The sequence below is a fragment of the Bos indicus genome, chromosome 11 (genome assembly GCF_029378745.1).
Source record: "Bos indicus isolate NIAB-ARS_2022 breed Sahiwal x Tharparkar chromosome 11, NIAB-ARS_B.indTharparkar_mat_pri_1.0, whole genome shotgun sequence".
In the NCBI taxonomy this organism is placed as follows: domain Eukaryota; kingdom Metazoa; phylum Chordata; class Mammalia; order Artiodactyla; family Bovidae; genus Bos; species Bos indicus.
The window spans coordinates 105,758,482-105,884,933 of NC_091770.1; the positions used below are offsets into that span (position 1 = coordinate 105,758,482).

At 61.2% G+C, this 126,452-nt stretch overlaps 9 protein-coding genes and 3 long non-coding RNA genes across 22 annotated transcripts; 4 read left to right on the forward strand and 8 right to left on the reverse strand.

Moving 5' to 3' along the window:
* Positions 1–453: 453 nt before the first annotated feature.
* Positions 454–20,296, reverse strand: ABCA2 (ATP binding cassette subfamily A member 2). Its single transcript, XM_070799697.1, has 48 exons — positions 20,141–20,296; positions 16,558–16,651; positions 15,512–15,623; positions 15,244–15,407; positions 14,870–14,997; positions 14,507–14,593; positions 14,014–14,232; positions 13,331–13,698; positions 12,965–13,124; positions 12,010–12,138; positions 11,757–11,924; positions 11,594–11,690; positions 11,141–11,314; positions 10,959–11,061; positions 10,765–10,879; positions 10,441–10,631; positions 10,189–10,339; positions 9,909–10,113; positions 9,627–9,791; positions 9,359–9,539; positions 9,072–9,284; positions 8,797–8,993; positions 8,534–8,716; positions 8,193–8,377; positions 7,690–7,810; positions 7,208–7,444; positions 6,922–7,128; positions 6,599–6,701; positions 6,206–6,501; positions 5,922–6,135; positions 5,728–5,833; positions 5,518–5,629; positions 5,385–5,445; positions 5,131–5,305; positions 4,880–4,995; positions 4,655–4,802; positions 4,452–4,575; positions 4,206–4,338; positions 3,973–4,090; positions 3,605–3,783; positions 3,389–3,530; positions 3,177–3,311; positions 2,810–2,913; positions 2,640–2,732; positions 2,176–2,278; positions 1,968–2,105; positions 1,682–1,888; positions 454–1,187 (listed from the first exon to the last, which is right to left on the reverse strand). The coding sequence occupies exons 1-48, from the start codon at positions 20,204–20,206 to the stop codon at positions 1,152–1,154; spliced, it is 7,263 nt and encodes a 2,420-aa protein (XP_070655798.1). The 5' UTR covers positions 20,207–20,296; the 3' UTR covers positions 454–1,151.
* Positions 20,297–22,582: 2,286 nt separating this feature from the next.
* Positions 22,583–25,258, reverse strand: FUT7 (fucosyltransferase 7). 2 transcript variants are annotated; one of them, XM_070799702.1, is made up of 3 exons: positions 24,355–25,258; positions 23,749–23,850; positions 22,583–23,656 (listed from the first exon to the last, which is right to left on the reverse strand). In XM_070799702.1, the coding sequence occupies exons 2-3, from the start codon at positions 23,759–23,761 to the stop codon at positions 22,641–22,643; spliced, it is 1,029 nt and encodes a 342-aa protein (XP_070655803.1). In that variant the 5' UTR covers positions 23,762–23,850; positions 24,355–25,258; the 3' UTR covers positions 22,583–22,640. The 2 variants fall into 2 exon arrangements, with proteins under 2 accessions (XP_070655803.1, XP_070655801.1); XM_070799700.1 differs by lacking the exon at positions 24,355–25,258 and having other exon boundaries at positions 23,749–24,291.
* Positions 25,259–28,154: 2,896 nt separating this feature from the next.
* On the reverse strand, positions 28,155–33,962 carry NPDC1 (neural proliferation, differentiation and control 1). 2 transcript variants are annotated; one of them, XM_070799703.1, is made up of 9 exons: positions 33,674–33,957; positions 30,811–30,957; positions 29,637–29,771; positions 29,375–29,548; positions 29,238–29,304; positions 29,056–29,140; positions 28,898–28,977; positions 28,635–28,731; positions 28,155–28,525 (listed from the first exon to the last, which is right to left on the reverse strand). In XM_070799703.1, the coding sequence occupies exons 1-9, from the start codon at positions 33,783–33,785 to the stop codon at positions 28,457–28,459; spliced, it is 966 nt and encodes a 321-aa protein (XP_070655804.1). In that variant the 5' UTR covers positions 33,786–33,957; the 3' UTR covers positions 28,155–28,456. The 2 variants fall into 2 exon arrangements, with proteins under 2 accessions (XP_070655804.1, XP_070655805.1); XM_070799704.1 differs by lacking the exon at positions 29,375–29,548 and having other exon boundaries at positions 29,238–29,370; positions 33,674–33,962.
* Positions 33,963–35,624: 1,662 nt separating this feature from the next.
* ENTPD2 (ectonucleoside triphosphate diphosphohydrolase 2) lies at positions 35,625–41,204 on the reverse strand. Its single transcript, XM_070799705.1, has 9 exons — positions 40,978–41,204; positions 39,547–39,664; positions 38,801–38,951; positions 38,454–38,613; positions 38,147–38,374; positions 37,495–37,749; positions 37,290–37,409; positions 36,305–36,439; positions 35,625–36,201 (listed from the first exon to the last, which is right to left on the reverse strand). The coding sequence occupies exons 1-9, from the start codon at positions 41,092–41,094 to the stop codon at positions 35,998–36,000; spliced, it is 1,488 nt and encodes a 495-aa protein (XP_070655806.1). The 5' UTR covers positions 41,095–41,204; the 3' UTR covers positions 35,625–35,997.
* Positions 41,171–48,180, forward strand: LOC139185907 (uncharacterized). Its single transcript, XR_011569526.1, has 2 exons — positions 41,171–41,256; positions 41,367–48,180. It is a non-coding gene; the product is annotated as an uncharacterized lncRNA (long non-coding RNA).
* A 1,230-nt stretch (positions 48,181–49,410) lies between these two features.
* SAPCD2 (suppressor APC domain containing 2) lies at positions 49,411–57,160 on the reverse strand. The gene is made up of 6 exons (XM_070799706.1): positions 56,029–57,160; positions 53,312–53,424; positions 52,572–52,718; positions 52,218–52,325; positions 52,022–52,132; positions 49,411–51,905 (listed from the first exon to the last, which is right to left on the reverse strand). Exons 1-6 carry the CDS (start codon positions 56,750–56,752, stop codon positions 51,777–51,779), a joined length of 1,332 nt encoding a protein of 443 aa, XP_070655807.1. The 5' UTR covers positions 56,753–57,160; the 3' UTR covers positions 49,411–51,776.
* Positions 57,161–62,695: 5,535 nt separating this feature from the next.
* UAP1L1 (UDP-N-acetylglucosamine pyrophosphorylase 1 like 1) lies at positions 62,696–71,899 on the forward strand. Of its 6 annotated transcripts, none has more exons than XR_011569528.1 (10): positions 62,700–63,157; positions 63,739–63,943; positions 64,147–64,322; positions 64,639–64,811; positions 65,052–65,245; positions 65,659–65,799; positions 66,338–66,523; positions 67,072–67,138; positions 67,594–67,802; positions 71,604–71,795. XR_011569528.1 is itself a non-coding variant. In XM_070799710.1 (9 exons), the coding sequence occupies exons 1-9, from the start codon at positions 62,869–62,871 to the stop codon at positions 69,115–69,117; spliced, it is 1,857 nt and encodes a 618-aa protein (XP_070655811.1). In that variant the 5' UTR covers positions 62,696–62,868; the 3' UTR covers positions 69,118–69,284. The 6 variants fall into 6 exon arrangements, 4 of the variants coding, with proteins under 4 accessions (XP_070655811.1, XP_070655812.1, XP_070655815.1 ...); XR_011569527.1 differs by lacking the exon at positions 71,604–71,795 and adding an exon at positions 68,692–68,858; XM_070799710.1 differs by lacking the exons at positions 67,594–67,802; positions 71,604–71,795 and adding an exon at positions 68,692–69,284 and having other exon boundaries at positions 62,696–63,157.
* Positions 68,850–71,604, reverse strand: LOC139185914 (uncharacterized). The gene is made up of 2 exons (XR_011569531.1): positions 71,414–71,604; positions 68,850–69,299 (listed from the first exon to the last, which is right to left on the reverse strand). It is a non-coding gene; the product is annotated as an uncharacterized lncRNA (long non-coding RNA).
* A 401-nt stretch (positions 71,900–72,300) lies between the features above and the next one.
* Positions 72,301–83,626, forward strand: MAN1B1 (mannosidase alpha class 1B member 1). Its single transcript, XM_070799707.1, has 13 exons — positions 72,301–72,543; positions 73,124–73,232; positions 73,912–74,027; positions 75,680–75,834; positions 76,076–76,185; positions 77,375–77,560; positions 78,239–78,387; positions 78,771–78,959; positions 80,370–80,560; positions 81,078–81,198; positions 81,656–81,853; positions 81,930–82,061; positions 82,675–83,626. Exons 1-13 carry the CDS (start codon positions 72,436–72,438, stop codon positions 82,876–82,878), a joined length of 1,968 nt encoding a protein of 655 aa, XP_070655808.1. The 5' UTR covers positions 72,301–72,435; the 3' UTR covers positions 82,879–83,626.
* Positions 83,627–85,132: 1,506 nt separating this feature from the next.
* DPP7 (dipeptidyl peptidase 7) lies at positions 85,133–89,093 on the reverse strand. 2 transcript variants are annotated; one of them, XM_070799715.1, is made up of 13 exons: positions 88,954–89,093; positions 88,447–88,560; positions 88,228–88,367; positions 87,973–88,136; positions 87,611–87,746; positions 87,453–87,534; positions 87,052–87,218; positions 86,830–86,890; positions 86,305–86,423; positions 86,054–86,210; positions 85,853–85,917; positions 85,568–85,638; positions 85,133–85,471 (listed from the first exon to the last, which is right to left on the reverse strand). In XM_070799715.1, the coding sequence occupies exons 1-13, from the start codon at positions 89,033–89,035 to the stop codon at positions 85,363–85,365; spliced, it is 1,467 nt and encodes a 488-aa protein (XP_070655816.1). In that variant the 5' UTR covers positions 89,036–89,093; the 3' UTR covers positions 85,133–85,362. The 2 variants fall into 2 exon arrangements, with proteins under 2 accessions (XP_070655816.1, XP_070655817.1); XM_070799716.1 differs by lacking the exons at positions 86,054–86,210; positions 86,305–86,423.
* Positions 89,094–90,140: 1,047 nt separating this feature from the next.
* Positions 90,141–111,639, forward strand: LOC139185913 (uncharacterized). Of its 2 annotated transcripts, none has more exons than XR_011569529.1 (3): positions 90,141–90,735; positions 92,176–97,464; positions 111,400–111,639. It is a non-coding gene; the product is annotated as an uncharacterized lncRNA (long non-coding RNA). The 2 variants fall into 2 exon arrangements; XR_011569530.1 differs by having other exon boundaries at positions 92,176–97,278.
* Positions 97,057–110,203, reverse strand: LOC139185910 (endoplasmic reticulum mannosyl-oligosaccharide 1,2-alpha-mannosidase-like). 2 transcript variants are annotated; one of them, XM_070799708.1, is made up of 13 exons: positions 110,090–110,203; positions 108,396–108,504; positions 107,602–107,717; positions 105,795–105,949; positions 105,455–105,567; positions 104,157–104,342; positions 103,329–103,477; positions 102,769–102,957; positions 99,688–99,878; positions 99,050–99,170; positions 98,396–98,593; positions 98,188–98,319; positions 97,057–97,569 (listed from the first exon to the last, which is right to left on the reverse strand). In XM_070799708.1, exons 1-13 carry the CDS (start codon positions 110,186–110,188, stop codon positions 97,366–97,368), a joined length of 1,962 nt encoding a protein of 653 aa, XP_070655809.1. In that variant the 5' UTR covers positions 110,189–110,203; the 3' UTR covers positions 97,057–97,365. The 2 variants fall into 2 exon arrangements, with proteins under 2 accessions (XP_070655809.1, XP_070655810.1); XM_070799709.1 differs by lacking the exons at positions 108,396–108,504; positions 110,090–110,203 and adding an exon at positions 108,248–108,367.
* Positions 111,640–126,452: the final 14,813 nt, after the last annotated feature.

Genomic DNA, 126,452 nt, shown 5'->3' on the forward strand with positions numbered 1-126,452 from the left:
TCGCGCCTACGGCTCTGAGCATGCGCGTGCGCCTGCAGTGGCCTGGGACACGGGAAGCACAGACGCGCCGCCCGTGCTTTCTCCGCCTGCGTCGTCTGAACCGCCTACCACGTTGTGTGCCAGCCTTAACAGGACCACAGCCTCCCCGCCGCCCCTGCCACATCCGCAGAGCAGCCGCCGGAGGGGCCGTGGAGCTGCCCGCCCTGCCCCTTCAGGGCTCGCGAGGGGCCTCATCTCTGGTGAAAACTCTTCTCTCCTGAGCTCCTGCCTGCGGGCCCTTTCCAGCAGCACCTTAACAGCTCTGTTAGAAGGGCCAGTGAGGGGAGAGGAGCCCAGCCCCTCCTCCAGGTTGACCCTGTCTGCGTCCCCCAACTAGAGCCCGGTGCCTGCGGGCAGGCGCTGTGTCCTGGCATCCAGTGGGTCCCCTTCACCCCACACACCACCCGCCACACACAGGCTTGCATGGACTTTATTTATTAAAACAAACATCTGTGCGCTATGTACAGGTCTGGCTCCCAGGTGGGAGGGCAGGGGACCGAGCTGGGGTGAGGGCAACGGCAGCAGGAGGGGTGGGGAGGGGGGTCAGGCCCCTCGCCTGGCCGGCGGGGCCAGTGTCTCCATTCCTGACCCCCGGCCCGCCGCCCCTGGCAGCCTCCCTGCGGGAAGCCAGGGTGAGGGAGCCTTATCCTAAAGCAAAATAAATAGGCGCCTCGGGTGGGGCCGAACCCACCCCTCCCCTCAGCCCAAGGCCGGCAGCAGCCACCATCCAAACTGGGTGTAAGAGCTCAGCCCGTGGGGAGGCCAGGTCCTGCCAGGAGAGGTCGGGCGGTCCTGGCAGCCCGGGGCACCCCGCGGCCCTGGGAGTAGTGGGCAGAGCTGGGCAAGGGCAGAGGCCAGGGGCCGGCCAGACCCCAAGGCTTTAAGGCAGAGCAGGGTGAGGGTGTGCGCAGCCCGGGGCGGGCCAGCCTTTGGCACAACGAGGGGAGGGCGGCGCGGCGGCCGAGGGGGCAGGGCTGGAGGGGGCTGAAGCCCTTGGTCCTGGACCGCTCACTCCAGGGCCTGGCAGGTGGGCGAGGGGGGAGGGCACACGTGGGACCTCGGCCACCGCCTGACTTCTGTTCCCACCGCGTAACCTTGACGCACTCCGGCGGTCAGCAGAGCGTGTCCGTGTTGAAGGAGAGCTGGGCCTGGTGGACAGCGACAGGCTGGCTGGAGTGTGTGAGCCCGCTCCCGGCCCAGGCCGGCCCTTTCGCCGGCCCTCCCGCCTCTGTCCGCCCCGAGCTCCCTCTCAGTGCCGGACTTCCCGGTGGTCTGCCCCTGCCAGGCCGGTGGCTGCTGGTCCCAGGCTCTGCTCCGCCCACCTCGGTTCTGCCTGGCTCCAAAACGCCCTCCGTTTCCAAGGTGCTAGGAGGTCGGCGTGGTCTGTCTCCCCTGACTGCGCCCAGGCCTCCCAGATCCACTCTACTCCCGAGTATCGTGGGTCCCTATGCCCTCGCCCCAGCTCAGAACAGCCGGGGTCCAAGGCCCCGCCTCGCCCCGCCGTAGCCCGGCCCTGCCCCTCCCGAGCCCGGCCCCCGTCCCAACCTGAGCCCAGCCCCTCCCCCTGCGGAGCCCGACCCCCACTCCCAACCGAGCCCGGCCCCCGGCCAGCCCGCAGCCCTGACCCGAGCCCCTGGCTCACCCGCTCCTCCTCGAAGCTTATAAGGCCCTCATCCTCCGTGTCCAGGTCCTCAGGCTCGTCGGCCACTAGCGCCCGCAGCTCAGTGGGGGGAGGCCGCGGCCGGAACAGGCTGAGCAGGCGGCACAGCGGGGACTGTAGGCCAGAGGGCGGCTCCGTCTCCTGCTGCTCCAGGTTGTCGCTCTGCTTCTTGGCGAAGTTCACGAACACCTGGTGGGCGGGGGCGGGGGCAGGGGGTGGGCGGGGGGCCGGCCCAGCGGGGAGGGCGACCCCAGCCCAGGGCACTCACGTTGTCCAGGGTGGTCTGGCTGACCGAGTAGTCCTCGACGCCCAGCACGCCCACCACCTGTTCCATTTTGCTGAACACCTGCGCCAGCGAGATGTGCTCGGACTTGAGCTGGTACTGCACCTTCGTGTGGTGCCGCTCCTGGGGGGCACAGAGGTCAGAGGCCGCTCGGGCGGTGCCCCCTTCCCCCCGCCCCTCAGGCCTTGCCCACCTTGAGGATGGCCTCCGGGAAGTTCCTGTTGAAGAACCGCACCACGTCTTTCACGTTCTGGCTGCTCTTGGTCCTCACCGTGATCATGTAACCATCCCCGAACCTGCGGGACAGGCTCGTGGCCACACCCCAGCCAGCAGAGGGGCCCAGTCTCGGCCTGTCCCCGTGGACCCCCCGCCCCCTGTGACCTCGGCCGCCCCCGCCCGGGACCACGCCCCCCTGTGCCCCTCCCCCCAGGCCCCCACCCCCTCCCTCGCCCCCCTGTGCCCCCCCCCAGGCCCCTCGCCCCCCTGTGCCCCTTCCCCCCCAGGCCCCCCGCCCCCTCCCTCGCCCCCTGTGCCCCTCCCCCCCCCAGGCCCCCGCCCCCTCCCTCGCCCCCCTGTGCCCCTCCCCCCCCAGGCCACCCGCCCCCTCCCTCGCCCCCCGTGCCCCTCCCCCCCAGGCCCCCCGCTGCCGGGGCTCACCGGTTCTTCAGATGCTGGATGCTACCCAGACAGCGCAGGCGCCCGTTCACCATGATGGCCAGCCGCGTGCACAGCGCCTCACACTCCTCCATGCTGCAGGCAAGACCCACAGGCTGGCACGGAGTGGAGGGCCCTGTGGGGGGGGCGGGCGGGGCGGGGCACGGGCGGACCTGTGTGAAGTCAGCACCACCGAGCGCCCTGTCTTGATGAGGTCCAAGATGAGGTTCCAGAGGAAGCGCCGGGCCTTGGGGTCCATGCCTGTGGTAGGCTCATCCTGGGGGTAGTGCCAGGCTCAGCCGCTGTACCCTGTCTACCCCGGCTGGCCCCACCAGCTGCTTCCCACCCGGCTCACCAAGAACACAAAGATGGGGTACCGATCCTCATCCCACCCTTGGGGTCAGTCACCAGGAAGGTGAAGGTTGGGGTACCTGATCTCCAACCCACCCCATCCCCTATCCTCCCCCATCCCCCCAACACACCCCATCCCCCATCCTCCCCCATCCCCCATCCTGTACCCAGTGCCACCCCTGGGCTCACCAGAAAGATGAAGGCTGGGTACCCGATGAGGGCAATGGCTGTTGACAGCTTCCGCTTGTTCCCTCCGCTGTAGGTGCCGGCGGGCTTGTCGGCATACTTGGTCAGCTCCAGCTTCTCCAAGGCCCACTTCACCACCTGGGAGTGACGGGAACGTCAGGGACCCCCCCTCCACACCCCCACGCCGGCCGCCTCCCCCGCCGGGCAACCCTCACCCGCGCCTCGTCCTTCCAGGGGATGCCCCGGAGCCTTGTGTACAGCTGCAGATGCTCCCGGGCCGTGAGCTCGTCGAACAGGGCGTCGAACTGCGGGCAGTAGCCCAGGCTCTGCTGCACCTGGAGTAGCTCCTTGAGCACGCTGGGGACACAGCGCCGTCAGCACCAGGGCTGCCGCCGGCCCGCCCGCCCAGGTGCCCACCCGCCTGCCCGCACCTGTGCCCGTTGACGAAGGCCTCGCCCCCCGTCGTGCTCTCGTCCCCCGTCAGCATCTTGAAGGTGCTGGTCTTGCCCGCGCCGTTGACACCCAGGAGGCCGAAGCACTCGCCAGGACGCACGCCCAGGCATAGGCGGTCCACGGCCAGGATGCGGCCGATCTTCCGCGACTTGTACACCTGGCGGAGGTGAGAGGGCAGCTGCTCAGCAGGCCCCGCGAGTTCCCACTGGGTCCCAGCCTGCCCCGGGCCCCGCCCCCAACCTACCCCGGGCTCCGCCCCGCCCCCACTCCCCGGCTGCCCCGGGCCCCGCCCCCCGGCCTGCCCCCAGCCTACCCCGGGCCCCGCCCCCAGCCGCCCAGGGCCCACCTTGGTCAGGTTCTCGATTTTGACCATGTCGTTGTCTGCATCTCCCCTGAGCACTCGCTGCCGCTCGCTGGCCACATCCACGTCGTCCTCCACGGGCTTCGTGGACACGGGCATGCGCCTGGGGGGCGGGGGCGGGGCAGCGCGTGGCTGATGCCACCTGGTGCCCGCGCACCTGGGCTACGCCGGAGGGCAGCGCCCAGCCCCGCCCCCACCCGCAGGGCCCGCGCACTCACTGCGGCTGCCGCAGGAAGTTGTACTGACACATGATGGTCAGGAGGAAGCCCACGAAGCCCTCAACGGTCATGGCCACCAGGCCCCTGGTGACGATGTCCCACTCGAAGGGAGACTTCATCTTGTCAACCTGGCCTGCGGGGCAGCTGGCTCAGGGCCGGGGCCTCAGGAGCACCCGCTTGCCCCCAGGTCTGGAGCCCGCCTAGGCCCCCCAGCCAGGGGCCGCGCCGTCAGCCCCGCGGCCTCACCGATCTTGGCGTAGTACTCGTTGATATACTCGTTGTACGCCATCTCCATCAGCCCGTGGCCCAGGTTGTAGTTGGGGAAGATGAGGAAGCAGCTCTTCAGGTAACTGTTGACAACCTTCAGGTCCTGGAGGGTCACGGCGGAGCGGGGGGTGTCAGGGCACAGCCTCAGCCCTGCCACCCCCCACCTCACCACCCCGGCCCACCTTGTCATGTTCAAAGAGCTGTAGGAGGAAGGTGGCCACGGTGGCGGTGATGCCGATGAAGAGGTTGATGACGATGAGAAACACGTAGGCCGAGCTGGGGACCTCGAACCAGAAGGAGGCCGGGTACATGATGGGTGTGATGGACCACCTGCGGGTGGCAGCCAGGCGGCGTCACTGGGCCGTCGGCCTCCTGCGCCCCGCCCCACCCCCACCATCGCCCCTTACCCGTAGAGCAGGAACAGGGAGAGCACGGCCGGGAAGTTGGTGGGGGACGTGTAGGCCGGCAGGTCAAACACGAACAGGATGAGGACGCAGCAGGTGGCCGGGACCAGGTAGTTGAGCTACCGAAGCAGGGGTGGCAGGTGAGGGGCCAGAGCCGGAGAGGCCTGGGGACAGGGGCGAGGGTCCCCAGAGCAGGACGGGGGGCCCAGCGAGGGGCAGGGGGGCGGGGGACGGCCGGGGGTCTGGGAGCACACCATGTCCCACACGTAGTTGGCCAGCCAGTAGATGACAGGGTTGCAGCCGCTGACAAACTGTAGGTGCTTGGCCTTGGTGGACTTCTCGGCCACCAGAAAGACCACGAAGCTGGCCGGCACGAAGGACATGGCCACGATGATGAAGATGGCGATGACCACGTCGGTGCCCTGCAGCCTGGGGGCGAGGAGGCCCTCAGCCCTGCCCGGCACGCGGTCCCGTGGCGGCGCCCACCCCCACCCCCACCCACACCTACAGGTAATCCAGAGAGAGGCTGGCACTCGTCTTGTTCATCGGGTGGTTGGTGACGGTGATGCCTGCAGCACAGGGGTGGCCTCAGGACCTGCTCTGCGCCTGCACACCCGCCCCACCCTGCCCCGCTCACCCACCGTAGGCCGCAGGGTTGCCCTTGCTCTTGGGCAGGTTGGCACGCAAGATGGCATTGTTGAGGCTGTTGAGGTAGGTGGGCATGCTATGGTAGCCCTTGTTGTTGTAGAAAACCTGCGGGGGCACAAAGAGAGACCCCCCAGAGCCTGTCATCGCTGCAGACCTTGGGGGAGGGCGGGATGCGGCAGGGCCCGGGGCCGAGCGGGGCTCACCTGGGCAGCCCTGCGTACTGCAATCCTCCGCACCATAGCCGGGGCCCGGGCCCCAAACGAGGCTGGGATGGACTTCTGGACGTTGCCAAAGGTGATGGCCCCGTACCTGGGCGAAGCCGACCGCCTGTGAGGCCAGGCGGGCAGTGGGGGTCTGCTGCCCATCCACGGCCAGAACGCCCCTCCCCTCTGCTCACCGGTGCAGCCGGAAGCGGTCAGAGGTGAAGAGCAGGTACTCGGAGACATTGTGGCCCGTGATGTCAGTCAGAATGTCACCCGTGACCACCCGCATCTGGGGCGGGTGCCCGCCTACACCGCCTGGGCAAGAGAAGCCGGTGCCCTGCCCAGAGCAGGTACAGCGGACGGGCTCCCGCACCAGGTGTGGAAGGGAGGGCGCCGATGTCCAGTTCTCTGCAGGCAGAGCGCACAGTCAGCCCGGCCCCCGCTTTCCCGAGCCCCAGGCGGCCCCACTAGCCAGTACCTGACCCGGAGGTAGGCAGCAGGTCCTCGTCCAGGGTCATGGGGGAGTCGGATGGGGCGGGCGAGGGTGGGGGCGGCACGAAGTTGGACAGCGGCAGCCCCTGCGTGAAGGACTCCAGGCACATGCTGTCGAAGAATCGTGCGGCCAGCAGGCGCGACTCACCGCTGCTCAGGTTCAGCGTGGGCCCCAGTGAGCCGTTGGCCGGAGACTTGAGCACACAGGTGGCTCCCACACCCGACGGCAGCCTGAAGGTGCCCACCAGCTGCTGGGGCCCGGCGTCGGGGGACAGTCGCAAGCTGGGAAAGCACAGAGCGAGCCCAGACGGGGGTCAGGCCAGCCCCCCAGCCCCCGCACCAGCCCCCGCCCCCCACGGCAGCCCTGGTGCTGGCTCACCGGTATTCCCGGCGCTCCTCGTTGGCGTAGGGGATGAAGTTGCCACGGGGCTGTGTGTAGTTGTGGTACTGGGAGGGGGACAGGACCAGCGGGGGCAGGTCGCCTGGTGGGAAACGCGGGGAAGCCTGAGCAAGCTCCTACAGCCTGCCAGCACCTCACGGGCCCAGGCCCCTCTTCCTAGTACCCACAGGGGACCCAAGCTTGGAGTCTGCACCCCAAAGGAACCCCAGAGTGTGCCCACCAGCCTCAGCTACTGTGCCCAGGGCCCCCCCATGTGGCTCCCAAGCAGGCGGATGTCCGGATATCTGGCTAGGCAGCCTTACCGATCTCTGGGACGGAGAGTGCCACGGTCATAGCCACGCAGACGAAGAAGGCAGGGAGCAGGATCTGAGAGGACAGTGCCTTGGAGTTGCGCCGGGCGCAGTGGAAGCGCTTCACCAGGAGCCCGTGGAACTGGCGCACCTTCAGCCACCAGCCCTCCAGCTTGCGGCTGCCCTGGCCAACCCGCGCGAGGGTCTCCGCCTCTGCCTCTGCACAGGAGGCAGGAGCTGAGCACGGGCCCCGCTCCACCCTCCAGGGACCCTCCCGGCAGTACCCAACAGCCCCCACCTTGCAAGCTGACATTGTCAGGGTCCTGCAAGTTGTCACAGAGAGGGCGGTAGTCGCCGAAGACATCGGTGTAGCCGGCCCCCTCGTCACCACGGGCAGAGCCCACCGAGGATGCAGACTGCAGCGACACCTGCGACTGGGCCAGCTCCGCGCACCGCGCCAGGTTGCCCGCAGGACCTTCCGCCGATACCGGGTCCGCAGCCCCCGGTAACACGTCTTTCCTAGACTCTTTCACATCTGCAGAGGTGCCAGGGGAGACGCGTGGGGGCTCAGGGCGGTCTTCAGCTGCAGGCCTCCACACTCCCACACCCACCCACCCCAGGCACCAGCCCCAGCCTGACCCTGGGGTCTCCTGGCTCCCTGTTCCCACCTAAAACCCTTGCCCCCAGAGACAGCATAAGAGTGACAACCCTAGGCTCGCGCTCAGAGCTGGCGGAGCCAGGGTATGGGGGCAGAGCTGATCAGCAGCTCTGGAGTCTCACCTGCCTCACTGTTCTCCAGCGACTGGTCCTCCTCCGACACCTTAAGGAACACTTCCTCCAGTGTCGTGTCCATCAGCCCAAAGCTGCTCAGGTGCAGTGCATCCAGACTGTGCTCCAGGTGCTGTGAAAGAGCTGCGTGAGGCCCACCTCAAAGAGGGTGGCCGCGGGGCAGGTTGTGCCCACCTCTTGGGCAGCCCCGCCTCCTCTACTGGCCCCGCCCCAGTTCTGCCCCAGTCCCAGAGACCAGTCCTGCCTCCTCCACCAGGCCCGCCCCCTCCACTGGCCCCGCCCCCGACCCCAGTCCTGCTTTCTCTACCAGGCCCGCCCCCTCCACTGGCCCCGCCCCCGACCCCAGTCCTGCTTCCTCCACCAGGCCCGCCCCCTGCTGGCCCCGTCCCTGAGCCCAGGCCCGCCTCTTCTGCTGAACACACCTCCTCCACCTCCCCCACTTTCTACAGACCTCTGCCCCACCTCCTCCATCACCCGAGCCCGGACTCACACACCTGAAAGAGGCGCTCAAAGGCCCCCTTCTTGGCGGCCTCACTGGGCAGGATGTAGGAGAGCTCGGTGCTGGTGTCGGAGACCAGCAGGCAGGAGGCCACATGTTTGCGGATGAACTGGGAAACCTGGGACTCGGAGCAGCTGCTCAGCTGGGCTGGACCTGGGGGGCTGGCTGTCAGCCCTGGCTCTGGGAGGGTAGGAAGAGCTTCACTCAGGGGCTGGGGGAGAGGGTGGGCCAGGCCCAACTAGCATCCTGGGCCCACTGGGCAACACAGTGAGAGCCAAGCCCCTCAACCTCACTGGTCTTGAGGAAGAGTCTGGGGCAGGTGGCTTCCGCACAGACCTTGGGGACCCCCGGGCTCTGCAGGCCGCTTAACCAGCGTGAGGCGGTAGCCGTCCCCGTAGGCGCCCTTGAGGAAGAGCGGTGAGCCACAGCACTTGAGCTTCCCGTGGGAGATGATGGCAATGCGATCCCCGAGCAGGTCAGCCTCATCCATGTGGTGGGTGGACAGGAGGATCGTGCGGCCTGGGGGAGACGGGGGTCAGAGGGGCGGCCAGGTGGGGCCGGGCAGGGGGCCGCTCTCTGCACCCTCGGCGCCCGCTCACCCGGCTTGTACTTCAGGATCAGGTCCCAGATGGCGCGGCGCGCGTAGGGGTCCACGCCGGCCGTGGGCTCATCCAGGATGATGGCCCGGGAGCCGCCCACGAAGGCAATGGCCACCGAGAGCTTGCGCTTCATGCCGCCGGACAGCGTCTGCACCAGCGAGTGCCGTTTGTTGGAGAGCTCCAGGTCCTCGATCATCCTGGGGGCAGACGGGAGGTAAGCCGCAGGGCTGGGGTGCTGCTGCTTGCAGCCTCGCATCCACCCAAGCCCCACCCACTTGTCCATCTCCTTGCGGATCTCCTCCTGGGCCATGCTCTTGAGCCTCGAGTAGAACCAGAGGTGCTCCTCCACCGTGAGCCGGTCGAAGAGCACATTGTGCTGGGGACACATGCCCAGGTTCTTGCGGATCTCGTCCATCTCCGTGCGGATGTCATGCCCGTAGATGGTGGCCGAGCCCGACGTAGGTGGGAACAGGCCGGTGAGGATAGACCTGGGCGGACAGGTGAGGTCACGGCCCCACCTCCTGCAGGGAGCCCTCCCTGCCACCCACCCCCCGGCACACACATGGTGGTGGTCTTGCCAGCCCCGTTGTGGCCCAGGAAGGACACGACCTGGTTCTCATAGAGGTTGAGGCTCAGCTTGTTCAAAGCCAGCTTCTTGTCGTTCTTATAGACCTTGGTGAGCTTGTCCACGCAGACTACCAGCGGCAGGTGGGTGGGTTCCTCTTCCATGCCCCGTGTCTCCTCTGCACGGGGGCCAGAGTGAGCACCAAGGATGTCCTCAGCCCCCCAAAGTCAGCAACTGCCCCAGTCCCCACCTGGTGTCCACTCACCCAAGCGCCGGCTCTCCATGGCACAGGCTTGATCCTCCTCCATGACGCTGAGGCGGGGGGTGCGAGCCCATGGCCAGTTCCACTCCCATGCCTCCGTCCGCCCGCTGCCCAGCCAGTAGGACTTCTGCAGTGGGAAGTACCAGGGCCGGGGCAGCCCGTACATGCCTATGGGGAGAGGGGAGGCTGACCCAGGGCCTGGGGTCAGTGTCCCCCCCCATGCCATGTGTTCCCCTAGAGATAGCCCCCTTCTCCTGTTCCCCTCCCCTCCAAAGGGCTCGGTACCTGGGTGCACAGCCTCAATGTACCACGTGAGCACCCCATAGACGACCGCATCTACCATCAGCATGGTGACAGCCAAGAGCAGGTTGAAGTCATCCCCTTCCACGGGAGACTGGCTGAATGTGTGCCACTGGATGCCCACGCCTGCCACCTCGTACAGAGCAAAGTACTTGGAACCCAGGCCAAAAGCTGTCGTGGACATCAGGGACTGAGGAGACAGCAGTGTCAGTGCGGGAAAGGAGGCCGGACACCCCCAAGCCTGGGCCACCCCCATGACCCTCACCGCGATGCACTTCTCGAAGGCGGTGATCTTGTCGTGGGCCACCTCCTCACGGATAGCCACGTACATGTAGGGCACGTAGCTCAGGAAGTAGATGATTCCGCCGCAGGCCGAGGCCAGCTTGGCCTTGGAGTACAGCACAGACACCAAGAAGCTGGGGGCAGGCAGGGCCATGGGCCGTCAACCACACCCGAGTCCTGGGTCATTACTCGAAGCAAGTCCACCCTCCAGCCCGCTGTGCCACACAGCACTCACCAGAACATGATGGTGGCCACGGCGTAGACAGCCAGGAAGAGCCAGATGATGAGCACGTGGCTGTGCGCAAGGACCTGGCCGTACTTGAGTATGGCGGTCAGCGCCGTCACCGAGATGGAGAGCTGCACGCAGCCCGTGATGAACCAGGCCACCCAGTGCACCGCGTTGTTCAGGCCCATGGTCTTCATCACCTGTGGGGCAGCAGGGCAAGGGGCTGCCCACGGCTGCTCCCCACCTGTACTCCTCTCCACCTCTCACCTGTCTCCATCGCCCCCCTCCTCAGCCCCACCCCTTCCCTCTTCTCCCCTCCTCCATCTCCCCCACCTCCTTCAGCCGGTGCTCCTTCTCAGCCACAATGTGCTGGATGGTCATGGCCACAGAGTAGACCCAGGAGATCACCATGCAGAGCGGCATCATGTGCTCGATGACAAACAGAAAGCTGGGGGGAGGGAGGGGCGTAAGGCGGAGGCGGGCGGACGCGGCGCCCAGCGCGCGCCCAGCGCTCGGTGGGCACTCACTCGTCCCGCGTGTAGCACGGGTAGGGGAACATCTGCACGTAGTTGCCGGGCTCCACCACGTCGTGGCCCACGAAGGTGTCGATGATGGCGCGCTCCATCATGTCTGCGGGTGGGAGGAGCAAGAGGATGGTGGTCAGCGGAGGCTGCGCCCCGCCCCCCGCGGCCCCAGGGTCGGCCCTCACCCTGGATCCAAACGAAGCCATATAGAAAGTAGAAGCGGCCGCCGGTGTTGGGCCCCGGCCGCCAGTAGGCCCGGCGGATCTCGTTGGTTTTCTCCGTGAAGCTTGAATTCTGGCGGATCTTGTAGTGCACGTGGGGCGGCAAGGAACCGTCCTTGCGGGTCTGGAAGATCACACCTGGGACAGGAGAAGGGGCGGGGCGGAGGGAGGGGAGATGGGCGGGGCCGAGGGGTGGGGGCGGGGCCGAGGGGTTGGGCGGGGCGGGGTGGGGCCGGGGGTGGGGGCGGGGTGGGGCCGGGGGTGGGGGCGGGGTGGGGCCGGGGGTGGGGGCGGGGTGGGGCCGGGGGTGGGGGCGGGGCGGGTGACTGACCGTAAAGGGGGACCGGGATGGGAAGGTCTCAGGCAGGGGAGAGGCGGGGGACCCGGGCTGGGGACCTGCCCAGGGGGCTGGCTCACTAGCGAACACGGTGACATTATCCTGGTAGGCCTGGTTAAGGGTGTAGTTGACAATGCTCTCCTCATCTGGAAAACCCTTGAAGATGTCCACGCTCACCTAAGAGAGGACAGTCATGAGAGGCGACCTGGGCACCCGCAGGGCCCATGGGGCCCACCCACCCACCTTGGACATGAACTGGATCCAGCCGCAGGCCGCATTGTCAATGGTGTCCAGCTGCTGCAGGAGGACTGAGCCGTTGGGCAGTGAGAAATTGTCCTGGCGCAGGGCGGGCGGCAGCTCCTCGGGTGACAGGCTCAGTGCCTCCGGGTGCTGCTGCAGCTCGGCCACATACTGGGGGAGGGGGAGACCGGTTCAGAGGGTGGCCTGGGCTGGCCAAGGGGGCCCTGCCACACCCGCCCAGCCCGGCCCCCAGCACCTGCTGCAGCCAGCGCAGGTGTTGCTGCAGCCTTCCCTGCTCCAGGTAGCTGCGGATCTCCGCCGAGATGTTGAGCCACACCTGGGCGTAGTGAGTCACGTTGCCTACAAGGGCGAAGGTCTCATTGGCCTGCAGAGGGTGAGGGCAGAGCATGGGGCTCATGGAAGGACCCCAGCCAGCAGCGGGCTTCTCACTCCTTACCTCCCTCCGTGGCTGGAGGCCACCCACTGGCCAGTCCCCACCAACCACCAATCTAGGTCTGGCCAGATGGCCCCTGGAAGCTCCAAGGCCTTCCCTCCCAGGCCTCTGCTCAGCGCCTCCCCTGAAACCCCCTCTGCCCGGCTCCCAGGAAAGCACAGCCTCCCCAGCCCCTGCCACCAGCGGTGTCTTCCCCGGCCCTTTGTGGGACCCCTCCACGTACGTCTCGAGTGGCCCTGACACTTGGCCCTCATCTCCCCCCATGCTCATCCTAGGGAACCCCTCCACAGCCCCTCCCCTTCCTGGACCATCTCCAGCCCTGGTTTCTACTTCTTCCAGACTGCAACCCGGGAGGGCCACAGACACTGCTCTCAGCTGGTCCCAAACCACGCAGATGCCCTGCCCAAATCTCACCCAGCGGACGACGCTCTGGACGGTCTCTGCCTGCGGCCCCTCCTCTACCCTCACCAGTGCTGCCCAGCCCTGGTCATGCTCAAACAGCCAGGACCCTGCGCCACACCAGCCAGGCAGGGCATCCTCAAGGCAGCCTTCAAAGTGCCCCTGCACCTCAGACTTGCTCACAGGTCCCCTCACCCAGAGAGCCAAGCCCCGGAGTTCTCAAGAGCCAGGGCTGCACCCCTCTCGTGCCAATTCTACCAACCGCCGCCCCCCCACACTGCGTCCCCAGCCTGCAGAGCCCTCTGCCCAGCTCCCTCAGTTCCTGCCCCAGAGGACACAGGCCGCCCGCGGCGCACACCTTGAGAATGACACGGTCTGCCTCGGAGCCCGCGGGTGCGTACAGGATCTTGGGGTTGCTGGTCATGAGGTGCACGAGGAGGCCCAGGTTCCGCTGCTCCTTGCTCGTGAAGCCTAGGGAGCTCATGTTGCCCCTTCGCAACGCCTCAGGCTCGATGGTGCTGGGGCAAGCAGGCGAGACTCGAGGTAGGACGGGGCATCGGCAGGGAAGGGTGGGCGCGGGGCTTCCGAGTGGGTGCAGGTGTCAAACAATTGGCATGGAGTAGGGGACCATGGACCAGGACCAGGGAGGGGGCATCAGAGCCAGGCCTGGGGGCAGGCCCAGCAACCCCCGGCTTCCTCACCCCGCCCCCTGCCACCCACCTACCGGTTGTTGCCACACAGGATGGGCTGCAGGCCGGCCCAGAGCTGCACGAACGCGGAGCACTGGCCCTGCAGCGCGTCCGAGGGGGCCGGGGCTGCAGCGGGCGGGGCCCCCTCCTCAGCTGTGCTGTTGGAGCCGGGGCCTGCCCCAGCCCCAGTGCTGTTGGCGGCCCCGCCAGGGCCACTGGCTGCGGGCCCAGGAGCCCGGCCTGCGCAGGCGCCCTGAGGCAGCAGCAGGGCAAGGGCTGAGAGGACGTCCACGTCCCGCAGGACCTTCTGGGCATCCAGCAGGTCCTCCAGGAGTGCCTGCAGCCGCGGTGGGGGTGGCGGTTGCTGTGGGGCGGCAGAGCCACTGGGGGCATCCAGGCCCAGCTGAGGGGAAATGGGGCGAGTGGGCAGACGCAGGCCCAGGGGCAGGCGCAGGGTCTGGGGGCTGCTCTGCAGGGGAGGCTGAGGTCAGCGTGGAATGGGGAGGACACCCGCAGGAGACACAAGAGGCGAGCAGGGGAGCAGCCCGGGGGTCAAGGAGCACCAACCAGGGACGGGAAGACAGGCTGGATCGAAGGCCCAGGGCAGGGGACCCAAGGGCAGCTAGGCAGAGCCCGGGCCCAGGCACTCCTGAGGAACCCCAGCACACCCCCTCGCCCAGGTGCCAGATCTGCAGGCCGGCTGGCGGGCAGGCCTCACCTGCTGGGCGATCTTGGCTGCATCCAGTTGGTTCCGGAGCTCGGCAGCCAGCCCCGAGAAGCGGTGAGCACGGGCTGCAGCCTGCCCTCTGCAGACTGCGTCCCGGTATCCCTGCAGTGCTGTCTGTTGACCCCGGGGCACAGTGAGGACCCGGCCCAGCTCCCTGGAGCCTGGCATGCACGTGAGCTGCTCCAGGAGAGCAGGGGCCAGCAGCAGCTCCTGGGGGCAGGGTGCAGAGGAATGGCTGAAAGGAGCCCCAGCCAAGAGGATACCAAAGGCCTGGCCCACAGGGCCCAGGGCTTTACCCTGCCCTACCCAGCGGGCGGGTCTGAGACCACCCAGGTCCTGCAACAGCAGGTGGGGGCAGGGGGAGGGAGAGAGACGCATTCCCACCCTGCCTCCTGGGGACAACCACCTACTCCTGGGGACCCCCTCACCCTCAAGGGGAGCCCTCTCTTCACCCATCCAGAAGCAGGCAGCGTGTGTCCCTCACCTCCATCCGGAACAGGGGCTGCTGATTCCTGGGGGGCCCTGAACCCCCATCCAGGCCAGGCGAAGGGCCAAAAAGCAGGCGATAGACCTGAGCGTGAGGGGGTCGTGGCTCAGCTGCTGGGGCTCCAGCCCTGCACCCCCACAGGAGCCGGCGGGGGGCCAGGGCCAGGGCTCCCCCAGGAGCAGACACAGGAGCCCTGCACCCCCACGGGAGCCAGCAGAGGGCCAGGGCGGGGGGCCAGGGCCAGGGCTCCCCCAGGAGCAGACACAGGAGCCCTGCACCCCCACGGAAGCCAGGGGAGGACCAGGGCAGGGGGCTCCCAGGAGCAGACACAGGCGCTCCACTGAGGCTCCTGGCCCTCACCTCAGGCAGGTCCACCTGGGCGGCCAGCAGAGCCCGGGCCGCGCTGTCGGGCAGCGACAGGTTCTGCGTCAGGAAGCGCCACAGCTCCCGCGGGTCCCTGGCCACCGAGTCCAGAGAGAAGGAGGACCCTGGACAGGCAGAAGGACAGGGCTGAAGGCCGGCCCTGCCCGGGGCCAGAGAGCCCTAAAGGGCCTCAGAACTGAGCTCCTAGCAGCTCCCACTGTGGCTGAGCCACGGTGACGGGCAGCAGCCACCAGGTGAGCACCGGGCAGGGGTGTGGGCGTGGGACCCGCGGCAGGAGGCACCCGAGCCCGGCTTCAAACCCCGCTGACCGCTGACCGAGGGCTCCGGCACCGCCCCGCCCCGAGGCGCACCTGCAGGTCGGGCTGCGTGGCCGTCCAGGGGGTCTGGGCTGGCGCTGAGGGCTTCCAGGTGCTGGCGCAGCGCCTCTAGCTCCGAGCCCAGGCTGGGTCTCGCCGGGTCAAACAGGTTGCCCTCCTCCACCACGCGGTTGAGGCGCTCCAGCAGCTGTGTGACCCTGCAGCACCACTGGCCGTCACCTGCAGGCCGCCAGGCCCAGGGTGGGGCAGCCGGGGGCGAGGCCCAGGCCCGGGGCGGGGCAGCCGGGGGCGGGGCACTCACGTGGAGTTGGCATACTGAAGGAAGCCAAACTCGTCCCGCTGGCCGTCGGGGCACAGCGACTGCATGACCGGCAGGATGCCAGCGGAGGTGAGGGGCGCTGCCGTGTAGAAGGCTGGGGGGCAGGCGAGAGGGCCCAGGGCCGGGGAGGGGCGGGGTTGGGGGGTGGGAAGAGACAGAGGCCGAGAAGAGAGATTTAGAGAAAGTCAGGAAGAAAAGCAGCTGCAGGCAGCAGACAGGAAACAGAAGGCTGAGTGTTCTAGTGCAGATGACCCCAGCAGGTCAGAGGTCAAAGGGCATCTCACCATCCCTTCCCCACAACTGCTAGAGCATCCCTCTTCCCTCCACCAGCCAAAGCCAGCGCTCTGACTGCTTCACCAAGAACACAAGGCGGCACTGCCAGGGCTCAGGAGCACAGGGGGCCCCTACTGGGCAGTGACCTCTGACCTCTCTGGCCAGCTGGTTAGTAGAGTGAACGCAAGAGCCCACTAGGTCTGAGTGGACAGCGGCCAGGTTCTGCAGCCCTGCACAGCAGGGCCAGGCAACCCCACCCTGAGTGACACCGGGGAGCCTGACCAGGGAGCCACCGACGTCCAGGGGACTCCAGCCTTGACCTCCCACCACCCCACCCCCACCCCACTGAGCCAGCTGTTCCTGACAGCAGGCAGGGGCCCTGCAGGACCCAGCTGGCCAGGAGACTCCGTTAGTGCAAGCGAGGGGCGGGGGAGGGCGCAAGCTTCACCAGGAAGCCCCTCAGGGCTCCTGAGGTTGCCCGGGCCAGCCGGGAGGCGACCACGCACTTACAGACTGCATGCAGGCCCAGGAGGAGGACAGAGACCATGCAGGGCGGGGAGGGGGCAGAACAGAACAGAGGAGACAGTGAGACCCAGCGCTACGGTCACCCCAGCCCAGCCAGGCGTGGGGCATGGGACCGCGGCGGGGACGGGCACCCCTGTGCCCAGAGGAGCCGTGTGCACACCGACGGGTGTGCGAGACGCCATGAGGGCCGCCTGCCCGCCCCTCCCGGCCGGGCCCCAGAAGCCCCTCACCTTCCTTCACAGAGATGGTGGGCTTCTTCTGCCGAAGCCCCAGCAGGATGAAAAACAGGACGAGCGGGATGAAGATCTCGAAGGCCAAGACCCACTGGAAAGGGCGGGCGGAGTGAGGCCACCTGCCCAGGGCCGGACAGGACACACCCAAACCCTACTCTCCCTCAGAGAGACACCCACCCCTCCCAGGGCCAGCCCAGCCCCACTGAACCCTGCGTGCCCCGCCAGGGGCCACAGGTCCACCCAGGTCCCCCAAGCCCACAGAGATCACAGCCCCTTCCTTCCAGAACCTCTTTGAGGAGCGAGAGGGTCAGTGTTCTCTGGCTCAAGCGAACCAGGTCTCCACACCCAGTCCAGATGTGCCTCGCTGAAGGCCGGCAGGGACAAATCAGGCAGCTTGTGGTCCACGCTGACCCACGCGTCGCCCAGCTCCTTGCCTGCCTGCAGGGCCGCCTGGGCAAGATCTCAGAGGATCCAGGAGTGTCTGGACTGGCCTGTGACTCCCACCCCCGCCCCCAGGGTCAGCCCTCCTCCCTGCAGCTGTAGCGCCATCAATCTCCCCTGCTGGCAAAGGCCCAAGAAGGTGAGGCCTGGGTGAGGGGAGGGCCTGGCTGTAGCCCTGGGCCCTAAGCCTCGGGGAAGACCTGGTCAGGGGTCTGACAGCACCCCCCCGCCCCCTGACCCTGAGACGCAGGTGCCTCCTGCCCCGGCCCACCACGACCCCAGGTGGCTCGAGTGGGCGCGGCCCTGCCTGCCTAGGGCCTCTGATCAGGGTTCCCTGGGAGACTTGGCTGCAGGCTGAGCACCGAGGTGAGCCCTGCTGGGGCCTGCCTGGAGCGGGAAAGAAGTGCCTGGGGTCCAGACTTCCCTCCATTCCTGCCTGCACCCCTCCTGGCTCAGGGAGGGCACGGTGGAAGGGGGAGGCGGACCTTGGGCTGGCTGCTCTTTGGGGGTCCCTGGCCCACCCGAGGGCACATCCTGACCCCTACCCCTACTGAGCTTCTGCGGAGGCACCAAGGTTCCTTTAGCCTCACCCCCACACCAAACTGACTTCAGAGCGCTGACCCAGCGGTGCTCTCTCTGGCCCAGGGCCCAAGCCCTGGTCCCCCAGGGCGGGGCCAGATGCTGCTGTGTTTACTGGGTTGACAATAGGGCTCTGTGGTGTGGAACACCCTGCTGTGTGTCTGCGCCCCACGCCGGCCCCAGCCCGTGCCAGCCTCCACCCCCGCCCTGAGCCAGCAGCCAGCCTGAGGCCAGCCCAGGAGGCATCGTGGACCAGGACAGGCGCCTGCCGCCTGCACACCGAGCGTGGCTGGGGTCACTGCTGCTGAGCCGGCCCCACCCACCCCCACCCTGCCTCCGGGCACCTCCACGAGTAACTGCAGCAACCGGCCTGCTGCCTCCTCATTGCTATAGCAACGGCCGCACATGAGCTGCTGGGAGGAGGGAGGCCTGCTTGGCGGGCAGGTGGCCAGAGGGGCATCTAGTTACCGCAGGCAGTGCAGGTTCAGCCCCACCTGGGCGCCCCACCCAGCGGTCTGCAAGGTGGTCAGACCCCTGGCCCTGGAGACGGGCCAGCGCCCCGTGTGTCCCCTCCGGGCCCTTCCCGCTGCGTCCAGAAGAGAACAGGTGAGGCCTGAGGACGGAGGCGCTGCCCCCGACTGCAGGGACCTGGTCCCCCCACCAGGAGCAGCCAGAAGCCCCAGAACAGACCGGGATCCAGACCGAGGTCCACACCGGCAAATGGAGAAACCGAGGCGCAGAGCTTGGGGAGGTGGAGCGAGCCAGGCACAGAGAGCCTCGGTTCCTGCCCCAGACCAGGCTTCTCCCAGGGCACATATGCACCCTCAGCGAGGCACGCAGCACGCAGGCAGACCCTCTGCCAGCCAAGTCCAGGGAGCCAACTGTGACGCCCAAGACCCTCCCAGAAAAGTGGACGAGTGCGCCGGCCACCTAGCCTGCCCCAGCTCCCTGCGTGAGCCCAGCGAGGCCTCAGCCACCTGGAGGAAGAATTCCTGCTGTGTTGTGGCCACAGGCCAAGGACCTCCACAAGCCCAGCCATCCTTGGGGGCACCATGGGGCGGGGCAAGGAAGGCTCTGGGGAGGCCCAACCTGACATTCGGGGGCTACTCCTGGGTGTAAGTCAGTGGGCACCTCCCCCCTGCTTGCCAGGTGCCCACTTCCCTGGGCCTTGGGGTCCCCAGGAGATGCTGGGGCCCTCATGGGAGCCTCTGCTCCTAGCTCCCATCCTCCCTGCCAGGAATTTGAGGGCTGACACTGACGCATGCCCACGTCCAGTCTCAATCCCTCCCCAGGGCCCCGCCCTGCTGGCCCCAGTTACCCAAAACCTGCAGCAGAGGAGGCAGCACCAGAGGCTGCAGGTCTGATCCACAAGCCCAGTGCCAGCCAGCCCCGGGCGCCGCGGGCAGGGAGCGAACACAAGCCTGGCTCCCTGCCAGGGCCAGGTGCCCAGGGGAATCCTGCCAGGCCAGGGTGATGACGGCTACCCTGCCCATCTGCAGGTCTGGGTTTCCCGCTGTGCACTTTGAAACCCCTCTCAGGGAGGGGCCCAGGCAGGAGCAGGTCGGCTCAAGGGGCCCCGGGGCCAGGTGGGACAGGAGCCCCCAAACTCCAGAGGAGCAGGAGGATGCCTCCACCTCAGGTTCCATCTCCAGACCCAACCTGCCCTGAGCCCCATGCTGGAAAATCCCCAGTGTCCTGTCAGGAACCCGAGCTGCCCAGGCCTCGCTGCGATGTGGCTGGTGCCATCTGGGCAGGCCAGCAGATGCCCCTGCCCTTCCCAAGGCCGGAGCAGTGGCTGTCAGTGTGATGACACCCATACCGCCCCAGCCCCACTCCTCACCGGTGCTTCAGCCCCTGACAGCTGCTGTGCCCTGCACCCCCAAGGGTAGGGCAGAGGGCTGGGGAGCATGGTGGTCAGAGGACCCAGTCCCGGGGGGAGGCCGGGTTGGGGGAGTGGAGAGTGGACCGCTTCAGGGAGGAGGGCCCCGAAGGACAAAAGGGTGCGGCAGGGCCTGGGCGGGCCAAGGCAGGCACAGCGAGGACGCGGCGCGAGCCCGTGAGCGAGGGTCGGTGGATGTGTGCGAGGAGAGGCTCCTGTCCAAGGACAGAGGGCTGCGCCTGGAGGAGGGGCAGGGTCCCTGCAGGGGCACCAGGGCTGGGCCCAGAGACCTCAGCGCCTCTGAGTCGGACCCAGACTCCCAGCCGGTCCTCTGCCGGGGGAAGCAGGGCCTCCCGCTCCCCCAGGAGCCGGGGGCCACCTTCCAGCCCTGAGGCTGGCCCGGGAGAGCGCGTTGCGGAGGGCGCCCGCCCCGTGACTCAGCCGAGCTCCACGAATGTCAGCGGACGCGGGCGGCGGGCCGGGTACAGCCAAGCCCCCTCTCTGGAGGCCAGAGCGCGGGCAGGGGCGAGGGCAGGAAGGGGCGACCACCCGCCGCCCCGCCCGCCTGGGGTCCACGCGCGCCCGGCCGGGCCGCCGCACGTGCGCGCGGGGAGCGCGCCGCCGGCCCCGGTGCCCGCAGCCTCCGGCTCCGGCCGGCCCGCGGCGCCGGGGGTCGCTCACCGGGCTCCGGCGCTTCAGCGTCACGTTCTTCCAGAGCAGCAGCTGCAGCTGGTGCAGGAAGCCCATGGCGGGGCCGCGCTCCGGCCGCCTCCGCGCTGCGGCCCGCTCCTCTGCGCGCCCCGCCGCCCGCCGCCCGCCGCGCCGCTCGGCATCGCCCGCGCGGGGCGGGGTCTCGAGCCTCCGGGACCGGCTCGGCGCTGGCTCCGCCTCGGCGGCCGCGGCGGCAGCGACTCGCACCGCCCCCCGCCCGCGCCCTGCCTGCGCCGCCCCCGCTTAAAGGGGCCGCCGGGTGCCCTCCGCACGTCGCCCGACCCGGGTCGCCTGCCCACCGGCGTTTGGGCGGTTCCCGGAGCTCTGACCCGCCACGAGAGGCTTTCTGGTTGCCCCGCTCCCTCTAGGCGTTGAGGTGATGCGCCCAAGAACCCAGACGTAAACCGAGATCCCCGACTCAGTCCCAGGGCGCTCTTCTCCCACGGGCGCCGAGCCGAGGCGCAGCACCCCAACCCCTGAAATAGTCCTCTCTTAGAGGCGCTCCGAGGTCGACCCTGGCCCCGGCCCGTGGCCCCTGGGGGGATGCTGGGGGATGCTCGCTCCCCACCAGGTCCCCACCTCTGTCTGCCCTCCGCGCAGAAGAGCTGACGATGGCAGGAATTTCATCTGAACCTGAGAGCCAGATCCCAGTGCCTGGGGCACTTGGGGGCTGGTGGGGGACAGCTGCCCACACTTGGGGAGGGGGCGCGCAGCCTCGGATGCAGGTCCTACCTGTGCAGAGCGGGCATGTCTCTAAAGGCTCAAAGAGTTGGCTTTCCTGTCAGCCTGGGGGCAACCCCACCTGCACCTTGGTGGGGGGACGTACTGACTAGAAGGGCAGCAGGTGGGCTGCCCTTCCCCTGTAAGACTTTCCTGTGCTCCTTGTGAATGAGCCACTTAGGGCGGCCCTGGCTGGGCTCGGTAGGGGCTGCAGCTCCCTGGGCTCAGCCAGGGGGAGAAGGGACCCAGAGAACCACCCTGTGCAGGCGAGGCAGGCTGGTGTTTGGGGAGGCTAAGGCTGCGCCCTCTGTGAGGGGCCGCTTTCTCTTCCTGTGGGTGTGGGTTATTGTGGCCTCTGCAGGGGTGTCTGGGGCCAGTGCACCTGCAGGCTTGGGGCAGTGCCTGGCCAGGTCTGAGCCGCGTGGGGAGGCCCATTCCCGGGCAGGCCAGCAGAGGGCAGGCCCGCCCCTGCTGCAAGAAGCGTCCTGCCTTGCGCTTCTCTGGGCTCCTCCCAACCTCAGTTTCCCAATTTGTGAATGGGAGGGGCAAACCGAGTGGTGTCGCGCTACACAGAGAAGGCTCTAAACTGAGCGCCAGGCAGGAGGGGGTGGGGACCCATCCCCCCTCATCCCCCTCCCCCCTCCTCCCCCCCCTCTTCCCCCTCCTCCTCCCCCCTCCTCCTCTCCCCCTCCCCCCTCCTCCCCCCCCCTCCTCCCCCCTCCCCCTGAAGCCTGAGGACACTTCCTTCTCCTCTATCAGGACGTGGGGCTAGGTCAGGACAGGAAGCCACTGCCAAGGGGGAGGGCAGCAGCTTCCTGCTACCACCTGCTGCCCACCCACCTGGGGCCCTGGCAGCGCCACCCAGAGGCTCAGCGCCAGCCCCCATCCCCCTCCCCTGCACACCAGGACCCCTGGTGCAGCAGGAACCTGGTGCTCCCCCATGCCCACGCTGCCACCAGTGACAGAGAGCCCACATCTAACCGGGCCTCATCACACCCTGGATGCCCACAGCCTGAGAATGAAGTCCCAGGGCGCCTTGCACACGTCCCCCAGCCACGTTTCTGAGCTGGGCCTCTGCTCCCCGCCCCTGGGCCTTTCGGGGTGGAGGGCGTCAGGGCGGGCTCTCTGCTGCAGAGCCTTTCAGTGAGGCAGATGGAGGCCGGGAGGACGAGCCTGGGGGCGGGGGCGGATCTGGCCAGGACAGGAGGCCCCTGTGGCGGGGGCGCAGGGGAGGCAGAGTCCACGCACACTCTGCTTGTGTCTTTATTCGTTGCTCTCCCCTCCCCAGGGGGCAGCAGGCCACAGGGTCTGCAGGCTCCAGACTGCACATCCGGGACAAAGGGACCCCAGCTATGGGCTGGGGGCCGGCTTGTACCCCACAGACCTCAGGGGTCGTGTCCGCAGCCCTGAGGGCCCTGCCTACAGCCTCTCTCAGCCCCCCGCCCGTCTGAGATATGATCGAGGTAGGGACGGAGGGCCTGACGGACCTCAGCACCCCGTACTCCATCCCTCCCTCCCTGCTCTCGCCTCTGCCTCAGAAGAGTGGCTCCGATGCCCAGCAGCCTCCTCCTCCAGGCAGGCTGCCCAGACGAGCCCTGCTTCCCAGCCCCCCACCCCAGCCTCCATGTCCCCCCTGCCGTTGCCTGTGGGGGTCCGGTCGGATGCCGGTGGTTTGATTTCAACACCCACCCCTCTACCCACATGTCCAGCTCCCCAGCCACCCGCCCCTTCCCCCCTCCATGGGCAGAGCTCAGGCCTGGAACCAGCCCTCAAGGTCCTGGTAGACCTGGCCACGGGGCAGCTGGGGGAACCGGGCACAGATGGCACAGAAGCGCTCTCGCCAGTCGCTGAACAACCGCACGCGGAACCGGTCTCGCCACGCGAAGTAGCGCCGATAGCAGCTCTCGTTCATGCTGGTGAGGAAGGCGGCCAGCTCGCGGGCCGAGCCGAAGTCGTCCACGTGCACGAAGGCATCGGGCGGGGCGACGGCCTCGTAGGCGGCCCTCGGCGGACCCAACACCACGGGCACGGCGCCGGCCAACAGCGCGTTGCGCCAGAACTTCTCGGTGATGTAGTCCCGGTGCTCGGAGTTCTCGAAGGACAGATAGAAGCGGTAGCCAGCCACGGCGCGCAGAAGGCAGCTGGCGCACAGGGGCTGCCCGGCCGCGCGGCCGAACACATCCACCTGCAGGTGCAGCGCCAGCTGCCGGTACAGCTGCACGCGCCGCTGCCGCTTCTGGAAGTTGCTGACCACCCAGGCGGCCATCCCGCGCTTGGCCGGCAGCGGAGGTGCCGGCCCCTCACGGGGCTCCAGGCGGCCGTAGGGCACAAAGATGTCCGAGTCACGCCGGTAGCTCAGCACCCAGTTGAAGACCCCTCGGAGGCGGCCGAGGCCGCGGGTGTGGCTGGGCGACTCCATGGAGGCCCACACCCAGGGCTGGCCCCGCGGCCGCTCAGCCAGGGGCAGGCGGGCCTGCTGGGTCTGCAGCTCTCGGTGGTGGAAGACCACGGCGTCGGCGCCGGCCAGCAGGCTGCGGTTGACGGTCAGGCGGCAGCGGGCCACCCCGTACCTGGTGCAGGTGTCCCCGGGCAGCTCTGGGGGCTGGCTGGCAAATGGCCAGTGCCAGACGAGGATGGTGGTCGTGGGCTGTGGGGCTGGGGCTCCCCCGGGGGCCGCCCCAAGCCGCCACCAGAGCCAGACAGTGGAGAGAAGGGCCGCCACGGCCAGGCCCCCCAGAGCCCGGAGGCTCGGAGTGGGGCTGAGCCCTGCAGGGGACACAGGAAGAGAGGCTGTGTCCTCCAGCTCTCCACTGGCCCCAGGCTCCCAGCCCAGGCCTCCCTCAAGGCCAGAGACTCACCAGCATTCTGCATTCACGGCTCCTCAAATCACGGCCTCCACTCTGCGGGAACGCCCTGAAACCACAGCTGCTCCCCCGCGCTGGGTCGCTGCCTGCAAACGCCTGCAAACACTCTCCTTTCGTCTGCTCCGGAGGAAGGCCACCAGAGTATCTTCCCGCTCCCGTCCCGCCCCCAGTGACCTTTGACACCACCAGCATCCAAATGCCGCCTCGCCTCCCCCAAGAGGCCCCTGGCTGCTGGTGGGTGGCGGCTCCCGGAAGGGTACCCAGACAAGGTCCAGGACCGTGACTCCCACCCCTGCTGGCCTCTGGAAAGGCCTGGAGATGACCCGCCGGCTGGCCCGGGAGGAGAGGGCCTGCCTGGCCTCAGGGATGGGGAGGCCGTTGCAAGTGGAGGTGGCCCCCACCCGGAAAGGGCGACCCTGACATCGAGGACTCAGTTGCCGCCCACTGCCCTGCCAGGGGTGCCACGGAGAGCAGGCGTGCTTCCCTGCGGCCGCCGGGCGCGGGCCGCCGCCTCCCCTGGCGCTGTGTCATCACCCACTTCCCCCGCTCCCCCCTCTCGGCTCTGCGGTGGGCCCCCAGACCCTCTGGCTGCAGACTCACTGCGCTCAGCTCCACCCGGGAGGCTGAGGTTCCTCCCGCGCGTTGCTTCTCGCCAGGCCTCTCCATGCCGCCCATCCCTGCGGCCTCGAGGACACCTTTGTCCCAGAACCCGGATTCCCTGGGAGGGGCTCCGTCGCAGGGTCCACACAGGGCCCAAGCACACACCCTTGGTGGACAGCGCCGGGCTGGGCCTGGCTCCAGTGGGCTGTGGGGCTGCCACACCTTCCTTCCCCACCAAGGGCATTGGTCTGCAGGAGCCCCAGCCTGGGTGGCCTTGGGTCTGGCCAGGCCAGGAAGAGATGCGGGAACCTGGGCTGGGACGCCGCCCTTGGGGGCTCCGGGTCTCTTCCTCCAGGCCCCACAGCCCAGGGCGGGGGAGTATGGAGGGGGTTTTCCAGGCTGGAAAGGGAAGGAGTCGCTGTGTCCCTGACGTGAGCACCTGCTCCAGGAAAAGGAAGACAGCAGTCCAGAGGCCCTCTCCCCACCCTGCCGTCCGCCAGTCCTGGGGCCCAGGCATGGAGGTCCAGTTCCTTCCCCTTTTGCCCTGGTTCCAGCCCACTCTGCTCTCAGTCACTAGCTTCCTTCACCTCCGCCGGATGTGGCCAGCAAGGCCCAGCCCTGGCGCTAGCGTCCTGAGGGCCTCAGGCCAGTCCGGTTCTTGGAGGCTGCAGGTTGGGTGTCGTGGAAGGAACACCAGCCTGGAACCTTCACCAGGCCTGCCACCTGTGATGTCCTGGGGGCCGCCCATCACCCTGTCCACTCTTGGGCTCCCGGGACTACCAGCCTGTCCCCGCTCTCGTCCCCTGGTGAGGACCAGACTGTGTCCAGGACGGGAACTGAGGAGCCGTCAGCACACCCATGGGGGATACAGAGGCCGGTCTGGGAGAAGGGGGCCCTCTGGCCCCTCTGAGGCTCCTCACCCCCAGCAGAGGCTCTGAGCGGTGGTGGCGAGGCTCTTGCGCAACACTGGGGGGCGGGGGGTGTTGGGGGAGGGCTGTGGGAACCGTCGGAAACCGTCTGGAGGCCCGCGGGGTGGATGTGGCATCGGGCTGGCCAGAACAGAGGGTGGCCGGCACCCCCGAGGACCCCACCCCCTCTGCCTGTGGCAGGCACCCCGAGGGCAGTGGGGGAGGGCAGGAAGGAGCCGACCCCCCCACAGACCGCTGGCGACCTGGCTCCTGGCTGCCAGGGCCTCTGCCCTTCCTGTTTGCACTGCCAGGTGGCGGGGGCTCTGCCAGAGGCCCCAGCCACACCCGCAGCCCGCTCCCTTCCTGGGTGGACTCACAGGAGCCGCCCCACCCTCGCCTGGGATGCTCCCCGGGGCCTGTTGCACGCCTACCTGCTCGGGGGGCAGCCAGGGCCCCATTCGTGAGAACCTGCTTTCTGGGAAATGGGGCTCAGGATTTGGCCCAAAAATGGGTCAGAATGAGAGATTCTGAGCGAAAAAGAAAGAGACTGGCGAGCCTGAGTCAGAGAGAAAGCGGGGCCTCCTGCCAACTTGGTGCCAGGCCCCAGAGTCAACAGGGTGCAGGCAGGCACTCACGGCTGGCTCAGTTGTCCATGAGCACCTTGGACCTGGAACACACAGTCACCCCCGCAGCCCAGCCACGTGTGGCGCTGCTCCAGGGGGACCTGCCTGGAGGGCCCCTAACTGGTCCCCAGGGCCCAAGGGAAGAGGCTCCTCCTAGAGGCCTCTTCAGTGAAACGAGGGCCGGCCGCTAGTCAGGGAAGAGGGGCCAGGGGCTGGGACCAGGCCCCTCAGCCCACGCACTGGGCTCTCGGCCCCACGGAGCCCAGTGCCCACTCCCGCCACTGGCCCCGGTGAGCTCAAGCAGAGCAGCCAAACTGCAATCACTGCTTGAACCAAGCCCCCGACAGCCCGGAGGTGGGCGGGTCTGGAGACCCCGTCCTGCACGCACACCTCTGCCGCTCCAGCGGCACCAGGCGCTGAGCCGGGGCAGGCTGTGGTGTGCAGGGCCCTGGAGGGGGCCCAGCAGGCCCTGGAGCTCCCCCTGGATGGGATGTGGCCAGGACCCCCGGCCAGGTGGGAAGGGCAGGAGGGCTGAAGGGGCTGGTGGCCTCAGGTGGTCCGCAGTGAGGCTGAAGGCAGCTGCCTGCTGTGACTGCTGCCCCCGCAGCTGCACCTGACCTGGGGCTCCCTTGGCCAACTGCCAGCCTCTGTGCACCCCTCTTCCCCAAGGGGCTCCCCAAAGCCCTGGCCTCACACTCTCCCTGGAGAAAAGCAGCGCGGGCTCCCCCTGCTGCCCTCGCCCCTTTCTGCAGGAGCCCACAGCCAAGCTCCGCCACCAGGGGGCGCTCCGAGCCCGTGGCCCCACTTGGCTGGGCTGACCCAGCCCTGGGGGCAGACAGGTGTGTTCTGGCCCTCTGGCCCCAAGACGCCCCTTTGGCTGCAGCTGGGTGTTCCCTCCGCCCCGCCTAGGCACTGCTGTCTGGAGGGAGTCGGTGGTCCACCAGGGCACGTGGGTGGCCATCCTCTGCCCAGGTCAGAGCAGCATGAGGCTGCAGGGGCTGCAGGAATCCACGGACTCCAGGGCTCCAGGGCAACCTTCAGTCCTGGGTCTCCAGGGTTCAGCTGGTGACTGGCCTTTGCCCTTAAGGGAGGCCTTAACCTCTCTGTCCCCCAGTTTTCTTTGTGGCCGTTCCCCCTCATGACATGGACTAAGTAACAGGGGACAAGGGTCCTCAATGCCTTGCCCACATGCCACCCTGCGCTCATTCCCAGCTCCCTGTCCCCACCCCCTTCCATCTCCCACACCAGCACACCAGAGGGACACCGTGGCTTCCCGCTGGGGGCCCACCCAAGGCCATAGCCCTAGCGACACACTGCTTTAGGAGAGCCACTAGCTCTAAGGAGGGCCAACCCGGCTTCCACTGCCCAGCCCCACCTGAGGGACCAGACTGCCCCAAGCGGGCCGTGTCCACCCTCTGCAGGGCTGCCGCACTAGGAGCCAGAGGTCCAGCAACCTCGGGACCCCGCCCCGAGGACTCACTAAGGGGCTTCTGAACCCCACCACCCTTCCTCCCCACCCTTGGTGGGGCAGATAGGCCTGACTCCCACCCTGTCTGCACCAGGCTCCCACTGCTCCCTGGACCCCAGAAGCCCCTCCTCCCAGCCCAGTCTCCTCATCACTTCTGAGCACAAAACTTGGACCCTACTCTGGGACTTCAGGTGAAGGTCACCTCCCCCTCCACTGGCTTTCCTGCTCCTTGGCGGGGGGTTGAGGTGGACTCAGAGGTACCTCCTGACATTCAGAGACCCCACCACCTCTGTCACCTCAGCTGCCCACCCTGGTCTACCCGCCTGTGTGTAGCCTAGCTTCCTCTGCCTGGCATACCCCCTACATGCTTCAGGGGCCCAGGAGTCCACGTGGTCCCACAGGAAGCCCATTCCTCTTCCTGGCATACCCCCTATGTGCTGCAGGGGCCCGGGAGTCCACGTGGTCCCACAGGAAGCCCAGAGACAAGGTGTGCAGCCCATCCCTCCTGGCCCAGATGGAGGCAGGCAGGATTGGAGGCCTCAGTGCCCACTGCCTGGCATCTTCAATGCCCACTCCCAGCCCTTGTCATCATACACAGGATGGGGTGTTTGAGGAAAGAGCACTAACTCCAAACTGGCCTGGCCATGCACCCATACTGTCCCCTCCCCAGCCCTCTTCCCCAGCAGGCAGTGACAGGGTCTTCCCAGGCTGGGGGTGCAGCAGAAGGCCCGAAGACCCACTCCAGGGTCCATCCACCATGGCCGCCTGTTGAGGGGGAGGTCAGTCTCTAACACACTCAGCCAAAGTTTTGAAATGTACTTTAATTGGCTTGTTTCCGGTATTACCAATCCATGCCTGGTCTCTAGGGTTCTCCTCCTCCCCTCGACTGGGGGGGTTCCACACTTGGGACAGGTGCAACAAGGGGGCACAGTCAGGCAGGAGTCTGCCCTGCGAGGGGTTCCTAGCCGCTGAGGCCCCAGCCACAAGCAGGCGCGCATCAGGACACCCTCTCTAATGGGAAAGGCCGGGCCCCCTGCTCCTCCCCACCAGTGTGCATCACGTCCTCGAGAGGGTGGGCGAAAGGGTGGGTGTCAGCCTTCAGGTCACTGCAGCGGGGGCGCGGACAGCGAGGCATGGTCGAACAATGGGTTCCGAACCTCCATCTCTCCCGTCTGCGAACGCTGGCGTTAGGTGGGCCCAGAGCAGGGCAGGGACCCCCCTCCGCCTCCCCCTGCACCCCTCCCTCGGCCCATACACCCCACCCCCTAGCCCCGCACTCACTGGGGCCAGGCCCGGGCACTCGTACACCGTGAAGTCGCCGTCTTCGTTCTCCTCGTCGGAGGAGGCAGAGTCCAACTCCTTGGGAGGCTCTTTATGCCTGGGTGGGGGGCAGGATCGCTGGGTGCTCCCTCACCGTGCAGGTGCCAGCGGCCCAGGGTAGAGGGCAGGGGTGGCGGCAGGCCGGGGTGGAGGTGGGGAGGGCTGAGGAGGAGGCAGCGGCCCCTGGAGTGGGTGGGTGGGCAGCACTGGGCGGGGCGTCTTACCGCTCCAGGCATCGCATCTGCTGCCTCTGGTGCTGGAAGTGGTACATCTCCGCACTGTGCGCCAGCCGCTGGTCCCCGGGCTGCGGGAGGGGTGGGGCGGGAGGGTCAGGCCCGGGACGGAGGGGTGGGACGGGGAGGAGCGGGGCGGGGCCACGCACCGAGATCCCCGGCGGAGCTGGGGAGCTGGGCCCCTGCGGGACCGCGTAGTCGGCCTTCTGTGTCAGGCGGATGTCTTGCTGCAGCCTGCGGGGAACGAAGAGACCTTCGGGGTCACCACCCTCCCCAGCCCCGCCCCTTTATCCCCTCCCACCCGCCCGGCCCCACCCCGCCCCGCGCTCACCGCCACCAGAAGAGAGCCGCCACCGCCAGCGCGGCCGCGCCGGCCACGGAGCACGCCAGGATCAGCGCTGCAGGGAGGGGGTGCGGTGAGGGCAGCCTTCGGGGCAGGACCCCGCCTCCCCGCCCGGCCGGACCTACCGAGGGTGAGGCCGTCACCGTGCCCGCCCCGCGGCTCCAGGGGGGACATGTGCACAGGCCCAGACGACACAGCGGGGCCCAGGGAGGGGCGGGGTGTGGGCGCCGGGGCTCCCCGCGTGGAGGGGAGGCCCAGATCGAGTCCCTGGCCTCGCTCTGAAAGCCCCAGGGTGGCCGCTGCAGGGAGATGGCAAGTTAGCACAGCAAGACCGGGCTGGGGTCAAGGGTGTAGGGAGCAGGACAGATGCACGGGTCAGGGTCTCACCCGCCTCTGGGGGCCGCTGTTGTGCCTCAAGCTGGGGTGGGGCCTTGAGCCTGGGGCGCCCTGCCTCCTGCCGGGCTAGCTCCTGGGCCAGGAAGTCGATCTCCTCTTCCAGTCTGGGCTGGTGCAAGCCCTCCCCTGGCGAGGTCGAGGGGCCATCAGCTGGAGAGGCCCTGGGCCCTCCCTGGCAACACCAGCTACAGGTGGCCTTCCCAGAGAGAGCCGGAAGGCCCATCCGCCAGCCAGTCCCCAGGCCTGGGTCTCCTCCCTACAGGCTCCTCTTAGGCCCCAGGAGCCAGAGGACCAGGTGCCAGCCCGAGGCCCTGGCCATCCTAGTCGCCATGGTGACAGCTGAAGCAACTGTGTGAGCGGCAATTCCCAGGCGAGTAGGCAAGGAGCAAGTGCAGGGGGAACACGCAGAAGCCAGCACAGGACAGGGGTGCCGGCCCTCTCCCTACCCGCCTCCCACAAAGTGGTGGGAGGAACACAGGGACAGTGCGTCACCCGGGCTGCGTGGGCCTCCTCGGCCGAGGGGGGCAGGACTTCCCAAGGGACGCAGAGAAGCCCCGTCCTAACCCCCACCCCTGCCTGGTCACCAGGAGGAAGGGAGGGGCTGTGGATGGGCCTCCCCATCCCAGACCACATGCCTTCAGGGCCCACCCCCCAACTTGTTGCCAGGGACATGTTCCTCCTGGAAGCCCCTCCCACCCTATCCAACACTTCAGCCCCAATACCCTCTGTAATGCCCCATCACACCTGAAGTCACTCTGGCTGGCACCATCCCAACAGACGCTGGGTCAGGGCAGCACCAGGGCATTCAAGCAGACAGGACGAGTGAGTGATGGAGAGAGAAGAGGTGCTGGGCAAAGAGCAGAGGCAGCTCGCGGGGTGGAGAGGTGGGAGCCTGACTCTGCAGAGACTCAGGCCTGGGGAACTGACCTTGTCTCTCCTGGGGTCACCCTGGCACTTCATGCTGGGTACCGGTGGCCCTGGGAAGGGTGACTGCCCCAGGCCCCAGCCCACTACCCAACTCCTCATGGTGCCATCCGGAAAGGGTCACCAGGCCACTTGGAGGGAGACTGGCGAGTCCTGGCATCCCACAAAGTACAGGACACCCGAGCCGAGTGCTAAGGAAGAGAGCGGATGTACCAGGTTGGGGGGAGGGGAGAGGCCGTACCCAGAGGCTGGCGCATCCTGGGCACACAGAGCCCCTGCCGATCCTCCTGAAAGGGCTGGAGGCAGGGCCCACAGACATGTGCACCTGGGGGGCACCGTGCCCGCCTCTTCAGGGCACAGTCCAGGCTCCCAGGACAGGCGGCTGTATCTGGGAAGGAAGCAGAGGAAGAAAAGCATCTCAGGGGGCCTGACTCAGCCCCTGCCCAGAAGTGGTGCTGTCTTGGCCACCCCGCCCCCACCCCAGAGCTGGCCAAGCCGGCTCCGGCCATTGTTCTGGGCAGGCCCTGCCTCCCCCGCATCAGGGATCAGAACCAGGAAGACAAACAGTCCTGACACTTATGGGAACTCCCTCGCCCCACCCACTCCCCAGAGTCCACTGCCCAGGCCCAGGCCAGCTGTCTGCACGAAAACTGCCCTGTCCTCCTGAGAGCACAGAGCTCTCCCGGGCAGGACCGGGCAGCCCTCCAAGCCCTGCTTCTGGCCTCAAGCTGACCCAGAGCAAGCCCCTCATCCAGCCTTCGAGCCCCAGAGGGTGGGGCCCTGGAATCTCTCATCACCTCAGGGCTGCCACTCAAAGCCCATCACGACATCCTACAGCCCTAGAAAGCCCGGCTGGGAGACGGCCCAGATCCAGTCGCTCCCCCCATGTCTACCTTCTAGTCCGTCCCGGCACAGAGAGGGGTTGCTGGGGTGGGGAAACCTGGGATGGGGTCTGCTGGCTTCACTGGCTTTGCAAACAGAAACCAGGCGGGGCACTCTTGCAGCCGCCGCTGCCGGGGACGGGGGCCCTGGGACTCCAGCAGGGAGGCCGCTTCTAATTTGGGGCCCAGACCTCAGTGTCCTGCACACACAACCGTGGCTCCCACCCTGATGCTGGGGACTGGAGGGCGGTGGCCCTCAAGCCTCAGCCTCCTCTCTGGATGCAGAAGGTGAGGCACCTCCACGCTGGGGAGTCTCAAGGCCTGGGACACTGGCCCCAGTCACTCGACAGCAGAGCCTGGGGAGCCACGGAGAGACCCAAAGGACTGTCAATCATGCCTGGGGAGGTGGGCGTGGGGGTATCTTGGACAACCAGGACTGGTCCCCTTGGCCCAGCACCCTCCCCCTACCCCGCGGGAGCGTGTCATCCCAGCCTGTCCTCCAGACTTCAGCTGGCCTGAGTTGGTTTCCTTGGTAACAATACTTGCAGCCTCTGGCTGTAGGTATCCCTTGGAGGAAGTTCCAGCAGCTTCAACAGCAGGTGGGCAAGCAGGCTGGGGCTCCCCTCCCAGGGCTCCCGCCTCCTGCACAGCCTGGGTCAGCAGGCGCCAGTATCAGCGCGCTGGACCCAGGGCTGGGGCTGGTTAAACATCAAGCCTGCGCCAGCAGGTCTGTCTAGACCCCACCCACCAGCTGGGCCCCAGGGAGCCAGGCAGTCCCAGCCCCTGTGCTGAGAACCCGGAGTGCACTGACCACGGCTAGGGGCCTGTGGTCCAGAGCTGGCTCTCGGTTCTGGGCTCCAGGGCTCTCCCTTTGCTCCCTGCCCCCTGCCCCAGGAAGACGCGGGTACTGCCCGTTGATCCTGGGAAGGTCCCTGCTCTAGCCTCAGAGTGCAAATGAGGCCCCAGGAACAACAGCACCTGGAGAGCGGCTGGCACGCTGCCCTGCATCTGGGCGAGCACAGAGCTGATGAGCTGCTGGGGCAGCACCCAGCCTCCCTGTCTCCTCGGGAGCCCCACGCTGTACGCCCTGGAGCCAGGCCGCCAGCAAGCAGCCTCCACCATCCCTGGCCAGCCATGCCCTGGCCCTCAGGCCTCCTTGGGAGCCTCCTCTGGTCAGGCCAGGCCCCTGTCCAGAGGTGCTGTCCCCAGGAAGAAGCCTGCCCTGCTCTGGCCTCTTGTTACACATGCAGACCACGCTGCCCAGGTTATCGTCCCAGCTGCAGCACATCCTAGTCACTTCACTTCTTTGTGCCTCAGCTTTCTCATCTGTGAAATGGGCTAAAGGCAGCACCTCTCCTATGGAGCTGCTAGGAGAAATGGGGCCTGGGTACAAAGTCCCCCGGTCCTGCCACCTGGGAAGGTGCGAGCAGGATTCTGGGTTCCTGCAGAAGTCTGGAGCCTCACTGCCATCTGGGAAGCTGGCAGGGTCTCCCAGGACCCTGGGCTCATCCCTCTCTGCCTGAATCTGCCCTGGGGGTGTGCCCCCACTGCCAGGCACAGAAGATGGAACGGAAGGGCCCCGCAGGGCAGAGGGTGAGTGAGGAAGCAGAGACTGTGAGCTCCTCCTGCCCCCAGCGAGGCCACAGCATGCCCCGAAGCCTGAGACGAGCTGTCAGACGCCCAGGAAACTTCAGACGCCACCACGGCAGCAAAGCAAGGTGCGTGTCCACCACCCAAGCGGCAGGGACAGACCAGAACTGCGGCTCCGACTCCAGGACGGCCACCGGCAGGAAGGCCAGCAGGCACCGGAGCCGCGCGCACAGAGAAACGCCCTTGGGACCGGCTCCAGGCCGCGGCCCGCTCTGAGACAGCCCGCTTGCGACACCGACCCACCGGCTCACGAACCCAGACAAAGACAAGAAGCGGATGGACTTAAGGTTCGCCGCCAAGGAGCCCGGAGAAGCCCCGTCCAGAGGAGTCCCTCGGCGGTGCGGCGCCGCGCCCTTCCCGCCGGGGACTGTTTACCCGAGCAGGGCCAGGCGAGGCCGGCGCGGCGGCTCGCGGGCTGGGCCGGCCGGGGCCTGCGAGGCCTGCGGGCCCAGACCAGGGCGGCGGCGGCGGCGGCGGCGGGGAGGGTGAGCGCGGCGCCGCGCGGCCGAAGCCCCACCCGGCGACCCCCGACCCCGGGGCGCCCCGCAGCCGGCTGCCCAGCGCGTCGCTCACCGGAGCGGCCGGCGGCCGCACCGCGCAAGGCCGCGCCGAGGACGAGGCCGGACAGCAGCAGCCGCAGCAGCCGCAGGTGCCGCGGGGAGGGCGGGGGCACAGGCGTCGCCATCCTTCAGCGCCGCGGCCGGGGCAGCATGGCACCGCGCGGCCCGGGGCTGGGCGCGGGGTCGGGGCGCCGGGGGAGGCGCGGCGAGGAGGGGGCGGAGGCCGAAGGCGGACGCCGAGGAAAACAGGCGGCGGCGGCGGCACTGACGCTGCGGCAGAGGATCCGGGAGGGGGCGGCGAGGGCGCCGAGTCGGAGTGCGCCTGCGCGCCCCACCTGCGGAGGCGGGACCGCCGTCAGGCTGCGCCCCCCGCTCCGATTCCGAGCCCCTCCTGGGCCCCCCAGCCAGCTCTCCGGGCGCCTCAGCCTCTGCGACTTCTGCAACCTGGACCTTCTCCAGGCGGGGCACTGGTTAGGGCTGGGTCCCCTGGGATGCGCTTCCCCAGCCGGTCCTTCTCGGGCTGATAACTCCCACCCACACCCAGCCACCCTCCTGGAGCGGAGGATCCGCCTGGGTGTGGAGGGACGTTAGGCGCACACAGCTGGGCAGGCGCACGGGGACGCGCAGGTGTGCCCGGAGGCCGACTGGGCATTCAGACACACGGCAAAGGCACACACAGGCGCACAGGACTAGCCCGGCATAATGACTGGAGTGGGATGGCCGCTCCCGGTGAGGCCACCAGGGGGCAAGAGTGACCTGGAACTGCTGCTGACAGCCAGCTGGGAGCTGTCCACGGTGCCCAGGTGACAGCCTTTTAGCTCCGGGATGCCCCACGACGGCAAGCACTGGGGTGCACCCCCTAACCCCACCTACTGCCTCCTGGGAGCGCAGCCTCCGCATCCCACCTGGAAACCTCCCAGGCTCCCGTCCCTGAGAGATTAGGGCGGCTCTCCCCCGCCCCCTCCGCCCGCGATGCTCCTCTCGGCCCTCTGAGTCTCAGAACTCCGAAGACGGGGCTGGCGGCCCGCAGGTTTGTGAAATGCTCAGAATCTGGCAGACGTGTATGTGGGGTGTGCGGGGGTGTGCGGGGGTGTGCGGGGGGGGGGTGCTGTGTGTGTGTATGCAGAAGAAGGACCGCCCCCGTCCCCTACGAGGCACTGATCAGACAGAAATAGTGTCAGAGCTCACTTCCCAAAATGTGGGGTAGGGGGGCGGGGAGATTCAGGCAAGACCACGCCTGCCCACTCGGGGGAGACAGGGCCTGGGGAGGGGCTGCCCGAGCGGCAGGTGGAGTCTGTGCGACTGTGCGGCTTCGGCTTCGCCAGAGCCAGGCTCTCTGCGAGGCTCATCCTCCTGAGCAATGGGCCCTGCATCCCTCCTGGGCTCTCCCCACACCTCCCGCCTCCTGCGGAGGGTTTGCCCCCTCCTTCCCGAGACCTCCCTCAGTGTCTTGAGCAGCGACTGCGAGGCCTGCGTGCTCAATCATGTCCATGGGATTTTCCTGGGCACGAATACTGGAGTGGGTTGCCATTTCCTCCTCCAGGGAATCCTCCCAGCTAAGGGATTGAACCCACGTCTCCTGGCCTCCTGCATTGCAGGCGGATTCTTTACCGCTGAGCCGCCGGGGAAGCCCCCTTGAACACTGCCCACAACTTAGGCCATCACTGGGCCCACTCACTCCCTCGTCCGCTATCCCCACCCCACCCCAGCCAACCTGAGACCAGGGCCCAGGCTCCAGTCTGGCAGGAGTCTCAGGGACTCTGTTTTAGAGCAGCCAGCTGACAGCTACTCCAGGCCACGGTGGTGCAGGGTCGGCACTCCCCCAGCCTGAGCCCAGAGAGGAAGGAAGTAGGAAGAGCCAGGGTCCTCCCCTAGGACCAGAGTGGGGCCTGTGCAGCCAGCGCAGCTGGGGTGGGGAGGGAGGCGACAGAGAGGCCCCGCCCCGTGGACATTCTCTCCACTGCTCTACGAAAATCCTTTTATTCAATAGTAAAAAATGGGTACAAGTAGGCCTGGGCTGTGACCACGACCTGCCCCCTAATACCCAATCCTGGGTTGGGGGGCCCTCAGAACTCCACTCCCGGAGACCCGACTCTGCTCTCACAGGCTGAGGACCCCCAACCTCAGTAAGAAGGAGAGCAGGAGGCCTGGAGGTGAGACCAAGGCTGGAGTTGGGGGGGGTGGGGCTGGTTTCCGTTCCCTTTGCCCATCCCGGCCAGATGTCGGCGTGGGCACTGAGTCTTGATCCTGGGCTGCATTAGGGACAGAGATGTTGGTGGCGGGGTGGGGTGAGGGATGAGGGGATATGGAGATGGGGAGGCTTGGCGCTGGGGGCCCCTAGATGGTGCTCGCCGACTTGGTGGAGCGTGCCTGGTGCAGCAGGAGGGCAAACGCGGCCAGGAGCATGGCGGCGAAGAGCAGGAGGAGGACGACCCAGGAGCTGAAGTCTGTGCCTTTGCGCAGCCCAGGCGGGTCAGCGGGGATCAGGTTGGTCAGGTTCAGCATGTAGCCAAGCGCCCAGCCGACCGCAGTGTCCCCGGCCTGCGGGCCAAAGGTACGGCCTGAGCTTCGGCGCAGCCAGGGCGGCCCCGCCCCTTCGCACCCCGGCCCGGGCGGCCCCGCCCCTCCACTCCCGAGTTCCCACCTTCTTCTGGAAGGTCACGCCTCCGAAGGAGCGCTCGTCGAAGCCGTATCCGCGGCTCAGCAGCTGCTGCACGAACATCGCCCCGGCACAGTAGTCGGGCAGGCGGGCTCGGTCGTCCGGCGCCCGAGCCTGCAGCTGGGATGCAAGTGGGAGACTCTAGGGCCAGCGACCACCCGGAGGTCTCTGCCCCACCAGACACAGAAAGGTAGTGCGGGGCTGGAGACGGCACTGCAGGTCCCAGAAAGAAGCAGGCGGGGCTCTCTCCTGGGGAGGAGCAGCGTGACCTCTGGATGGCAGCGGCGCGGTGCCTGTGAGGTTGAGGGCCAGGGAACAGCGGCATGGCCCCCGGGGAGCAGGGCTGCAGCGGGCCTGCAGAGATCAGGGGAGCAGAAGCTCCCGGCTTGCCCCCGAGTCCTGGGCTTGCCTCCTGAGCCCACTTCCCCAGCTCCCCAAGTCTGCCTGGGACTAGACACAGGGAGAGCAGGAGGAGCCTCACAGACACGCAAGTGTTTCTCCGGAATTCCCTCCTCCTCCGCGGGCCCAGACCCCTCCATCTTACTTCACAGGGGATCAGCACCGCTGCTTTCCACTCCTGACTCCCCAAGCCCTGCCTGTTCTACCTGCTGAGTCCGGGTCCTTCCACTTCTCCCCGGGTTGTCTGTTCTCCCCCACGCTCTCCCAGCCACATTCTCCCCTGCCCTGTCCACTCCAAGCTCCCTGCTGCCCCAGGGCCATTGCACTGGCTGTCTTCTCCACCCTCCAGATCCTGGATCTAGGGTCAGGCCTCAGAGAGGCTTCTGCAATCCCATCTCATCTGACTGCTGGGCTCCTGGCTGTAGCCTGGCCACTTTTCAAGTCTGATTGGCAGTGTATCCCCACACCCCTCTACTCACAGAGCAAAAGAAAGATCGGGAAGTCTGGCGCTGGCTGGCAGAAACCCCAGCCCCACCCTGCACAGTCCTGGTGGAGTGGGGGCAGGCCTCACCTCACTCCATGTCTGGTTGCAGAGGGTGACTACAGCCCCCTCTAGTTGCTGCAGAGTTGCCACGGGCAGCCCCATCACCGTTCTCAGGAAGTCCATCGTGTAGAAGAAAGCAGAGAAGGCCTGGAACGCGGGTACAGTCACACTGTGACCAGACCCCAGGCACCTCAGGGCACGGGCCCCCCACCTTCCTGTCCTCTGGACTCACGATAAACTTCCCAGCCACAGGGGGCTGGAAGACTCCGTTGAAGGAGCATCTGGAGAAGTGGCAGGAGGAGGAGTTAAAGAGCTGGGAGACGAGGCTGCGGCATAGGGCAGGGTCACTGCTGCCCGCCAGGCTGACCCTGGCGCTCCTGTTGAAGGCCTGGGGCCGCTGGGCAGCAGTACAGGGCGACTCGTAGACATCCCAGAGCATCACGTGAGTGGAATAGCCCCGTGGCCAGCAGGGGTGGGACCCGTGGGTCTGGGGAATGATGAGGGTGTGCGTCAGTCCCGCTCTGAGCGTTACCAGCCACCCCCACCCTAGGACCCTTGGAGGGCCTCCCCAGAGGACAGCATTTCTTCTGAACGCATGAGCTATCCATGGCTCCCCCTCACTTGCTGGACAAAACCCAAAGTGCTTGGCCAGGCAGTTCAGATCCTCTGAGAGCTGGCCCCAGCCCTCCTTACTCACCAGGTCCACCCCCAGCCTCTGGGTCTTTGCTTGTGCTGGATTCTTGCCCACCTGTCCTTCCAGCTAATCCAAGCACGACTTGGGTTCCTGGAGAAGCCCCGCTCTGGCCACTCTTCAGGCTCTGCTCTGGGCCCTTGGCCCCCATTTTCCCCGAGCCCTACTTCCAGGAGGACTCAGTAGAAGGTACCTGGAGCGCACGGGCTAGCAGCCTCCGCAGAACCTGGTCACGGCCGTAGCAGAGGAAGCTGTGAGTATACACTCGGTAGCGCTGGCCGTAGAGCCGGAGCTGAACCTCGTTGGCCGGATCCTCCGTGGGGCTGGTCGTCTCGAAGGTGATCTGTGTGGAGGCTCCCCCCAGGTCCATGGCCCCCAGCGTCCCCTTCCTTGGCCGGAACCACCGGCCCACCCAGCCGTACTGTGGGAAGTAGACGTTGGGGTCAGCCAGTGGGTGGGTGCCCACACCCCTGGCTCATCGGGCTGGCCACCGGGCCCACCTTGATGAAGTTTTCCAGCAAGTAGTTGGCGGTCACCCAGCCAAACACACCCTCATCCTGGCCTGAGAGGATGCGGGCACCGCGGAAGTCAAAGGGGTACTGGGTCAGCGTCTGCGTCACGGCAGCTAGCACATTGGCTGAAGCCTCTGGACTGGTCAGGCTGTGATACAGGGAGGACTTCAGAGTCTTCCCCAGGTGGCTGTGATCCTGCTGCTGGGGTGCTCAGCGTCTGCCCAGCCAGCTGAGGGGCCCCAGGGCTGCTGCTGGGGGTGTGCAGGGCCCACCCTGGGCTCAGGCTGCCGTGGTCCCTAGGGCCAGGAGGTCAGCGGACAGGGCAGGACACTCACTTGAGCAGGCGCATGCCTGCCGTGGCTCCCAGGTAGAGTGGCGTGCCCGCGTGTCTCTCCTTGGGCACGTCCCGAAGCGCCTGGTTCAGGCATTCCACAAGGCTCTGCCCGGCTCCAGAAGGGTTGTCAGCATAGCTAGAGATGCCTCCACCTGGAGGGAGCAGCAGGAGGGGCCTGGTGGGCAGCCTCTAGGTGGTCCACAGGCCAGCAGGACTGGGGGCGTTTGTGCTCCCAAGCCAGGTGGCAGCTGAGACCAAATTTCCCAGCTTAAATGCTCAGAGACGCCCGCTCAGAGATGAAAGGGCCGCCTGTGGGCCACCCACGGTCTGCGAGCTGCCACCTGCCCAGTGGGCATGCACACAGGTGCTTGGACAAAGCACTGGGTGTTGTCCACCCAGCCCGGCCTCCCCACGGGCCTGCCTGGGTGTGCCCACCAGCTCCTTGGGACCCCTCCTGCTCTACTGGGACGTAGAGCCAATCTTGGGCCAGGCAAGGCCCAAACCTTCCAGATGTTCCCTGGGGCTTCTTTTCTAGGAACTGTCCACAGCCCTTCCAAGGCCTAGGGATGCAGCCTCCCTCTGGGAGGTGGGGGGCTCCTGCAGCTCCTGCCTGGAGTGGCCCCCTGGCACCAAGCAGAGAGGTCTGCTGGCTCGAGTCTGCAGCAGCTGAGACCAGGGAGGGCTCCCGAGGCCCCACAGTGAGCGGGCATGCAGGTTGGGGGCGCCCAGCGCTCAGAGGGCTCTTACCTTGCGCGTCGCAGGAGCTGTGCTGGCCCACGATGCCTGTGTCATTCTCTTTGTCCGCCGGCCACTTGTAGATGAACATGGACGTGTGGGAAGAGCCCGCATCCAGGACGATGCCATACTGCGGGTGGGGTGGGGGTCAGCCTTAGGAGTGGGGCAGGGCGTGAAGCCATGCCCTGTGGCTCTCTCAGCTATCTGGCCCACCCTGCCCGACCCTGTGTCCAGACTGGAAGCTTCAGAATGAAGTTCTGAGGCTCCAAGAAGGCCAGGGACAACCGCTGGGACATGGCTTGGTGGGCAGAGATGGGGGTGGAGGTGGAGGGCCATCGGCCATGCCACCGCTGACTGCAGGAGCCTCCTGAGGGGCTCGAGCAGAGTCAGGGGTCGGGGGCCACCCTGGGAGCCCTGGCGGGGGGCCTGAGGTCCTCAGGCTGCAGCAAGAGCCCCTCAGACCGGCCCTTCCTTCCCACCCTCTGTCCTGTCTCTCTGATCTCTGTCCCATCTGAGGATGTGAAATAGAGGCCCCAGGGAAGCCAGGACCAAGGCTGATCACTGGCTAATGAGCAGAGGCCCCGTCCCTGGGCCTCAAGGGCAGGGCCAGGGGGCGCTGTTGTGCAGAGCTGCTGGAACACCGCAGGGGCCTTTCCTGCACGTCGGAAGATGATAGCACCCAGCTTGCCAGAGCCACTTTCCCCGCACCTGCCCCAGGGGCCTGCATTTCAGCAAGGGGAGCCTGCTGGGGAGCCTGCTGGAGTCCCTGTACCAGAGCCAGCCAACAGCCCGCCGGGCCCCACCCCAGCCGGGGGTCTCCCCTGGCAACAGCTCGTTCACCCTGAACCTGCATTCCCGGTGCCTGGGGCTCCAAGCACCCGCTGTCTACCCCGGGCACCAGACTGGCCCTCAGTGCAGTAGAGGGTTAAGGGAGCCCAGGCTCCCGGAGGTCGATTCTGGCGAGGGCGGGTGGGGGAATCAGGCCCAGTCCGCTCGAACTTTTTTTTAGGACCGGTCAGGGCTGCCCCCGCACCGTGAGAGCCAGCGGCGAGGTTGGGGAGGGGTCCCTGGGCCCAGCGCCTGTCGCACCCCATCCGGGCCAAACCCCAAGGGAGGCCGAGTGTGCTGGGGGCGCGGGCCCGGCCACGTCCCGGGCACCCTGGGGGTGCGGAGAGACTCCCCGTTGGCCGCTCTGAGACAGCTCCGCGGCGGGCGCAGCGACCAGAGATCCTGGCGTGTCGGCCTCCGGCACCGCGTCCCCCGGAAGCGCCGCTGCAGCGCCCTGGGCCGGGGCCGGAGCGCGGCTGAGGGGCCCGGACCCCACCCTGCTGGGCCGGCTGCGGAGCGCCCGGGGTCCCGGCTGGCACGCGGGCGCAGCCGAGCCCGGCTCGATCCAAGCCCCCCGCGGACTGCGCCGGGCTGCCCGGGAGCTCGAGCGTGCACCTTGAGGGCGGGCGGCTCCCGGATGTCGCGGGTGGGGACGCACAGCAGCAGGAGGCCGGCGAGGCCGGCGGCGGCCAGCAGCAGCGGTGGCAGCAGCGACAGCGCCTTCCCGGCCATGGGTGCGCAGGCGGGCCCGGCGTGCACGGAGCGGCGGCGGGGAGCCGGGAGGCCGAACGAGGTCGGGGGACCGCGGGGTTGGCACCCGGGGCGGGGACCGGTCCGCGGAGGCCACGCCCACGGCGGGACGGCCCGCCCACCTCCAGCCCGCCCCGAGCGCAGGTGAGAGTCTCGGTTGCTGAGTCACCCGCGCCGCCCCTCTCGGCGCCCCGGCCGCAGCCCAGGCACCCTGCTCACTGCCCCCTTTCCTCTTCCTGTCTGCTCTGCCCTAGAGTCATCCCTCCTGACCGGACCACCACCCCAACCTCTAAGAGCCTGCCACGCTGGGCCGCTGGGCACTCCAGCAGGACCCAGAGAATGCCCTGCCCTCTCTGGCCTTGGCCTGGGGTCCTCCTGGGCACGCTTGTTTGGAGGGTCGTTCTTCTGGAGAGCCGGCTATCCCCTGGCCTGATCCTGAAGGAAGGAGGTGGGCTCCCAGCTGGGTCCCTGCAGGGAAGGGCCGACCTGCCTGCGGTGCCCACCCAATCCTGGGCTCATGGCAGGGCACCGTGCCAGTCAAGCCCCAGCACGCTGTGCTGACCCAGGCTGGGCCTGCCTACCCTGGGGGTGCTGAGAGCTGAGAGTTGAGGGCCAAGCAGGGGGAAGCCAGACCTACTTCACAGGGTTCCAAGGAGACTGGTGAGGGTGCAGGCAGAGAGCAGAGCAGGGAGCCCACAGTCCCACGGAGCCTGGAGACAGGGAGCCCTGCTCAGGGGCCCGGGGCCCTGCCACCGCTCCCGCCCAGCACAGGGCCCTCGCCCAGGGGCCCAGAAGCCTGGACTGGGGAGGAGGGGCCTCTGCACAGGAGGCCTCATCCCGCTGAGGGGAGGGGGAGAGGGGCTGCAGGCCGGCCGGTGGGCACACTGGGGTGGACAGGTGCTCCACTGGCCGAAGCCCCAGCTCTGCCCCTGCGCCCCACGACATGTCCGGTCGCTATGCTTTGAATCCCTATGCCACCCTGCATGCCACCCTGGCCAAGAATCACCCCTTACCCGGGCCAAGGGCCACCCCCACTTTGCGCAAAATGGGAATTCCCACAGCAGCGAACTATGTGGCAAGACCACCCTGGAGTGCCAGCAACAGGGCTGGGCGGGGAGGGGCCCAGAAGGACAGCCTTTGATGGGCACAGGGTCTGGGCAGTGCCACGGCCGGCTGGAACGGGACAGGACAGTCAGGATCGCCGGGCCAGCTGCCCAGGCTGAGGGGCTGGTGTCTCAGGCCCAGCAATGCAGCCTTGTTTCCAGCTCAGGACCCGGCGGGAGGGGTGGGAGCCCCGGGACCTCGCTTGGCCTCCCCAAACCTTCCTGGCTGGGGCCCAGCAGAGAGTCACTGGGTGCGGCCAACTCAGGGCTCCAGGCCCCGGTTTCCCGCCAGCTCCCCCCACCCCTCCCAGCCCAGGCCCTTTCTTCCACCCCGGAAGGTTCAGAGGAGGGAGAGGCCGGCAGTCTAGGCTGAAAAGGAAGAGACAAAGGCGGCCCAGAGGGAGCCTGGCAGACACTGGTGTGCCAGCCTGCCCCAGCCCCCCCCAGCCCTTGAGGCCCAAGTGGAGGGGGCGCAGGGACGCAGGCCTGGCCCCCGTGCTCATGCCAAGGGCCCAGACCAGGGAGAGCCAATGGGAGGAAGTGGGGGCATGGAACAGCCAGGGCAAGACAGGAACGGGAGTGAATTCCCCCCACCAGGGGCCGGTCGGAACTGCCTCTTGGCCCAGAGACATCCTTCGACCACGACCACCACCGGACTCTGGAAGGCGGGCTGGGGGGCATGCAACAGGGAGGCCCTGGCAGGGGCCCACTGGGCTGAAGGCGAGCCGGCCTCCTCCGGGAACCTCGGCGGAGGTGGGGCTCCAGATGTTCTGCACATGCTTGGCCCTGGCTCCAGGCAGAGGAATGTGGCTGCAGAGAGGTGCCAGGAGAGGCCCTGGGGGAGGGCCTGCAACCCACCCCCCTCGAAGGACCCAGACCTCCCAGGGAGGGGGTCCCAGAGGTCAAGGCCTCCACTGCCCCTGCCTCCATCTCCTAGTGGGAAGCCACCACATCCTGTGGCTGAAACTCCTCGCCACTCACTGTGCTCGAGAAGTCACTCAGCAGATGTTTGCCGGGATCCTTCTGAGGACCAGGCGCCCCAGACTGCATGCACAGTGAGCGAAGGCAGTGTGTGGGGAGGACCCGCCGCAGGTCCAGGGAGGGGTGCCTCGCAAGGCACTGCAGACACACAGCAGGTGCAGGCCCCGGGCCTCCGGAGGAGTCCTGTTCAGGGGGCTGGCGTATCACGAGCCCTGACCGCCTGACCCAACCGGACCTTTGTACTGGCGATGCCCTTGCTTTTGTTTATAGCTTTCCACCCCTCGATGCATCTCTAAATAATCTATTGTGCTGTTTTTCCTGTTTTTTTGGTTTTTTTTTGGACGTGCTGGAATGCTCTTCTGGAATTAGCTTCTCCCCCTGCCTTTGGATGTTTGAGATTCGTGATGCTGACACGTGAAGCTCTGTCTTCTGGTACGAGTGTCGCAAACCTCACATCTCATAGTGAGTGTGTTCGTGGTTCTGGCGTCAGGCTGCTTTCACTAAGATTGCTGCTACACACACTTGCACACGAGCCTTTCCCTGGGGAAGAGCTTAGGGGCCGGGGACCAGAGCACGTGTGCGTTCAGCGTCACCCGCCAACACACCCGGTTTACAGCAAGGTGGCGCCACCTGGTGACCTCAAGGGCACGCCACTGTTTTGGTTGCTATTCTGCAACTCTTGGATTTTTTTAAAAAAACACTATTTATTTGGCTGCGTCGGATCTCAGTTGCAGCATGTGAGACCGTCACTGTCTTGAGGGGTCTTCCACTGTGGCTCATGGACTCCGGTTGAAGCAAGCGGGCTTCAGGAGCTGCGGTCCATGGGCTTAGTTGCCCCAAGGCATGAGGGGTCTTTGTTCCCAAACCAGGGATCAAGCCTGTGTACCCAGCATCGCAGGGCAGATTCTTAAGCATTCAGCCACCAGGGCTCTCCAGGGAGGTCCCCCTGCAACTCTTGGATTTTTGAGACGCTGGTGAGAAAGAAATCTCTTTGAGCTTTTCATGCTGTTTCGTCAGTTAGTAGAGAAGTTGAGTCTTTCCTGCGTTCCGTGAAGCACCCGTTTGAATCTTGAGTTCGGTTTCCGGGGATGGTTGTCTTTTCCTTGCTGATTTGCACAGCTTGTATGTACACTCTGGCCATGAGTTCCTTGCAGTGAAATCATGGAAGCTCTTGACTGGTCCGACGTATCCGTTTTCTGCTCTGTCCTTTGCACCTTTGGGGCTTGTACGTGTAATCTGCCATGAGGCGTTTACCCACTGCTGGTGGATTGGTGTAATCCTGTTTAAAATTCCCTGTAGGGTCTGCTTTATTTCTGCGGCATTTGTTGTTATTTCTGTTTTTTTTTTAATTCCTAACATCATTTTATTTGTTTTATGTCTTTTATGCTTCACTAATCCAGGCAGACGTTTCTGCACTTTGTGAGTTTTCTCAGTCAAGTTTTTGCCCCTTTGTCGATGTTTCATATAATGCGTGTGAAAGCATGGTTCCCCAGCCAGGGATCAACCCACACTGGACGCACCAAGTCTTAACCCTGATACCGCCAGGGAGGTCCTTGGATGTTTGTTTTCTGTTTCACTAATTCCTGCTCAATCGTTATTATTTATACTCGGATATGCCATTGTGTGAGCAGGAGTTTTTGCGTCTCTCTCAGCTGTTGCCCAGCATCAAGAGAAGGGTCGGGTCCGTGTACATGCGTGCTAAGTCGCTTCAGTTGGGTCCAACTCTGTGACCCCATTAGCCCGCCAGGCTCCTCCGTCCATGGGATTCTCCAGGCAAGAATGCTGTGGTGGGTTGCCATGCTCTCCTCCAGGGCATCTTCCCAACCCAGGGATCGAACCCATGTCTGTTATGCCTCTGCAGTGGCCGGCGGGTTTTTACCACTAGTGCTGAAGGCAATGGCACCCCACTCCAGTACTCTTGCCTGGAAAATCCCATGGATGGAGGAGCCGGGAAGGCTGGAGTCCATGGGGTCACTGAGGGTCGGACACGACTGAGTGACTTCACTTTCATCTTTCACTTTCATGCATTGGAGAAGGAAATGTCAACCCACTCCAGTGTTCTTGCCTGGAGAATCCCAGGGACAGGGGAGCCTGGTGGGCTCCCGTCTATGGGGTCACACAGAGTCGGACACGACTGAAGTGACTTAGCAGCAGCAGCAGCTGCCTGGGAAGCCCTGCCAGGTACATATACACTCAACAAAAATATTTTAAACTGACGTGTTATAATTCCTGTCTTCTATATTCTTTGTATTGGATCTTTCTTCTTCCAGAATCTGAAGTTCAATGCTTAATTCATGCTTTACAAGCCTCTCTTCTTTCCTAATGTAAATGTCTAGATGTCTGTGTATGTTTCCCTCTGGTCTCTGCTCTCGTTGCATGCTGTTTTCATCTATTTTTTTTCCAGTTTCATTGCAATTTCTTATTTGACACATGAATTGCTTAGATATGGGTGGTTTTTAAATCTCTTTTTTCATGTTTTTTTCTTTTTTTTCTGGTTGTTTCCTTTTCTTTTGCTTTGTTTTGGATTTGTTTTTCTGAGGAAGTGTGTGTGTCTTAAAACCCAGAAGTCTGGGCTTTTAAAAATATATATATATTTATTTGGCTGCACTGGGTCTACACTGCGGCATGTGGGACCCAGTTCCCTGACCAGGGATTGAACCCCGGCCTCGTGGATTGGGAGCTTGGAGTCTTAGCCACTGGACAACCAGGGAAGTTCCTGGGCTTTTATCTAAGGTACCTGCATCGTGGTTACGTCACGTAGTCTGCTTGCAAGCAGTCTTCTGGTATCTGTCGGATTGGGTTTGGGGCCCGGTGTGTGGTCATAAAGAGATACGAATGTTCCTCGTGTGCTGGAGAAGAATGTGTGTTCTCCAGTTAGTGAACGCATTGGTCTGGATTTGTCCGCTACATCACCATTACCAATAACGTGCAAATCTGCTGTCAGTTATCAAGAGATATGTTAAGACTTCTCGCTGTGATGATGAGTTTGCTGGTTTTTCTTTACAGTTCTGACAAGTCTTGCTGTATACATATGTATAATATATACATGTATTTTATATATAAACATACGGTACAATAGCAAAAGGAGAGAGAAGAGGGCAGCAGAGGATGAGATGGCTGGATGGCATCACAGACTCAGTGGACATGAACGTGGGCAAACTCCAGGAGAAAGTGAGGGATGGGGAGGCCTGGCATGCTACCGTCCATGGGGTCACAGAGCCAGACACGACCTAGCAGCTGAACACCAGTAGCCAAACCAGGAAACCGACAGTGGTACCGTCCAAGGAGCTTACTTTATTTCACTGGTTTTCCTTGCACGCGTGCATGTGTGTGTAGCTCTCTGCAGTTTTATCCCACGTGGAGCCCTGTGTAACCACCGTGACAATTAGGAAACCCGACTGAACTGTCCCTGAGCGATCGCGGCACCAGCTCCAGCCGCCCCACGCCGCCCAGCCCTGTCCGTGTCGTTTCCCGGTCGGCATAGGGATGGGTCACACGTCACGTGTCCTTTTGAGTTTGGTTCTCCCGACCTGGCATCCCTTCCTCGAGGTTCGCCCATGTTGCTGCGTTAGCAGCAGTCCCTTCCTTCTCGTTGCTGACTTGAATCCTGTGGCGTGGTTGGAACAGTGTCCGAACAGACACCCACAGAAGGAAGGACATCTGAGCAGTGTCTAGCTGGGAGCGACGGCCAGTGAAGCTGCTGTGAATCATCTTGTACATGTTCCTGTCTGAAAACAAGTCTTTGTTCCTCTGGGAAAAACGCCCAGGAATGCCATCGCTGTGCATACGGTGTATTAGTCAGGGTGCACCCGAGAAAGGAAGGGAGCCAATAGGAATACATGTTTGGGGAGGGAAAGAGGGAGAGGGAGAGAAACAGATTTTTATTTTAAGGAACTAGCTCACGCAGTTGTGGGAGCCAGCAAGTCTGAAGTCTGCAAAGCTCGTCAGCAGGCTGGAACCCAGGAAGGCCCGATGTAGCAGCCTTGGGTGCAGAGGCAGCCCGCAGGCAGACCTCCTTCCTTTCAGGAGATTGCAGTCTTTTCTCTTAAGATCTTCGACTGATTGGACGAGGCCCACCCACGTTATGGAGGACAATCTGGTTAGCTCAGAGGTCACTGATGTAAAAGTGAGTCATGTCTGAAACATACCTTCACAGCAGCCTCTGTGTTGTAACCAAAGGATGGGGAATCATACCCAAGTCAAGCTGACACGTGAAATTAGCCATCACATGTGATTTTAGCTTTGAAAGGAACGACCAAGTTATTCTCCGGAGCGGCTGCGTCACTGGACACGCCGGCCAGTAATGTGTGAGTGGCCGTCTCCCCACGTGCTCGCCCGCAGGTGGTGTCTCCAGCTCCTCACTTTAGCCTCTCTGATTGGGGCGTGTCCATTCTCACTGTACTTTTAATTTGCATTTTTCTAACGGCTAATAATGTTGAACATTTTTTCGCATGCTTATCCGCTATCTGTGTGTCTTCCTCAGTGAAATGTCTGCCTATCTTTGTGAGTTATATTTTACAGTTGGGTGAGTACAACTTTAGGGTTGCTGTATCTTCCTGGTAAATTAAACTTTTTGAGATTGTTACTCTCTTCAATGTTATTAACATCTCTTGCCTTAAAATCTATTTTGTTTTAGATTAATACAACTGCTTGAGTTTTTTGTTTTTGTTTTTTTGGTATCATTATATTTCAGGTGTGTCTCTTAAAACAGCTTATATCTGAATTTCTAAAAACCCAATCTGATAACTCACCAGAGTTAATCTTTCACATATACTGTGAATAGTAATATACTTCTTTGACCTTATGTGTTTTCTGATTTTTACATTTTTTCTTCTAGATTTGAATTTCTTTCCCCTTTTCTCCTCCATTTCCCTGTCCCTCCCTTTTTTTGAAAGTTTTACTCTTAGCTATTATCTTACCTGGTTCTCCCAGTTATTGTAACTTGCAAACTTAGTAAAATAAACCCAGTTGGTGTCTTTTCCCACCTTGTGAACAATTATACTTGAGAATGCCTCAGCTCCCCCATTTCTGCCATCGTGACATTTGGGTTCTACTCCACTTCCCCAGAGCTCAGCACCCTCATCCTCATTAGGATCACTGTCACAGCAGACAGAAAGGGAGGAGGCCCGCTGACAGTGTGTGGACGCGCCATCTCTGGAGTGAGTCCTCCCTGGTCACTCAGCATGGCAGAAGGCTGCAGTCCCGAGGACCGCCTCTGCCGCAGCCTCATGCAATTCCAGGCCAACGCCACAGCTCCTAACCCACAGAAATGGCAAGAAAATGTGTTGCTTGCTCCGTGGTAAAGAACCCACCTGCTAATGCAGGAGCCGTGGGTTCAATCCCTGGGTCGAGAAGTTCCCTTGGAGGGGGAAATGGCACTCCAGTACTCTTGCCTGGAGAATCCCATGGACAGAGGAGCCTAGCAGGCTATTACATACAGTCTGTGGGGTCGCAAAGACTTGGACACGACTAAGCGACTGAGCTGTGTACATAAGCCACTAAGTTGTGGGTTTTAAAAATAGCAACTTTGCTGCACGTGGGATCTTTCCGTTGTGGCATGTGAGATCTAGTCCCCTGACCAGGGATTGAAGCCGGCGCCTCGCACTGGGAGCATGGAGTCTTGGCCACTGGATCACCAGGGGAGCCCCTATCCTCACTCTTGAAAGAGTGTCTGCAGGTGTAAGCATCTAGATTAATAATGACATCATCTCAGCTACTGATGGCTTTTCAGTCTCTGGACTTTGATGTCACTGTGGTATCTCCTTTGAGGGTAACTGGCTTTGTCTCTGGATGCTTTTACCATCTTGCAAGAGAAAATGTCATTTTTCTAATTCATCTTGCCTGGGATCCACTGGGATTCCTGGACGTAGACTGGTTTCTTAAGATGATTCTGGAAAAATTTAAGCCATTTTAACTTAGTATATTGTTCCTCCTCCCCATCCTTTCAGGAAATATAATCAAACAGCCCTCCACCTCTTAAGACGCTTCTCTCATAGTTCCTGACTCTCTAAGTGAATGGTCCTCAAATCGTCCCCTAAGCTCTGTTTCAATTCATAAAGTCTTTCAGCTGTGCTGAGATTTTCCACATCAAGCCCAGTCAAGTTTTAAATTTTATTTTCAAATTTCTAGTTCTATTAGATCCATTTTATTGGCCACTTTTATAGAGTCAAGGTTGACACTTTTAATGGAATAAGAAACTATAGATGATTCCGTGTTTGTGTTTTCAAGCATCTTTTATTTTTCCAGCTACACGAAACATCGGCATCTTCTCTGACCGTCCCGGTATCTGAAATGGCCACAGAATCTGTTTTCTCCTGGCTCAGTGGCTCCTTCCCCTGTGAGCAGGTTTTAAACTGGAGACACTGCCTGTCCTTGGCACTTGGTCCACAGGGAATCGCGAGGCCTGGTGGAGCCGCACCGCTCTGGCACAGATGCTCAGCCAAGGGTGGCCTCGCCCGCCCACTCCCAGCGCTGGTGTCACACTGAGTGTTGCTGGCATCTAGTGGACAGACGCTGCTACACCTCCTCCAGGGCACGGGCAGGCCCCAAGACCACCCCGCCCCCGGCGCTGCCCCTGTGTGGCTCACACTCGCTGCTCTGGAAAGGCTGTTTTGCTTCTGCCAGCCACCTGGGCTCGCCAGCTTGCGGGCACTCACAGCTCTCCCCTTGGGGTCTCCAGGGCGGCACAGGCTGCCTCAGTGCAGGCTGCAAATAAGGAGGGCATGTCTTCCGTCCTTCGTGGATGGCCAGCGTCATCACTAGGGGCCTCTCTGCAAGTCACGTCCTGCGTGGAAGGCCAGCATCATCACTAAAGGCCTCTCTGCAAGTCACAGGTTTCTCCCACTCACCCTGCAACTGAAGGGACCGCCTGCAGTTGGTGGTACCCCTGGGGTGAACACCGAGCTCTCAGCAGGGACGCAGAGCTCCTCAGGGCAAAGGCTGCCACCTCTGCTGTTCCAGCCCTCGCAGGCTCAGGCAGGGCTGGGCAGGAGCAGATCAGGTGAAGCGGGGGAGGGAGCTCCCCAGAACCCAGAGCTGGGATGGCCCCCGGCCTGGTGGAGTCACGCGGGTGGAGGAAGGATTCAGAGCTGGGGAGGGCTGTTTTCAGTTCTGGAATTAAGCAGACTCCTACTGAGGGGCTCAGGGCCTGAGCTGGTGCGGGGGCTCTGGTCAAGGGCTGGCAGAGGGGGACGACCAGGGGAAACCAGGAGAGGGGCAGCCTCTGGGTGGTCCTGGTGGGCCCTGGTCCAGTCACCGCATGGCTCAGATGCTGGAGACCTGGTGCCGCCCTTTGGGTCCAGCTCCCCTTCTGCCTCACATCCCAGGGAACCTGCCCAGGTCAACGTCAAGTAGCCTGCATGCCGGACCTGAGACAACCACCTTCCTCCACTGGCTGCCGGTGTGGGGAGGGCTCCAGCTGGCACAGGCAGAGCTGGGCCCCGTGGGCGCAGCACCCCGGACCCTGCTCTCTGGGCAGGCTGCCACCCCCAGGCAAGTGAGGCTGTGCACAGTCAGCCCTCAGATCCTGGCTCTGTAAGTGCCCGACCACACGGCCTGCCTGCCAAGCCTGGATGCCCTCAGCTCCAGGGGAGGGCCCTGGGGGTGCTCGGAGCCCCTGCCAGGGTGGCTACAGGCCAGCTGAGCAGGTGGTCTCCCTGAGAGCGGGCCGGGCGTGGGGGCACAGGCAACAAACGGCCCCGGCCGGACCCGCTGCCAGGCTGTTCCTGAGTCCTTCAGGCCCACATTCCTCGGACCCAGACCCAGGCCCGTCATTCCCTGGGAAGCACGCATCTGGTGGGGGTGCTGCTAAGGCTGCTGGGTCTCCAGGACTTCCTGGGGCACGCCAGAGGGTACCACCACCCTGAGGACAGGGCACTGCCCACGGAGGGCACCCTACGCCACGCTGGTGCCCTGGCCTGGCTACTCGGCAGGCCCAAGAAGGGGTACTGTTTGCTCAGTGGAGTCCGGGCCAGCGGGGTGACCGCCAGCCTGTTCGCCTAGCGTCTAAGGTCTGTGAGGAAGAGAAAGCAGACCAGCTCTGGCTCAGGCAGGAATCCAGTGAACCCTGAACACTGTGCCCTGGGCTCCCCTGGAACTGGACTCAGGAGAAGCCCCTGGACTCCTGGCTGAGGTCGGACCCCTAGTCCTGAGGAAGGAAATGTGTCCGTGGACCCTCGGGGCCAATCACCACTGGGTCTGAGGTGTCCCACCCCAGGGCCACCTACTCCGGGCCCCATCTGAGACACCCAAATGCAGGCTCCAAGGCCAGTTAGCAGCGCAGGGTGAGCAGGACCGCGGACTGGAGAGGCGGAGGGTACACAGGCCAGCAGAACACGGGAGTAGGCCCACAGCTGCTGAGGGCGGCATCCCCTCCCTGACAGCGGCTCCAGGCTGGGCGCCGGCAAGACGGCGTCTCCCACTCAGCCAGCCCCGAAGACCAGACCAGAAGGGAGGAGGGAGGCGATGTCCAGGCAGGTGTCCAGGCACCTCTGCCTCAGAGGGGGGCCAAGGGAGTGCCCCCCTGCCCAGAGCTGAGAGACTGGCCAGGCGGCAAGGTCCCATGTCTGTGCCCGGGGCTGGCTACATGAAGGTGGAGTCCAGGGGCCCGGCGTCCTGCTGGCTGAGGGCTCGGGCCTCAAACAGCTGCTTGATGAGGGCAGACTTCTCCTGCTCCAGCTGTGTGATCCGCTCACTCTTGTCGGTCACCTCCTGGGGAGGTGGAAGGGCGGTCAGGGCCTGGCCAGGGCCCCCCAGCCCCTGCTGGCACCCCGGACCGCATCCCGCCTCCAACCCCTGCCCGCACCCCGCCCGCAGCCCCCGCCCACCTGGGTCAGGAGCCGGTTCTGCTCCTTCAGCATGAGGATGGTCTGCTGCTGCCAGTTGGGGGCCGAGGGTGACACAGGGCCAGGGGGCCCCGAGGAGGACGAGGGCAGAGCCTACAGGGGGGCACAGTTAGGCAGGCCTGGCACAGCCTCTAGGATGAGGGTGAGGGTAGCACGAGCTGGTCTGGGAGGCACTCACCCTGGTAGCACAGGCCGCAGCCAGAAGCTCCCCCAGGCACCGGGCCACCTCCTGCACCTTGGGCAGCAGCTGCCCCAGCAGGCGGGGGCTGCCCTCAGCCCCGAGGTCCTGGAGGAGAGCACGGAGGGGCGGTCAGGGAGCAGGGCCAGCCCAGGGGTGCAGGGGGGCCCTATGGGCAGGGAGCCCAGGAGTGTCACAGGTGGAGAGTATCATGGCAGGGAAGGGTGACCCAGCACTCTGGGTAGAGGGGCACCCACTGTCCTCTGCCCACCTGGGCAGGGGATCACTGTGGGGGGAGGGTCGCTGTGCCCGGGGGTGGGGGTGAAGACGGGCCCAGGGAGCAGCGTCACTCACCGAGCTGGCCCTGCTCTGGCCCAGGCGGTGCTGGCGCTCCTGCAGGCGCTGCAGCTGCTGCTGGTACCACTCCCGGCCCCGTGCCATCATCTCCAGACCCTGCAGCAGCACTTCCTGCTCCTGCTGCAGCTCCCTCATCTGCTTCAGCTGCCGCACACGGGCACACGCTGCGTCACCCACGGGCACGTGCCATGCTGCACACAGGCACGCAGCAGGACAGGATGGCCTGCACCTGCCTGTGCCTGGAACTCATACTGGCCCACACGCACACACCCGAGTACAACCCCCTGCTCAACACACCTCCTTGCACACCTGCACTCACACACCCCGGTACCAACAGGAGCCCTTGTGCGCCTCCGCACTGGGAACACAGCCCCGCTCCTCCTCCCGGGACTGGGGGCAGTCTTGGCCTTCCTTAGCCTCTCCACACAGGGTTCCCAAGGGAATCTTCCCCCCTTTATGGCATGTGGTCATTCTCAGCGGGTGGGCCAGCCTGACATGCCAGGGAAGCAGGTAGGGGCCAGTGCAGTGCCGGGGAGGGGCTGACCAAAGGACTTCTTGACCTGACCGTGGGCCAGCTCCCAAGTGGGTTCAAACCAGGATAGGAACTGAGGTTTAGAACCGCCGATGTTCCTGCCACAGGGTCCCCTCCCAGGCAGAGGAATGGTCCAGGAAACCACATGTGTGGGGGCCAAGTCCAAACCCAGGCAAGATGGTAGCGCCCCCGGGCCCCTACTCACCAGGGCGCAGTCCACGCCGTTGGTGATGGTGTGCCTCCGCCGTTCCCCTCGGGCACGGGGCCCCCAGTGGGCGGCCCCCGTGCCGAGTTCCTGGGCCCTGCAGGTCACTGCTCCTGTAGCAGAGAAGTGAGAGCCTGGCTCACTTCCCGTGAGGCAAGCTTGACTCCCCCAAACCCCCAAAGATCCATCCCAGACCCACCCCCCAACCAATCCCGGCTGCACAAAGCCAGGTGCCCAGGCCTGCATGCCTCTGGGATCCTCAGCAATCCAGAGCCTCCCTGGGCCACACCCTGCTGGGGCCTGGCTGGAGCCTGGTCCTCTCTCACCCCTCACAAGCTGCCCTCACACCTGCCTTGCAGACAGCCGTGCGGCCACTGAGGCACAGGTCTGCACTCGCACCGCCTGTGCAAGCTCCTGGAGGGCAGGGGGCTCCATCTCATTCAGCTCTGCACACCCAGGGCCCATACCTCAAGGGCTCAAAGGCTGCTGGACTCGGAGCCAGCAAGGTGACCTCTGGCCTCCACTCCTCTCTCCTTGTCCGCCTGGCCCTTTAAGGGTGACTGGGGCTTCCCAGGTGGTGCTGGTGGTAAAGAACTCGCCAGCCAATGCAAGAGACACAAAAAGACTCGGTTCAATTCCTGGGTCGGGAAGATCCCCTGGAGGAGGCCATGGCAACCCATTCCAGTATTCTTGCCTGGAGAACTCCAGGGACAGAGGAGCCCTGCGGGCTACAGTCCATGGGGCTGCAAAGAGTCAGACATGCCTGAACCGACTTAGCACACACGGAGTTCAAGCAGGAGGAATGTAGGGCTTAGGTAGCAGAGCCCAGCGTTCTCCCAGGAAGGAGACTGCAGCACGATCCCTGCATACCTGCACCAGTGGAGCCCCAGCAGTAACTCCTACGCATACATGGCCACCCGCAGAGTTGGCGTGGGGCCAGAAAGCCAGGTGCTTCCCTGGGCGGGCCTCCTGGAGGGCCACCAGCTTCCCTGGAGGACAGGGAAGGCAAGCAGGGCTGCCCATGAGGGGGGAGTGGGTGCAGGTGAAGAGGGCGCCCTCCCTGGGCTCCCAAGCCCTATGCCCTGCCTGGCATGGCAGTGGGCAGGTGATGCAAGAAGCAGGCACAGGTATGTCTGACAGGGACACTTCCAGAGGGCTGGGACCAGGTGGCCATGTGGGCCACCGGCTAGCTGTAGTAGACCAGCTCCAACCAGCCAGCCTGGCAGACCGGCTCCAGGCAGGCTGAGTTCACGTTCCAACCTGCCGAGCCGCGCTCCAGGCAGAGAAGGCACAGCAGAGGGGTGCTGGGGCACCCTGGAACACCTGGGCTGGTCTGCACCAGAGCTTTGCAGGGTGGCCCAGGGCCCCCAGATGACAGCAGGCTGGAGGCCCAGCAGGCAGAGGCATCCCTGACCCCACGCCACCCCATCCGAGTGGGATCTAGCAGCCTGTACCTACGGGGCTCAGGCCAGCCTGGGGTGCATGCTGAACCCCAACAGGAAACAGGAAGGAGGGCCTGGACGGCGGGGAGGGCTTGGGGGGCTGTGAACGTGGGGCACCTTCCTCTTCCTGGGGTGCTAAGGGTTCTCAGACCTCCAAGTTTTGCACCCAAACAGTATGTAATGAGCCCCGTCTGGGCCTCCGCTGGTAAAAGGTGACAGTGGACGCCGGAACTGGACCTCAGAGGACCGCAGTGAAGGACCTGGTGCGATGACGGGCCTGAGGCTGCAAACCCCAGTCCCACGGCCAATTCCCAACCGCATGCAATCACGCGGACAGCACCGGGCCCGCACTAGGGCCGCACGCCCAGAAGCCCGCTTCCCCTTCACACCCGGGGGGGACGTGGAGACCGGGCAGCGAGGAGCCTGGATGCAGGAGCCCCCAGCTGAGGGTCTGATGAGCTCGACAGGGAGGCGGGGGCCACCGCAGCTCCAGCTGGCAGTCATGGAGTTGGGGAATATGTCTGAGCCTGGGCAGGGGGTCCAGCAAGGCTGGCAGAGCGGTGGGCAGCATAGAAACGGCCACAGCTGCCCAGCGGAGGGCCTGCACCTGCACAGGCTGAATGGCCCGAGGGGGCCCCGCCCCCTCCCCGGATAATGCCAGTCTTGTTCCCAGGGCAGGCTCTCTGGGGGATAAACAGGAGACCATTCAGTCATGCCCTGTCCCTGCCAACTGGACCGGAAGCTGGGCCATCCCCAGGGGCTGTGGTTGATCCCGCCCAGGTGTCAGAGGCGCCAAGGCTCCAGGCCTGGAAGATTCGGCTGGAGACCCTCCACTCTCTGCCCTTTCTGGGGCCAGGTTCTCCTGCACCACGCCTGGCAGCTCCACCCTGCCCTCAAGGGGGCGGTCCGCCCAGGTCTCTCCGCCGAGCTGCTAGACCGAGAAGGACCCAAGGAGGCAGCAAAGGCCCTTCACAGTCTGGGGACCCTCCCTTGGCACCAGTGAGAATTGCCTCTGCCTGAGTCACCAGATGAACCCAAGGGCCCGGGTGTCCCCAGGTGTGGGCAAGTACTGAGGTGGAGAGCCCTCAGACCAAAACGGCTCCCCGCTCGGGTTTAGCTCGGAGTGGGCTCCTGATGGGGTCTGCGGGGGCTCCAAGCAGCTCCTTGGCAGGGTCCCCGAGCACCCGAAGCGCGGAGGAACTTCTTTTCCCTGCAGGCAGCGGGGTGACGCCAGCGGGGAGCTCCGGGCGGGCCCAGGGGCCGCCCCGCACTCACCCGTGTCCTTGCTCGGGCTCCGCTCCAGCGCCGCGCCCCGGGGCCGCTCGGGCTCCGCCGGACCGGCCGCCGCCTCCGCCGGGCCGCACGGCTTCTCCAGGTTCCGACTCGCGACGCCGGGGGCAGCCGGCGCGGGGCGCGCGCCCAGGGGCAGGGGCTTCCTCTCCAGGACGGTCCGCGGCTCGTCGGCCGGCGCGAACACCAGGCGCGAGGGCGGCGGCTGGCCCCCGGGCCGCGCCGAGCAGCCTTCCCGGGCCGGGTCGCGTGCGGGGCCCCGCGTGCCGCCGTCGGCGCTCGGCAGCGCGGTGCGCAGGCCGGCCACGAAGCGCTCGAAGGTTAAGTAGCCGCTGGCTGGGGCCACCTGGCGCAGGCCCTCGAGCACGCCGCGGGGCAGCTCGCGCGCGTCGGCGCCCCGCCAGCGGGACTCGATCTCCCGCAAGTGCACGAGGCCGCGCCGCCGGTCGTCCAAGATGTCGAAGAGCGTGCGCAAGCTCTGCAGAAAGGCGCGCGGCAGCCCCTCCGTGCCGGGCGCGGGAGGCGGCCCGCCGCCCGGCTCGGCCATGGCGGCTCCGGCCATGGGCGCCCGTCCGCAGCACTCGGCCTCAAGCCGCCCCGGTTCGGTCCCTGCGCAGTCCGACAGCGGGCCCGGCGGCGCGCGACCCACCCCGACAATAGCGGCGACTTTTTGAATGGGCCTCCCCGTGGCGTCAACGCTCATTAGCATTCGCGGTGGCCATTGGCCGAGGCTAGCTCGTCTCCTCTCTGATTGGCTGAGAGGCCGGCAGCCCGGTTTGATTTTCGGATGCAGAGGCCGGTGGCTCGCGCGCTCCCGCCGTGCCCAGAGGGCCTGGGGGCGAGCGGAGGCGCCCGGCGGGTAGGGGGCGGGGTCCCCCAAGTCCGCCTCCCTCTCGAGCTTGCGGATGGGGGCGGGACCCCCGAGCGCCCCCGTAGATTTCCCCTGCCCAACTACTCCGGCTGCTCCCTCCGCGGTCCTGACCTCGCTGGCTCTGGCCGCCCAGCCCACCTTCCGGAGGGCGGGGCCCGGGGCCGGCGGTAACCTGTTCCCAGGTCGCCTCCCGGGATAAGGAGAAGAGCAGCCCTCCAGGGACCCCCCTTCCCCCTCGAGCTGCCCCGCGCGCTCTTCGCTGAGTGTCCCTCGGCGCAGCCCTGGGGCTTCTTTCTCTTGCGCCAGGCGGGCCCCAAGGGGATTGTGGGCTCCAGCCAGCTGGGCGCTTCCGCTCACAGAAATCTCTCTGTCCCCACCGCTGCTCGCTCCTCCGCCGGTCCCTCGGGAAAGCCTGGCCTTTCCTGCCGGCCGCAGGACAAAGCCACTTTTCCTGTGTCCCCAGATTGCCGTGTGCTCACAAGGTCCTTCTGCTCCGGCCCCTTCCTCTGGCTGGACACCTCCTCCAGCTGCAACCAGGGCACTCATGGCCTCCTGAAGCCAGCTAGGCAGGCCTGTGCACCCCCTCCCACCCCTGCCCACTGCCCCTGCTTCATTCCCTGGTCACTCTGTCTGGTCAGTCTGGGAGGGGCTCATCTCAGGCCCACTGATGGGACCTTCCCCAAATCAGGGAAGGACCCGAGATACTGTCTGCTTGGGATCCTGCCTTCCCCATAGCCTGCCCTGAGGTCTTGCCCTGATCCCTTTCCTCCACTGATGGTCTTCTCCATGTAACTGATACCCCACTTTGCCACTGAGCAGAGCAGATGAGTTATCTGCTGCTTTAGAAGAAGACTGTTCACCTTGGGGGGTAAAAGAACAAAGAGTTGACGACCACCTCCTCCAGACAGGCTCTTGATGTGGCGATGGGCTCCACACTCTGGCTGGCCTGCCTACCTGTGCCTCTGTGTCCTTGGGCCACAGGCACTGGTTTGAGTCTCAAGCTGTTGTAAGGGCAGCTGCCCTGGCCAGGGAGTGTCCTGGGTCCACTTCTCTCCTGGGGTTATCCCTCAAAGTGAGGACTCTTTTATGGTGAGGAACTTGGGGGGTACCTAGAAAGCTGTGAGCCTAGAGTCACCCCATGGAGACTGGTCTGTCCCTGCCTTCCCCTTTAGTGGCAGGACCAGCCAACGTCCCCAGAGGCATTCAGGTCTTTTGTCCTGCAGTTCGTCTCCCCTTCCTTCTCTGCTTCCAGCAACCATCCCCTACCCCAGTCCCCTATGCTTAGGGTACTGGTGTTCCTTCACCTCTGAGTCTTTGCACTTGGGGGCTCTCCTACCAGGAACACCCTTCCTCTGTGCTCCTGGCTGAGCCCTGTGCTCTTCTGGTCCACAGTGGTGCTCAGTGGAAACCTTCCTGGAGGTTGCAGCGGAAAGAGCATCTTTGGGTGGGACGCTGAACCACGGCGAGGTCTGTGGGAGGGGGCGGCCTGGGGGCAGCTCTGTGGGGTTAGGGTGGGTGTGGAGGCCGGCGTCTGGCAGCAAGCAAAGCTGCTGCCTCTCAGACGTCATGCCCAGCGGGACCCAGGCTAGGCCACGGCCCTTGTGAGCCTGAGCCCACTGTGCCAAGGAAGCAAAGGCCCCTCAGGGCTTCTAGAGCCATGGGGAAGGTGGGCCCTGCCGGCCCCTGGTCCATGGGTGTTCCGATGGCCCCTCACTAGGCACTGGAGAAAGTTATGGAGAAGCTAGAGTCAGTGCCAGCTCTGGTCGTGGGACTAAGGCGTGGTCCCCATGTCTTTCTGATCCTGAACTCTGATCGCTTCCTCCTTCCGCTTTCCAACCTGCCCAACACCTTCCCACCTGTAACTGTCAGGTTGGCTGTCACCCTGGTGGGGGATGGGGGAGGCTTCCCAGAGGCCCAGGCCAGGCAGATCCTCTGCGGCCTTTAAACTTTTGAGGTACCCACCCTAGTTGTAATTTTCTCTGCGACAGCCAGGAGCTCTTTGGAGCAGGCAGGGGCACTGGCCACGCTGTCCTCTGCCGCCCCTGGCAGGTGGCCCAAGAAGCTGTCACCCACCTGTGCCTCCTAGGTATCCCCGTTTGTCAGTGCCCCCTCTGCCCAGGTGGGCCGGCCCCCCTACTCTTGGCCCTTCAGGTGCCTCCGGCTACATGGTCTCAATTGTCCAAATCCTTCTGACCTCAACTGAGTCCCAACCTCCCACGCACACTGTCCACTTGGAGTGCCTGTCACAGACCTCCCTTCAGGGCCACAGACTGATAGAGTGGACCAGCCCCTCATGCAGCGTGCGCGCCCACACAGCCGTCAGGCCCAGTCCCTGTGCTGGACCTGGGGCCCAACACGATCGTTCCGTTAACACGCGTTGGCTGAGTGTCCACTGCGTGCTGGTCATGGGTCACGTGATGGCCCACAGCAGTGAACCAGACAACATCCAGCTCTCAGGGGGTTCAGTTCCCACGGGGAAGCCAGGCAGGGGAGGGTGCAGAAAGGCAAGGAGGGACAGAAAAGGATAGAAGGGTCTCCCCAAGTGTGACTTGTGAGCAGAGATCTGGCAAAGTGGAGCAGGAAGTCCTCCAACTTTCTGAAAACAAGCCATTCAGGTGCAAAGGCCCTGAGGCAGGCACACGTCTTTCAGGTCCCGAGCAAGCGCAGGGGACCCCCGAGAGGCTGTTAAGCTCTGCCTCCCAACCCAGGAAGGGCACTTGGAAGGGGTGGGGCTTGCGCCTTAACAGGCCTTCGCGGGACAGGCTGGAGGAGGTTTTTCTTTTCTTTCTTTCTTTCTTTGTCTCCCTCCCACCGGGTCTTAGTTGCGGCACGCAGGATCTTTCGTTGTGGCATGTGGGATGGTACAAGAGGCAGTGACCAAAACCATCCCCAAAGAAAAAGAAATGCAAGAAGGCAGAGTGGTTGTTTGAGGAGGCTTTACAAATAGCTGAGGAAAGAAGAGAAGTGAAAGGCAAGGGAGAAAGGGAAAAATATACCCAACTGAATGCAGAGTTCCAGAGAATAGCAAGGAGAGATAAGAAGGCCTTCTTAAATGAACAATGCAAAGAAATAGAGGAAAACAACAAATTGGGAAAGACTAAAGATCTCTTCAATAAAACTGGAGATGGCAGGAAAACATTTCATACAAGGATGGCCACAGTAAAGGAAAAAATAGTAAGTACCTAAGAGAAGCAGGAAAGATTAAGAAGTGGCAAGAATACACTGAAGAACTGTAAGCTGGAAAACCATGATGGCATGCTCACTTCCCTAGAGCCAGACACCCTGGAGTGTGAAGTCAAATGAGACTTCAGAAGCATTACCATGAATAAAGCTAGTGGAGGTGACGGAATTCCAGCTGAGATATTTGAAGTCCTAAAAGATGATGCTGTTAGCGTGCTGCACTCAATATGTCAGCAAATTTGGAAAATCAGCAGTGGCCACAGGACTGGAAAAGGTAAGTGTTTATTCCAGTCTCAGAGAAGGGCAATGCCAAAGAATGTTCAAACTACCACACAATTGCACTCATCTCACATGCTAGCCAGGTAAAATCCTTCAAACTAGATGTCAGCAGTATGTGAACCGAAAACTTCCAGATGTATAAGCTGGATTTCGAAGAGGCAAAGGAACCAGAGATCAAATTACCAGCATTCATTTGATCATGGAGAAAGCAAGGAAATTCCAGAAAAACATCTACTTGTGTTTCATTGACTGTGCTAAAGCCTTTGTGTGGATCACAACAAATTGTGGAACATTCTTAAAGAGATGGGCATAGCAGAACACCTTACTTGTATCCTCAGAAACCTGTATGCAGGTCAAGAAGCAACAGTTAGGGCTTCCTTGATGGCTCAGTGGTAAAGAATCAGGCTGCCGATACAGGAGACTCTGGTTCCATCCCTGCTCTATGAAGATCCCACATGCTGCAGGGCCACTAAACTCGTGCACCACGACTGAGCCTGAGCCCCAGAGCCTGGAAGCTGCAACTGTTGAAGCCCAAGCGCCCTAAAGCCCGTGCTCTGCAAGAAAAGCCACCACAACGAGAAGCTCATGCGTGGCAACTGGAAAGTGGACCCTGCTCTCTGAACCTAGAGAAAAGCCTGTGCAGCAATAAAGACCCAGCACACCCAAAAGTAAATAAATAAAATTATTTAAAATAAAAGAAAAGGAAGAAGAAGCAACAGTTAGAACCAGACATGGAACAACTGACTGATTCAAAATTGGGAAAGGAATACAGCAAGGCTATATATATATCGTCACCCTGCTTATTTAACTTAAATGCAGAGTACATCATGGGAAGTGCTGCACTGGATGAATCACAAGCTGGAATCAAGGTTGCCAGGAGAAATCAACAACCTCAGATATGTGGATGATACCATGCTAATGGCAGAAAGTGAAGAGAAACTAAAGAGCCTCTTGATGAAGGTGAAAGAGGAGAGTGAAAAAGCTGGCATGAAACTCAACATTAAAAAGCAGCAACAACAACCAAGGCCATGGCATCCAGTCCCATCACTTCATGGCAAATAGAAGGGGAAGAGTGGAAGCAGTGACAGATTGTCTTTTCTTGGACTCCAAAATCACTGGGGATGGTGACTGCAGCCATGAAATTAAAAGACGTTTGCTCCTTGGAAGGAAAGCTATGACAAACCTAGACAGCATATTAAAAAGCAGAGACATCACTTTGCTGACAAAGGTCCATACAGTCAAAGCGATAATAGTTATGTATGGATGCGAGAGTTGGACCATAAAGAAGGTTGAGAGCAGAAAAAAATGATGCTTTCGAACTGTGGTGTTGGAGAAGACTGTTGAGAGTCCCTTCGACTGCAAGGAGATCAAACCAGTCCATCCTAAAGGAAATCAACCCTGAATATTCATGGAAAGGACTGACGCTGAAGCTGAATCTCCAATACTTTGGCCAACTCATTGGAAAAGACCCTGATGCTAGGAAAGATGGAAGGCAGGAGGAGAATATGGTGGCAGAGGATGAGATGGTTGGATAGTATCATGGACTCAATGGACGTGAATTTGAGCAAACTCCAGGAGACAGTGGCGGACAGAGGAGCCTAGCATGCTGCAGTCCGTGGGGTCACTGACAGACACGACTGATGACTGAACAATAACAACAATCTGGGATCTTTAATTGGAGCCTGTGGGATCTTAGTTCCCTGCCCAGGGATTGAACTCAACCTCCCTGCATCAGGAGATAAAAGTCTTAGTCTCTGGACCACCAGGGAAGTCCCAGAGATCTTTTCATTTCGGGTCCTAAAGCACCATTTTAACTTGTTGTAACCATGGGTACGTATGACTTTTAGACTTAATGAAACTAGTTTCTAAAAGAAAATTTTGTCCTCTAGTGCCTGAAGCTACTCTTTCATATTTTCCACCAAGGAGGCTGTAAACAGCAAGAGGTTTAAAACCTGATGGTTCAAGTAAAAAGCCAGGGCCAGGGGCAGCCCCTGCGTGCTTCCGGTCACACGGCAATGGGAAGGAGGAGGAATGAGAAGGAGGGGGCCCACAGGCAGGAAGGTTGGCCTTCTGGGGGGCCCTGCTGGAGATCTGGCTCAGTCCGCCCCCGCCCAGCCCTCAGTCTGCTGGCCCTGAGCCCTGAGCCCCCGGACTGTGGTCCCTGGCGCCAGGGGTCCTGTTGGATGCAAACATGGCCACTGGCAGGGACTGACCCTGGCCTCCCCAGGGGACTGTGGGCTAGGAGGTGAACTAAAAGTGAAGCCCGCCCTCCAGCGCCAGCGCGGGCAGGGGCGGGGCTGAATAGTGGAGGGGCGGGGCGGGGGCGGAAGAGAGGCGGAGTGGGCAGGGGTCTGCGACCCAGCCGGGCCGGGGCGGGGCGGGGTCAAGGCGGGGCGCCCCGGGCCCGCCCGGCTGGAGTCTGGACCGCCTGCGGGTCCCGTGACACCGGCCGGAGAGCGCGGGTCACAAGCGCCAGCGCGGCCGGCGGCGGCAACATGGCCTCGGAGGCGGACCTGCGCGCCCGGCTGCAGCGCGCCAGCCAGGAGCACCTCCTGCGCTTCTGCGCCGAGCTGGCGCCGGAGCCCCGCGCCGCGCTGCTGGCCCAACTCGAGGCCCTGGAGCCCGAGGCGCTGCGCCAGCACTGCCAGCGCGCGGCTGCTGCCTGCGCGCGCCCCCCGGGCCCGCCGCCCGACCTGGCTGCGCGCCTGCAGCCCCTGCCTCTTGAGCGCGTGGGCAGCGCGAGCGAGGGTGACCCCCAGACCCGGCGGCTCTGGGAGGAGGAAGGTAGGCGGCGGGGGTCCCGGCGGCGGGCGCCGCGGGCGGCCGGAAGGGGCCACGCCCACGGAGCGGGCCGAGCGGGGCGCGCGGGGAAGCGGAGCTTGGAGCTCAGTTTGCCTTCTTCGTGAAATCGCCTGCCTTCTCACACGTACCGGCTCGGGTTGGTTCTGGGGCCGAATTCCCTGGGGGCGTGCTTTGTGCTGGGCGCCCCTGGATGGCCAGCTGCCACTTACTGACAGGAGGGGACCCCTGGACACCTGCACAGGCTCCGTTTCACAGCAGTGTTGGCGAGTTGTGCTCCTTGCCTCTTGGCCCGTAGCTGAGGCTGTTGCTCTTGGAGTGGAGTCTCCCCCGGGTCCCCGCCGGCGGCTCCGAACAGGCCCGCGGGGTGTTTCCTCTGAAGGACCCAGGAGGGCGTGGTCAGAACCTCGGCAGGGTCGGTGAGGCCCCGGCCCAGGTCAGAGTGTCATTTGGAAAGTTTTGCGCTGTGGCTCGCAGCCCCAGGCTCAAGTTTGGTTTGCGCTAAAATGAAGGGGTGGTTGTGTGGTGGGTTTCGGGAACCCCCTCATGGTGCCCCCTGCCTCCAGGTTTCCATCAGATCGCCCTGAACAAGGTGGCCGTGCTGCTGCTGGCTGGCGGGCAGGGCACCCGCCTGGGCGTGACCTACCCCAAGGGCATGTATCAAGTGGGGCTGCCCAGCCAGAAGACCCTGTACCAACTGCAGGCAGAACGGATTCGGCGGGTGGAGCAGTTGGCCGGCGAGCGCTACGGGACCCGCTGCACTGTGCCCTGGTGTGCCCACCTGCATTCCTTTGGCCCCGGAGTGATTCCCCTCCCCTACCTTGTGTAGCCCCAGTCCTGCTCCGCACCAGGACTTGAACCCCAGCACAGTCCCAGTCAGAGCCCAGCCCCCACCCAGAGGGAGGCCTGCCAGTCCCATCTGCCAGGGGGACTAGGCCCTCTGCAAGGCTGGCTCAGCCTTGCCTCCCTTGCAGGTACATCATGACCAGTGAGTTCACGCTGGAGCCCACAGCCAAGTTCTTCAAGGAGCATGACTTTTTCCACTTGGATCCCAACAACGTGATCATGTTTGAACAGCGCATGCTGCCTGCTGTGTCCTTCGATGGCAGGGCCATCCTGGAGAGGAAAGACAAGGTCGCCATGGCACCAGGTACGCCTGTCTCTGAGGCAGGAAGGGTCTGAATGTGGAAGAGGGCCGAGAATGTGGAGCTAGGTCGGGGTCAAGAGGCCTGGGACAGAGGCCAGAATATGCTGCCCAGAGGCTGCGTAGTCCTGAGCAAGGGGCCTCCCTTCTCTGGGCCTTGATTCCCATCTGTCACGTGGAACAGCCACAGGGCTACTTGGATGGCGATAGAGCGCGCCCTTAGGCGCAAGGTCCAGCCCCGAGGGGCCTCCCCTGTCTCTAGCACACCATCAACTAGAGGCCGGCCAGAGCCTTTGCAAGGCCCTTTCTCCTCCGTCGGCAGATGGCAATGGGGGCCTGTACAGCGCGCTGGAGGACCACCAGATCCTAGAGGACATGGAGCGGCGAGGAGTGGAGTTCGTGCACGTGTACTGTGTGGACAACATCCTGGTGCGGCTGGCCGACCCGCTCTTCATAGGTTTCTGCGTGCTGCGGGGCGCCGACTGTGGAGCCAAGGTGAGCCGGCGCGCGCCTCGCCCCGCCCGGACCCCGCCTCCTCCTCCAGCTCCGCCCTCATCCCGCCCCGACCCCGCCTCCTCCTCCAGCTCCGCCCTCCAAGCCCCGCCCCCTCCTGCCCCTGGCCCCGCCTTCTCCTCTCAGCCCCGCCCTCCCCGCCCCGCGTCCCCGCCTGCCCGGTCCGGCCCCAGTCAGTTTATCTGCCCAGCCAGCCATCTATCCATCCTGTCGAGGCTGCAGGTGGTGGAGAAGGCGTACCCTGAGGAGCCAGTGGGCGTGGTGTGCCAGGTGGACGGCGTCCCCCAGGTGGTGGAGTACAGCGAGATCAGCCCCGAGGTGGCGCAGCTGCGCGCGCCAGGTGGGGGCCTGCTGTACAACGCAGGCAACATCTGCAACCACTTCTTCACCCGAGACTTCCTCCGGACGGTCACCAGGTGTGCGTGGCAGGCGGCTTCCCGGCCAGCCTGGCTGCAGGGCCTGAGGGCAGACCTGACCTTCTGTGGGTTGCAGTGCAGAATGGCTGTTGAGTTTAAACAAGCTGGAGGCACCAGAGAGCTCGGCAGCTGGTGCGGCCGAGTGGGCCTGGCCCTCCTGTAGAGAGGCTGTGCCGGCGGGTACCACCCACCCCGGGGCTTGCCGCTGCCACTGTGCTTGGTCAGGGGTGAGGCTGATGGTGGCCAGCTCTCTGGCCAGCAGAGACAGGGCTCAGCTGGGCTCTCACTGCCCTGTGTCCATTGTGTCCGTCTGTCCAGTTGCCTCACCTGGCCAGGCGTGCGGGAGGCAGGCTGGGGCCCCGAGGTGTCCCATCTGAACTGCGTCTTACCTCCTGTTGGCCTCGCATCCCCAGGGAGCTCGAGCCCCTGCTGCAGCCACACGTGGCTGTGAAGAAGGTCCCCTGTGTGGATGAGCACGGGAACCCAGTAAAGCCGCTGCAGCCGAATGGGATCAAGATGGAGAAGTTCGTGTTTGACGTGCTCCCGTTTGCCAAGTCAGTGCAGAAGCTGTCTTTGTTCCTGCCCCCACCCCCATCTTGTGGTAGTTCTGAGGCCCAACAGGCAGGGAAGTGGAGGCCATGCCCCTTTGCAGGGGGGCTGGGGGGCTGCAGGAGGGTTTTGGTGCAAGAAGCCCAGAGGAAGCAGTCCCTGGGGTGGGAGCAGAGGGCGCGTCTAGAGCGGTCGGAGCCCTTGGGGTTGTGGACTTGCGGGGACACCTGTGCTTCCTCTTGAGTCCCCCTCTGCCCTGGCCCGGGGCCCTGAAGCTGTTTCCAGGGGAAGTAGCTGGAGCTGCCAGGGTAGGTGGCCCCCACCTGGGGTCCCAGGTCCTGGGGGTCAGGCTGGTGGGAAGGGGAGGGAAGAGAGGACCAAAGATAGCTCCGGAGTCTTGGAACAAAGACTCCCGCGTGCTCGGGGGCCCAGAGAACAGACGCCCATGCAGTCTGTGTCGCTCCGGCCTGGCTTTCAGCTGCCGGGGCCCAGGGCGTCTGGGCCAGCACGTCGGGTCTGCAGCTGTCTCCCCTGCTCCCCCAGGAACTTCATGGCCTTCCAAGTGCTGCGGGAGGAGGAGTTCTCCCCACTCAAGAACGCTGACTCAGCCGACAGGGACAACCCCTCCACGTCCCGGCGGGCCCTGCTTGCCCAGCACTGCCGGTGGGCCCTGCGGGCAGGCGCCCGCTTCCTGGACGTGCACGGGGCCCAGCTCCCCGAGCAGCTCAGGTGAGTGTGGGCAGCGGGGTGTGGCCCGAAGGACAGTGATGTCAGGGTGTCACAGCCCAAGCCGCACTGCAGGGCCCTGCTGTCATGGCTGCTGAGCTGGGGTGGGGGCTTCTGCCCTGGCACCACACTGAATGCAGGTGGCCGTGTGCCCGGTCCTCGAGGTTGCTCAGGGCCCCGGGGACGTGAGGGCCGCATCTTCCCAGGCGGGGCACCCAGAAAGCAGCAGGCAGGTCACTTTCTAGGGTGGGGAAAGAATAGGAACTTAGGTTCCACCCCACTGCCCACAGCCACCTCCTGAATCTGGCTATCCAGGCTGTGAGATGCCTGCAGAGGGCAAGGAGCATTTTCCAGACCAAGTCAGGGCCTGTCGTTCTGGGGTGGTGTCCGGGGCTGCGTGTTCAGAGGAAGAGCAGATTGCCTGGAGGAGGGCTGCGGGTGTGGGGGATGGTCCGCTGGGTGGGCAGGGGCTGGCCGGCTTCCTGGTGGGTGGGGCCAGGGAGGGCGCTGGGACAGGACCCTGAACTGATCCTGAAGAGTGCACCCCCCAGCCTGCCTGGCAGCGCAGAGCCTCCAGCCATCTGTGAGATCTCCCCCTTGGTGTCATACGCTGGAGAGGTGAGAGCCGACCGGCGGCGGGGGCTCTGCTGGGGTTGGGGTGGCGGGGTTGGACGGGGCAGGCTGAGCTGGACGCTTGGCTGGGAAGTCACAGCTCTGCCATGGTCAACTGGCAGGGTCAGCGGTCCCTCAGTGGCAGAGGACTGTCCAAGACCTGGGGTGCAGTGAGCTGTCAGAAGCCTGGAGGGGCTGGGAAAGGCAAAGCAGGTCCATCTGAGCCTGGGGTTTGGGCTAGTGGGAGCCTCTCAGTGGGAGGACAGCCCGCTGTGCCTCCCGTGGGCAGTTCTGGCCAGCCCTATGGGAGGGCTGCACAGGCCCGGGAGCTCGAGGTGGCATCCAGCCCTCGCTCCTAGCAACCTCTCTGGCCCTGCCTCTCACTGGCTCCGGGCTGACCTGGGGCCTCACCCAGTGGACCAGGAGGTGGGATCCGGTCATCACGACCTGCTCGTCTCCAGGGGCTGGAGAAGTACCTGCGAGGCCGTGAGTTCCGGCCCCCACTCATCCTGGACGAGGCCATGGCCAGGGAGCTGCGGCCCTGACCCCTGCCAACCCTGGGGCCCAAGACTCAGGACGCAGCCCCACCTGGGCTCCAGGCAGGGGAGCTGCTCTGCGATTCTGGCTGCAGACCGGAGACCACAGAACGGAGCAGGCTTCCTCCACAGGGGTAGGAGGCCTCCCGCCACCAGGGCCCTGGGAGCCGGGTGACCCCGGGCCTGCAGGGTCCCTGGGGGCGCTCTGGCTTCACTCCTGCAGTGGCGTCCAGGCTGGAGGCAGAGGGACTCGGAGGACTGGGGTGGGGCCCAGGCCGGTGCGGCAGGTGCTGACAGGCGCACGGGCCTGTCTGAGCTGAAAGGGCTCCTGTGCGCCTGCAGACCCACCTGGCGGGAGCAGGAGCAGCCATGCTGCGCTTTTCCGCAGCGACGGCAGAGCCTGCAGGGCTCTGTGTTGGGAGGGACAGCTGAGCCTGGGGGTCACAGCCAGGCACCCCTTCCCTGCCCGGCTGCGGCCCACAGCAGGTCCGGAGCTGGCTCTCCGGGAAGCTTGGCCTGCATGCCTGGCACAGTTGTCTCGAGTTCCATCCAAAGCTTCAGCCCCCAGAAAACAGTGGGACTCGTGGAGGGCGCCGCCCTCCCGCCCCCGCCCCCAGCCTACAGGGAGCTTCTGACAACACGGTGCCTGCACTCCTTACCGCCCCACCCAGGGAGGGGTGGGCACAGACCCTCACTGCACACCCTCAGCCTGGTCAAGGTGGGGAGAAGCCGGCTGCCTCTGGTCTCTCTCCACGGGCTTGGCTGCTTGGGGCCGCTTCCCGCCTGGAGAACAGCACAGGGCGCCTGCCCCCTCCTCCTGTGAACAGCCTCCTAAGTGCCGCCCGCCCCGCCCCTCCCCGCTCCTCCAGCCCACGTGCGGCCGTCTCCCCCAGGAAGGGTGCTGTCCCGGGGGCTTCAGTGGCAGTGAGCCTCCCGCCTCGGGTGTGCCGGCAGGGTCAGGGCCAGGCCCAGGGCTGTGCCTCCACCCAGGCTCTAACCTGTGCCTTACTTGCCTTCTCCCAGCTGCTCCACAGGCCAGCAGAGGGCCTGGGGCAGACGAGGGTCACCAACGAGGAGGCCGAGGTTGAGGGTCCCGCCCGGCCCAGGGGCTCCTCACTGCCACGACGGGGCAGCCTCTTTCCCAAGTCGAGTTCGTTGGGTAAACTATTAAAACAGCTTGCTTTCACAAAGCCTTTTTATTTTCAAATAATTATACCTTCACGTGAGGTTTCGCTCAGCGCAGAGAGGTCCCGGGTACACCTCGCCGTCTCCTGCAATGTCTGTCCTTCTGTGATACGAGGACGCTGTGACCAGGAGATCCTGGTCGTGCTGAGTCCTCTCTCCCGGGTGAGGCTCCCTGTGGGTTGGGGGTCCCATGGCTACAAGCATCTCCCTCCTGCTTCCTTAGGAGCCACGTGCCCCATCATCTCTCACCCAGACAGCTGCTAATTGAAGCAACTGAGTTTTGAAAGATGGACAAACTCAGTTTTCCCAGGATGCAGGGATTTCCAGTCAACACCAGGTGCTGGGATCCAGCCCGGCCTGGCGAGCGCACTGTCTGACCAGCGAGTGGCGGAGCGGCACTGGGTGTCCCGGGTCTGCGTCCGTCCAGGGGCTGCAGCCTGGTGACCCTGCGGAAACGAGAGCCCGCAGGCTGAGCTGGTATCAGGAGACTGACTTTATAGTGTGTGGGGAAGTGGACCTGAGTTTGGTTTCATGACCGATTCTTTGAGGTAGCCTTTAGCTCTGTGTTCATTAATTGGCTGAAAGGAGATCCTTCCCTTTTAGTTCAAAGGATTGGGATCAAACAGGAAACCGTGTCTACTCCAGATTTAGCTAAATGGAGAAGGCAGTGGCACCCCACTCCAATACTATTGCCTGGAAAATCCCATGGACGGAGGAGCCTGGTAGGCTGCAGTCCATGAGGTCACTAAGAGTCGGACACGGTTGAACGACTTCACTTTCACTTTTCACTTTCATGCATTGGAGAAGGAAATGGCAGCCCACTCCAGTGTTCTTGCCTGGAGAATCCCAGGGACGGGGAAGCCTGGTGGGCTGCCGTCTATGGGGTCATAGAGAGTCAGACACGACTGAAGTGACTTAGCAGCAGCAGCCTTCAACCAAGAAAGTTAAAGTGAAAGTTAAGTCGCTCAGTCCTGTCCGACTCTTTGCAGGAGACCTGGGTTAGAGGCAGACGATTTAACCTCTGAGCCACCAGGGAAGTCCTTCAACCAAGAGCGGCCTCTCAAATCCTTAACCTTCAACTCCAGTGAATAATGGTCCCTACACAAACCCTTTTAGTTTCTGCTAGCGTTGCAAAAAGCCGGGACACTGGAAAGAGATTGTGGCAAGCTTAAGTACTTCAACTGCCTTCAGGCTCTAATCAGCCTTTCCAGCGCCCTCCTAGCCCCCAGTGACGAGGCTCTTTCCAAACCCTGTTCATCATCAGCTCAGAGAAACAAGTTTCCAGTCTGGGAATGAATGTCTTACCACACTCAGCTCAACTGCAGTAAAGTAGCCCCTGTCTTGGAAAACTAAAGTGGTCCAAATGGTGGTGGTCCCTGATGAACCTCAAAGTGTCTCTGAACCTGTTTCTTTTTGCTTAAGCCCCCCGAGATACCCACCACTCCCTCTCCTCAATTCTTCCACCTCCATTGATTAGGCCAAGACATCGTAGAAAATACCACGCTGGAATTTCTTTCTCCCGAAAGGGGAAAGAATTCTAGGAATTCACAGTAACAAAACAGCCAACAAAGTGGATTGACTGTTCACCGCCTTTGCTTTGCTTTGCCTCACAGTCCTGGAGCTGTTTCTGGAGACACTGACCTATTTGTTGCTATTGAATCAGCTACCACCCTCCTTATGGGCAACATCTCCAGCTGATAGTAACAAAACCCACAGCTCTTCCCGTCAAGACTCAAACTTAAGTCACTGGAATCCTCTCCCCAGAACGAACCAATAGCCTTAAGTAGAGAAGCCCCTCCAGGTTTAAAGCCTGTGACAGGGTTCCAGGGCTCAGGGCCTCCCCACCCCGTGCACACTGCTAAACGGAACCTGTGAGAAAGCCCAGTGGCTGAGGATGGAGGTCTGTCCAGGGCCTGCAGGCCATTATCAACGCTGCTGCCCCTCAGCACCCTCTGGCTCTTAATCCCCACCCTCTACAAGCACTCCTGCTGAAAGCAGCAATTTTCACTGTAGTTACGTTGTGTGTTCCTTAGCACAGGTGCACCTTCAGGAACACTGTGGGTCTCGTTCAGGACCATTGCAAAACAAGGAACCTCACAGCAAAGCAAGTCACGCCGACCTTTTGGTCCCAGTGCACAAAGAAGTTCTTTATACTCTTCTGTAGTTTACTAAACATGCAAAAGCATTGTGTCTAAAAAAACGGATGTACTTCATTAAAAAATACTTATTGCAAAAAACTGCTCACCATTAACAAGTTATTTTAAAAGTAACATCAAAAATCACTGGCCACAGATCACCATAACACATATAATAGTGACAAAAATGTCTGAAAAGTTGCAAGAATTACCAAATGTGACAGAGACAGGAAGTGAGCAAATGCTGTTGGAGAAATGGTGCCCATAAACTTGCTCAATGCAGGGTTGCCACAAACCTTCAATTTAAAAGACATAGTATGCACAAAGTGTGATAAGGGAAAGTATGCTAACACGAGGTGTGCCTGCATTCCAGCTAAGGCTAGCCAAGACCTCTCAGATTCCACTTGGGAAGGACAACAACGCACCTGGACATGAATGCCCCGAGGTTTCACTGAAATTCCTTCCTTTCACAAGACTTAAAAGCTGATTTGGACGATATAAGGTTTCCTGCAGGCTCCACGCCATTACAGCATTGGGACGACTTACTATTCTGCTCTCCTCAAACCTCTTCACAGGAAGCCATCAGTAATCTGTTAAAACTGTTCTGTTTTACAGGGACATAAAGTCTCCGTGAAAAAACTGCATTTGATCAAACAGCATCGATACTTAGGCCGCCATATCTTGGAAAACACCAACAAAAGTAATATTCCTCTCCTTGGTCTCGAAATGGCTATTATTTGCTACAGGTGCACCTTCTTAACTGCAAACCCTTTGCCATGCCCGAATAAACTCAGTTTGCTGACCAAACAGCTGGCTACTTTTACGGTTGACAGGTCCGATGGATGAAAACCCCCGGGCTTCTAACTCCGTAGCGGGCCCCGCGTCATTCCGCCCACCCAGCCGGGCCGGGCACCAACTAGGTCAAATCCAACCGGTGGGGGGGTGGGGCAGGGTCCAGCCCTGGGGTCCGCAGCTCAGGGGCTCCCGGCTGACGTGGTGGAGCAGGGGACACCTGCCCGCGGTCAGCACTGCCGTGAGAAGCCCTGGCTGATCCTCGATGCCCACAGGCCCCGGGGGAGCCGCGCGAGGGCGCAGGACGGCTCAGCGGCCCGGAATCCCTCAGGAAGCCTGTCCCAGCGCGGGGCAGCCACGGCGGTGAGCTGCGCGCAGGCGCGGCCGTGTGGGCGTGACGTCACCGCGCACCAGCAGACGCAGAGGGCGTAGGACCCAAGCCTGCCTTCAGCCGAGTCGCGACGACGGACGCAGGCGCAGTGGGGCTGCGAAGGCGCGGCAGAGGCGCATTGGCGGCGCGGCGCGATGGGCGGGGAGTTGACGGCGCCGCTATGGCCGGACACCCGACTCAGACCAACTGGTCTCTCAGCCCGGCTCGAAGCAGGGCTTCCTGACGCCGCCGGAAGGCGAGGCCCTTCGGGCCCCCGCGGCCGTCATGTACCCGCCGCCGGCGCCGGCGCGTCGGGACTTCATCTCGGTGACGCTGAGCCCCGGCCGGAGCTACGATGGCGGCCAGGGCCTGAGGCGTCGCTCCTGCTGGCGGGTGAGGGGCGGGCCGGGCGGCCGGGTCGGCGCTTCCCCGGGCTGGGGTCTGGGGACCGGGCGCGACTGCGGCCGGCCTCGCGGGGCCCAGGCGAGGAGGGCTGCGGGTCCCTCTCGGCCGTCCACTGTGGGCACAGACGGTGTCTGCGTGGAGTTTCCTTTCTCCAGCTCCGACCGCTGGGGCTTCACAGGTGGCTCGGCGGTAAAGAACCCGCCTGTCGAGGGGCGACGCGGGTTCGATTCCTGGCTCGGGGTGACCCCCTGGAGGAGGAGGTGTCTCCCCACTCCAGTGTGCTGGCCGGGAAATCGCATGGACACAGGCGCCTGGCGGGCTACAGTCCCTGGGGCTCGAACGGAGTGGGACGCTGCGAGTCACTAGCACCCACGAAGCCGGTGCGGGTGTCGGCTGCAGTACCGCTCCAGCCTGCGGCCCCCGCTTGGAGGAAACGTCCCCGGTTCAGAAGCAGCAGAGCCCCACGCTGGGCCTCGGGAATTGCTCCTCATCCTCCCGGAGTCTGACACGGCGGGAGAGATTGCTCCGTGTGCTCCTTTCAGTAAAATGGTCGTTCTCTGTCTGTCAGAAATGGAAGCAGCTGTCGAGGTTACAGCGGACGGTGGTCCTCTTCCTGCTGGTGGTCGTGATGCTCTTCGGCCTCTTGTCCTATGTCCACGTGGCCGACGAGTGGACAGGTACCAGCTTGCATGATCCTCGGGTGTCCTGAGGGCTGACTAAGGGGTGGCACAGCGATCTGGCAGCGGCAGGAGGCCCAGACTTCAACGCATTGGCGGGAAGTGAGATAAGGAGAAGCCTAGAATGTTCCCAGCACCCCGCTATAAGGTGGCTGTTAATCTGCCGTGTATGACTGTTTCCCAGACGTCTGCTGTGAGAAGCGGCCTGTCGGCCGGCCGTCTCACACCGAGATCCAGGTCCGAGGGTACAGGCGGAGTCTGCACGCGCTTCGCTGCAGGCGCTTCCTAACACGCACCGCAGTGCTGGGAAGGAAGCTCAGGTGCCGGCAGGAGGGGCAGCTCCCTCCTGGGTTCTGCTCGTGGCTCCTTGGAGGAGGAAAGCTGCAGAGCCCGCGGCTGGCTCCCGTGAATGGCCCGTGTGCCACCGTGGGCCTCCTCGAAGTGGAAAGATAAAGGCCAAGTGTGTGGGTTGTGGTGGGGTAAAGACAGAAGCTGCCGGGGGCTATGGGCAGGCTTTGCTTCCCTGAGGCCACTCTGGAATTCCCTGACCTGCCCTCTGCGGAGGCCCCAGCCTGTCCTTTTCCAGGAGGGCTGGCTGTGTAGGTGCTGTTTCCAGCGCCCTTTGACTCTCCTCTGGGCCTCGAGGCGTATTGGAGATAAAATAGATTCTCCTGTTTAGCTGTGGACAGCAGGTCGGCGGCAGCAGGGCAGATGAGACCAGCAAATCCTCCCGTCTTGCCAGCTCCTCAGAAAGCAGCTGAGAACCCGGAGGCCATGGCGGGGCTGTCGCCTCAGGTACTTGGAGTAAACTGAAGGTGGAGTCGCAACTGGGGTCCAGGCCAGAGGCGCTTCAGCACAGCGTGGGCTGTTTGAGAGGGACTGGGAAGAATCCTGCTTCCTGCCGTGTGTCTGAGGTTTTCACCTGAGACTCCTTGCTCTGGGCTGGGGGGATGGAGGAGACGCGGAGAGAGGAGGAGGGCCATTCTGTCCTCTGTCCTCTTGGCCCATCTGCTGCTCCGGGTCCTTGGGAGGTGAGAGAGACCGGCCCTTTTCTCTGGGAGCTACTGGCTGGGGGCGGTCAGGCGGGGGCTCCACTCTGGACCTGCCCAGACAGAGGTTCTGGGGCCTCCGCATCACAGTGGGGTCAGCAGGGAGGACTGGGAGTTGGCAGGTGCGTGGTGCCTGCCATCCAGAAGGGGTGGGGGCAGGGGTGAGGCCGCGTCCTGGGGAACCCCGAGCCGTCCAGGGGGGCGAGTGAGGGCGGGGTAGCACGTGGAGACTAGAGGGCGAGGCGTCAGCCAGAGCCAGGGCAGGTCCCACCCCAGGAGGGCGGCCGGCCTCTGAGCGCCCAGGGTGCTCTGTGCCAGGTGCACGCTCCTGCGGGTTGGGGTGTCCAGGTGTGCCCAGGCGCCCCCAGGGAGAGGCTCTGGGACTGATGCCGGCCTCAAGCCCCACAGGCTGCCTGCTCTCACCCCGTCTCTCTGGAAGGTCTGTGTGTGAGAGAGCCGGTTTCTCCCTTTAGAGCCAAGAGCATTCCTTCTGTCACTTCTGTGCCCACTCTTGTGTGTTGACTTCACGGTCACGTGACAGCAGAACGTGGCTGTTTCTCCTCCGAGAGACACGTTTCCACACCTCAGCATCCATGACCTGGACTCTGGGGTCCAGGAGGGGCCTGGGATGAAGGCGTGGACATCCACGTCTCCTGTGGAGCGAGTCTCGGGGCCCCTGTGCATCCTGAGTCCGCTGGCACCTCCTCTCTGGGTCCGATGCCGGCACTCGTCCCCGAGACCTGCTTCATCCATGGAGCTTTGTTTCAGCCGCACCTACTCTCGTGACCTGGGGGCCCGGCTCGGTGGGGTTTGGATCTTGGAAGGGGGTGTCTTCACGGATCCTCCCCCAAGGTGTCCGTGGGTGCTGCCGCCAGAGGCTTTTCCATTCACGGGTCTGTGTCCTTGGGAGCTGGAGGAGTTGCTATCACAGCCACTGTTGGGGGGCTGGAGCCAGGATGAGTGCGGCCTCCCACGGCGCTTTGTCACTGACCGGCCGCCTCTGCCGCAGCCTTCCGAGGCTGAGGTGGGAGTCCCGGGTGCAGGCCTGGGCAGTGTTCTCTGTGGCTCCATCGACGGGGATGGGGTGGTTTATCCCTGCCCTGCTCCCCTTAGGGTCTGACTCCCAGACACGCTCTGGCCAGGGGCTTAACTGACTCTCCAGGGCTACATTCACCCATCGGCAGAGCCTCCATCAGGGAGTCAGAGCCAGGATCTGACAAGAAAGGGGCTCCTCCCAAAGCTGCGCATCGTATGAAAAGTGGAAAGCATTTCCTCTAGGAAACGGCAGCTGCTCAGCCAGTTCACAGCGCTCCCTATGTGGCTCCAGGTCTGATGGGACGGGCTGCGTCCTAGAAGCGGGATGGAATCATTGTACGAGTGACTCTTGTCTCTGTCCAGAAGCCCCAAAGGCATTTCCGACGAGGACCCCCCAACCTGCAGATTAGAGCGCCCGATGGAGACCCCCAGGAGAGAAGGCAGGACCGGGCCCAGAGGAGGGCAGAGGTGGTGGGCGAGGCTGGCTGGGGAGCAGAGGCGCAGAGAGACGGCCTCAGGTACCGGGAGCGTCAGAGATGGTCTGATCTTGGGAACCAGTGTTTTCTGTTTTTTTTGACAAAGTGCTAACAAGTGTTTTCCTGTGTTTCACACCGTGCGCCCTCGCGGAATAGGGTGTCTGTGGCTTGTCCATTCGCGGTCCCCTGGGGAGCGTGCGAGTTTGAGCCTGAGCTCGGTGGCAGCCTTGGGGCATCCACACCTCTGTCCCTGCTCTGAGCATTCACGTTTCTCTCCCTGTAGTTGGAGGGGAGCAGGGACCAAGCCACAGCAGGGCACTGAACCTCCTGGAAAGAAGGCAGAGCTCCCTGCCAGGCCTTCCCCGAGGGCAGCAAGGATTCAGGCCAACCCAGGTAAGGTCCGCCTGCCGCCTCCGGCCTCAGCTGCTGCTCGTTCCGAGTGTCGCAGCAAAGGACACGCTTGAGAGTTGGGGTGGCTGTGCAGCTCCTGCTGTCCCTCGAAAGCTCGGCTCAGCCTTGGACACCCAGGTGGACCAGGCTCCTGTGGGTCAGGCACTCTACAGCTTTGGTGACGACGTCTGTCTCCCGGACAGATGTCTTTCAGTATCCGGTGCTGCAGCCATTTTAACTTTTATTTTGTATTCTAGTAGAGGTGACTGACAGTGTTGTGACAGTCTCAAATGAGCAGGGGAAGGGCTCAACCGTACACACACGTCCGCATCCTACTGCACGCTTTTCTGTGTGTGGAGTGCCGTGTAACACTGAGCAGGGGTCCGTGTGCTGTGAGGTAGATGCTGTGTTTGCCCGTTTAGAGTAGAGCAGTGTAGACGAGGCTGCCCAGACTTGCTAACTACGTCCTCCCCGCTTTCACTCCCCCGGCACCGTAAGTTCATTCTCTGCGTCCGTGGGTCCCTTTCTGTTTTGCAACTAAGTTTACCTGTATCATTTTTCCTTAGATTCCATGTATAAGGGGTGTCACAGAATACTTGTCTTTTGTCTGAGCTACTTCCTTCACTGTGACGGTTGCAAGCTCCGCCCATGTGGCTGCAAATGCCATCACTTCACTCTTTTGCGTGGCTGAGTGAGCTTCTGCTGTCTGCATGTAACGCGTTTTCTTTCTTTGTTTCTCTGTTGGTGGACGTTTAGGTCGCCTCCGTGTCTTGCTTTTGTAAACAGTGTTGCAGTGACGTTGTGGGGCATGGATCCGTTCAGTCCTGTTTCTCTCCGGATCTATAGCCAGGAGTAGGTCGCGGGGTCACATGGTAGCTCTATTACTAGCTTATTAAGGACCTTCTATATTGGTCAGACAAGGTTTTCTTGTCCGGGTCACCAGCGCCCGTCACGTTTGATGTCCACAAGCCAGACTGCACACCAGGCACACTGGGTCCTCCGCTTTCGCTCCTTCGCTGTTTCCTGGAGGGGGGTCCCTGCTGGGACCTGGTGCAGGCTGACCAGCCTGGGCCGGTGGCATCTTCAGCTGGGCCTTCACTGCAGCCTAAGGTGCCCCCACGGCAGGCTCACTCGCTGTGGGGCCATAGGGCAGGTCTGCCTGGGTGCCCACACCCTGCTTTCCTCCTCCCAGCCCCCCAGAACGAGCGCCAGAAGGCTGTGGTAGACGCCTTCCTCCACGCGTGGGCTGGATACCGCAAGTTCGCCTGGGGCCACGACGAGCTGAAGCCCCTGACCAGGTCCTTCAGCGAGTGGTTTGGCCTCGGCCTCACGCTGATCGACGCACTGGACACCATGTGGATTCTGGGGCTAAAGAAAGGTACCTGCCCATCCCTGTGGTGGGCTCGAGCTCGCCGCGCGTGACCCTAGGGCCCGAGCGCGCCTGGTCTGGGAGGCGACCACACGCTGTGTCCTGCTGGGCTGTGCTTCCCCTTGTCCTGGCTGCCAGCGTGGCTGTGCTGGCCGCGGGCAGCTCTCTGTCCTCGCACATCTGTGCGCCCTGCGCCTCTTGCAGAGCGCCGAGCGTGGTGGAGGGTGGAGTCCAGGGGCGTCTGCAGCCCGTGTTTCTGGCGGTCAGGAGGGCCCTGTGGGGGGAGGCGGCACGTGATCCGACGCGGTGGCCGGCCGCGCCCCGAGTCTCCCTCAGGCCTTGTCGGTGGAGACAGGGTGAGACGGGTGGCGTGTCCTGGGTATTTCTGAACTGGCGCGCACGGCCCTGTTCCGTCTAACACTTGCACTGCAGGCCTCCAGCCACTCACTCTCTCGTGCTTCTCTGTAGCGTGGCTTTGACGTTGAGCACTTGTGCTCACGCTGCACAGCCTTCCCCCAGCTGCACGCTGGCCCCATGTTTTCTGTGCGGTTGGAGGACTCCTGGGCCCCCCTCCTGCGTGAGGAGGTGATGTCGGAACCCTGCCGGGGTGTGCAGAGCCCTGAGGGCCCGGCCAGGAAAGGCTGGCCTGTTCATTTGTTCCTGTGTCTCTGCTGTTCCACGTGGCAGAATTTCAAGAAGCCAGGAATTGGGTGTCGAAGAGGTTATTGTTTCAGAAAGATGTGGACGTCAACCTGTTTGAGAGCACAATCCGGATCCTGGGGGGGCTTCTGAGTGCCTTCCACCTGTCTGGGGACATCCTCTTCCTGAAGAAGGCTGTGAGTGTCCCGGCGTCGGGTCTGCTCGCTTCCTGGGGGGACTGGGGTCTCAAGTGCTCAGCAGTCAATGCTTTTCTCACGGGATTAGGCTGTGGCGGGCGTTTGTTTCCGGTTCTGTCTCCTCCCGCTCTGGCGTCTGTTTCCGAGCACGTGGGTGGCTGAAGCAGCATTGTGCCAGCCTGCTGCCTGCCCGTGAGGTCATTCTGAATGAATTGAGTCTGGCTCGGTTTTTGTAGCTGGCCAGGGTTGGGTCAGGTGAAGCCAGCATACTCGGGTCTGTCCACGGAATTAGATGAAAAGGGGTGTTGGGTTCACCATCGTGTCGTGGAGACAAGGCCGCCGAGCAGCAGGAATCGTTGACTCATCGCTGTGTTGTGTGTCAGGAGGATTTTGGAAATCGGTTAATGCCTGCCTTCCGAACACCCTCTAAGATTCCATACTCCGATGTAAACATTGGCACTGGAGTTGCTCACCCACCCCGATGGACCTCTGATAGCACGGTGGCTGAGGTGACAAGCATTCAGCTGGAGTTCCGAGAGCTCTCTCGTCTCACGGGGGATAAGAAATTTCAGGTATGGGGGGGCTCTGCCCCCGGCTGGTGCGGGTTTTCTGCGGGGCCGTCTCCGGCTCGTGGAGGCGAGTGCAGGTCTGCGTGGTTGTGGGTGCTGGGCCACGAGACTCGCGTCGGTGTTGGTTCTTGTCCCACGTTCTCCTGCAGAATCGCATTTTCTGGTGATGCCAGAGGCGCAGATGGGAGAGGCCTTGACTGGAGGCCGAGTCCTGTGCCTGGCCTGCGGGGCCCCGACAGCTGACGGCTTGTCCTGCCGCTCGGCATGGCCTGCTGTCCACTTGCTGTTGTCCTGTGCCCTCCTGCAGTGGCGAGGGCCGCCTGCTGTGTTGTGGCTGAGTGCCACGGGGTGTGTTGGAGCTCTGGGTTTCGTAGCCAGGTCAGCGTAGGTGACGTCGTCGTCGTCCCGTTTGTGGCGCCCTGACGGGGCCCACACGCTGTCCCGGGTGGGCAGCTGGAGTGGGGTGCCGGCCTGGCTCCCGCTCGCGGCACTGACTGTGCGTGTGGAGGGATGGCGGACCTGTCTCTGTGGCTGGCTCTGGTTGTCTCTGTCTTCAGGAGCGTCTGCCACCTGCCTCCACAGGGCCTCTCCTGTGGCGGGTCTGTCTGCGTGTCGGCATCCGCTGAGCTTTCCTTGTTTCCTCCGCTCACCCCATCTCGTTTTTGTTGAGATGTTTGTGTCGAGAGGTCCCGCCGTCTCCCGTAACCGTGGCTGTCTGTGCTCACGCGTCTGGCCGTCGTCCCCCTCTAGAACTGTCCCCCCCACCCAAGCGACCCCAGCACTGTTCACCGACTTCCCGTTTGTCACTCCACCAGCCTGGGCAGCCAGGTAGGCTGTGCGGAGCTTTCCCCGTGCTCAGTGGCGTCTTCTCCTGCCGTGGCTGCAGTCTGGGTGGCCAGTGAGCCTGCTGTCTCAAGGTGGCAGGACCAGTCAGGATCCTTCCTTTCTCAGCTTAGAGAATCCCTGACACAGTGGACTTGTTGCTGGGCTGATGACTGCCAAGCTTCAGCTGGTATGCCGCTGGGTCGTTGGCAGGGGGGGGCCCGGGCTGGGTCCACCTGTCCAGACGTGCCTTTGTCCGCCATCCAGCTGTCACTTGTCCCTCCTCACGGGGGTGTGATGGTGCCTCCAGTTGGGTTTGATTTTTAACCAGTGGTGTGTTGCCGTGTGTGTGTCCACGTGCCGCGTGTCTTTTGTGTAGGAGGCCTAGCAGGTCCCCGGCCGGGCACTGCCGTGAGGGGCCTGTGCCGTCCTGAGGTTGGGACGTGGTCACACCACACAGGCCACTTGCTTCTGACCTGTCCTCCTGGCTCAGGGCTGGGAAGGGTCTCGAGGACAGCTTCAGCCCCGCGGTCGGCTGCCGGCAGCCCCTCTACCTAGCTCACCTGCTCACCGCCCCCACCGTCTGCCCAGGAGGCCGCAGAGGAGGTGACGAGACGTGTGCATGCCCTGCACGGGAAGCTGGATGGGCTGGTGCCCATGTTCATCAACACCAACAGCGGCAGCTTCACCCACCTGGGCGTGTTCACCCTGGGCGCCAGGGCCGACAGCTACTACGAGTACCTGCTGAAGCAGTGGATCCAGGGCGGGAAGAAGGAGCGGCAGTGAGGCCTGTTTCTCTGCCTTCGGGGTGGCCCCCTGGGCTCGGGGTGGCGGGGCCCTCTGTGGGGAAGGGTGTTTCTGTTCATCCTATATGCAGAGCAAGGACCGGCCACCGGGGTGGGCAGACAGGGGTCTTCCTTGGGGTTGTGGCTGCTCGGTCGTCGGCTCCGGCGGGAGGCAGCCAGGACCATGTGGGCCTCCTCACGCTTAGCACTTTGACACTGAAAACTCACACATTCCCAGGGAGCAGCCTGGTCGCTCCTTGTTCAGTTATAAAAGAGATAAACCCCAGTGGGGTGCTGGGATCCTCTCAAGCCTCAAGCCTGGGGGTGACTGTGGCCCAGGAAGTGTCACTGACTGGGAGCCCGCAGGCTGGTTCAGGCTGACCCCATGGGGCTGGCAGGGCCGGGCCTCATAGATCCCAGAACGGGGACAGGAGCTCGGGGTCAGCCCTGTTTGTGGACCTGAGGGCTGTGCGCCCACCTGGCCAGAGCACACAGGCCCCGCTGGTCTGCATAGGCTGCTGGAAGACTACCTGGAAGCCGTGGACGGGATCAGGAAGCACCTGCTCGCCAGGTCTGAGCCCAGGAAGCTGACCTTCGTGGGGGAGCTCAACCACGGCCGCTTCAGCGCCAAGATGGTGAGTGGGAGGGTGTTTCCCTGATGCGGCCTCAATGCAGCGTGGGGACCCGGCCTCTGTGCTTGACGTCTGATGGCTCTGAGTGGGGACGACCGGGGGGGACCTCGTGATCCTGGCCGTGGAGCGGGGCGGTCCCGGGTGGATGTGGGTGTCCCGTGAGAGCAGCAGGAGGAGCTGAGGTCTGTGGGGTGCCAGGGCCCCCACCCCGGAGCCCCCACCTCCTCCAGGTCCCCTGCCCTGCCCCGAGTCTCTCCTTCCACGCTCTCGGGGAACCCCCACTCCCAGTTGCACCCCGTCCTGCTCTCCTGCAGCCAGGGCTCTGTCAGCCTTTGAGGTGGTCCTTCCAGAAGCTGCTCCCCTGCCCGTGTGGGGCCCCAGGTGCTTGGCCCGCAGCCCAGTCCCCTGTCTGAGGCCTGACGGCGCTGGACCTGCTGCTGAGGTGACGCTGTGGTTTCAGGACCACCTGGTGTGCTTCCTGCCGGGGACACTGGCTCTGGGTGCCCACCATGGCCTGCCTGCTGAGCACATGGAGCTGGCCCAGGCACTCATGGACACCTGCTACCAGATGTACCGTCAGATGGAGACGGGGCTGAGCCCCGAGATCGCACACTTCAACCTCCACCACACGAAGGCTGTTAAGGACGTTCAGGTGAAGGTGAGCCATGCTGGGCCCAGGGCTGGGCCAGATGGGAGTGCCGGGAGGCACCTCCTGAGCCCATGTGCCTCCCCAGGCGGCCGACAGACACAACCTGCTGCGGCCCGAGACCGTGGAGAGCCTGTTCTACCTGTACCGCCTCACGGGCGACCGCAAGTACCAGGACTGGGGCTGGGAGATCCTGCACAGCTTCAACACCTACACGCGGGTGAGCCCCCACCGTGTCCCCAGGGCCTCACTGTCACCTCCCAGGGGCTGCGCTGGGAGGCCTTGCCCTGCTGTGAGGGCCCGGGGGTCGGGGCATCTGTCTGTCTTGTCTGGGGGACAGCTGTGTCGGGAGGGTCCCTGCAGTGGCCCGAGGCGCACAGACCGTGTCTCTGCTGGGTCCTCCATGTGGCTTGGGCAGCGTGTTTCCATCCAGCAGTCGGTGACCTCTGAGCCACTACTCCCCAGGCCGGGGGCCCCAACCCGCACCACCCCCTGCTATGCCGAGGGCCCACTGCCCACCCTGGCAGGGCTGCGACTTGACCTTCGCCCTGTGGCCCCTGAGGTGGACTCTACACCCCTTGGGTGGCCTTGGGGCCTTTTTGAGGCCTGCACAGGTTTTTGAGGTGGCACTTGGCGTCTGGTCACTGGAGGGAACCATGGCTGACATCCAGGGGGCCATTCCCTCTGGGCTTTGGAGTCCTCTCCGCCCCACACCCTGCCCTGGGGGGCCGTGTGTTCTGGGGTGGGCCAGGCCCCGGGGTGCGCGCCTCTGGCTGGCAGCCCTCCAGAGGGCTGAGCCAGCATCGTGATTTGTGGCCTCGGCTCTCGAGCAGGTCCCCTCGGGCGGCTATTCTTCCATCAGCAACGTCCAGGACCCCCGCCACCCCCAGCCCAGGGACAAGATGGAGAGCTTCTTTCTGGGAGAGACGCTCAAATACCTGTATCTGCTCTTCTCCGACGACCCCGACCTGCTGAGCCTGGACACCTACGTGTTCAACACAGAGGCTCACCCCCTGCCCATCTGGGCCCCCTCCTAGGGCGGGATGGCTCACGAGTAGGCGCTGCCCAGGAGGCTGATATGTGCTGTCCGTGAGGATGCCTGTCGGCAAGACCCGGGCCCTGACCTTGGCTGTGAGGTGTCCCCTCAGCTGGCGGCACGTGCTCCGGGCCGGGCTGGTGACAGAGGCCGGTGGGCCACAGGGCCAGGATGTTTCGGGGCCTCATAGCTGCTCGGGGTGGCCACTGGGCGTCTGGTGCTCTGCCGTTGATTCTGTGCTCCTCGCCTGGTTCCTGTTGGATCACCGTTTGGAACACGTAGGAATAAATGGGCGGTGTGATTCTGGGGATCCTGTCCACTCGGCGAGTTTCTTCCTTCTTCCTAGAAAATCAAATCAAATGACTACATTCCTGAAGCCTGAACACTCTCCTGCTGCCCTGCAAGGGCTTCCTCGGGGTCCTGGGCATCTGGTCACCCCAGGCCACTTTGGCCCAGAGCCTGCGATATGATCAGAGACAGTCTTGGGCACAGCCCAGTACAGCCCAGCCTCGGGATCACAGCCTGTGAACACGCCCGACGCAGGGGCTCGGGGCGTCCTGACCTCATGGGGATTCGGGCTCCTGGCTGGCTGTGGTGTTTACACGTTGGACTCAGGGATCCGCCCCTGCCTTTACAGGGCTGGGCAAGGCTGGGGGGCATGTTCACCGGCTCCCAGCCCAACAGACGGGACTTCTAACAGCCCAACAGACGGGACTTCTAACCCACGATAAAAGTACACTTGTTCTGAATGGCATGTGCTTCGTCTTTATTTTCTGATTTCCAGCGTGAGGTCGGCACAAGGGGCTGCGGCAGATCTGGTGTCCCATGTCCAGACGTCGGCTTTGGCTCTGCCCCGGGAAGTGTGGAAACGTCCGCACACAGCACTTGTGCTGGGCAGGCGGCCCCAGGGTGAGGGTGTGAGATGCTGGCTGTGGGCCTCAGTGGGCCCTGTGCTCCGCCCGCTGCCCTGGGTGTGGGCTGCCAGCGCCTGCTGCTTCTCTCAAGGCGCCTGGCTGGCCTGTCAAGTCCCTTCTGCTCAGCCAGCAGCACCCATTCCTTAGGGCTGACCAGGGTGTGAAAGTGAAATGAAAAGATGCGTGTTCCTTGGAAGAAATGCTATGACCAATCTAGATAGCTTATTAAAAAGCACAGATGTTACTTTGTCAGCAAGGTCTGTCTAGTCAAAGCTAAGGTTTTTCCAGTGGTCATGTATGGATGTGAGAGTTGGACCATAAAGAAGGCTAAAAGCTAAAGAATTGATGCTTTCAAACTGATCTTGGAGAAGACTCTTGAGAGTCCCTTGGTTCTGCAAGGAGATGAAACCAGTCAATCCTAAAGGAAATCAGCCCTGAATATTTGTTGGAAGGACCAATGCTGAAGCTGAAACCCCTATACTTAGGCCACTTAATGTGAAGAGCTGACTCATTTGAAAAGACCCTGATGCTAGGAAAGATTGAAGGTGGAAGAAGGGGACGACAGAGAATGAGATGGTTGGATGGCATCACCGACTCAATGGACATGAGTTTGAATAAACTCCGGGAGTTGGCGATGGACAGGGAGGCCTGGTGTGCTGCAGTCCATGAGGTTGCAAAGGGACAAGAGCGAGTGAAGTGAAGTGACCACGGTGTGGCTTTCCAGCAAGAAGCCAGATCCACGGGCTGGGCCCAGTCCCAGGCCAGCACCCTCATGGGCCGGGCTGACCCTTTCCCCGGCTGTGTGAGGAGACACGTTGCTATTGCTGGCAGACTCTGCAGGGGCCTCCCCACCGCCCTGGCTCAGCCGCAGGTGGCACTTGGTCCTGACGGCCCTCCTGTGTCCATCCTGTGAGGCTGCCATCCCCCTCTTGCCCACGGGCCCAGCGGGGCTTCTACCCACATGTGAGCAGGGCCTGCCTCTTGGGGCTGCCTGTGTGCAGAAACCAGCCGGAGGGTCCACAGTGTGCCCCACCACCACCCTGCAGCCCAGGAGCCGCTTCAGCAATGGTTTGTCCGGACTCTGGACCACAGGCTTCGTCCTTGATGTTCCGCAGCCCGGCAGGGCACAGTCGGCCCAGTGAAGCAGATTGCCCCCCACCCTGGGCCAGCCTGGCCCCAAGCAGGTGGACTTGGGGGCCGCAGGGGCCATTGCAGTAGCTGGGGATGGAGAGCACGGCTGAGAAGGGTGGAGGGTCACTGGGGCAGCCGTTGGTTGTGGAATCTCGGGTTTTCCTGCCGTGGTAAAGGCCCACGTGCCCTACGCAGGACAGCACGCGGAGCTGAGGACTCTGCTTTATTCAACAGCCACGTTGACGAGGTGGTGTGAGCATGCCACAGTGTCCAGGGCCTCCGACGGGACGGATACGACTGGACATGCCCGACAGGCCAGCAGTGTTTGTCCAGTGCCTCCTTGGGCAAGGCCCTGCCCACCCTGGCACGGCTCCAGCTGCAGGAGCTGGGGCCTGGTGCCTGCCCCAGCCGGTCGTCTCTGGCCCTGCGGCGGGCAGCCTTCAGCCCTGGAGCCCCGTGGACCTCGCTGCCTCCACCCACTTGCCAATGAGGGCAGCCTCCAGCCTGCGGGCCTCCACCACGGATGCGGGGTCGTCTGGGTGGGAGCCTCTGGGGGCGGGCAGAGAGGCGCTCAGCTGGCCGGCCTTGAGCCCTGCCACCCTCGCCCGCCCCGACCAGGCACCACGCCCTCCCCAGGCGGCGCACCTGAGGTCCAGGTGGTGCGCCCCCCCGTGGATGGCGATGGCGAGCACGGATGCGCTCAGGTTGCTCTGGATCTGTCGTGGGAGGAGCCTGTGTCAGGGGCGAGTGCTCACCACCTGCTCGTCCCAGCAGGTAGGATGCAGCCCCCGCAGGGGCTTGAGAGTAGCCTCATTAGAAAGGAAAGATGACTGTGAACGAGCAGATGCCAGGCCACGGGAAGGAGACCGGGAGCCAACGGAGGGGGCGGAGGCAGCGGTGCCCGCGGGCCCAGGCTCCCGTGAGACTCACCCCGCCCCGTGCCCAGGGGTCCAGGTCTCCGTTGGAGAAGATGATGTTGCTGGCAGCTGTGAGGTCTGAAACAGATGGAGGGAGCGTGGTGGGACTGGGGGCCCCCTCACCCTGACCCAGGGGCTGGGTCCTGGAGCCTGGGAAGGAGCCTGCTCAGTGCGGTGGGAGGAACCGCGCCCCGACCCCCGCCGTGGGCCTCACCGCCCCCCCCAAAGCTGGTCTGCAGCCAGTCCTGCCGTGGCCACACGCCCCACGTGTCCAGGCAGTACTGCTGGCGCTGGGCTTCAGTGAAGGGCAGCTCGGGGAAGAGGTCGGACACGTTGTTGCTGGAGAACGTCAGGCTGATCTCAGTGCAGGCCTGCGGGCCACCACACTGTGATCAGGCCAGCCCACGCAGCCCCGGGCCCCCAGCCCCCTGTACCCGGCCGCCCCGAGCCCCCAGGCCCCCATACCTGGTAGTCCCAGGCCTTGGCATCACTGCCCAAGCCGCAGCCCGTGGGGTCAGCACAGGCCTGATACTGCAGGTAGATGTCGTAGCAGGGCTCTATGCCCGAGGAGTTGTACACCAGCCCTGAGGGAGAGGGCTGCTGGGGCCAGGGGCCTGGACACCCACCCTGTCCACTTAGAGGGGTCCTGCAGGGGTCGGGGCTCTCAGGCCCAGTGGATCCAGCGAGGACCGGGTGTTGGTCCCAGGGGACGGGCTGTGCTGTCCGCTCCGTCCGGGTTGCTCAGGGTGGCGGGTCAGCCCAACTGACATGCCCCCTCCCAGCAGGGTGGGCTGGGACGGGGTGTGTTGCCCTTTGACTGGGGGCCTTCCAGAAGGCCCCGGAGCCATGCTCCGCAGGGGGTGGCCCACGGGGGTGGCCACTTCCTCCCAGGGGCTCCCCACCCCACACCGCCCTCCTGGGGCCTGGCTGCCGCCCACCAACTCGGGGCCCCCGCGCTCAGCACCGGTCCGGGCAGGGGGGCAGACGCACCGGCCAGTGCACGAAGCCCCGCGATCCTTGAGCTCTCGCTCAGCAGCCGGCTGCAGCCAACCTGGGGGAGCACGGAACACCTCAGCAGCCGCGCCGCCCCACCCCTCCCTGGTCCCAGGGCTGAGCGGGCACAAGGCCCCGGGGCAGGCCCGGGTGCCTTTGAGCACCCCAGGGTGGCTGGGCCCCTCCCCAGGTTCTGGGCGGCAGGGGCGGGTGACGTGCCTGGACGGGGTGGGCAGGAAGGTGGCCCACAAAGTCAGTGGCGTACGGGTAGTCCATCATGGCCAGCACGGTGAAGGCGTTCCGGGCGAAGCCGAAGAGCTGGGTGAGGTCCTTTGGTCCGGAGAGGGGCTGGCAGGTACCGAACTCCTGGCTGACGACGTGCGGGGCTGCGGGGGGGACGTGGGCCTGAGGGGGCTGCTGGGGGGGACACGGCCCTGTAGGGGCTGCAGGGGGGACGCGGGCCTGAGGGGGCTGAGGGGGCTGTGGGGGCTGACACAGGCCTGAGGGAGCTGCAGGGGGGCGGGGAGGCGCGGGCCTGAGGGGGCTGCGGTGGGGGCGGGGCGGCGCGGGCCCACGTGGGGAGGCGGGATGGTGTTGGTTGGAGGGGGCAGCCGCCTCACCTCCCTGCTGGAACAAGTCCCTGATCTGCCGGAACGCGTCCTGCACGGCCCGGGCACATTCAGGGCTCTGGCCTTGGAAGTCCTGCAGGGAGGAAGGCTGTGGCTGCACCCACCAGCGGGGCTGCCCAGGATAGAGAGGGGCTAGGGCCTCGGCTTACCGCAGAGACGTCCTGGAAGAACTGGTAGGGGTCGCCGAGGCCTGCCGCCGAGACCACAGGGGCGCTGGCCGCCAGGGCCCCCGCCACGAGATGTGGGTACTTGATCCTCAGGTAGGCGCTGAGCATCCCCCCGTAGCTGGTGTGGTTGCAGAGTTAGCCTGGGGCACCCCCAGCGCCCCGTCGCCTGCAAGGGAGACTCGGCAGCCTCTCAGCGTGCATGCTGTGTGGCCAACACCCACGTCCTCTGCCTTCCCAGGGCCTCCCGCCCTGTGCCCCCCAGGACCCGACATGTCCAAGACCCACAGAAGTTCTGGGCGGGGCCAAGTACACTTGCTGGGGAGAGAAAGGAGACGCTGACGCACCTGCCGCCAAAAGCGATGGCCGGGGCATCGGGGGCCTCGAGCTCCTGCCGGAGCGCCCGGAGCAGCCCTGCGAAGTCAGCCAGGGCCTGCTCCACCGTCAGCAGCTCCGTGTACCCACGCCACGTGGACCGCTCACCGAAAGGCAGCGACTTTCCGTAGTAACGCTGCAAGCAGGTGGGCGGCAGGGGTGGGGGGCGCTGACTCTGAGCCCCCAGAGTGACACCCCCACACCGCCCAGCCCCAGCCGGTACCCACATGCTCGGCAAAGACGACCAGGGCCCCCTGCTGCTCTGCCAGCTCCAGGATGAATCCTGAGTTGTTGGCGAAGGACCACACATCCCCCTCGTTGCCGGTGTAGAAGAATATGGGCCCCTCGCCCCTGTTCCAGAACTTCTCTGTCGGGTGGAGGCGAGTGAGGGGTGGGGGAGGGTGCCCCCCTCGCCAGCAGCGGGCGCTGTTCCCGGGGCGGCTCACCTGTCATCAGGAACCGCTGGAGAAAGGTCTTGTTCCCAAACCTCTCAAAGTTGAAATGGTCCAGAAGCTGCTCGAAGTAGGCCTCCTGAAACTCAGGGTCCTTGGGTCTGTGGGCTAGAGGGCACCACGCTCAGCGGGGTCGGGGGAGCCATCGGGGCCATGGGGGACAGGCTGGGGGGTGTCGATCGAGGTGGATGGGAGGGAGCCAGGCAGGGGGCATGGGGATTGGGGGCCCTGCAGGGGTCGAAGTGGGGGGTGGGAGGGAGCTGGGTGGGGGTGCAGGGATTAGGGCCTGGCAGGGGTTGTGGGGGGGGATGGGAGGGAGCCGGGTGTGGGGCACGGGGATTGGGGCCTGGCAAGGGTCGCGGGGGATGGGGGTTGGAGCCCAGGGCTGAGTGCAGGGGGCCTGGCGCGGGTTGAGGGGGGTGTGGGGGCGGGCCCTGCAAGGGTCGCGGGGGATGGGGAGTGGGGCCCAGGGCAGGGATGGGGGCCTTGGGCCACACTTACCCCTGGCCTCCAGGCCTCGTGGCTGCAGCCCCAGCAGCAGAACCAGGGCCCAGAGCAGGGTCGGCCAGGGATGGGGGCTCATGTTCACTTTGCCCGGCAGCTTCGGGTCAGGCGGTTGGGGTCACATGACCAGAGGAACCCCTCACGTGACGGCTGGGGCGGCGCTGTGAGCAGCACTTCCCTACCCACCCAGTGCCAGCTTCCCGGCCCTTCCGTCTGCGTCACCGTGGAGACGGTCACCGTGGGGGCACGGAAGTGGGCTGAGGGCTCGAGGGTCCGTGCTGGGGCGGGGGTGTGCCCGCCCAGCCTCCCATCCTCCATGGCCACCGCCGGCTTGGGCGCCATGCCACGCGCGTGTGGGTAGGAGGTGACCTCCCCGTCGCCCGGCTGCTGCCCAGCCACCGCCCGACCCCCTCCTGGCCCTGCCGTCTCCTGAGTGAGGCTGGGGAAGGCCTGCCCTTGAGGGGGAGGAAGGGAGAATTAGGAAGATAGAGCTCGGCGGGAGGACAGCTCTTGAGCCCTGGGGCAAGGGGTGGGGTCAGCAGCCCTAGAAAGGAGCCCAGCGCCTGAGAAACCTCGAGGGCCGCGCCGCCCACACAGGAGCTGGGGCCGCTCTTTCGGACGCCGAGCTGGGATCCAGGACCCTCTCTCGCCCCCTCAGGCCAGCCCCTCTCTGGTGCCCTGGTACCCAGAGGACAGAAGGGCCCCCACTGCCCTGGTGCCAGTCCAGGGCCTGGAGGGGCCAGCCAGGCCGAGCGGGTGGCCTGCTCAGTCTCAGGCCAGGCTGTGCTGACTGCAGTCCTGCTGGGGATGTGGCCCGTGAGCCGGGCCCAGAGCGGGTTGAGGGGGGTTGCCCCGCACGGCGGCAGAGGGGAGGGGGCTGCCTGAACCCACTCCCAGGACGGTCCCGGCCTGCGGTCTCTGCCCAGGCCTCTGCCCAGGCCTCCCCTGTTGGGTGATGGGCCGCGGAAAGCAGAGGGCCTTGGGCTGGGCAGGGAGGGAGCCGCGTGCCCCGCCCCCTCACAGCCCCAGGCCCCATGCTGTGGCTCTCAGTGTGGTGACAATGACTGCCCACCATGTGACACCGCCCTGTGGGTGTGGCCTCCCTGAGGTCACCCAGGGCCACAGCACAATCACCCCCAGTCCCTTCCCCGCAGCCCCATCCCTACACACCCTTGGCTCCCTCGTGCCCCCGTGCCCCCACCCCCTGTCCCCATGCCCCTGTGCTCCCGTCCCTGCGTGCCCACGCCCCTGTGCTCCTACCCCCCTGTCCCCATGCCCCTGTGCTCCTACCCCTGCGTGCCCACGCCCCTGTGTTCCCGTCCCTGCGTCCCCATGCCCCTGTGCTCCTACCCCTGTGTGCCCACGCCCCTGTGTTCCCGTCCCTGTGTGCCCACGCCCCTGTGCCCCAGCCCCTGCGTGCCCCTGCCCCTGTGTCCCCGTCCCTGCTTCCCCGTGTCCCCATCCTCCTGTCTCTGTGTGCCAAAGTGGCCCTGTTCCCGTGTCCCCTTGGGCCTGTTCCTGTGCTCCCGGCCCTGCATCTAGGGGCGCCTGTCCTGTGTTGAGAGGCCCGCCTCTTCAAGGAGGAGTCCCTTCCCATGGACGGCAGCCTCTCCTCTTGTCAAATAAGAGGCCGGACCCCAACCCACCGCAGGCCCACTGCATTCCCCCTGCAGACGCTCCAGGCGGCTCCTCCACGCCTGGGTAGCAGCAGGAAGTCCCAGAGAGAAGCATCTGATTCCTCTGAGACTCCGGCCACGACTTGTGGCCCTGAGCACACAGGTACGTCTGGGGGACCAGATCCCTTTCCCCAGCTGCCCGGGGCCACTGACTCTGGGGACAAAGCTGGGACCTGATTCCCCCTCCACAGCCTCTGGATCTTGGAGCCAGGCCCAGCCCCTTAGCAGAGCCTACCCTGCCCCTTTCAGACCTAAGAGCCGCCAGGACCCAGAGGCGGGCACTTGGGATGCACAGAGAGTCCCAAAGTGTAGGCCCCAGGGCTCTCAGCTCTGACCCACTCAGCACCTGCAGTTAAGGCCACGTTCATCTGTGTGAAATTATACGCTTTCAACCACATTTAAATATCAGCTGTAAGTTCATCCATACTGTTGTGCAACTACCATCATTCTCTCTCAAACTTTCATCTTCCCAAACGGAAACTCCTCACTCTCCTCCTCCAGGCTGCTGATGGTTCAGTCATCAGTCATGTCTGACTCTGAGACCCCGTGGACAGCAGCCCGCCAGGCTCCTCTGTCCATGGGAGTCTCCAGGCAAGAACACTGGAGTGGGTTGCCATTCTCATCTCCAGGCGATCTTTGTGACCCAGGGGTCGGATCCGTGTCTCCTGCACCGCAGGTGGATTCTTTACCGCTGAGCCACCAGGGAAGCCCTCCCCAATCCTGGGATGACCTCTGTTGTCCTGTCTCTATGAGTCTGCTTATTCTAGAGACCTCATATAAGTAGAATCATACACAACTTATCTTTGTGTCTGGTTTCACTGAGCACCAAGTCTTTAGCGCTCACGCATGGTGTAGCCTGTGTCAGGATTTCCTTCCTTTTTTCCAGGTAAATATGAGTCATATTCCATTCATGGACAGACCCCACTGTGAAACCCACTCACCCAGCAGCGGACACCAGATTGTCTCCACCTCTTGCTTATGTTTAAAACGCTGCTGTGAATTCGGGTGCTCGATGATCTCAAGACCTTGCTTCCGTCTGGGGGCGGGCACACCTGCAAGTGGGCTTGCAGGGCCGCATGGTAGCTCTGTGTTTCAGTTCTGAGGACGCTCCACTCTGTTTTCCATGGCATTTGCATCGTTTACATTCCAACCAGCAGTGCACAAAAGTTTCAATTTCTCCACGTCCTCTCCAACACTTGTTTTGTTCGGAGGTAGCGTTGCCACAGTGGAGTGGCCTCTCACTGTGGTTTGATTGGCGTCTTCCCGACAGTGACGCTACCTTTTCGGGCACTTCGTGAGTGTGCTTAAGTCTTCCTTGGAGGAATGTCTTGAGGGGCGGGGGGACCGGGGACTCCCCAGGCAGGCCTCAGCGCTCTCAGCTGTGACCCAGGCGCCGCCCGCAGTCGTGTGGCGTGGATATGTGTGTACGTGTATTAGATTATACATATAATGTGCACGTTTAACATAAAAAGCGTTTCCACCGTTTATTCATTGTTGTGTTTTTTTGTTTAATTTGGTTTTTTTTTTTTTTTTTTTTTTTTAGTTTTTTCGTTCGTTGAGGAGTTTCAAGAGTTTTTGTTCTTGCGTTTTAGAGGTTTTAGAAAGTATATCCTGGTTATTAAACCTTTATTGGATTTGTAGTTGGAGACTGTCTTCCCCCGTCCTGTGGGGCCTGCGCACTCGGGACAGTGTCCTCCCGTGCACAGAGATTATTCGAGATTATTCTGATGACGTCCGAGCAAACAGACGGGGGAAAATGGAAACAGTGACAGACTTTCTTTCTTGGACTCCAAAATCACTGCTATGACAAACCTAGAAGACGTATTAAAAAGCAGACACGTTACTTTGCCAACAAAGGTCTAATCAAAGCTGTGGTTTTTCCAGTGGTCATGTATGGGTGTGAGAGTTGGACCATAAAGAAGGCTGAGCCCCAAAGAATCGATGCTTTGGAACTGTGATGTTGGAGGAGACTTGAGAGTCCCTTGAACTGCAAGGAGAGGTCAGTCCTAAAGGAAATCAATCTTCAATATTCATTGGAAGGACTGATGCTAAAGCCGAAACACCAATACTTGGCCACCTGCTGCAAAGAGCCGACTCACTACAAAAGACCCTGATGCTGGGAAAGATTGAAGGCAGGAGGAGAAAGGGATGAAATAGGATGAGATGGTTGGATGGCATCACTGACTTAATGGACATGAGTTTGAGCAAGCTTCAGGAGACAGTGAAAGAAAGAGAGGGAAACTTGGTGTGCTGCACTCCACGGGGTTGCGAACAGTCGGACACAACTGAGCGACTGAACAACAACGACAAAAATCACCGCAGATGGTGACTGCAGCCATGAAATTAAAATATGCTTGCTCCTTGGAAGGAAAGCTATGACAAACTAGAGAGTGTATTAAAAAGCAGAGACATCACTTTGCCGACAAAGGTCTGTCTAATCAAAGCTATGGTTTTTCCAGTAGTCATGTATGGATGGGACAGTTGGAGCATAAAAAAGGCTGAGCGCCAAAGAATCAATGCGTTCAAACTGTGGTGCTGGAGAAGATTCTTGAAAGTCCCTTGGACAGCAAGGAGATATAACCAGTCAATCCTAAAGGAAAGCAACCCTGATTATTCATTGGAAGAACTGATGCTAAAGCTAAAGCTCCAGTACTTTGGCCACCTGATGCGAAGAGTTGACTCACTGGAAAAGACCCTGATGCTGGCAGAGATTGAAGGAGGAGGAGAAGGGGACAACAGAGGATGAGATGCTTGGACGGTATCATCAACTCAATGGACATGAGTTTAAGCAAACTCTAGGAGATAGGGTCGGACAGGGAAGCCTGGTTGCTTCATAGAGTCACAAAGATTGGACGTGACTTAGCGACTGAACACCAACATAGCTATGAGTTTATTTCTGATTCTCTCTTGTTCTCCATGCCCTAGGTGTCTGTCCTAGCCTTAGGAAAACAGCACACTGTTTTGAATGCTGTGCCTTTGTAGGTAGGGAGTCTTGAACTTGGGAAATGTATGTCTTTTTTCTTTTTCAAGATTATTTTGGCTATTCAGGGCCCCTTGCAACCCCATATTAATTTGAGGATTGACATTTCAACTTCTGCAAAAAAAAAAAAAAAGAAGAAGAAGAAGTTGGAATTTTGATAAGGATTGCATTGAACCTGCAGGTCACTTTGGGTAGTATTGACATCTTAAAACTAAGTCTTCCTGGGACTTCCTTGGTGGTGCAGAGGTTAGGACTCTCCACTTTCACTGCTGGGGCCACGTTTGATCCCTGGTCAGGGAGCTAAGATCCTGTCAGCTGAGTGGTGCAGCCAAAAAAAAAAAAGGCTTTCTACCCATGAATAAAGGGTATCTTTCCACCTATTTGGGTCTTAATATCCATCAGCAATGTTTTATAGTTTTCAGTGTACAGTTAAGTCACCCCCTTGGTTAAATTTATTTTTAGTCATTCTTTTAGATGCTATGTAAAGTGGAATTGCTTCTTTAATTTCCTTTTGAATTGTTCATTGCAGGTGCTTAGACACGTAGCTGACTTTTTGTCTGTTAATCTAATACCCTGCAACTTTGCTGAATTTATTACCTCTAGTAGCTTTCTTAGAGACTCTTGTGTATGGATCTCACAGATATTTTCTTTGGTTACCAGGGCGAGTACACTTAACATCCTAAGTTTATAGCAATGTACTTAAGTAGACGACAGCTTCACTCTGATCACATGCATACACTATGCTTCAAAACTCCATCCTTTCTGCACTATGTTGTCATTGCCAATTAATATTCACACACCTGTGCACAATACCATACATCTGTAATTGTTGTTCCTGCATTTGTCTTTCAAATCCTATACTAAACACAAAGTGGAGTCATAACCAAAAATATAATGCTGGGTTTTATGCTCGCCCATAGTTTTGCCTTTATCTGAGACCTTTATTTCTCCCTGTGGCTTGGAGGTACTATCTAATGTCCCTTCACTTAAATCTGAAGGGACACCGTGAGTATTTCTTGTAGGGCAGGTCTGGTGGCAACAAACTCCTTCAACTATTGTTGATCTGGGAATGCTTTTGTTGTTGAGTTGCTCAGTCACGTCTGACTCTGTGACCCATACGCTGAAGTACCCCTAACCCTGTTCCTCCTCATCTCCCAGAGCTTGCTCAAACCCATGCCCATTGAATCAGTGACGCCCTAAATTCTTCATTTTTGAAGGTCAGTTTTGCCGGATATGGGATTCTGGTTGATAACTGTATTCACCCGTCACTTGAGTCATGCCATGGCCTTCTGGTTTCTATGCTTTTCTGTTTTAAATTAATTGTTTTTGGGTCTGGCAGGTCTTAGTTGTGGTGTGCAGGTTTAATTGTGCACAGATCCCCTGCTGCTGCTGCTGCTAAGTCGCTCAGTCGTGTCCGACTCTGTGCGACCCCACAGACGGCAGCCCACCAGGCTCCCCCGTCCCTGGGATTCTCCAGGCAAGGACACTGGAGTGGGTTGCCATTTCCTTCTCCAGTGCATGAAAGTGAAAAGTGAAAGTGAAGTTGCTCAGTCGTGTCCGACTCTTCGCAGCCTCATGGACTGCAGCCTACCAGGCTCCTCCGTCCGTGGGATTTTCCAGGCAAGAGTACTGGAGTGGGGTGCCATTGCCTTCTCCACACAGATCCCCTACAGCTACAGAATCTCAGCTCCTGGACCAGGGAACAAACCCATGTCCCCTGCATTGGAAGTCAAATTCGTAACCACTGGGCCACCAGGGAAGTCCATCTCTATCATTTTCTGATGAAAAATTATCTGTTAATATGAAGATGGCTTTTATATAGCAGTCATTTCTCTTGTGCTATTTTCAAGATTCTGTCAACAATTTGATTATTAAAGTGTCTTGGAGTGAGTCTCTTTGACTTGATTCTTGGAAGTGACTGGACTTCTTGGATTTGTAGATTCATATCTTTCATCACATTTGCTAAGTTTTTAACTATTTTTTCAACTATTCGTTTTTCCCTGTTCTCTTTGCTTTGAAACTACCATAAGGCACATGTGGGACCCGCTAGGATGGGACTCCAGAGCTCTCTGGCCTCTGCTCCCTGGTCTTTGTTGTTTTCTCTGCTCTTAACACGAGTTCCTCTAGTCACACACCAAGTCCAACTCGTTCTTCCTCCTGCCGGCTTGAATCTGCTCTTGAACCCCCTAATGAGTCTTAGTTACTGTGCTTTTCAGTCTGAGACTTTGCTTTCTGCTCATAATTTTCCTTTATTCTCATTTTCCTTATCATTTTGGATTTCCTTTACTTCCATGCGCATGTTTTCCTTGAGCTCTTCTAGCATTTAAAAAAGGTTATTTTCTTTTTTGACTGCACTAGGTCCTTGTTGCTACGTGAAGGCTTTCTCTGGTTGCGGTGAGCAGGGGCTACTCTTCACTGCAGTTCACAGGCTTCTCGTTACGGTGGCTTCTTTTGTTGCAAAGCATTGGCTCTAGGGCACACGGGCTTTAGCAGTTGTGGCACGTGGGCTGAGCTGACCCTCAGAAGGTGGCATCTCCCCAGACCAGGGATCGAACTCGTGTCCCCTGCATTGGCACATGGACTCTTAACTACTGAACCCCCAGAGAAGGCCTCTTTTAGCATTTTTAAACAATTCTCTTAAAGTTGCTTTCTAATAATTCTGATGTCTGAAATTCTTCAGGGATGGTTTCTATCAACTAATTTTGTTGTTTTGGGTAGAGCACTTTCCTGCTTTTAAATTTCTCCTTGTGATTTTGCTGCTGCTGTCGTTGAAAGCTGGCTGTGATTGGTGTGTCTGTGTGGAGGAACAAGAGCTGGGAGTTGCCACCTCTGCCTTGTGGCTGCAACCTTCCCTTGTCTTAGGCTTTGCTGAACTTTTTGCTGACGTTTTTCATTATATCTAACAGGATTAGGATTTCTGAAGGGGGCAATATGACTTTCAGTGCACAGAACATAGAGTTGGGACCAAAAGCCTGGAGTGTCTCAATCTACCCCCAGCATTTCAGAGACCAGTTCATCCACATGGGAAACCTCACAGAGCATACGTGCTTCTATCCCAAATGAAGTCCATCTATTGGGCTGGGAGCCGGTGAACATGCCCCCTAGCCTTGCCCAGCCCTGTAAAGGCGGGGGCGGATCCCTGAGTCCAATGTGTAAACACCACAGCCAGCCAGGAGCCCGAATCCCCATGAGGTCAGGACGCCCCGAGCCCCTGCGTCGGGCGTGTTCACAGGCTGTGACCCTGAGGCTGGGCTGTACTGGGCTGTGCCCAAGACCGTCTCTGATCACATCATGGGCTCTATGCCAAAGTGGCCTGGGGTGACCAGATGCCCAGGACCCCGAGGAAGCCCTTGCAGGGCAGCAGGAGAGTGTTCAGGCTTCAGGAATGTAGTCATTTGATTTGATTTTCTAGGAAGAAGGAAGAAACTCGCCGAGTGGACAGGATCCCCAGAATCACACCGCCCATTTATTCCTACGTGTTCCAAACGGTGATCCAACAGGAACCAGGCGAGGAGCACAGAATCAACGGCAGAGCACCGGACGCCCAGTGGCCACCCCGAGCAGCTATGAGGCCCCGAAACATCCTGGCCCTGTGGCCCACCGGCCTCTGTCACCAGCCCGGCCCGGAGCACATGCCGCCAGCTGAGGGGACACCTCACAGCCAAGGTCAGGGCCCGGGTCTTGCCGACAGGCATCCTCACGGACAGCACATATCAGCCTCCTGGGCAGCGCCTACTTGTGAGCCATCCCGCCCTAGGAGGGGGCCCAGATGGGCAGGGGGTGAGCCTCTGTGTTGAACACGTAGGTGTCCAGGCTCAGCAGGTCGGGGTCGTCGGAGAAGAGCAGATACAGGTATTTGAGCGTCTCTCCCAGAAAGAAGCTCTCCATCTTGTCCCTGGGCTGGGGGTGGCGGGGGTCCTGGACGTTGCTGATGGAAGAATAGCCGCCCGAGGGGACCTGCTCGAGAGCCGAGGCCGCAAGTCACGATGCTGGCTCAGCCCTCTGGAGGGCTGCCAGCCAGAGGCACCCCCCACTCCCGGGGCACTTGCCCACCCCAGAACACACTGCCCCCCAAGGGCAGGGTATGGGGCGGGGAGGACTCCAAAGCCCAGAGGGAATGGCCACCTGGAGGTCAGCCATGGTTCCCTTCAGTGACCAGATGCCAAGTGCCACCTCCAAAACCTGTGCAGGCCTCACAAAGGCCCCAAAGCCACCCGAGGGGTGTAGAGTCCACCTCAGGGGCCACAGGGCGAAGGTCAAGTCGCAGCCCTGCCAGGGTGGGCAGTGGGCCCTCGGCATAGCAGGGGGTGGTGCGGGTTGGGGCCCCCGGCCTGGGGAGTAGCGGCTCAGAGGTCTCCCACCTGCTGGGTTGAAACACGCTGCCCAAGCCACATGGAGGACCCAACAGACACGGTCTGTGCGCCTCGGGCCACTGCAGGGACCCTCCCGACACAGCTGTCCCCCAGACAAGACAGACAGATGCCCCGACCCCTGGGCCCTCACAGCAGGGCAAGGCCTCCCAGCGCAGCCCCTGGGAGGTGACAGTGAGGCCCTGGGGACACGGTGGGGGCTCACCCGCGTGTAGGTGTTGAAGCTGTGCAGGATCTCCCAGCCCCAGTCCTGGTACTTGCGGTCGCCCGTGAGGCGGTACAGGTAGAACAGGCTCTCCACGGTCTCGGGCCGCAGCAGGTTGTGTCTGTCGGCCGCCTGGGGAGGCACATGGGCTCAGGAGGTGCCTCCCGGCACTCCCATCTGGCCCAGCCCTGGGCCCAGCATGGCTCACCTTCACCTGAACGTCCTTAAGGATCTTTGTGTGGTGGAGGTTGAAGTGTGCGGTCTCGGGGCTCAGCCCCGTCTCCATCTGACGGTACATCTGGTAGCAGGTGTCCATGAGTGCCTGGGCCAGCTCCATGTGCTCAGCAGGCAGGCCATGGTGGGCACCCAGAGCCAGTGTCCCCGGCAGGAAGCACACCAGGTGGTCCTGAAACCACAGCGTCACCTCAGCAGCAGGTCCAGCGCCGTCAGGCCTCAGACAGGGGACTGGGCTGCGGGCCAAGCACCTGGGGCCCCACACGGGCAGGGGAGCAGCTTCTGGAAGGACCACCTCAAAGGCTGACAGAGCCCTGGCTGCAGGAGAGCAGGACGGGGTGCAACTGGGAGTGGGGGTTCCCCGAGAGCGTGGAAGGAGAGACTCGGGGCAGGGCAGGGGACCTGGAGGAGGTGGGGGCTCCGGGGTGGGGGCCCTGGCACCCCACAGACCTCAGCTCCTCCTGCTGCTCTCACGGGACACCCACATCCACCCGGGACCGCCCCGCTCCACGGCCAGGATCACGAGGTCCCCCCGGTCGTCCCCACTCAGAGCCATCAGACGTCAAGCACAGAGGCCGGGTCCCCACGCTGCATTGAGGCCGCATCAGGGAAACACCCTCCCACTCACCATCTTGGCGCTGAAGCGGCCGTGGTTGAGCTCCCCCACGAAGGTCAGCTTCCTGGGCTCAGACCTGGCGAGCAGGTGCTTCCTGATCCCGTCCACGGCTTCCAGGTAGTCTTCCAGCAGCCTATGCAGACCAGCGGGGCCTGTGTGCTCTGGCCAGGTGGGCGCACAGCCCTCAGGTCCACAAACAGGGCTGACCCCGAGCTTCTGTCCCCGTTCTGGGATCTATGAGGCCCGGCCCTGCCAGCCCCATGGGGTCAGCCTGAACCAGCCTGCGGGCTCCCAGTCAGTGACACTTCCTGGGCCACAGTCACCCCCAGGCTTGAGGCTTGAGAGGATCCCAGCACCCCACTGGGGTTTATCTCTTTTATAACTGAACAAGGAGTGACCAGGCTGCTCCCTGGGAATGTGTGAGTTTTCAGTGTCAAAGTGCTAAGCGTGAGGAGGCCCACATGGTCCTGGCTGCCTCCCGCCGGAGCTGACGACCGAGCAGCCACAACCCCAAGGAAGACCCCTGTCTGCTCACCCCGGTGGCTGGTCCTTGCTCTGCATATAGGATGAACAGAAACACCCTTCCCCACAGAGGGCCCCGCCACCCCGAGCCCAGGGGGCCACCCCGAAGGCAGAGAAACAGGCCTCACTGCCGCTCCTTCTTCCCGCCCTGGATCCACTGCTTCAGCAGGTACTCGTAGTAGCTGTCGGCCCTGGCGCCCAGGGTGAACATGCCCAGGTGGGTGAAGCTGCCGCTGTTGGTGTTGATGAACATGGGCACCAGCCCGTCCAGCTTCCCGTGCAGGGCATGCACACGTCTCGTCACCTCCTCTGCAGCCTCCTGGGCAGACGGTGGGGGCGGTGAGTGGGTGGGCCACACGGAGAGGCTGTCTTCTGAGACAGTGCCCGGACGGCCGACCGTGGGGCTGAACTCGTCCCCGAGACCCTTCCCAGCCTCCACCCGGGACAGTGTCTGAGGCCACAGCTGTGGGCCTGGGACCCCTCTTGAGGATTGCTGAGTGCTCCCACTTCCTGCAGGGCTGGCAGGCACATCTGTTTCCCAGCCCAAGGTTGCTACTCATGATGACAACTGCCCCAAAGTCCTCCGCCACCGGGGACCATCTATTCCCTCTCAAGACCTATCCCGCCTGGGCTCCTATCCAGCCAGGGCAGCACGTGTGTGTGTCCCCAAGGCTCTGTGCACATTTCCTCTCAGTCGTCAGTGTGCACACTTCCCTGGAGGGAGCTGCTTACTCCTCTGCGATCTCGCAACCACCGAGACACGGCAACGTGTGTCTGCAAGCGACCCTTATGAGCACGTGGCTCATTGCACATGCAACTGCCCTCGGGTGTGTGGGAACCTCACGTGAACGGTGCGTGTTCCCCTCCATCACTAGCAGGGGCTCGCTGACCTAAGGTGGCAGCTGGCAGGCCACACTCCATCCCAGGATCAGAACACAACGCCTAATCCACAGGCAGCACAGCAGAGAGACCGCCTCTGTGAAAATGAAACTCTCTCGTGCATCTAAGGACACCATCCACGCTGGAAACATGCAAAGTACAGACGGGAGAAAAGTATGTGCTGCATATGTGATTCAGGATTACTGTTCAGAATGTGTAGAGAATTCCTCCAACTCAACAACAAAAAACCCAAACAACCTGATTCACATGAGGGCAAAAGATTTTCATAGACGTTTTGCCAAAGAAGACATACAAATAAGCATGTGAAAAATGTGTAACATCATTGATCACTAATGAAATGGAAGCAGGTACCACAGGAATCAGATATCACGTCACGCTGACTCCAATGGCCACTACCAACCAACCACACAAAGAAGAACCCAGAAAACAAGAGCTGCAAGGACGTGTAGCAAGTGAAGCACCTGTGCACGGCCGTGGAGACCCAAATGGTAACCGCCTGGGACAGTGGGGTGGCGCTTCCTCAAGAACACCGGACACTGAGTGACCTCACGCTCTCACGGTTTCAGTTCTGGGCATTCTGTCTAACAGTGCGTCATTACAGCTGTGTTCAGAGCGCATCATTCACTATAACCACAGTGCGGAAGCAAACCAGTGTCCGTTGACGGATGAATGGAAAAGCAGTGTGGTCCATCTGTGTAATGGAATATTATTCAGTCTTCAAAAGGAAGGAAATTCTGCTGTTACTCTGTGGGTGAGCCCTGCGGACACTACGCTGCATGAAATGAGCCAGACTCACAAGGAGAGACGCCGTATGGCTCCACCTATATGACAGACCCTGAACGGCATGCTTCATAGAGACAGAAGATCTAATGAAATGAGTCAGTATGTCATGCATGCAGAGCTTCGGCTCATCAGATGACAAAGTTCTGGAGATCTGTTTCACAGCTGTGTGAACAGATTGAACACTTATGAACTGGATGCTTCAAGATGGTTTTATGATGGCGAGTTTTATGTTACATGATTTTCTTACCACAATAAGAAAAGAAAGAGGCAACATTTTAAAAAATGAAAGTATTTTTCATGGAGACAGAAAGCAGATGCTCATGTCCAGGGCCTGGGAGAGTGGAGAGTTACTGTCTAGCTGAGGACAGGGGGTCAGTTTGGGGAGGTGACGGTCATGACGGCTACACGCTGGTCTGGCTGTGCTTGACGCCACAGGACTGTGCACAGAGAGGAGTCCCTGTGCTGTGTTCTGTGCTCTGTGTTTTTTAAGAAAGCGATGACAGGTAGAGGACTTTCAGATTTGGTATTCACTTTACATTCATTTAATAATGCATATTGACATGGCTACAAAATAGAAGAAAAAAGACTCAAGTGTAGATGCTGTGGGTCTGAATTCCCCATCTCCCACTACCTCTGATCTTGTATAAGTAACCAGCACCCTTCCTGCCTCAGTTTCTCCAGTTTGAACTGGGAAGGGCTACGGTGACTGCAGCAGGAACTACATAAGCGGAAGCCTCTCACTGTGCCAAGCTGCTCAGAAAGGCAGAGCGGGGTGGGAAATGAGGGTCCACAGGACTAGTGTGGGTCCAACCCACTCAGGTGCTGTCTGTTCTCTGGGCTCAGATGGCAGGGTCCCCGGAACATTTGAGGGAGGCATTTGGGCACCAAGGAAGCCTGTAGTGGATAGAAGCTCACAGCCTTGCAGACTGCTGTGACTACAGCAATCCCTGACACCATTGAGGCCTTTTTCCAGTCCAAGTCTTCAAATTGGGACTTTTTCCCTGGGAGGAAGACTCGGGGGTCAGCACTGCCCCGCCCCCCATACCAGGAGCCAGGCCAGCACCCGACTCCAGCTGCCCACCCGGGACAATTGTGTGCAGGGCCCAGTCTGGATGCCAAAACGGGACGACGACGACGTCACCTATGCTGACCTGGCTACGAAACCCAGAGCTCCAACACACCCCGTGGCACTCAGCCACAACACAGCAGGCGGCCCTCGCCACTGCAGGAGGGCACAGGACAACAGCAAGTGGACAGCAGGCCATGCCGAGCGGCAGGACAAGCCGTCAGCTGTCGGGGCCCCGCAGGCCAGGCAGAGGACTCGGCCTCCAGTCAAGGCCTCTCCCATCTGCGCCTCTGGCATCACCAGAAAATGCGATTCTGCAGGAGAACGTGGGACAAGAACCAACACCGACGCGAGTCTCGTGGCCCAGCACCCACAACCACGCAGACCTGCACTCGCCTCCACGAGCCGGAGACGGCCCCGCAGAAAACCCGCACCAGCCGGGGGCAGAGCCCCCCCATACCTGAAATTTCTTATCCCCCGTGAGACGAGAGAGCTCTCGGAACTCCAGCTGAATGCTTGTCACCTCAGCCACCGTGCTGTCAGAGGTCCATCGGGGTGGGTGAGCAACTCCAGTGCCAATGTTTACCATGGAGTATGGAATCTTAGAGGGTGTTCGGAAGGCAGGCATTAACCGATTTCCAAAATCCTCCTGACACACAACACAGCGATGAGTCAACGATTCCTGCTGCTCGGCGGCCTTGTCTCCACGACACGATGGTGAACCCAACACCCCTTTTCATCTAATTCTGTGGACAGACCCGAGTTTGCTGGCTTCACCTGACCCAACCCTGGCCAGCTACAAAAACCGAGCCGGACTCAATTCGTTCAGAATGACCTCACGGGCAGGCAGCAGGCTGGCACAATGCTGCTTCAGCCACCCACGTGCTCCGAAACAGACGCCAGAGGGGGAGGAGACAGAACCGGAAACAAACGCCCGCCACAGCCTAATCCCGTGACTGCTGAGCACTTGAGACCCCAGTCCCCCCAGGAAGCGAGCAGACCCGACGCCGGGACACTCACAGCCTTCTTCAGGAAGAGGATGTCCCCAGATAGGTGGAAGGCACTCAGAAGCCCCCCCAGGATCCGGATTGTGCTCTCAAACAGGTTGACGTCCACATTTTTCCGAAACCGTAACTTCTTTGACACCCACTTCCTGGCTTCTTGAAATTCTACCACGTGGAACAGCAGAGACACAGGAACAAATGAACAGGCCAGCCTTTCCTGGCCGGGCCCTCAGGGCTCTGCACACCCCGGCAGGGTTCCGACATCACCTCCTCACGCAGGAGGGGGGCCCAGGAGTCCTCCAACCGCACAGAAAACATGGGGCCAGCGTGCAGCTGGGGGAAGGCTGTGCAGCGTGAGCACAAGTGCTCAACGTCAAAGCCACGCTACAGAGAAGCACGAGAGAGTGAGTGGCTGGAGGCCTGCAGTGCAAGTGTTAGACGGAACAGGGCCGTGCGCGCCAGTTCAGAAATACCCGGGGACACGCCACCCGTCTCACCCTGTCTCCACCGACAAGGCCTGAGGGAGACTCGGGGCGCGGCCGGCCACCACGTCGGATCACGTGCCGCCTCCCCCCACAGGGCCCTCCTGACCGCCAGAAACACGGGCTGCAGACGCCCCTGGATTCCACCCTCCACCACGCTCGGCGCTCTGCAGGAGGCGCAGGGCGCACAGATGTGCGAGGACAGAGAGCTGCCCGCGGCCAGCACAGCCACGCTGGCAGCCAGGACAAGGGGAAGCCCAGCCCAGCAGGACACAGCGTGTGGTCGCCTCCCAGACCAGGCGCGCTCGGGCCCGAGGGTCACGCGCGGCGAGCTCGAGCCCACCACAGGGACGGGCAGGTACCTTTCTTTAGCCCCAGAATCCACATGGTGTCCAGCGCGTCGATCAGCGTGAGGCCGAGGCCAAACCACTCGCTGAAGGACCTGGTCAGGGGCTTCAGCTCGTCGTGGCCCCAGGCGAACTTGCGGTATCCAGCCCACGCGTGGAGGAAGGCGTCTACCACAGCCTTCTGGCGCTCGTTCTGGGGGGCTGGGAGGAGGAAAGCAGGGTGTGGGCACCCAGGCAGACCTGCCCTGTGGCCCCACAGCGAGTGAGCCTGCCGTGGGGGCACCTTAGGCTGCAGTGAAGGCCCAGCTGAAGATGCCACCGGCCCAGGCTGGTCAGCCTGCACCAGGTCCCAGCAGGGACCCCCCTCCAGGAAACAGCGAAGGAGCGAAAGCGGAGGACCCAGTGTGCCTGGTGTGCAGTCTGGTTTGTGGACATCAAACGTGACGGGTGCTGGTGACCCGGACAAGAAGGCATCTGGTGGTGCCTGTGTTCAACCCAGTCAGCTGAGGGTGCTTCCGAGGAGGAGAAAACGGAGCTGACACCTCAAGGCTGATCAGATGCCTCCCGGGGCTTGGAGCACGTCAGCGGTGGCTTCTCGCCCCGTGTGAGGGAACTGCGTGCATACACAGGGCTACTGCACAAGGGGACACCAGGCGTGCACGCTGCCCCACGTGCAGCCCGGCGTGGGCGAGGCGGACCGCTGTCCACACCCACACGCAGTCATCCATTGCTAACCCCGCCCTGTGTCCCTCAGGGCCGTGGCCACAAGTCCCCCTCCTGGCTCCCTGGTTCTCCTGGGGGACTCCAGCGCTGGAAGCAGAGGGTCCCAGCCAGGCTGCAGACTCAGTTCTCCGGTCAAATGGGCAGAGGACAGACCGCCATCTCAACGGGGACGTGAGGACCACAGTGTGCAGGCTGCATGGGGCTCACTGAGCCCAGCCGCCCACAGGCCCTTCACCTCTCGCGCTGGAGCCTGAGGACTCTGCACATCTGCCCAGAGCCATCGGCCTGGGGCCATCCCCAAAGGACAGAGGTGCACAGCAGCACCCAGGCCTGTCACCGGGACACAGGCGGAGAGGCCAGCCTCCTGCATGTGTAACTCCTGCAGCTGCAGCACTGGACGCGGGGAACAGCCGCAGAGGGGGCGGACGTCGTCACCAAGGCTCTGGAGAGTGCCTGACCCCAAGGACCCCCGGTGCCCGTGCTCCACGGGAAGGCAGGAGCTGCACAGCCACCCCACTCTCCAGCGTGCACAGCGCTGCGCCCTCAGAATGAATGCCAGCTGAGGCCCAGAGGGCGCAGGCGGCCCTTACTTCGACTGGCCCGAATCCTTAGGGCCTGCTGCTGAAAAGGCCAGCCGAAGAACTCTGCCTTCTTGGGAGGGTGTCTGGGGCCCTGCTCCAGCTTGGTCCCTGCTCCCCTCCACCTGGAGGGAGAGAATCAGACTCAGAGCAGAGGTGGATTGCTCAGCCTCCCACTCTACACGGGGACCTCGAGTGAGCAGTCCCCGAAACTGCTTCCCACGGGCGCAGTCTGTGACACAGGAAAGCTGTCCTTATGTGTCAGGCGGTTCTCTTTGTTTTTCAGGGAAAAAAACAGCAAAAGAGGCCTCTGGGTTTCCCAAGATCAGACCATCTCTGACGCTCCCGGTACCTGAGGCCGTCTCTCTGCGCCTCTGCTCCCCAGCCAGCCTCGCCCACCACCTCTGCCCTCCTCTGGGCCCGGTCCTGCCTCCTCTCCTGGGGGTCTCCATCGGGCGCTCTAATCTGCAGGTTGGGGGGTCCTCGTCGGAAATGCCTTTGGGGCTTCTGGACAGAGACAAGAGTCACTCGTACAATGATTCCATCCCGCTTCTAGGACGCAGCCCGTCCCGTCAGACCTGGAGCCACATAGGGAGCGCTGTGGACTGGCTGAGCAGCTGCCGTTTCCTAGAGGAAATGCTTTCCACTTTTCATACGATGCGCAGCTTTGGGAGGAGCCCCTTTCTTGTCAGATCCTGGCTCTGACTCCCTGATGGAGGCTCTGCCGATGGGTGAATGTAGCCCTGGAGAGTCAGTTAAGCCCCTGGCCAGAGCGTGTCTGGGAGTCAGACCCTAAGGGGAGCAGGGCAGGGATAAACCACCCCATCCCCGTCGATGGAGCCACAGAGAACACTGCCCAGGCCTGCACCCGGGACTCCCACCTCAGCCGCGGAAGGCTGCGGCAGAGGCGGCCGGTCAGTGACAAAGCGCCGTGGGAGGCCGCACTCATCCTGGCTCCAGCCCCCCAACAGTGGCTGTGACAGCAACTCCTCCAGCTCCCAAGGACACAGACCCGTGAATGGAAAAGCCTCTGGCGGCAGCACCCACGGACACCTTGGGGGAGGATCCGTGAAGACACCCCCTTCCAAGATCCAAACCCCACCGAGCCGGGCCCCCAGGTCACGAGAGTAGGTGCGGCTGAAACAAAGCTCCATGGATGAAGCAGGTCTCGGGGACGAGTGCCGGCATCGGACCCAGAGAGGAGGTGCCAGCGGACTCAGGATGCGCAGGGGCCCCGAGACTCGCTCCACAGGAGACGTGGATGTCCACGCCTTCATCCCAGGCCCCTCCTGGACCCCAGAGTCCAGGTCATGGATGCTGAGGTGTGGAAACGTGTCTCTCGGAGGAGAAACAGCCACGTTCTGCTGTCACATGACCGTGAAGTCAACACACAAGAGTGGGCACAGAAGTGACAGAAGGAATGCTCTTGGCTCTAAAGGGAGAAACCGGCTCTCTCACACACAGACCTTCCAGAGAGACGGGGTGAGAGCAGGCAGCCTGTGGGGCTTGAGGCCGGCATCAGTCCCAGAGCCTCTCCCTGGGGGCGCCTGGGCACACCTGGACACCCCAACCCGCAGGAGCGTGCACCTGGCACAGAGCACCCTGGGCGCTCAGAGGCCGGCCGCCCTCCTGGGGTGGGACCTGCCCTGGCTCTGGCTGACGCCTCGCCCTCTAGTCTCCATGTGCTCCCCCGCCCTCGCTCGCCCCCCTGGACGGCTCGGGGTTCCCCAGGATGCGACCTCACCCCTGCCCCCACCCCTTCTGGATGGCAGGCACCACGCACCTGCCAACTCCCAGTCCTCCCTGCTGACCCCACTGTGATGCGGAGGCCCCAGAACCTCTGTCTGGGCAGGTCCAGAGTGGAGCCCCCGCCTGACCGCCCCCGGCCAGTAGCTCCCAGAGAAAAGGGCCGGTCTCTCTCACCTCCCAAGGACCCGGAGCAGCAGATGGGCCAAGAGGACAGAGGACAGAATGGCCCTCCTCCTCTCTCCGCGTCTCCTCCATCCCCCCAGCCCAGAGCAAGGAGCCTCAGGTGAAAACCTCAGACGCACGGCAGGAAGCAGAATTCTTCCCAGTCCCTCTCAAACAGCCCACGCTGTGCTGAAACGCCTCTGGCCTGGACCCCAGTTGCGACTGCACCTTCAGTTTACTCCAAGTACCTGAGGCGACAGCCCCGCCACGGCCTCCGGGTTCTCAGCTGCTTTCTGAGGAGCTGGCAAGACGGGAGGATTTGCTGGTCTCATCTGCCCTGCTGCCGCCGACCTGCTGTCCACAGCTAAACAGGAGAATCTATTTTATCTCCAATACGCCTCGAGGCCCAGAGGAGAGTCAAAGGGCGCTGGAAACAGCACCTACACAGCCAGCCCTCCTGGAAAAGGACAGGCTGGGGCCTCTGCAGAGGGCAGGCCAAGGAATTCCAGAGTGGCCTCAGGGAAGCAAAGCCTGCCCATAGCCCCCGCAGCTTCTGTCTTTACCCCACCACAACCCACACACTTGGCCTTTATCTTTCCACTTCGAGGAGGCCCACGGTGGCACACGGGCCATTCACGGGAGCCAGCCGCGGGCTCTGCAGCTTTCCTCCTCCAAGGAGCCTCGAGCAGAACCCAGGAGGGAGCTGCCCCTCCTGCTGGCACCTGCGCTTCCTTCCCAGCACTGCGGTGCGTGTTAGGAAGCGCCTGCAGCGCAGCGCGTGCAGACTCCGCCTGTACCCTCGGACCTGGATCTCGGTGTGAGACGGCCGGGCGACAGGCCGCTTCTCACAGCAGACGTCTGGGAAACAGTCACACACGGCAGATTAACAGCCACCTTATAGCGGGGTGCTGGGAACATTCTAGGCTTCTCCTTATCTCACTTCCCGCCAATGCGTTGAAGTCTGGGCCTCCTGCCGCTGCCAGATCGCTGTGGCACCCCTTAGTCAGCTCTCAGGACACCTGAGGATCATGCAAGCTGGTACCTGTCCACTCGTCGGCCACGTGGACATAGGACCGGAGGCCAAAGAGCATCAGGACCACCAGCAGGAAGAGGACCATCATCCGCTGTAACCTCGACAGCTGCTTCCATTTCTGACGGACAGAGAACGACCATTTTACTGAAAGGAGCACACGGAGCAATCTCTCCCGCCGTGTCAGACTCCGGGAGGATGAGGAGCAATTCCCGAGGCCCAGCATGGGGCTCTGCTGCTTCTGAACCGGGGTCGTTTCCTCCAAGCGGGGGCCGCAGGCTGGAGCGGTACTGCAGCCGACACCTGCACCGGTCCACTTAGAATGAAACCCGTGGGGAGACCTTTTCTGGGCCTGGTATGGGCGCAGAGAATGACTGGCAGCCGGGTGTGCTGGCCGCAGCTCCCTCCCGCCTCACCCTGGCCCTGCAGCCCACTAGCTGGACTCAGGCCCCCAGCTCTCCACGGGTACAAGTTCCTTGCATGGCGTTAAAGGCCTCCTGCAAAAAGCAAGTTTTTAAAGGTCCAACTGGGAAAGCCTTGGCATCCCGTGGTTAAGACTCCGAGCTTCCACTGCATGGGCCCAGTTTGATCTCTGGTTGGGGAACTAAGGTCCTGGGTGCTGCCTGACTCAGTCAAAAAAAAAAAAAAAAAAAAACAACCCTCCTGAGAGGCAGGTCCACAGCACACTAAAGAGGACAGCGGGCTCTGGTGGTGGCTCCTGGACGCCCCTGATCTGCCAGGCCTTGTAACAGGGCAACAGTGACCCCAGCAGGCATATTTTATTGAAGTGAGATCAGGTTCACAACTTAGGTTCTGGATCAGTGATGTGAAGGACTTAAAAACCACAAGGTCTGTCTGGGGTGAGACATGAGTATGGTTTTTCTTTCATCTTCATGAGGCCATGAAAGTCAGAAATAACAGAATTAAGGTGAGGGAGATCATATTAGGGTTTTTGTGTGTGTGTGTGTGTGTTTCTCCTTTTGGTCTCCTATCAGTAGCTGGACAAAAACCTCCTGATTCGTGGCAGAAGTAAAAGAAAAGCCCCTCTGGGGACATAGGCCTGAGTCAGAGGAAGAAGTTTGTTATAAAGTTTTCAATAATGATGGGGCAAAGTTTATCCAAAGGAAATGGGTTTCTGAATGTCTTAGCTCCAGAGGCCAGCTTGAGGAAGGGGTGACATGACACCGGAGGCATGAGACAGAGACAAACGCTCCAAGGGTCAGCAAGTAGACGTCAGGGGCCAGAGGGATAAATGAAATCCCGCGCACGGGCTCCTCCTTCCTAGGAGCACTCACACACTCAGGGCTCAGGGTGCCGGTGAAGCGCCAGGGGTCAGTTCTGTGTGACCTTAAAGAGTCAAGGGTGGGTGAGTCCTTCGACAGACAGAGGCGCAAGGGGTCTCAGACGCCCCCATCCAAGGCCGCTTTGCCAGAGCCCAGCAGAGACACTGGGCGACACAGCGGGCCCTACCGCAGGCCCCGCGGGGCACAGGTTGGGGGCCGGCGCCGCGGCCGGGCTCTGGCAGGGTCTCTTCCCGGGCTCCGCGGCGGCACCGCGGCCCCCGCAGCCGGCGGGCGTGTGCGGGCGCGGCTGCGGGGCCGGGGCCGGGGCCGGGTGGCAGCTGTCCCGCCCGCGGAGGCTGTCTCACGCCGCGCTCCGCGCCCTCCCGGCCCCGCAGGCTTGAGCCCGGCGCCGCGGACGCTCACCCGCCACGGCCAGCAGGGCCCCCGCGCTCCGCCGCCGTCCGGTCTCCCGCCGGGGCTCAGCGCCAAGGCGCCCCCGGGCGGTGCGGGCCGCGGGTGCATGCCGGCGACCGGCGCTGGCGCCTCAGGGGCCGGGCGGCGGCGCTGCCGGTACGCCGCGTGCGCAGAAGCCCGCCCGACCGTTACCCGGCTCTGCCGCGCGGACGAGGAGCCGCTCTGGTCGAGCCGGTCCCCCGGCGTTCTACGCGCTGCGTCCCCGCCCAGCTCCCCCGCGAAGGCCTGGGGCGACCGGCCGAGCCTTCCCGGGCGGCTCCGCCGCGTGCGCGGGGCGCCCCGAATCTCGGGGTGGACCTGACCCGCTGTCTTCCCGGAGCCTTGGGGTGGGGCTGGGGCCTGGCCGACTGGGCTCAGTGAGGACAGAGGGCTGCAGAGTCAGGCAGGTGGGCCCTCGGGGTCTTCATCGAGTGTGTGTGTGTGTGTGTGTGTGCGCGCGCGCGCGGCACTTAGTCGAGTCCAACTCTGCGACCCCATGACTGTAGCCCACCGGGCTGTGGGCTCCTCTGTCCCTGGAATTTTCCAGGCAAGAATACTGGAGTGGGTTCTACTCCCTTCTCCAGGGGATCTTCCTGATTCAGGGATCCAACCCGGGTCTCCTGCATTGCAGGCAGAGTCTCTGCCGTCACCAGGAAAGCCACTGGACCTATATGTTTGAAAGTCGCTCAGTCGTGCCCGACTCTTTGCGACCCAGAGTCGGTATAGTCCGTGGGATTCTACAGGCCAGGATACTGGGGTGGGTAGCGTTCCCTTCTCCAGGGGATCTTCCCAACCCGGGAATCGAACCCGGGTGTCCCGCGTTGCAGGCGGATTCTTTACCAGCTGAGCCACAAGGGAAGTCCATTGGACTTATTAAAGTTAGTAAAGGGAACCCTCAGTGAATGAAACCCTCAGGGAGGTGCAGTCAGGAGACCAGGAGCGGGAGCTCTATCGCCCTAAGGGGCAGCCTCAGTGGCAGACCCCACAGGAAGGTGCTGACCTACATACGCCCCAGGCAGAGGGAGATTTTCTCCCGGCTCAGCAACCGTTCAGCCAATGAGAGTGCAACAAATAAAAAGCCGCCACACCTCCGGCTCCGGGTTTTCTCCAATGGACCCTTTGTTTAGAACAACCCCCCTTCTCATCTATGAAAGGGTTTCTTTTGTTCTCAGCACTTGCTGGAAGGTCACTTTAGTTTGTTTGTCTTGGATTCCGGTTCTTAACTGTTCCAGAATAAATCCACGTTGCGGGTAAAATAACTGGCTGTTTCCTTGTTCCAGGTCAACAGCCAGTTACAAACTACGATGGAAGAAGCGCAACAGCAAAGGGCCGTCAGTCACAGGCCCCACAGGACGAGCGCACTGCTTCTCCCAGAGGAAGTCACCTCAGCGACTTAGCCCACGAGAAACCATCCTCACCCTGAACTCGCAGTCTTTCCCAGGGAGATTTCATTAAAAACAAAAAAAAACCCCAAACCTCTCACCTTCCTCACTTTTCTCTATAAAGTAACCATTCCTCTCCTTTTTGTTGGACTTACCTATGGCTTTTGCTATAGCCTGCGTGTCCCAAATCGCAGTTCCTGTGATGTTCCAAAGTCCACTTTTGCTGGTAAAATAACTGAGTGCTTATTTCTGAGGTCAGCAGACTCCATCGTCCTCAGGATGCAGCAAAGAGCACTGCATTGCTGTGAGCTTGTTTCCCCTCAACACACGGGGCAAAGGAGGCCTGGGCTGCAGAGGGTTGCTCGATCTGGGGCCCCGCCCAGTGGTCTCTGCAGCCCCTCCCTTGGGCTTTCCAGGTCCCAATGCCCACTCCCCCCATGGGGGAACCCACTGCTTCCTGCCATCCCAGCTATGACCTTCCTGGGCCTCAGGAGGGCTCCCCAGCACAGGCCCCTACTGCCCAGCACCTAGGCCTGTCTGCCCCCGACCCAGAGACCTCCCTCCCTCCTCTCCCTCCTCTCTAGGGGTCATCTCTGGGGCCTCTGCAGGTCTTCCACACACCACTCTGCTGGCAGTTCCAGCCATGCCCTCAGGACTCCTCCCTGTACAATCAGTTACCAGGGAAACGGTGGCATCTGGAGGAGAGTTTGTCATGGTTTCTCACCCTCCCCCCCAAGAGAACTGGTTCAAGGGACAGCTTTTAGACCAGCCCCCAAGGTGCCTGATCCACTAGGTCTTCCCAGGCTCCCCTGCAATCTTAGGAAAGAGCTGGATGGAGCACAGGGAGATTCGTGGGCAGCCCAGATTGGGTTCAGCTCAGCCTGCGGGCTCTCGTTGCCGCAGGGCCAGCAGGCTGCAGCCCCTGGACGGACGCAGACCCGGGACACCCAGTGCCGCTCCGCCACTCGCTGGTCAGACAGCGCGCTCGCCAGGCCAGGCTGGATCCCAGCACCTGGTGTTGACTGGAAATCCCTGCATCCTGGGAAAACTGAGTTTGTCCATCTTTCAAAACTCAGTTGCTTCAATTAGCAGCTGTCTGGGTGAGAGATGATGGGGCACGTGGCTCCTAAGGAAGCAGGAGGGAGATGCTTGTAGCCATGGGACCCCCAACCCACAGGGAGCCTCACCCGGGAGAGAGGACTCAGCACGACCAGGGTCTCCTGGTCACGGCGTCCTCGCATCGCAGAAGGACAGACATTGCAGGAGACGGCGAGGTGTACCCGGGACCTCTGCGCTGAGCGAAACCTCACGTGAAGGTGTAATTATTTGAAAATAAAAAGGCTTTGTGAAAGCAAGCTGTTTTAATAGTTTACCCAACGAACTCGACTTGGGAAAGAGGCTGCCCCGTCGTGGCAGTGAGGAGCCCCTGGGCCGGGCGGGACCCTCAACCTCGGCCTCCTCGTTGGTGACCCTCGTCTGCCCCAGGCCCTCTGCTGGCCTGTGGAGCAGCTGGGAGAAGGCAAGTAAGGCACAGGTTAGAGCCTGGGTGGAGGCACAGCCCTGGGCCTGGCCCTGACCCTGCCGGCACACCCGAGGCGGGAGGCTCACTGCCACTGAAGCCCCCGGGACAGCACCCTTCCTGGGGGAGATGGCCGCACGTGGGCTGGAGGAGCGGGGAGGGGCGGGGCGGGCGGCACTTAGGAGGCTGTTCACAGGAGGAGGGGCAGGCGCCCTGTGCTGTTCTCCAGGCGGGAAGCGGCCCCAAGCAGCCAAGCCCGTGGAGAGAGACCAGAGGCAGCCGGCTTCTCCCCACCTTGACCAGGCTGAGGGTGTGCAGTGAGGGTCTGTGCCCACCCCTCCCTGGGTGGGGCGGTAAGGAGTGCGGGCACCGTGTTGTCAGAAGCTCCCTGTAGGCTGGGGGCGGGGGGGGGGGGCGCCCTCCACGGGTCCCACTGTTTTCTGGGGGCTGAGGCTTTGGACGGAACTCGAGAGAACTCTGCCAGGCGTGCAGGCCAAGCTTCCCGGAGAGCCAGCTCCGGACCTGCTGTGGGCCTCAGCCGGGCAGGGAAGGGCCGCCCAGCTGTGACCCCCAGGCTCAGCTGCCAGGGAGGGAGGAGCAGCCCCTTCAAACACAGCGCCGTGCAGGGGTTTGGATAAAATGGGAAAATCCCTAAAAAGATACAAATGACCAAAACTGATGCAAGAAGAAATAGAAAATATGAATATATGTATAAGAAAATTCGTTAGTAATTTAACCTCCCTCCAAAAGAAAGCCCAAGCCCAGGTGATGTTGCTGGTGAAGACTACCAAGCACTTAAAGAAGAATTAACACCAATGTTCACAAACTCTTCCAGGAAACAGAAGAGGAGGAAACACTTTCCAGCTCATGCTATGAGGCCAGTATTAATCCAATACCAAGACTGGAAAGAGGAATCACTAGAAAACCACAGACCAGTATCTCCCATTAATATAAACGCAAAAATTCTCTACAAAATGTTAGTTAACAGAATTCAGCAATACACAGAAAACACTGTACATTTTGACCATTTTTTTCAGGAATGTAAGCTTGGTTTAACATCCATAAATTGATGTCATCAGATCAGATTCAGATCAGTTGCTCAGTCATGTCCGACTCTTTGCGACCCCATGAATCGCAGCATGCCAGGCCTCCCTGTCTATCACCATCTCCCGGAGTTCACTCAAACTCATGTCCATCGAGTCGGTGATGCCATCCAGCCATCTCATCCTCTGTCATCCCCTTCTCCTCCTGCCCCCAATCCCTCCCAGCATCAGAGTCTTTTCCAATGAATCAACTCTTCGTGAGGTGGCCAAAGTACTGGAGTTTCAGCTTTAGCATCATTCCTTCCAAAGAAATCCCAGGGCTGATCTTTAGAATGGACTGGTTGGATCTCCTTGCAGTCCAAGGGACTCTCAAGAGTCTTCTCCAACACCACAGTTCAAAAGCATCAATTCTTCGGCACTCAGCCTTCTTCACAGTCCAACTCTCACATCCATACATGACCACAGGAAAAACCATAGCCTTGACTAGACGGACCTTTGTTGGCAAAGGAATGTCTCTGCTTTTGAATATTCTATCTAGGTTGGTCATAACTTTCCTTCCAAGGAGTAAGCATCTTTTAATTTCATGGCTGCAGTCACCATCTGCAGTGATTTTGGAGCCCAGAAAAATAAAGTCTGACACTGTTTCCACTGTTTCCCCATCTATTTCCCATGAAGTGATGGGACCAGATGCCATGATCTTCGTTTTCTGAATGTTGAGCTTTAAGCCAACTTTTTCACTCTCCACTTTCACTTTCATCAAGAGGCTCTTTAGTTCCTTTTCACTTTCTGCCATAAGGGTGGTGTCATCTGCATATCTGAGGTTATTGATATTTCTCCCGGCAATGTTGATTCCAGCTTGTGTTTCTTCCAGTCCAGCGTTTCTCATGATGTACTCTGCATAGAAGTTAAATAAGCAGGGTGACAATATACAGCCTTGACGAACTCCTTTTCCTATTTGGAACCAGTCTGTTGTTCCATGTCCAGTTCTAACTGTTGCTTCCTGACCTGCATACAGATTTCTCAAGAGGCAGGTCAGGTGGTCTGGTATTCCCATCTCTTTCAGAATTTTCCACAGTTTATTGTGATCCACACAGTCAAAGGCTTTGGCATAGTCAATAAAGCAGAAATAGATACTTTTCTGGAACTCTCTTGCTTTTTCCATGATCCAGCAGATGTTGGCAATTTGATCTCTGGTTCCTCTGCCTTTTCTAAAACCAGCTTGAACATCAGGAGTTCACAATTCACATATTGCTGAAGCCTGGCTTGGAGAATTTTGAGCATTACTTTACTAGCGTGTGAGATGAGTGCAATTGTGTAGTAGTTTGAGCCTTCTTTGGCATTGCCTTTCTTTGGGATTGGAATGAAAACTGACCTTTTCCAGTCCTGTGGCCACTGCTGAGTTTTCCAAATGTGCTGGCATATTGAGTGCAGCACTTTCACAGCATCATCTTTCAGGATTTGGAATAGCTCAACTGGAATTCCATCACCTCCACTAGCTTTGCTCTCAACAAATTAAGGAAAGAAGAGAACTCCCTAACCTGCTACAATTGCCTGCAAAACCCAATAGCTACTATTGTACTTGACAGTGAAAAATCAGATGCTTTCCCTCTGAGATCAGGAGTACGGCATAGACGTCTGCTCTCACCATTTCAGTCTTGGAACGAGAGGTTCTGTCTTGTTCACTCTCCCAAGAAAGACACAAACAGCTTCCAGACTGGGAAGGAAGAAAGGAGAGTGTCTATTAACACACAGACAATGTGATCCCTACAAAATGCTCAGCAGTTGAGAACAACCAAAAACCTACTAGACCTAATAACAGATTCCGAAAGCTTACAGACACAAGGTCAATGCTCAAAAGTCAGTTTTATTTCTACATGCATATTATTGATGACCAGGCTAAAAATAAAGAAAATAATTTCATTCAAAATTGCAGAAAAAAAAAACTTGGGAATAAATTTAATGAAATAACTGTAAGTTTTTGTACATTAAAATCTACAAAACACTGCTGAAAATAAAGATATTCTAAATATTAATAATGGATTAAAAGACTCCATTTTTTAAGACTGCAGTTGTCTTAATATATAAATATACTGCAATCTCTATCAAATCTTAGCAGAAATTGACAAGATGATCCTAAATTACATTTGTAATTACAAAGGACCCAGACTAGCCAAAGCAATCTTGAGAAACAATGAAGCTGGAGAGCTAACACTAGGTGTGCAGAGCTGCAATAGTCACGACTGCGCAGTCCGAGCCAACAAGACACGCGGATCAACAGAACAGCGCTGAGAGTTTAGAAACAAACCCTTACACTCATGGTCAACTGGTGTCCTACAAAGATAGCAAGAAAATTCAGTGATTAAAGGACAGCTTTTTTCAACAAATGGTGCTGAGTCCGTTGGATACCTGCATGAAAGGAATGAATTTACCCCTGGCCCTACCCTGACCTTCTACCATATAAAGAAAAGCACTCAAAACGGATCATGGACCTAATGTGAGAACCCAAACCACATGACTCTTGGATGGAAACATAAATAAAATCTTTGTGGCTTTGGATTGGGCAAAGATATTTTACATATAGCAGAGTGCAATCAACTACCAAAAAATTTGATAACTGGACTTCATCAAAATTTAAAACTCTTGCACGTTAAAGGCCACATTAAGGTCACAGACTTGGAGAAAATATTAAAAAAACATAAAAGAGCTTTATCTACAATATAAGACACTTATAACTCAATATGAAGAAGAAAATTAACCCAGTTAATATGGGCAACATATTTGAATAAACATCTCTCCAAAGAAAACATGCAAAAGGCCAATAAGCACCAGAAAAGATGGTAAGCATGGTCAGTCATGAAGGAACACGCTCGATAAAACCACCCTGAGGAACATTTACATTTATTAAAACTCTGCACCCAACAACAGGAAAATGCACAATTTCCTTCAGGTTCATAGAATATTCACCAAGAAAAACCACCTTATGAATCATAAAATAAGTCTCAATACATTTAAGATCATACAATATACGTTCTCTGTAACATATGTGATCCGTAGCAGAAATACATTCAGAGAATTTCCAAATATTTGAAAATTAAACAACAGACTTCTAAATAACCCATAAATCAAAGCAGAAATCACAGGAGAAATTAGGAAAACATGAAACTTAATGAAAACAAAAAACACAGCCTTCAAAGCATTCAGGATTTGTGGCTTAGTGGGAGCTTTATAAGAAAATGAAAAGTCTTGATTCTTGCTTCTAAACACCTCCTAGACCTGGGTATGTCCATTCCTCGTGGTAGTACCACAATTCTCTCAGCTGCTCAGGACAATAACTCCGGAGTTATTCTTGGCTCCTCACCTTCTTGTCCCCTATCTTGTCACATCTGTGTCTCTACACTGGAACACGAATTATCCTAGTAACTTCCTGGGTGGCCACCCGCTTCTGCTCTCATTATCCACACAGCAGCCGGATGGTCCTCTCTAAAAGCTAAACTGAACCATGTCCCTCTCCTGGTCTAATCCTTCCGATCTCACATAGAATCAAGCCGGCCCCTCATCGGGCCGGACACAGGACCACGCTCCCCACCTCCACGGCCTCCTTCCTGCCTCCCCCATCGCTCCCCTGCTCCAAGCTCTGGCATCCCCGTCCCTGAAACACTCTTTCCTCAGATATTTGCATGGTTTGCTCTCTCATTTAATTCAGAAAAAAAGCAACCTGTATTGATTATTTAACCATCCATTGATCAAAACAACAATAAACATGTATTATCTCTGTTTCCACCGTCAGGAATTCTGGAGCAGTTTGCAGAATGGCTCAGGCTCCCGTTCCCTCACGAGGTGACAGTCAGGACATTGGCCACGCTCGAAGGCTACATGGGTCCAGAGGGCGCCTGGAGTTTCCACAGGGGTTCACGTCCACAGCTGGCGAGTTGGTGCTGGCCACCGGCAGGAGGGCCTGTCCACACTGGCCTCCCTCAGAGCCAGTGACCCCGGAAGGACGGCGCCCGAGCACAGCTGTTCCTCGGACCTCCCCTTGAGAGCCACACGTGTCCCTCTGCCACAGCCCTCTCAGAAGCAGTCCGCCGGTCCCACCACGTACAAAGAGAGAGACTGGGGGTCCTCTGAAGGGGCGCATGTCGAAGATGTTGCAGGGGTGCGGAGACCACCGTGCGGCCCCATCGAGCTCCCTCCTCCCCTCCTCTCTCTTCCTTGGAGCATGCGACACTGCGGGAAACAGTCTGAGAGCCTTATTTGCTTGCCGTGTGCTAAGTCAGGAATCTCACTTTCCCGCTGCTGTACTCCAGTAATTTAGAGCAGTGCCTGCCACGCCACGGGAGCCCAGCAAATGTCTGTGGGTGAATGAAGTGTGAAAGTCCCCCTACAGTGGGACCTGCGGGGACGTTGTAGTATTGAGAGGATGCGTGTCTGCATGCTCAGTCGCTCAGTCGTGTCTGACTCTTTGCGATCCCATGGACCGTAGCCCACCAGGCTCCTCTGTCCATGGAATTTTCCAGCAAGAATGTTGAAGTGGGTTGCCATTTCCTACTCCAGGGGATCTTCCTGACCCAGGGATCAAACCCGCATCTTTTGTGTCTCCTGCATTGGCAGGCAGATTCTTTACCACTGCGCCTCCTGGGAAACCTGTTGGGAAGGCCGGCTTCCCAGAAGTTAGGGTTTGGAAAGTCAGTGAGGACAGGGACAGGGGGATCCTGTGGGGGAGGCGGGCAGAAGAGCCATCTGGAGAAGGTGTTCGATGGAAATCAGCGTGAGGGCAAGCAAGATGGCACCATGGGCGTCCGCAGCCTTGCTGGTGAGAGCCCTCGGGCTCCCCCAGGTCGAGGACGGAGTCCCAGGGGCCAGGCCTGCAGATGGCCAGCCCCAGCTCCCCAGGCCTGGTCTGGAGGCAGGCCCTTGACTGGCCGCAGGCCGGGAGTCTGGACGCAGCACTTGCACAAAAGCTCCACCTGCCTGTCAGCGTCCTCCTGACGGAAGAGTGTCCACAAGTGACTCAGCCTTCAGAGATCACCCGGTGTCTGATTTGCTCAAAATCCTCGGGAAAGTCCCTTGGTTGGGGTGGGGGGTGGGGGGAAATTCTGCTTGAGTCACGTGACTCTCTCTCAGCCAATGGAGCAAGGCCAAGGAGGGACTGTATGTGTGATTGACAGCCCTTGGGTTGGAGTCAGGGAGGAGGGGAAGCCGCTCCCTCCACATGGGGAACCAGGTTGGGCTCCGGTTGAGCCCCAGGCCTGGAAGTGCAGCTGGAGGCTCCCCGCCTCCCCCTGGGATGGACAGGACCTCTCTCCCACTGGGGGCCAGAGGCGGCACCCCAGCATTCCTCTGTCCTGACCACAGAATCTGACGTGCCGGACTCAGGGGTCCAGTCCTGGCAGTGTCTGTGTGTGTCTGTGGGTGTGTCTGTGTGTGTCTGTGTGTGTCTGTGTGTGTCTTTGTGTGTCTGTGTGTGTCTGTGTGTGTCTGTGTGTGTGTGTCTGTGTGTGTCTGTGTGTGTGTCTGTGTGTGTCTTTGTGTGTCTGTGTGTGTGTCTGTGTGTGTCTTTGTGTGTCTGTGTATGTGTGTCTGTGTGTGTCATTGGGTGTCTGTGTGTGTGTCTGTGTGTGTCTGTGTGTGTGTCTGTGTGTATCTTTGTGTGTCTGTGTGTGTGTCTGTGTGTGTCTTTGTGTGTCTGTGTATGTGTGTCTGTGTGTGTCTTTGTGTGTCTGTGTGTGTGTCTGTGTGTGTCTTTGTGTCTGTGTATATCTTTGTGTGTCTGTGTGTGTGTCTGTGTGTGTCTGTGTGTCTGTGTGTGTCTTTGTGTGTCTGTGTGTGTGTCTGTGTGTGTGTCTGTGTGTGTCTTTGTGTGTCTGTGTGTGTCTGTGTGTGTCTGTGTGTGTGTCTGTGTGTCTGTGTGTGTGTCTGTGTGTGTCTTTGTGTGTCTGTGTGTGTCTGTGTGTGTCTTTGTGTGTCTGTGTTTGTCTGTGTGTGTGTGTCTGTGTGTGTCTTTGTGTGTCTGTGTGTGTCTTTGTGTGTCTGTGTGTGTCTGTGTGTGTGTGTCTGTGTGTGTCTTTGTGTGTCTGTGTGTGTCTTTGTGTGTCTGTGTGTGTGTCTTTGTGTGTCTGTGTGTGTGTCTGTGTGTGTCTTTGTGTGTCTGTGTGTGTGTCTTTGTGTGTCTGTGTGTGTCTTTGTGTGTCTGTGTGTGTCTGTGTGTGTCTGTGTGTGTCTGTGTGTGTCTTTGTGTGTCTGTGTGTGTGTCTGTGTGTGTCTGTGTGTGTGTCTGTGTGTGTCTGTGTGTGTCTGTGTGTGTCTGTGTGTGTCTGTGTGTATTTGTGTGTCTGTGTGTGTGTGTCTGTGTGTGTCTTTGTGTGTCTGTGTGTGTCTTTGTGTGTCTGTGTGTGTGTCTTTGTGTGTCTGTGTGTGTGTCTGTGTGTGTCTTTGTGTGTCTGTGTGTGTGTCTTTGTGTGTCTGTGTGTGTCTGTGTGTGTCTTTGTGTGTCTGTGTGTGTCTTTGTGTGTCTGTGTGTGTGTCTTTGTGTGTCTGTATGTGTGTCTGTGTGTGTCTTTGTGTGTCTGTGTGTGTGTGTCTGTGTGTGTCTTTGTGTGTCTGTGTGTGTGTCTTTGTGTGTCTGTGTGTGTGTCTGTGTGTCTTTGTGTGTCTGTGTGTGTGTCTTTGTGTGTCTGTGTGTGTGTCTGTGTGTGTCTGTGTGTGTCTGTGTGTGTCTGTGTGTGTCTGTGTGTCTTTGTGTGTGTCTGTGTGTATCTTTGTGTGTGTCTGTGTGTGTCTGTGTGTCTGTGTGTGTCTGTGTGTGTCTGTGTGTGTGTCTGTGTGTGTCTGTGTGTGTGTCTGTGTGTGTCTGTGTGTGTCTGTGTGTGTGTCTGTGTGTATTTGTGTGTCTGTGTGTGTGTGTCTGTGTGTGTCTTTGTGTGTCTGTGTGTGTCTTTGTGTGTCTGTGTGTGTGTCTTTGTGTGTCTGTGTGTGTGTCTGTGTGTGTCTTTGTGTGTCTGTGTGTGTGTCTGTGTGTGTCTTTGTGTGTCTGTGTGTGTGTCTGTGTGTGTCTTTGTGTGTCTGTGTGTGTGTCTGTGTGTGTCTTTGTGTGTCTGTGTGTGTGTCTGTGTGTGTCTTTGTGTGTCTGTGTGTGTGTCTGTGTGTGTCTGTGTGTGTCTGTGTGTGTGTCTGTGTGTGTGTGTGTGTCTGTGTGTATTTGTGTGTCTGTGTGTGTCTGTGTGTGTGTCTGTGTGTATTTGTGTGTCTGTGTGTGTCTTTGTGTGTCTGTGTGTGTCTGTGTGTGTCTTTGTGTGTCTGTGTGTGTCTGTGTGTGTGTGTCTGTGTGTGTCTTTGTGTGTCTGTGTGTGTGTCTTTGTGTGTCTTTGTGTGTCTGTGTGTGTCTTTGTGTGTCTGTGTGTGTGTCTTTGTGTGTCTGTGTGTGTGTCTGTGTGTGTGTCTGTGTGTGTCTTTGTGTGTCTGTGTGTGTGTCTTTGTGTGTCTGTGTGTGTGTCTGTGTGTGTCTTTGTGTGTCTGTGTGTGTGTCTTTGTGTGTCTGTGTGTGTCTGTGTGTGTGTCTTTGTGTGTCTGTATGTGTGTCTGTGTGTGTCTTTGTGTGTCTGTGTGTGTGTGTCTGTGTGTGTCTTTGTGTGTCTGTGTGTGTGTCTTTGTGTGTCTGTGTGTGTGTCTGTGTGTGTCTTTGTGTGTCTGTGTGTGTGTCTTTGTGTGTCTGTGTGTGTGTCTGTGTGTGTCTGTGTGTGTCTGTGTGTGTGTCTGTGTGTGTGTCTGTGTGTGTCTTTGTGTGTGTCTGTGTGTATCTTTGTGTGTCTGTGTGTGTGTCTGTGTGTGTCTTTGTGTGTCTGTGTATGTGTGTCTGTGTGTGTCTTTGTGTGTGTGTGTGTGTGTGTCTTTGTGTGTGTCTGTGTATATCTTTGTGTGTCTGTGTGTGTGTCTGTGTGTGTCTGTGTGTCTGTGTGTGTCTGTGTGTGTCTTTGTGTGTCTGTGTGTGTGTCTGTGTGTGTGTCTGTGTGTGTCTGTGTGTGTCTGTGTGTGTCTGTGTGTCTTTGTGTGTGTCTGTGTGTATCTTTGTGTGTGTCTGTGTGTGTGTCTGTGTGTCTGTGTGTGTCTGTGTGTGTCTGTGTGTGTGTCTGTGTGTGTGTCTGTGTGTGTCTGTGTGTGTCTGTGTGTGTCTTTGTGTGTCTGTGTGTGTGTCTTTGTGTGTCTGTGTGTGTCTGTGTGTGTCTTTGTGTGTCTGTGTGTGTCTGTGTGTGTCTGTGTGTGTCTGTGTGTGTGTCTGTGTGTGTCTTTGTGTGTCTGTGTGTGTGTGTCTGTGTGTGTCTTTGTGTGTCTGTGTGTGTGTCTTTGTGTGTCTGTGTGTGTCTGTGTGTGTGTCTTTGTGTGTCTGTGTGTGTGTCTGTGTGTGTGTCTGTGTGTGTCTGTGTGTGTGTCTGTGTGTGTCTTTGTGTGTCTGTGTGTGTGTCTGTGTGTGTCTTTGTGTGTCTGTGTATGTGTGTCTGTGTGTGTCTTTGTGTGTCTGTGTGTGTCTGTGTGTGTCTTTGTGTGTGTCTGTGTATATCTTTGTGTGTTTGTGTGTATGTCTCTGTGTGTCTGTGTGTCTGTGTGTGTCTGTGTGTGTCTTTGTGTGTCTGTGTGTGTGTCTGTGTGTGTCTTTGTGTGTCTGTGTGTGTCTGTGTGTCTTTGTGTGTGTCTGTGTGTATCTTTGTGTGTGTCTGTGTGTGTCTGTGTGTCTGTGTGTGTCTGTGTGTGTCTGTGTGTGTGTCTGTGTGTGTCTGTGTGAGTCTGTGTGTGTGTCTGTGTGTATTTGTGTGTCTGTGTGTGTCTTTGTGTGTCTGTGTGTGTCTGTGTGTGTCTTTGTGTGTCTGTGTGTGTGTCTTTGTGTGTCTGTGGGTGTGTCTGTGTGTGTGTGTCTGTGTGTGTCTTTGTGTGTCTGTGTGTGTCTGTGTGTGTGTCTGTGTGTGTCTTTGTGTGTCTGTGTGTGTGTCTGTGTGTGTCTTTGTGTGTCTGTGTGTGTGTCTGTGTGTGTCTTTGTGTGTCTGTGTGTGTCTGTGTGTGTCTTTGTGTGTCTGTGTGTGTGTCTTTGTGTGTCTGTGTGTGTGTCTATGTGTGTCTTTGTGTGTCTGTGTGTGTCTGTGTGTGTCTTTGTGTGTCTTTGTGTGTCTGTGTGTGTGTCTGTGTGTCTTTGTGTGTGTGTGTATCTGTGTGTCTGTGTGTGTGTGTCTGTGTGTGTCTTTGTGTGTCTGTGTGTGTGTCTGTGTGTGTCTTTGTGTGTGTGTGTATCTTTGTGTGTCTGTGTGTGTGTGTGTGTATCTTTGTGTGTCTGTGTGTGTGTCTGTGTGTGTCTGTGTGTCTGTGTGTGTGTGTGTCTGTGTGTGTCTGTGTGTGTCTGTGTGTGTGTGTCTGTGTGTGTCTTTGTGTGTCTGTGTGTGTCTTTGTGTGTCTGTGTGTGTGTCTGTGTGTCTTTGTGTGTGTGTGTATCTTTGTGTGTCTGTGTGTGTGTGTCTGTGTGTCTTTGTGTGTGTGTGTATCTTTGTGTGTCTGTGTGTGTGTGTCTGTGTGTGTCTTTGTGTGTCTGTGTGTGTGTCTGTGTGTGTCTTTGTGTGTGTGTGTATCTTTGTGTGTCTGTGTGTGTGTGTCTGTGTGTGTCTTTGTGTGTCTGTGTGTGTGTCTGTGTGTATCTTTGTGTGTCTGTGTGTGTGTGTCTGTGTGTGTCTTTGTGTGTCTGTGTGTGTGTCTGTGTGTGTCTTTGTGTGTCTGTATGTGTGTCTGTGTGTGTCTTTGTGTGTGTCTGTGTGTGTGTGTCTGTGTGTGTCTTTGTGTGTCTGTGTGTGTGTGTCTTTGTGTGTGTGTGTGTGTGTGTCTGTGTGTGTCTTTGTGTGTGTGTCTGTGTGTGTCTGTGTGTGTCTTTGTGTGTCTGTGTGTATCTTTGTGTGTCTGTGTGTGTGTGTCTGTGTGTATCTTTGTGTGTCTGTGTGTGTGTCTCTGTGTATCTTTGTGTGTCTGTGTGTGTGTGTCTGTGTGTCTTTGTGTGTCTGTGTGTGTGTGTGAGTCACAGGTACATTCAATCTCGCCCTAGGGCAGCAGCAATGCCGCCAGTCAACACCACGTCCCGCATTCCCACAACCCAGCCAGACCGACATCCCAGTGAAGCTGGTTAGTGATGGCTGTGAGCAGGCGCAGCCCTGGAAGCTTTCAAGCCTTTATTTTCACTTTTTTTTCCCCTCTTTCTTTTTTTCTTTTTAAAAATGCACTTCTTAGTTGCACTGGACCCGCATGCAGCGTGGTGCATGGGCTTCTCTGGTTGCAGAGCTCAGGCTCTCACAGGCTCCGTTGTGTGGTTCCCAAGGGCTTTTCTGGCTGTGGTTCCAGAGCTCTGCTCCGCAGCATGGGGTATGGAACAGTCCTTCCCCTGTGTTGGAAGGCAGACTTTTAACCATCGGACCAGCAGGGAAGTCCCAGGCTTTACTTCTTCTATCAGCACTCCTGATTTTATAAGCTGCTCTGCTGCTTAGTCACTCAGTCGTGTCAGACTCTCTGTGACCCCATGGACTGTAGCCCACCAGGTTCCTCTGTCCCTGGGATTTTCCAGGCAAGACTCCTAGAACAGATTGCCATTTTCTTCTCCAGTGGATCTTCCCAACCCAGGGATCGAACCCCAGTCTCCTGTGTCTCCTGCATTGCAGGCTGATTCTTTACCACTAGCGCAAGGAAGCCCATTAACCCCATTCCTACCCAAATCTCCTGGTAAGCTTAGATATAGTAGGACTTCATGGTGATCCAAATATTCTTAACAAGGCTTTGAAGCATCTTGGTACAGGCAGGCATCTGCTCAGGCAGCCTCAGCCCACGGCAGGATCTTTCGCAGCAAGCAGCAGGATCGAGCCCTTCTGCAGCTGCACCCTCTTGCTGGGGGTGTGGAAGAAGCCCACGAGGTGAGAGGGGGTGCAGAGCCCAGGAGAGACTCAGCATGGGAAAGACTGAGGCCGGTGGCATGCGAGGGCCTCTGGGCAGAAGCTGGAATGCCGGCAGCCTGGGGAGGCAGTGCTGGGTTGGTAAAGAGGCCTCAAGGGAAAGAAGAGCCCTGACGGCCACAGGCAGCGCCCATGGTGTGAGTGCTCCAGCCACGGCCACGTTCAAGCTTCCAGCTGTGTAGCAACCAGCCCTGAGCCAGGGAATATGTAGAAATTCTCTTTCCAGGCCCCATAGGAGTCTCTCCAGCACCCCCTCCTGGGGGAGTGAGGTGGATGGGAGGAGCCAGGCCCCCAGGTGGCTTTGGCCCCTGGTGAATTCCTTCCTCCCTGCACTGACCTGGAGCTGTCGGGGCCACACCAGAGCCAGCATTGCTGGCTGCCTGTCCCCACGCATCCATGCAGACTCCAAGCTCTGAGCCACCAGAGGCCACAGACCCTGTGAAGATGGGACTGGCTCTGGGCCTCTGAGCACACCCCCCAAGCCCTCCTAAGACCACACGGCAGGCTGTGGACCTCACCCCCAGAGCAGAGGGATGTGTGGGTGCAGCTGCAGGCGGGTACAGTGGCCCCCAAGCAATGATTTCCTCGCGTTGAGAGAGAAGGGGACAAGAAAGAGAGCATGCCAAGCGCTGCAGCCCTCGCCTTGCAGCCAGGGTTCCCGCAGTGTCTGTGTCGAACTGGGGGCAGGCCAGTCAGAATGGGGGTGAGAAAGGCAGGGGACGGGGCCAGGGCCCTGTCGGGAGGGACTTGGCCCCTCCCCTCTCCACCGCTTAGGACATCGCTTAGGTGTGGGGACCACCCTGCTTTGTCCCCACTGGGGGCTTCTGCTGTTGGGTCTGCAGAATCCTCAGTTGCTATTGGAAACGGTTGATGTCACTGGTAGTGGGCGGAGCGTCAGTCATCCTTTGAGTTAGGGAGAAGGAAGCACAGGCGGGGGTTGAGGGGCTTAGGACAAAGACTTGGGATCTTGAGGACTGGAAGGACAAGGCGGTTGTGTCAAGGGGCAGGAGGGGGTTCTGGGGGCCGGGAGTGCACTAGGAGAGGGAGACAGGGTGCGCACAGGGTGTCTGCATCAGCAAGGCCTCCTCACCCCTGGCCCTCCTCCCGCCTGCTGCAGACCCGACCCCCTCTGGCATGGCCTCTCCACAGCTGGTTGGGGTTCAGACCCTCAGACTCTCCTGGAAGATGCAGCTCAACATGGGGCCATCACTGTCATCCCCCCATTCTTCTCAGCTCTCTAGGAGGGAGCCCGAGTCACATGGCCAGGCAGCCAGGGCCTCGCCCCCATTTTTGAGCCTTCTGCCTCCCCCAAGGGCGCGGCTCAGGGCCTCTTCGCAGACCTTGCTTTCCAGCGGGTAGAGTCAGGCCCCGAAATATCACTGACTGTGGGTACGGACTCGTGCACGCGCGCGCGCGCGCGCGCAC

Coding starts and splice junctions, on each gene's coding strand:
- ABCA2 (XM_070799697.1), bottom strand. CDS start 20,206: ATGGGCTTCCTGCACCAGCTGCAGCTGCTGCTCTGGAAGAACGTGACG. Junction 15,408..15,511: donor CTTCAGTATGCCAACTCCAC/GTGAGTGCCCCG, acceptor GTGGTGCTGCAG/GGTCACACAGCTGCTGGAGC. Junction 14,998..15,243: donor CCACGCAGCCCGACCTGCAG/GTGCGCCTCGGG, acceptor CTGCCTGTCCAG/GGTCCTCCTTCTCTCTGGAC.
- NPDC1 (XM_070799703.1), bottom strand. CDS start 33,785: ATGGCGACGCCTGTGCCCCCGCCCTCCCCGCGGCACCTGCGGCTGCTG. Junction 30,958..33,673: donor TGCGGCCGCCGGCCGCTCCG/GTGAGCGACGCG, acceptor CTTCCTTCCCAG/ATACAGCCGCCTGTCCTGGG. Junction 28,978..29,055: donor CAGCTCCGCCGGGGATCTCG/GTGCGTGGCCCC, acceptor CCCCTCCCGCAG/CCCGGGGACCAGCGGCTGGC.
- ENTPD2 (XM_070799705.1), bottom strand. CDS start 41,094: ATGGCCGGGAAGGCGCTGTCGCTGCTGCCACCGCTGCTGCTGGCCGCC. Junction 38,375..38,453: donor TGCTGGAAAACTTCATCAAG/GTGGGCCCGGTG, acceptor TACTTCCCACAG/TACGGCTGGGTGGGCCGGTG. Junction 36,440..37,289: donor GCAACCAGACATGGAGTGAG/GTGAGGCCTGCC, acceptor CTTGCATCCCAG/CTGCAGGCTCGGGCGCCGGA.
- SAPCD2 (XM_070799706.1), bottom strand. CDS start 56,752: ATGCTAATGAGCGTTGACGCCACGGGGAGGCCCATTCAAAAAGTCGCC. Junction 52,719..53,311: donor ACGGCGTGGACTGCGCCCTG/GTGAGTAGGGGC, acceptor CGTGTGCGGCAG/CTGAAGCAGATGAGGGAGCT. Junction 51,906..52,021: donor AGAACCGGCTCCTGACCCAG/GTGGGCGGGGGC, acceptor CCACCTCCCCAG/GAGGTGACCGACAAGAGTGA.
- UAP1L1 (XM_070799710.1), top strand. CDS start 62,869: ATGGCCTCGGAGGCGGACCTGCGCGCCCGGCTGCAGCGCGCCAGCCAG. Junction 63,944..64,146: donor ACCCGCTGCACTGTGCCCTG/GTGTGCCCACCT, acceptor CCTCCCTTGCAG/GTACATCATGACCAGTGAGT. Junction 67,139..68,691: donor TGGTGTCATACGCTGGAGAG/GTGAGAGCCGAC, acceptor GCCTTCTCCCAG/CTGCTCCACAGGCCAGCAGA.
- MAN1B1 (XM_070799707.1), top strand. CDS start 72,436: ATGTACCCGCCGCCGGCGCCGGCGCGTCGGGACTTCATCTCGGTGACG. Junction 78,388..78,770: donor TCCTCTTCCTGAAGAAGGCT/GTGAGTGTCCCG, acceptor GTTGTGTGTCAG/GAGGATTTTGGAAATCGGTT. Junction 82,062..82,674: donor GCTTCAACACCTACACGCGG/GTGAGCCCCCAC, acceptor GCTCTCGAGCAG/GTCCCCTCGGGCGGCTATTC.
- DPP7 (XM_070799715.1), bottom strand. CDS start 89,035: ATGAGCCCCCATCCCTGGCCGACCCTGCTCTGGGCCCTGGTTCTGCTG. Junction 88,368..88,446: donor CCAGCGGTTCCTGATGACAG/GTGAGCCGCCCC, acceptor TCCACCCGACAG/AGAAGTTCTGGAACAGGGGC. Junction 86,424..86,829: donor GGGGCTTCGTGCACTGGCCG/GTGCGTCTGCCC, acceptor CCTCTCCCTCAG/GGCTGGTGTACAACTCCTCG.
- LOC139185910 (XM_070799708.1), bottom strand. CDS start 110,188: ATGCACCCGCGGCCCGCACCGCCCGGGGGCGCCTTGGCGCTGAGCCCC. Junction 104,343..105,454: donor AAGGATTCGGGCCAGTCGAA/GTAAGGGCCGCC, acceptor TCCTCCTCCCAG/CCCCCCAGAACGAGCGCCAG. Junction 97,570..98,187: donor GCTTCAACACCTACACGCGG/GTGAGCCCCCAC, acceptor GCTCTCGAGCAG/GTCCCCTCGGGCGGCTATTC.